The 118,466-nt window shown below is 58.6% G+C and overlaps 9 protein-coding genes and 1 long non-coding RNA gene across 15 annotated transcripts; 6 read left to right on the forward strand and 4 right to left on the reverse strand.

Annotated features, from left to right (window-relative positions):
- Nucleotides 1-4,747: 4,747 nt before the first annotated feature.
- On the forward strand, nt 4,748-6,295 carry LOC112853013 (3-galactosyl-N-acetylglucosaminide 4-alpha-L-fucosyltransferase FUT3-like). Its single transcript, XM_025916571.2, has one exon. The coding sequence runs from the start codon at nt 4,779-4,781 to the stop codon at nt 5,928-5,930; it is 1,152 nt and encodes a 383-aa protein (XP_025772356.1). The 5' UTR covers nt 4,748-4,778; the 3' UTR covers nt 5,931-6,295.
- Nucleotides 6,296-8,661: 2,366 nt separating this feature from the next.
- On the reverse strand, nt 8,662-22,864 carry NRTN (neurturin). Its single transcript, XM_086699353.1, has 3 exons — nt 22,633-22,864; nt 11,750-11,925; nt 8,662-9,228 (listed from the first exon to the last, which is right to left on the reverse strand). The coding sequence occupies exons 2-3, from the start codon at nt 11,916-11,918 to the stop codon at nt 8,804-8,806; spliced, it is 594 nt and encodes a 197-aa protein (XP_086555479.1). The 5' UTR covers nt 11,919-11,925; nt 22,633-22,864; the 3' UTR covers nt 8,662-8,803.
- An 8,200-nt stretch (nt 22,865-31,064) lies between these two features.
- Nucleotides 31,065-36,079, forward strand: DUS3L (dihydrouridine synthase 3 like). 2 transcript variants are annotated; one of them, XM_025916524.2, is made up of 13 exons: nt 31,069-31,306; nt 31,973-32,246; nt 32,501-33,013; nt 33,359-33,400; nt 33,527-33,679; nt 33,941-34,057; nt 34,258-34,323; nt 34,401-34,511; nt 34,757-34,853; nt 35,044-35,119; nt 35,437-35,625; nt 35,701-35,829; nt 35,925-36,079. In XM_025916524.2, the coding sequence occupies exons 1-13, from the start codon at nt 31,209-31,211 to the stop codon at nt 35,995-35,997; spliced, it is 1,938 nt and encodes a 645-aa protein (XP_025772309.2). In that variant the 5' UTR covers nt 31,069-31,208; the 3' UTR covers nt 35,998-36,079. The 2 variants fall into 2 exon arrangements, 1 of the variants encoding a protein (XP_025772309.2); XR_015248562.1 differs by lacking the exons at nt 35,701-35,829; nt 35,925-36,079 and having other exon boundaries at nt 31,065-31,306; nt 34,666-34,853; nt 35,437-35,577.
- A 139-nt stretch (nt 36,080-36,218) lies between these two features.
- PRR22 (proline rich 22) lies at nt 36,219-38,446 on the forward strand. Its single transcript, XM_086699362.1, has 3 exons — nt 36,219-36,742; nt 36,846-36,908; nt 37,305-38,446. The coding sequence occupies exons 1-3, from the start codon at nt 36,613-36,615 to the stop codon at nt 38,426-38,428; spliced, it is 1,317 nt and encodes a 438-aa protein (XP_086555488.1). The 5' UTR covers nt 36,219-36,612; the 3' UTR covers nt 38,429-38,446.
- A 1,564-nt stretch (nt 38,447-40,010) lies between these two features.
- Nucleotides 40,011-82,822, reverse strand: CATSPERD (catsper channel auxiliary subunit delta). Of its 3 annotated transcripts, none has more exons than XM_086699358.1 (22): nt 82,630-82,822; nt 80,413-80,467; nt 79,515-79,591; nt 75,419-75,491; nt 74,550-74,664; nt 70,784-70,851; nt 68,829-68,942; nt 65,569-65,652; nt 63,633-63,783; nt 62,662-62,757; nt 60,204-60,286; nt 58,789-58,965; nt 57,221-57,334; nt 56,400-56,489; nt 55,569-55,627; nt 52,496-52,574; nt 51,055-51,107; nt 48,610-48,684; nt 47,671-47,799; nt 45,888-46,071; nt 41,426-41,583; nt 40,011-40,305 (listed from the first exon to the last, which is right to left on the reverse strand). In XM_086699358.1, exons 1-22 carry the CDS (start codon nt 82,701-82,703, stop codon nt 40,068-40,070), a joined length of 2,346 nt encoding a protein of 781 aa, XP_086555484.1. In that variant the 5' UTR covers nt 82,704-82,822; the 3' UTR covers nt 40,011-40,067. The 3 variants fall into 3 exon arrangements, with proteins under 3 accessions (XP_086555484.1, XP_086555485.1, XP_086555486.1); XM_086699359.1 differs by lacking the exon at nt 82,630-82,822 and adding an exon at nt 82,209-82,575; XM_086699360.1 differs by lacking the exons at nt 47,671-47,799; nt 48,610-48,684.
- On the forward strand, nt 47,179-60,402 carry LOC147583844 (uncharacterized). Its single transcript, XR_015248564.1, has 3 exons — nt 47,179-47,516; nt 52,153-52,277; nt 59,832-60,402. It is a non-coding gene; the product is annotated as an uncharacterized LOC147583844 (long non-coding RNA).
- A 538-nt stretch (nt 82,823-83,360) lies between the features above and the next one.
- Nucleotides 83,361-104,228, forward strand: LONP1 (lon peptidase 1, mitochondrial). The gene is made up of 18 exons (XM_086699357.1): nt 83,361-83,823; nt 87,182-87,270; nt 87,883-88,002; nt 89,726-89,957; nt 91,495-91,556; nt 92,116-92,245; nt 92,634-92,717; nt 93,849-94,069; nt 94,785-94,923; nt 95,905-96,083; nt 98,144-98,231; nt 98,550-98,672; nt 98,752-98,868; nt 101,395-101,535; nt 101,939-102,104; nt 102,683-102,900; nt 102,995-103,159; nt 103,864-104,228. Exons 1-18 carry the CDS (start codon nt 83,392-83,394, stop codon nt 104,038-104,040), a joined length of 2,883 nt encoding a protein of 960 aa, XP_086555483.1. The 5' UTR covers nt 83,361-83,391; the 3' UTR covers nt 104,041-104,228.
- Nucleotides 104,229-104,298: 70 nt separating this feature from the next.
- Nucleotides 104,299-106,184, reverse strand: RPL36 (ribosomal protein L36). The gene is made up of 4 exons (XM_025916151.2): nt 106,056-106,184; nt 105,786-105,880; nt 105,107-105,241; nt 104,299-104,429 (listed from the first exon to the last, which is right to left on the reverse strand). Exons 2-4 carry the CDS (start codon nt 105,876-105,878, stop codon nt 104,340-104,342), a joined length of 318 nt encoding a protein of 105 aa, XP_025771936.1. The 5' UTR covers nt 105,879-105,880; nt 106,056-106,184; the 3' UTR covers nt 104,299-104,339.
- A 1,531-nt stretch (nt 106,185-107,715) lies between these two features.
- HSD11B1L (hydroxysteroid 11-beta dehydrogenase 1 like) lies at nt 107,716-112,039 on the reverse strand. Of its 2 annotated transcripts, none has more exons than XM_086699364.1 (8): nt 111,786-112,039; nt 109,875-109,970; nt 109,661-109,791; nt 109,125-109,236; nt 108,704-108,795; nt 108,434-108,527; nt 108,139-108,265; nt 107,716-108,059 (listed from the first exon to the last, which is right to left on the reverse strand). In XM_086699364.1, exons 1-8 carry the CDS (start codon nt 111,805-111,807, stop codon nt 107,864-107,866), a joined length of 870 nt encoding a protein of 289 aa, XP_086555490.1. In that variant the 5' UTR covers nt 111,808-112,039; the 3' UTR covers nt 107,716-107,863. The 2 variants fall into 2 exon arrangements, with proteins under 2 accessions (XP_086555490.1, XP_086555489.1); XM_086699363.1 differs by having other exon boundaries at nt 108,139-108,304.
- Nucleotides 112,040-112,119: 80 nt separating this feature from the next.
- Nucleotides 112,120-114,090, forward strand: MICOS13 (mitochondrial contact site and cristae organizing system subunit 13). 2 transcript variants are annotated; one of them, XM_025916346.2, is made up of 4 exons: nt 112,120-112,290; nt 113,022-113,199; nt 113,415-113,466; nt 113,853-114,090. In XM_025916346.2, the coding sequence occupies exons 1-4, from the start codon at nt 112,262-112,264 to the stop codon at nt 113,948-113,950; spliced, it is 357 nt and encodes a 118-aa protein (XP_025772131.1). In that variant the 5' UTR covers nt 112,120-112,261; the 3' UTR covers nt 113,951-114,090. The 2 variants fall into 2 exon arrangements, with proteins under 2 accessions (XP_025772131.1, XP_086555491.1); XM_086699365.1 differs by having other exon boundaries at nt 113,022-113,130.
- Nucleotides 114,091-118,466: the final 4,376 nt, after the last annotated feature.

Below are 118,466 nucleotides of genomic sequence, written 5' to 3' on the forward strand. Positions count from 1 at the left end.
AGCCCTGGACAGAACCCACTTCTAGAACCAGTGATTTAGGTCAGCCTTTTCCCTTGAAGGATGGGCCCACTGCACGCCCAAAGCCACACAAGCCTCGGGGCCACCGGTGAGGCCAGGCAGTGACTCTAGTCCCCAACTTCTAATACCATCCGTGATAGGATCTTAAGGGGAATTCAACTCTTCACGTTCCCGGACCCGATTCCGATGTGGGGGGGTGGGGTTCCCACACACATAACACCAGGCAGTTCTCAGAGAATCCAATTCAATTCCAACACCATCCGCCCAGGGACAGCATCAGATCCCACAAAGTTAGGGGCTCACGGCTCCAAGCCTGCCCCGCCCCCACCCCACCCCCCAACTTCAGGTACCGGCCACAAGCCCAGGCCATTACCTGTGTTTCTGACGCACCAGCTAGAGACGAGTGTCCAAGGACCCGCTCCTAAGGTTTCATTAATTTGCTAAAGCGGCTCACAGAACTCGAGAAAACGTTTAACATTTACCCGATCCTTAAAGGGTATGGATCAAGAGCCAGATGGACAGAGGCACAAGGCAAGGTACCAGGGAGGGCTTAGGGTTTCTTTGCCCTTCCAGGCAAGCCACACTGGGCCTACGTCCACCTTCGTACCAACCTGGAAGCTTTCCGAACCCTGTCCTTCTTTATACACAGGCACAATAGCCTTAGTCACGGGGCGCAGGCTGATTCAACCTCCTGGCACCAGGCTCCCACCCTCGGGTGGGTCCAAAAGTCACCTCATGTAAGGACAAGACACCCATTTCACTTTTATGGCCCCGAAGCGTTTTCAGGAACCACGGATGAAGACCAACTATATTGGAAAAATCAATTTGGGTCGTTTGAATGGCCAAATATACGTGCAGTCCTTATCAATCGTGCCACAGCCGAGTTCAGGGGAGTCCCACGGTTCGCTTTTCGGCGATGGCCTGGCTCCTGGGACGGGGCACCCTGGGTCACCTGATGAGAGCGCTGGGGGTTGGGCTGAGCCGTGCTGCCGTGACAAGTGTATTTCCTTCTCCTCCCTGGCGTTGTCTAATCCACACCCTGAGGAACCAGCTCTCCTCAGTCCTCAAATTCCTGGTCAGCTGCTAGCCACCCCTCCCCAGGTAAGGCCTCTTGGGGCAAATTTAACCCCCGCCATAATGCATCGGATGCCCCCCTGGGTGAGGCTTGCTGGCTGCCCTCCTGGGGCCTTCCAGAGTCCAGGGGGGCCCGCGGTGGGGTGGTGGGGTAGGGCACAGGAACTTCCGAGGTAGGTGCCAGGCCTCGCCAGACCTCAGAGACCCCTGCGCCCTGGCCTCCATTGGTAACCTTGAGCCCTTTGGAGTTCCAGACCTGGGACTCTCTCTGGCCTGTCTGGTGGGAAAAGGACTTACAATGCAGGGAAGTTTAGGGCTGGGTTTTCATTTGGTTCCTTTCTTTTCTTTCTTTCTTTCTTTCTTTCTTTGTGGTTTTTGTTTGCTCGCTTTTTGTTTTCTTTTGTTTTTTGCCAATCTGTGTGGCTTCATAGCACAAGAGCATTTTTCATTCTGTTTCCAAGAAAAAAATATCTTGGGTTCAGTTTGGGTGGGAACCCCCCCCCCGTCTCCCCCCACTAAATCTGTGTTCCTTCAAGGTCATTGCCAAGGACCTCCTGTCTCCCAGGAGGGGTGCCACACACCCAGGGCCCATACTGAAAAGCACCGGCTATATTCATTTTCGCTACATTTCTATATTCATTTTCGCTACATTTCTACGTATTAACCTTTGGTGCAGGGCCAGAAGCCCTGAGACGCACGGCAGCATATGGGCAAAGCTCTGTCCCTTTCCCAGTCCTGTCTCGGCTATCTCCTGAAAAGCCTGTGTGCTGGGTTCCCTTCCAGAAGTGTTGGCACGAATACGTGATTCTGCACTCCACTCCTTTCCATCACTCAAGGCCACCTGCCAGGTGCTACACGCTGCCCCGACAGCTTTACCGCCCCCCCCTTCCCCGGGGAGCACTGGCCCGCCAGCCACCGAGGACATTTTCTGAAACAGCTTCATTGATCTATAATTCACACCCAGTAGGATTCACCCATCTGAGGTGTACAATTCAATAGTTAACGTCATTTTATGACTTTTTTTTACTGTTTATTTATTGAGAGAGAGAGAGAGAAAGACAAAGTGCTAGTGGGGGAGGGGCAGCGCAAGCGAGGAAGACACAGAATCCAAAGCAGGCTCCAGGCTCTGAGCTCTCAGCACAGAGGCCGATGCACGAACCGACGCACGAACCGTGAGATCATGACATGAGCTAAAGTCTGATGTTTGAGCCACCCAAGAACCACCCCCCCCCCCCCCCCGATGTTACATTTTAAAATAGGGGCGCCCGGGTGGTTCTGGCTGTTAAGGGTCCCTGTCTCTCTCTCTCTCTCTCCCTCAAAAATAAATAAATAAACATTAAAATGTAACATTGCCTGTCAAAATGTTACATCATGTTAGAAATTGTGGCAAAAGGTACCTGACTTAAAATTTGCTGTTTTAACCACTTTCAAGCGTGCGGTTGACAACGGCAGTGCAGCCAACACATCGATTTACAAAACTTTTTTGTCACTCCAAATAGAAACTCTATCCCAGGTAGCAAAGACTCCGGGCTCCCTTTCCACCCTCCCAAACCCCTGGTAATCTTTAATCTGCTTTCTGTCCCTCTCCATTTGCCTATTCTCCATGTTTCGTGGAAGTAGTATGGCGGAATCTATGTCCGGCTTCTCTTACAAGAGAAGGGCAGTGCCCTCAAGGTTCCTTACACTACTGGCAGGTATCCGAATATCCTTCCTTTTGAGACTAACATTCCCTGGTGAGCATGGGCCTCATTTTGTGTACCCATTCATCCCTCAGAGAACATCTGGGTTGTTTCCAAATTATGGTGTTGGTGAATCATGCTGTTAGGAGTACAGGTGTACAAATATTTGAGTCCCCGCTTTCAGTTCTTTTTTTGCAGACCTCAGGGAGTAGGACTGCTGGCTGCAAAGGCAACTAGCTCGAGGTTTCTGAGCGGCAACGGAGCTGCTGTGCTACATGCGTAATTTTGTTTTACATTGTTTAATGTTTGTTTATTTTTGGAGGAGCGAGACAGAGCGGGAGCGGGGGAGGGGCAGAGAGAGAGGGAGACACAGAATCCGGAAGGCGCTCCAAGCTCCGAGCGCTGTCAGCACAGAGCCCAGCCACCGGGCTTGAACTCACGAACCGGGAGATCGTGACCTGAGCTGAAGTCGGTTGCTTAACCGACGGAGCCACCCGGGCGCCCCCGTAATTTTTTTAATTTTCTACCAGCTGTATTAAAAAGAGTAGAGAGACAAGGGGCGCCTGGGTGGCTCAGTGAGTTGGGCGTCTGACTTAGCCTCAGGTCATGATCTCACGGTTCACAGGTTCAAGCCCTGCTGTCGGGCTCTGTGCTGACAGCTCGGAGCCTGGAGCCTGCTTCGGATTCCGTCTCTCCCTCTCTCTCTACCCCTCCCCTGCTCACGCTCTGTGTCTCTCTGTCTCTCAATGATAAATAAACGTTAAATAATAAATAAGCATTTTTTAAAAGATTTTTTAAAATCATCTCTGCACACAACACGGGGCTCGAACGCACGACCCTGAGATCAAGAGTCGCCTGCTCTACTAACCGAGCCAGCCAGGCGCCCCTACTTTCTGTTTTGAAGCGGTTTTTGACTCACTTTTTCAATTGAAATTAGCGTTAAAGACTCTGTTCCTCAGACACGACGGCCACATTTCAAAGGCTCCATAGCATTACGGGGCTGGCGGCCACTGGATCAGAGGCTGCAAACACAGAGCGTTGCCCCGATGGCAGAGGGCCCTGCTGACAGTGCCTGATGTGTGGACAGAGTGGGGGATGCGTTGGGGGTTATGTCGAGAGGGAGAGTTTGGGCTCTGGGTCATGATGCCTGTGGCTCAGTGTACTTGGGCGAGACATGCATCAGTGTCTCCAAGCCTCAGTCTTCTCATCTAAAACGGGGGACGGGAGGGGCTGGGCTGAAGGAGGTTGCTGGGGCAGAGACAAGGGTCTAGATTTCTGCTCTAGCGGTTGGGGTCTGGGGTCTGCGGTCTGGGAGGACTTTGTGACCACAGGCGGGCACAGGAAGGATCCGGGAATGCAGGGATGCGGGCGGGACCACCCAGCACGGGACCAGAGGGGCTATCTTGGAGCACTACTGAAAGAAACACTGAGTAAATCCAACATCAGGTTCACGCTGGCACCTCTAAGCACTTCCTTTGCTCTCCCCACAAACCGGCCAGGCTCCCCGTTCACGGCAGACCTCAGGATTGGCTGTTGATTTGGCCAGGAGCCAGGAACGCCCTGTGCCCGAAGCTCTACTCTACCTGGCGAGCTCTCGCCTAACCTTCAAACCCAAGCCCTTTGTACCCCTCCTGGACAGATCCCCGGGTTCAAGCCCCAGCCCAAGAGGCTGGGACACTATGGGAAGGGCAGGGTCAAGGTGGGACCTGAGGGCCCTTGGGACCAATGCCACCTCCCTGGGGACCCCTCCCCACATAGGTTATGCGGCCAGGTGGCTGGAGACACTGGGCTCAGGGCCAGGCGCTGTCTGCCGAGACACCAGCGATGCCGCTGTCTCCCTCTGAGTCACCTGGCCTCAGTTTCCTCAACCGCAGAATACAGGTAACAACAGTGCCAGCCTCAGGACTCACGTACGTCACCTGGCTGACACGTTGGTAACCCACGATTGTCTCCTTTGTTATCAACGATGTCGTCTCCACTCCCCCCTCCTCCCAGCTGCTCTGACCCATGGAGGCACTCGGCTGGACCAAGACCCGATGGCCCTGGCAACAGTGTCTCCTCGGGCTGCTGCTGCAACTGTTTCTGGCTCTGTGCTTCTTCTCTTACCTGCGAGTGTCCCAAGACACGCCCTTGTGGTCCGCCAGGTCGGGGGCCGATGCGGCAGAAGCTCTCGACGCGGCTCCCAACGGGTCCTCAGGGATGGTGTCCTCCCAGGGGGCGCCCTGCCTGACCCCCCCTGGGTCCTCTGCCCGCCCGCCCCTGGTGCTCCTGCTGTGGACATGGCCATTCAACCGCCCCGTGCCTCTGTCCCGCTGCTCGGAGCTGTGGCCGGGCACGGCCGACTGCCGGCTGACTGCGGACCGCAGCGCGTACCCTCAGGCGGACGCGGTGCTGGTGCATCACCGCGAGGTCAGCTACAACCCGAGGAAGCAGCTCCCCACGTCCCCACGGCCGCCGGGCCAGCGCTGGGTCTGGTACAGCATGGAATCGCCCAGCCACTGCGCGCAACTGAAGGCCCTGGACGGATACTTCAACCTCACCATGTCCTACCGCAGAGACTCGGACATCTTCACACCCTATGGCTGGCTGGAGCCGTGGCCCGGCCAGCCGGCCCCCACGGTGGTCAACGTCTCGGCCAAGACGGAGCTGGTGGCCTGGGTGGTGTCCAACTGGAGGGAAGACTCAGCCAGGGTGCGTTACTACCACCTGCTGAAAGCTCACGTCCAAGTGGACGTGTATGGACGCTCCCACAAGCCGCTGCCGGAGAAGGCCATGGCCCAGCAGCTGTCCCGGTACAAGTTTTACCTGGCTTTCGAGAACTCCTTGCATCCCGACTACATCACCGAGAAGCTGTGGCGGAACGCCCTAGAAGCCTGGGCCGTGCCCGTGGTGCTGGGCCCCAGCAGGAGTGACTACGAACAGTTCCTGCCCCCCGACGCCTTCATCCACGTCCACGACTTCCGGAGCGCCGAGGAACTGGGCCGGTACCTGCAGGCGCTGGACAAGGACCACGCCCGCTACCTGAGCTACTTCCGCTGGAGGGAGACGCTGCGACCTCGGTCATTCAGTTGGGCCCTGATGTTCTGCAAGGCCTGCCGGAGGCTGCAGCAGGACTCCACCTACCAGACTGTGCCCAGCATAGCTGCCTGGTTCACGTGAGCTGGCCGGGCCGGGGCGGGGGTCGCCCCCACACCACACCCCTGGGGACACACCTGCCGGGACGCGGGTGGCCGGGGAGCTCGCTTAGCTGGGGCTTCACCCGCTGGCCACCTCTGCTGCCAGGAGACCGGGCCGGGCCACCTTTCCTGCCAGGGGCCTCCCCGCCCAGGGGGTCTCACAAACTTGCAAGGAGCCTCACCCGCTGGGGACCCCACCCACGAAGGCACTCAGGCCCTGGGGAACCGGCCTGGGGGTCCCACCCGCTGGACGCGGTTCTGCTGGGTTTGCTTGTGGTTGCCCTTGCTGTTGTTAACCGCCTGTGGGGTGGCAGGTGGGCAATATTGGCACCAGACTCCAGATGGGAATGCTCCCAGGAAAACCGAGGTCTTCTCCCTTCTTTTACAACAGCGGTTCTCACCCCAGGGTGGCTCTGCCCTCCAGGGCACACTCGGCCAGGTGCCGTGAGGCTTGTGGCTGTCACAGCTGGAGATGGGGCGATAGCCTCGAGTGGGTGGGGGGCCACGGATGCTGTGCAACAGCCTAGGGTGCCCAGGACGTCCCCCACAACCACGAATGGCCTGGTCCCGGATGTCAAAAGATGGAAAAGCCCCCGAGGTCAAGCCCATCAGGCAGTGGGGAGTGGGGACCAGGCTGCCTGGGGGGGTCACTGGGGGCCAGGGGCTGTCCGGCGAAGGAGGGGGGAGGGGCGGGTGTGGTGCCGTGCGAGTAGTCGGGCGGGCTTGTGTGACATGTGGCGACCATGCGGGGCGGGGAGCGTGACCATTGGCGTGAGTGTTCCCGCTGTGTGTGGGCGAAAGCCAGACCCCATGTGCTTTACAGATGAGCGGTGACCTTGAGGTGTCACTCGTAGCGCGCAGTTTTGACCGTGACGACTGAACGCATGTGGGAGGGCCGGGCGTCTGTGTGTGATCTGCTCTGCCGAGCCCCATGTAGGTGCCCAGTCTCAGTGCGTGCGTGTGCGTGTGTGTGTGTGCGTGTGCACTACAGGGAACCCAGCCCCAGGGATCTGTGGGGGCCGTTGGGTATATGTTCCAATTCTCTGGTGGTCTGGGCCAGCGCCCTGTGGTTGGGATCCTGGAACTGAGTGGGAGATGAGGAACCGAGGTGCCAGGAGGTCCTGACAGGATGCACACACTCGCTCCTCCATCCACACGCACACGTGTGCACACACACACACACACACACACACACACAGTCATCGGGCTTCAGGGACCACAGACCTGGGCTCCAAGGTCGATTTTCCCACTATGGATCCTGGGCTGAGCACCTTCTGTCTCTGTGGCTCAAGGCCATCTGGGATGGGGAAACTGAGGCTTGGCTTCTGCTCCAAGCAGATAGGGACCCCGGCTGCTTCTCTGCCATGGCTGAGCTGAGTCAGCCCAAACTAACAGGAATCCACCACCCCAAACCTCAGAGCCAGAAGACTGCACGGGTGGGCACCCCATCCAGCCTCAGCTCTGAGACTTCCTTCCAGGCAGACCACCCATGGGCTGGGGCCTGGCTGCCCGCCCTGCCCTCGGGGCCCCTGGCAGTCCTGCCCATTAGCTGCCTTCAGTGTGGCCAGCTGCAGCTGGCGACCTGGGCAGCAGGGAACTAGGGATGTTCCTGCTGGGCTGGATGAACCTTCCTGGGGCACCTTCTGATTTGGTCCCTCCAGCTTCGGGATACGGGACTGGGTCTGGGAGGGACACGGTGTTAGAAGGTGGTCCTGCGCTCTGCTGTGTGGGAGAGGACAGGGCCCGTCTCTGGGAAGAGTGAAGGAGGGAAGGGGCTGTGCCCTAGGGAGCCTCGGTGGAGGTGGGGGTGAGGGAAGAGGAGAGGGCAGCACATCCTCAGGAAGGCTGTCTGGGGTGGGGAGGGGGCTGCCCCTCCAGAACCTCACTGGGAGGTCCAGGAGGCCACGGTCCACGCCCTCTGGTCCAGTGTGCCAGTCTAGGGGCCCAGCACCCGCCCCCTGCCCTGCCCTCCTCCAAGCCTGGGACCCCCACACCTCCCTACGGTCTGGGAACCCAACACCCTGGGGTGTCCCAGGCTTGCCAAGCATCAAGGTAACACTGCGGGCAAACCTCAACAGCGCGCCGGGCTTTTTCTGTCCTCCCAGGGGACGCGTTGTTAAGTCCCCCCGGAACTCCGGCCAGGGCTTTTATGGGCCCAGGACCTACGTCCCCCGGGACGCGCTCTGCCCGGGCAGGCGCCGGATTCGGGCTGGACAGGGCTGGCGCCCGCCCCAGACCTATCCCCACAGGGAGATGGGCAGCGCGCATATATTTTTAGCTAGTGAAGGAGATAGTGCTCCGTTCCCTCCGGTGGGGGCCCACCGGCCTGAGGAGGCCCTTTAGGGGAGGGAGGCCGGGTCCACCTGGACCTCGGACTCGTCATCCGCCTTGGGCTCTCTCTTCCCACCCACAAGCTCGCCCGACGGGGCGGCGGACGAGGGACACGTCGGGGAAAGGGCCCGGGGACCTGCAGGCGAGTGGGAAGGACGGTCCCGGCCGACGTTGCCCCCACTCGCCCCACTCGGCTCTTTGTCCCACGGGAGGAGGACCCTCTTGTCCACCTCCTTTCCCCCAAAGCCCACGGGATCCTCCCACCATCCGGCAGGTGGAGCCCGCCCCCGCCCCCATTCCCAGCGCAGCTGGCGCCTTCTCCCCCCGCCCTCGGGTCCCTCGGAGAGGTGGGCACCCCCGGCACGCGGAATCACGACGCACGCTCCGCTTTCCACACTTTATCTGGAGCGGGTATTGGACAGTCCTGGGGCCTCGACGGCATCGTCTGCGCAGGGGCAGTCTGCGGCCGCGGGGCCTGCCCGGCGGGACGGTGGGCGCCGTCGCGCCGGCGCCGGTGAGGTAGGGTCAGACGCAGGCACACTCGCGCGCCGACAGCTCGTGAACCGTGTGGTAGCGGCTGTGCGCGTCCAGGAAGGACACCTCGTCCTCGTAGGCCGTCGGGCGGCAGCAGGGCTGCGCGCGCACCCGCTCCCGCCGAACCCGCCGCCGCTGGCGGAGCCGCCGCAGCCCCAGGTCGTAGACGCGCGCCGCCGCCTCGCAGGCGCCTGCGCAGTAGCGGAACAGCACCGTCTCGTCGGACGCGTAGCCCAAGCCCAGCTCGCTCACGCGCACCTCGAGCTCGCGCAGCCCGCACGGCCGCGTCCCCGACCGCGCACGCGCGCGCCGCCGCCGGGGCCCCGCCCGACGGCGCGGACGCGGGGGCCTTCCGACCCAGGGCGTCAGCTCGCTCAGCTCCACCGCGTCCGGGGCGCCCTGCAGCAGTGCGCGATCTGCGGGGACAAAGGGCTGCGTCAGCGGGTGGCTGGGGGAGCGCGCCGGACCCTCGCTGTTCCCCGGCAAAAACAGCCCCGCGCTGGGGCGCTGGCGCAGCTGGCGCATCCCCCCACCCCCCACCCCCTCCACCCTCTCTGTGCACCCTGTCCCTAAGCACCGTTGCACTGGGCCAAATCCCTGTCCCTGATTGGGTCCCCCGCTGGCCCCACCCCTATGCTGGGCTGTCCCGGGGAACCGGCACACCCTTTCTGACCAGTGTTGGGGAGCTCCACACCAGGCTTCAACCGCTCACCCTTGGTTGCGCTGTTAACGAGTCTCTACGTCACTCTTTGGGGCCCACCCCAAATTCCCCCCCCCCCCCCCCGCCCGCCGCCCCGTTCCTCCTGTTCCACTGCGTGGTGGGACTCAGTTTCTCCATCCACAGTACTGAGTCAGAAGTTTGGGCTTCAGCACGAGCAGAGGAGCAGCAGGCCTGCATGTGAGGCCTTGCGCGTGGCACCACCTAATGTCACAGCCACCCCCGTGGTACAGGTAAGGAAATTGGGCATCCAACCCGACAGAGACTTGCCTAAGGCCACACTGTTAGCAGGTGGCAGAGACACAGACAAGCCCAAACAGCCTTCTTCCCGCCTCCATCGTGTGCCCAAGTTTGGCCCCCATCCAGTCCTCTTCTCCCACGGTCGCCGGGAGGTGCCCCGAGTCACCGATTCCCAGGGCCCCGTAGCCTAAATTGATTTCCCAAGCGGCTGGGCCTGCCCCAGTACCCTGCAGCCTCAGGAGAGAAGTATAGACGTGGCAGTGGCAGGTGGTGCGGACTGTGGGACTGCAGGGAGGGGTTCCCAAGCCCTCCACAGGCGGCCTCATACTTGTGGTTGGGAAAGGAGATCCTGAGTTTAGCCCCCTAAGGGCCCCCAGGCCGGCACCCCCGGCTCCCAAAGAAATAGCTTACGGCGTGGCCCAAGTGGGAGAGTCTGTCTGTTCCCACGGGGGGTGGGCGGGTGTCTCAGGAGTCAAAGCCTAGTTCTGCCACTTTCAGCCCTGTACAACTCAGGTAGGTGATGGCACTGCTCCGGGCCTCGGTGTCCCCTTCTGCTCAAGGAGGCTCGTAGGGTCCCTGCTTTGGCTGAGGCTGGACAGTGCAAAGCGTGGATCCAATGAGCATCATGTATCCAGTTCCTGAAGTCCAGGGCAGGACTGGGGGGGCTCTGGGGTCAGGTTCAGGCCTACCTCACTTAATGCTGCCTAAAATTCCACCGTGTCGTGCCTAAGGTATACATTTAGAGAGTTTTCCAGATAAAGCACAGATGCCCAGTTAAATTTGAATTTCAGATAAACAGTGAATAATCTCTTGGTGTTGCTGCCCTGCCTCCCTCCAGCAGGCCTGGCCACCGGCACAGGGGCTGGGACATAGGGGTGAGGTCAGCATCAGCTTCTGCCCTTCCCCCTCCCACCGCCCCAACCGTGAAATTTCACCAACAGCGCATTGGTCTCGGGGCCTAACACTGGGGCTCTGAGGGGAGTCCGTGGTCACTCGCTTCCCTTAGGAGGGCTGTGCCCAGGGACGGGGTCCAGGGAGGAAATCACCGGCCCACGGGCCGAGCCCCTTCCCGGTGCCTGAGATTTCACCATGGGTGTTCTGCCCTCGGGTTCTGGAACACTAGCGTTTTGGGGCCTCATCCGGGGTGTCTGGGACCCGTGTCCTGGAAGTTCTTTGACGCCGCAGGAAGAAGCGGCCAAGCGGCCGACGGAAGTGGAGCCCATGCCGCCGGCTACCCTTGTCCATTGTAAACACAAGAAAGGAGGATTGTGTGGGCCCACAGGGCCGGCAAGGACTTGCACGCAGGCGTGCCCGTCGCCCCACCCACAGGCCCGTTGCACGCGCCCAGACGTACACCTCGGTCATCCGCGCGGCTCCGCGTGGACACGTGCGCGCGCGCGCGCACTAGAAGTGGGACCCATGCCCGGCCCATGCCTGGCAGCAGGGCAGAGGGCAGGTGCCTGGGAGTGGGGAGTTGGGCCGTGGGGGACACGCCCCTCCGGGGGGAGGCCGTATTTCAAGTCTGCATCCCCCGCCTTCTAGTATGTCATCTCTCCCAACTCCTGTCTCTTTGTCTCTGAGCCTTTATGCCTCTGTTTCTCTCCCCAGTTCTAGGTCTCTCATGTCTCCCCCTCCGCTTGGTCTCTGTCCACCGGGCAGGTCAGTGGGGACTCCGTCTCCACACACTCCCCGCCGTGCGGTGGGGGCCTCCGGGCCCGATGCCCAGGTCTAATCTCCATCTGGTCCCCTGGTCCCCTCAGGGCCAGAGCCTAATTCCTTATGACAGCTGAGCCAAGAGACCCCCCGCCACCCGGTTCTCAGCCACCACCCCCGCCCCCATGCCACCCCTGCCAGGCCGCTGGGAAGACTGGCACCCCCTACACCCCATCTAAATAAGCCTCCGTGGCCCCTGCCGGAAATTCCACCGTTGTGCCCGCCCCTGGATCCCGCCATCTGACCCGCGACGGGGAGGGGCTTACACTGGGCCAGACGGGCGATCCGGGCGTCCAGGGTGCGAGGTGGCCGGCGCAGTGGGGACAGCGCGGGTCCCAGGCGGTGGCTGAGGAGCAGGCCGTCCCGACACATCCAGATGGAGAGCACGGAGCTGCAGAGCACCGAGGCTAAGGCTGCCGCCTTCCAGCGCTGCATACTCGGCCTGCGGGCACGGGATGGGCAGCCACATGGCCTCCGTCCGTCTTTCAGGCGACAAACGGGCACGGGGCACTGGGTCAGACACCGGGGACATGGTGGGGCCCCTGATTTCAAACCACTTCTGCTTAATGACCAGATATAACATAGAAATGATTCATCTAGGGGCGCCTGGGTGGCTCAGTCGGTTGAGCGTCCGACTTCAGCTCAGGTCACGATCTCGCGGTCCGTGAGTTCGAGCCCCGCGTCAGGCTCTGGGCTGATGGCTCAGAGCCTGGAGCCTGCTTCCGATTCTGTGTCTCCCTCTCTCTCTGTCCCTCCCCCATTCATGCTCTGTCTCTCTCTGTCTCAAAAATAAATAAACATTAAAAAAAAAAAAAAGAAATGATTCATCTTAGGAGCCACTGAACAAGGTTGTGAAAAATGCTGCCAAGGAATGGGGTGGGCGGGGTGCCAGGGGGAACGGGGGAACCACCCCCACCTGGGGGGTCCCACAGTGCTCCCCTGAGGAGTGTGGAAAGCTGAGACTTGAACGATAGTAGGAGTTGGCCAGGCAGAAGAGAATAGCATCGCAGGCGGGGGAACAGCCTGTGCAAAAGTCCCGAGGCTGGACTGAGGTTGGCCAGTGCACCCAGGAGGCTGGGGTGGGTGGAGCCCAGTGAGCCTGGGGGAAGACTGGAAGGAGAGGAGGCCACTCCCAGCAGGGGGCACTGTGGGACCAGGGTGTGGTGGAGATTTGGTGATTTACAGCACGTTCTAGGAGGCAGGATCCCTGGGGTTGAGACTGTTCCTCACATAGTGAGGTCCTTGGGAGTGACTTCCTGTCCCTCTCTGAGCCCGGGTCCCCCCCCCCCAGACACATAAACTGATGCCCAGAAGGGGCATCCATGGACCACAGCTGCACTCGACCCACCCCCAGGCTTCGCACAAGCTGGTCCTTCCTCCCAGAATATTCTCTTCCCCTCCTCCTCCAAGCCCCCCATTCCCCTCTCAGTCTCCGCCTGGAGGGCGCCTCCCCTTGGAAACCTTCTGTGGCTGCTCATACTCCCCAGCCCCGGGCGGCGCAGGTGTGCACCCTGTGGGCCACCACAGTGCCCTGAGCTCCCCCCCACCCCACCCCCATTAGCGCACCGAGGACTCCCTGCTGGGATCGCCTAGGCGAGTCCGCCCTGAGTGCACACAGTAGGTGTTTCACGACGCATGCGCACCCCCGCCCACCCGCGCCGGGACCTCTGCCGGCCGCTGGTTTACATTCCCAGCCTGGCCGTCTGGTGCCGGCCCGCGCGGGGCCTGGCGTCCGGCCCGGTGTAAACATTTGCACGGAGCGCTGAAAGCCGGGCTGGACGCGGGTCAGCAGCGCCTGTGCGCGGCTGTCGGGTGCCGGGCACCCCCGCGCGCGCACCTCGGGCCTCTAGTGCTGCCGGCCACCGCGCGCAGCCGGGATTTGCGTGAGATTTGCACCTCGGTTTTGCATGGGCGCCGCCCTGGGTGGTTAAGCGCAGGGCGTCTGGAACCGCCTCTCCCCGTCCCCACCCCCGCCCCCGCCCCGTGGAGGCGCGGGCGCAGGACCTACAGCCGCCACCCAGCAGCAGGGGACATTAATTAAGCGCCTGCTGTGTAGCAGACCCCGTGCTGAGCCCACGAAGGAGGCGCCATGATCGCCGTTTTACAGCCGGGGAAAATGAGGCCCAAAGCAGGTAGGGCCTTACCCAAGGGCACAGCTAGGAAAGCATCTGGGATTCGAACCGGGGGTCTTTGGCGGGACCCACACGCATGGGCTGTGCTGTGCTTGGGAGCGGATGCTGGGTCATCCTGAGGGCTTGCGCTTTGGGGGTGTTTGGTAGGGCCGTTTGCGCGGCTGTCGGTGGTGTTGGTGGAGAATGAGCTTCCTCCCCCACAGGGGGCGTGCAAGCAACCTGGGGCCAGCCTGGAGATCAGAGGTCACAGGGCTGTGCCTGACACGTGGGAGGAACAGCGGTGACCCATGTGGCTGGAACAGAGTGAGTGAGGGGGGAGGGGAGTCCGGAGAGGGGCCGGGGCGGGTCCCGCAGGGCGGCGGGGGCCGCGGGGAGAATATTTCATTGTCAAATTTGTACAGCAAGCGGGAGACACCCCCCCCACCGGAAGTTGTCAGGTGCCCACACCGCGCCCCTTTGCTCTAAAAGTGCCCCTGCTTTATGCCGGTCCCCGTGGGCCTCACCTGGGCAAGGCCCTCTCTGGACGCCCAGCACCCCGCCAGCTCTCACACCCACGTTTTGAGGCGGGGAGATGGGGGGTGCCTCAGTTTCCCTGTGAGGCTGACCGAGGCCCCTGCATGATGCCCGGTTCTAGTCCTCTGTTTCTGCTCAGGGCTTCCTTCGGGGTGGGGGTGGGGGTGGGACGCTGCCAGGCCCGATGGAACTCCGGCGGTGAGAAGGCCAGGCCACGGGAGCCCCTGGTGTCCTTGGAGCCATGGGACCCCCCGGAGTCCTGATGGGGGCCAGAAAGCAGAGGGCCGAGGCTGGAGGGGGCCAGTAGGCGCAGCTGATAAGCGGCTGCTAACAATAGGCCTTTCAGCACGGGGGTCACCCAACTGGTTTGTCTCTGGCTGGGACCTGAGCCAGAGGGGTGCCGTGGGTGTGGCCGATGGCTCGGGGAGGGGCCAGTGTCCACCATCAGCCTCTCGGTGTCGTGGAGCCCCCGGACCTGGAGCCGTGCGCTCCCAGCACATGTGGGGGTCACACGCTCGGCCTTCTTGTCCTCGGAGGCACGCTTGGGTGTCCTCACTCCCATACACACCCAGACACGCCTGCCTGCGCCCACTGGGACCGGCTGTCCCTCGGCCACTCACACACGGTCCCACTGATGCTCTGTGTTTTCACACTCATCCCCTCGAATCGATGGGCCTCACGCACTCGGGCGTTTCCACACACGTTGGGACTCGCATGACCACCCCATCCCGCTCACTCGCGTGGCTGTTCTCACATCCATATACAAAGACGACCACATTGATGGGCTGGGGCATTTTCACACACATCCAGCAACATTATTACACCCCCAGGCATGTTCACAAGTCTTCCTCAAGCAAAATGACACCGACGGACAAAAACACGGTCAGTAACTCGGATGTGTTCACACCCCCACCTGAAAACGTGGTGACACTCTCGTTTTTGAACACAGTCACCAGCTCAGCCCCTTACGCGGCACGGATCACTACCGGGGTCACTCCGTCCCGCTACTCACGTGCTCGAACCCTCACCCCGGGGCATGTTGCCACCCACACCCCCACGCTCTGACAGCCACGCTCACACCGGCTCACACACTTGCACGCTTTCACACTGGTACGCCCTCACCCAGGATAGGCCGGCTTCGCTTGCGCCCGATCCGGGGAGCTGTCACCCCCCCCCCGAGCGCTCGCGCTCCCAGCCACTCGGGTGTCCTTAGCCTCTTGCACCCTTGGGGGCTCCCACACCAGCATTTTCAGACTCTCCCGAAAGACACACGTCGTCTCCGGCATGGCCGCACATGCACGCATTGCACGCACGCACGGGGACCTCTGCGCGCCCAGGGACACATACCTGCAGGCTCATGGGTGTCCAGCCGCGTGTGCATCCTGGCCTGGGGCCTAACCGGGGCCGCCCGTGCTTGCTCCTGCCACTCCCACACCCCGGCCACACACTCACACACATGGGGGCACGCGTGTGAACACCCGCTGGTGTTGCCAGGCGGTCAGCTCTGGACGTTCCGGGGGCGAGCAAGCGGCATAGACGCGGAGTGCCGTGAGTTAGGTGAGCGGGAGGGAGCTGCTGACCCAGGAGCGAACTGCCCCGTCCTGACTACTGGTACACGGCCCAGGTCCACGCAGCTCAGGTGCCTCCCACGCTGCCCAGACGGGGCCCGGCCAGCGGTCTCTTCTCAACCTTCAGAAAATATCCCTACCCTGGAGAGTCCTCACTGCCCAGGGACGGGAGCGTTCTTAGGGGCCGTGACAGTCCGAACTTCGCCATTGGGATCAAGGAGGACTTCCACATCTAGCCGGAGGCCACAACGTGCCCAGGGCTGGGAGGAGACTCAGAGAGGGGTGATGAGTAACCCAAAGTCACACAGCCAGACAGGCGCTTCCGATCACCCAAGGAACAGCCGGGGTGAGGGTGTGGGCATGTGGGTGTTTCTAGTGCTTCCGTGCTAGTGCCAAGAATGCTGCTCATTATCCTGGTGCCCAGGGAACGCCCTGAGGCTCCACCTTTCCATGGAGCTTCCCAGGAGACGCAGGCCAGGCATATGTGTTCCTAAGATCAACAGCCACCTTCTTGCAGAACTCCTGGCCTCAGGGAGGTACCTGCTTCATGCTCCTTCCCAGGGAGAGGAAGGCTGGGAGGGGACCCTTCCCTCCGTCCACTCATCTCTGCGGTCCGAGGGGGGCCTGCCTGCATCTGGCAAACTCCTACTCATCTTTCAGAGCCCTGGCTCCCACATGCCCTCCTCTGGGAAGCCATCCCTGCTTCCCCTCTTGGATCCCCAGCCGTGGGTCCCTCCCTCTTACCCAGTCCTGCTGGCATAGCGTCTGGGTCCACAGCTGTCTTCTCTGGACTGGGGGATTTGGGAAGGACAGCCTGGGCCGGGTTCTTTCAAGGCAAGGGCAGGCAGGCTTCCGTATTTCTATTCACAACGGCACGCACCTGCTTCAGCTCTGCAGTCGCCATAGTTTTGCTCACAGGGTGCCTCCCTCCGCGTCCAGCCTTGTCCTTCTCCACCTCACCCCTGGACACATCCCCGACCTTCCTATGGGGGGGGCATCTCCCCGAAGGGGGCCACTCAGCACCCAGAACACTAGCGAGGACCCAGGGGAGCCTGACCGGTGGCTGCTGGGACCGTCGTCACTGCCCACGGGCCGAGCAGCCATGAGGACAGATGTGTGGGCGGCCCGCACGTATGGGTGAGCTTGTGAGAAGAGGCTTGCAGATCCGGGGTTCTAGATTCTAGACAGGCTGATTTCCGATCCCTGCTCTGCCTCCTCCCTGCTGGATGCCATGGGGCCAGCTGCTGCCGCTCTGAGCCTCAGTTTCCCCATCCGTACAACGAGCTGCCCGGGACACCCTCCCACATTTGGAGGGCCATCTAATTCAGTGAAGTCCCGCAGGCCCGGCCGATGGCAGCAGGCTGGGCCTCAGACAACGTGCTGGCACGCTTCCTCCCTCCGCGCGGACAGCTCCAGGGCTGGTGGCCGGGCCCGTTTCTAGGGCAGCCCGGCTCCTCTCCGTCCCCCTAGATGGCTCCTGGAGGTCCCAGTGATGGGGAAACTGAGGTCCCAGCAGGGGCAGGACTTAGGTTCTCTCAAGGCAGGACTCAATGGTCCTGCAAAACAAGAAACAAATTCCGCAGCCCACAAAAATGTGCCCCCTCCCTGGGAGGCCCCAGGGCCCAGCCCCGCCCCTTGGTGGAGGTGGGGAAGCCAGGGCAGCCGCGAGCCGGTGACACACATCTGGGGGTAAACCAGGAACATCTGGCTAGCACAGCTGGTTCCGATGCTGCGTCTGCAGGGGCTGGGGGCCAGCCTGTGGGGCGGCCTCATGGGGGGGGGGTACAGTCACAAACACCCCCAGCCAACCTTCCAGGCCCAGCCAGAGGTGGGGGCCCAGGCCTCTCTGCTTCCCCCAAGCCAGAAGCTCTCTGTTGCCTGATTGCTAGAACCATCGCTGGCTCCCTGTTACTCTGAGAATCAAGTCTGAGCTTCTGAGCTTGACTTAAGGGGCTCCGGGTCTGTCTTCACCCAAGCGAAGCCAATGGATGTATAGACAGAGTGACTTCTGGGGACACCTGTGCTGGTGGAGTGACTATAAGAATAGCTAACACCAGCACTAGTGAACAAGCCTACCGCTGTTGATTTTTTTAAAATGTTTTAAAAAGGTTTATTTATTTCTGAGAAAGAGAGTGCGAGCGGGAAGGGAGACAGAATCCCAAGAAGGCTCTGAGCTGTCAGCACAGAGCCCGATGGAAGGCTCGAACTGAGGAACTGAGAGATCATGACCTGAGCCAAAGTTGGACGCTTAACCGACTGAGCCACCAGGCGCCCCTCTTTCTTTTTCTTTTCATTTATTTACTTTATTTTATTTTATTCATTCATTCGTTCATTCATGGAGTGAGTGAGCGAGCACGAGTGGGGGAGGGGCAGAGAGAGAGAGGGAGAGAGAATCCCAAGCAGGCTCCACATTCTGCTGGAGCCCCAGGTGGGACTGGATCTCAACCGTGGTGAGATCATGACCCGAGTGGAAATCAAGAGTGGGAGGCCTAACCCGCAGAGCCGCCCAGGCGCCCCCTACTGGCGCTGTTCTAAGCACTTTCCTCATAGTAACTCAGTGAGGTATGGACTATTTTCTCTCCATTTCGTAGTTGGGAAAACTGAGGTCCAAAGAAGTGAAGGTATCGGCTCAAGGTCAAGCAGAGTGTAAGTGGCCAAGCTGAGATCTGAACACAGATGGTCAGGCAAACTCCTCCTCATCCCTCAAAGTCCCAGCCCCGATGCCCCCTCCACACTCTTCCTCACTGTACCGTATGACCTCTCTAATAACAACAACATCAACGCCCTGCCACGTGGGCTGTTATGTTAATTTAGTGCCAAACAGTGTGCTAAGTGCTCTCCACGTGTTTAATTGTGCCCACAGACATTGGAAAAGATGTTGGTATTTCCCCACACGGGGAAGCTGAGGAGCAGGGACATAGAGCACCTTGCTCAAGGTGACGCAGAAAATAAGTGGCTGATCTGAGATTGAACTCAGGTCTGACTCTGAACTTGTTCTCTCGAACGCCTCCACGGTCCCTGGGACCTGGGTAGCAGGGGTAACGCTGAGGGGCAGGGGGGCAGTGGGAGGGCATGACAGGTCCTGCTGTTTGGGAGAAGGTGGGGCTGAAATCCACAGGAGTAAGAGGCTTTGGCAAAGACACGCGGCACCGCAGAAATAGCGAGTCAAGTGCCCACATGGCAGCAAACCCAGTGTGCCGGGCTGAGCTCTGCCCCCCACACGCCACATCAGCACTTATGGAGTGCCTACTGTGTGTGGCACCCGGCGGAGAACGCGGGCTGACCAAGGCTAACCTGGGCCGCACCCCTGCCACGCTATTCCCCATCCAATCAGGGAGCGGGGTCACAAGTGAGAAATAAACAAGGTAATTGAGATGCTGGCAGTTCCAAGAGCAAAACGAAACAAGGCGAAGCGATAGTGACGGGGGGGGGGGGGGGGGGGGGGGCGGCCTTTAGGTGGAGTGGGCAAGGGGGGCTTCTCAGAGGAGGCGGCATTGGAGCTGAGACCAAGTGGAGACTTGGAGCGAGTGTTCTAGGTGGAGAAGCTGCAGGAGCAAAGGATCACGGAAGCAGGGCCAGGCCCGTTGAGGGCGACCAGTGTGAGGAGCGGAGGGAGTCGGGGGACGGTGTGGGGAGATGAGGGCGGGGAGACGATGGGGCCATGTGACCCGCGGGACCGGGGCTCGGTTCCCCACCGGTGCCTGGAGTCCTCTTCCAGAGCCTGCGGCTATGCAGGTGTCTTCTCAGGGAGGCCGGGCTGGGGAGCCTGTGCGCTGGGGTCACCAGCCTTTCAGACTCGCCACTTCCGGCCCCGCCCGCTGCGTGCGGCTGGCCTGTAAAATTCCCACCTTGACCATACCAGACTGGCCAGGCTGGCCCGGGGCTGGCCTTGCAGGCGTCCGGGGCGGGCAGGAGGGGGCTCCCTGGGGTGGGATAACAGGATCAGCCTAATTAGGCCTGGCACGGCTGAGCAGCTGGTGTGGGGCCCGGAGGGTGGCGCAAGGGACGTGGGTCCTCTGCAAGTAGCCAGGACGGTGCCACTCCAAGCTGGCCATTAGACAGAAGGGGGACCAGAGGCACAGACCTCAGGCGTGACTCAAACCCTAGCGCTGATTTCCTGGGAACCGGGGCACCTGAGTCCCCAGAGTTCAAATCCTGCTTCAGGTCCCCAACACACTGAGCTTCTGAGCCTCAGACGGTGCCCTCTCTCTAGGCCTCGGTTTCCCCAACTGGGAAGTGAGACCCACCTGTGGCAGGCGGGAGCCCCTGGTCTGATTTCTTCCGGCAACAGCCCGAAGCCCGGTTTCCCTTGGATTTGGAGGGAAGATCATTCTGCTCCTGGATACCTTTGCTGAAGTGCAAGTGTGGCTGTTACCTCCCCTGAAAGTAACCTCCCAAAGGCGTCTGGGGACAGTAATGGTGCGGCCGTTGGTGGCAGGGCTCCTGGGCCTTGTCCTTCGAGGAAGACAGACTTAGACTCAGGGTGGACCCGGAGTGAGGAGCGAAGGGTGTAGCTCAGGATAGGGGGATCAAGGGTGACTTCCTGGAAGAGGGGCACTGGGGCTGGGGCTGTGAAGGATGAGTAGGAGTTTTCCAAGTGGGAAAAGAAGGGGAATTCCAAGGAGCAGGAATTGCACACGCAAAGATCCGGCTGGCTGGTTCATCGGGAGCCTCTCATCCACCCCCACCCCCCACCCCCAGGTGCATCAGGCACCAGGCTTGTCTGATCCTGTGCTGCAACCCAGCACATAGTAGCTCGACGCTTGGGAGATCCGTGGAGCATGAAGGAACGATCCCCTGGCTAGCCCGGCCTGAGTGTCCTCAGCTGTGAACTGGGGAGAACCAGCCTCCTCCTGGGCCTGCCCAATGCTTCCTCGGTGCTCACTAAGCAGAGTGAAGACCCCGTCTTCCCTCCATCTCCCCACGTGGGCCTCCCCCCAGAGGCCCAGACTCCCTGCTCCACCTTGGGGACCAGGAAGGATGCATCTGCAGAGGAATCTATAGCCTCAGCAAAGAAGGCTGGGCCCAGCGATGCCAGAGGCGTGAAAGGCCCATTCCTCTCTCCTCTGTGTTTCCAGCCCTAACCTCCAGGAATCCGTCCTTGAATGCCCCAGCCCAGTTCTCCCTGTGCCAGCCTTTCAGAACAGCCTCTCCCTCCCACACTCACCTAGACACCCTGGATCTTCCGAAACCGGCAGTGCCATTTTCTGCCTCCAGATCTTTGCATGTGCAGTTCCTCCTGCCTGGCATGCCCTTTCTTTTCCCACTTGGAAAACTCCTACTTATCCTTCACAGCCCCAGCCCCAGTGCCCCTCTTCCAGGAAGTTTCCCTTGATCCTCCTATCCTGAAGGAGACCCTTTGCTCCTCACTCTGGGCTCCACCCTGAGTGTACGTCTGTCTTCCTCGAAGGACGAGGCCCGGGAGCCCTGACACCAACAGTCAGCCACACCGTCACCCTCCAACAAACATTTGTGGGAACAATCTCTTGATTGTGTCCTCGTGCCTGGCTGGAAACTCGTTTCTTCTCCTGCCCCAGACTCTTGAAGGCTACATCCTCTGCTCCTTTCCCCAAAACTGAGGCCTGAAACCTAAGGGGACAAGCACTGATGGCAGAATTTCAGCCAGTGCGCCCTGCCACGGAGGGGGGTGTCTCCTTTTCTTCCCTGTACCCCTAGAATTAGCTCTTTGCAGCTCGTCACTGGGAGTGGTCTATAAAGCCCGGGGTCGGGGGTGGAACCCCGAACCTCAGGAATCCTAGGATGAAGGGAATGGGGAGGGGTGTCCAAAAGGCCCCAAGGAGTCGTCCCTCCACATCCGCCTAGACCAGTCACGCCCCATTGGGGCTTCCTCAGCCTGGGGCACTCGAAGACAGACAAAGAGTGTCATGGAACGCAGAGGGGAGGATGTTGGGCAGAGAAAGGGCAGGGCGGGCAGGCGGGACTGAGGAAAGTCAGGGGTCTGGCCTCCAGCAACCCCCCCCCCCCACCGCCTCCCAGGACCCTGGCCCTGCTCCCCAGATCCAGGCTGGGGTCCCAGACTTGCAGGTCACCACAGGCCAGCAAGTGACGACACCACAGTGCATGCTGTTTCTTGGGGGAGAGGGTAGTGGCGCGCCGACCCCTGGAAGTGGCCGTTGCCTTCTCCAGTCCCACCCCAAACCTGCCCACTGTCTGCAGCCGCTTCTGCCTAATGACGCCTAGCCCACAAACCGCACCTTCTGGGAGAACTGTGAGACCATCCTGAGCAAGAAATGCCTTTTCTAAAAAGCAAGGAAGGCACGGCCCCCTCTCCTTCAAATCCAGGCTTTGCCCTTAAGGGACTACCCTCCCCCCCCCCCCCCCCAAATAAGGGTTTCGCGCCCTCTTGTGGCTGAACAGGCGGCTCCAGGAGCCGAGAGCGCCGGGCCCTTACCGGAGGACACCGTGTCCCCGGAGGCGGCGGCGGCTGGAACGCACCACTGACAGATGTTTACTTCTGCGGGCAGCTGGGCCGCGACGGCAGCTCCCCGGCTGGGGTCTGCGGATCCGAATGCCCGCCCCCCACAGCCCCGTGCACACCACAAGGCAGCGCGGCTGTCTGGGTCTCGCTCGCCTAGAGGCTGGGGAGAGGATTCGGCTGCCCCCGCTTCAACCCCTGTTCAGACGCACGCTTGGGGGTCCAAGGAGGCGGAGGCGCTCTCGTCCCGTCGGACAAGGACCCTGGCCAGATCCTGGCTTGGAGAGGCACCTAAGATCGCCCTGCCCACCTCTCCCCCCGGCCGTGCGCGGACCTGTCGCCCCCTTGACCCCACATTCATACACATACCGGTTCATGGCTGGAGGAGGGAAGCCACCGGTCTATCCCGAGCCCCAGTAAAGCTCCCAAACCTCCGTCCAGGGGGCCGGTCCCCCCTCCCACCACCGGTGCCCTGCGGGTCCCCCTCTGCCCCTGCTTACCTGCTTGGGGTGCCCGACTACCCGTCAGTGGTGGCCGCGCCTGCCGCCCGCGCCGGCCCCAGCCCCTGCCCCTGCCGCCGCGACCGCCATCCGGGCCGCCTGGGCCCGCGGCGCCCGGGGGGGCCCGGGCCGGAGGGGGCGGCCGCGGAGGGGACGCGGCGCGGGCCGGCCCATGGGGCCCCCCCCGGGCTCGATCAGCCGCGGGCTGCGGCCATCCCGGCCGGGCTGGGGCTGGGGCTGGGGGTGCCCTGGACGGCCGGCGGCTCCGAGAGCGCTGGGTGCGGGGGCGCACGGACGGCACGGGCGGCCTGGGCGCGCGGCGCTGGGCTCCGGGGCTGCGGCGCGAGGGGCCGGGGCGCTCGGAGCGGCTCCACCGCGCGCTCTCCCGCCGCCTCCGCCGCTCCCGCCGCGGACGGCTTGGCCGGCGCGGGGCCGGGGGCGGGGCCGGGGGCGGGGCCAGGGGCGGTGGCTCGGGTTTCCCGGGACGGGAGCCGCCCCCGCCTAAGAGGGGGGGGGGGCGGGAGGAGCGCAGGTGGCTGGGGTGCAGAGGTGAAGGTGATCTCCCCGGGCCCCGGAGACAACGGCGGCGCCCCTCTGGGAAAGCCGGGGCCCCAAGACGTCCCCACAAGGGCCCCCTTGTGGGAAAGGAGGTACAGCGCCCCCGACGCCAGTACCCGCGGCTTTCAGCGCCCCACGCTCGGTTGAGGATCTGGTTTTACTGCCAGGCTCCCAGGTCCTGCCTGGTTCCCTTCCGGAAGGCAGGGCCCCAAGATGTACCCTCACCAAGGAAGCCCTTGAAGGAAACTCCCAGAGTAGCTGCCCCCTAATTAGCCGTTTCCCACCCCTACTCCAGAGACCCCGACGGCGCATCTTCCATGAATCTGGGTCCCCAAGAAGCACCCCGCCCCCAGATCCCCCTCCAGGGAATTAAGAGTTACAGCACTACCCAAGACGGCGGTGACAGCGGCCCACGATCTCCTCCCACCCCACTGATGATTGTGGGGTCCTCCCAGTCCTGCTCCGGGTCCTCTTTCCAGAAAGCTGAAGAAGCCCCCCCCCCTCCCCATGACAAAGCCGTTCTAAGGAACTAAGACCTGAAGTTTTTCCCCGAGACAGTAATCGGTACCCTAAGACCGATGATACCCGCAGCCACAGAGCCCCTCCTCAAGTGGCCGTTCTTCCCATTCTGACCTCAGAGCCCTGCGGGGGATCCCTTTCCCACCCCAGGCGCTCCACGGCGCCCTCCTGGGCATCAAGACCCCGCGCTGCCCCTCCCACCCGCGAGCCCAAACCCACCGCGCCCCCTCCTCGACGGCTCCGCGTTCCTAAAGCGCCCCCTGGCGGCCCCAGCCGACTCAAGGGGGTGGGTGAAGAGGGGGGGTGGGCGGGGCTGGAACCTCCGTGGCCCCGCCCCACCCCGGCCTAGTTACCGAAAAACACCCGCCCTCGGCCCCCGCATAGGGCTTTTTCCCGCGCGGTGCCGGCCGCCTCCCGCGTTCCTTGGGCCGGGTGCTCTGGTTTCTCTCTACTGCCGCCCGATTTCTTGGGGCCTCCTCACTCTGGCCCAGGCCGCCCGCGTTCCTCTGATGCCAGCAACCCTGGGGTTTATATGGGCGTTAGACCTTCCTAGGACCCGCCGCACACACACACCCTCCCCCCACCCCGCCCTCAACACACACACGCGTGCACGCACGCACACCCCCCAAAGGGCTTGTACAGGTTGCATCACTACGCGGTGATGGGGGGACGCTCGGGCAGCCTCACCCCCTGTACGGGGGCTCGTGGCGGCGTAGGATGTCTGGGTGTGGGCTCAACGAGGAGTCTGCCCGGGTGTGAGCGTGTGGGTAGAGTGGGGGCATAAGAATGAGCAGGTATGAGACAAGTGGTGGCATCAGGTCCTCCCGGTCCTGGTCCAGGATGGAAAAGACAGGTGTCTGCTCCCTGCGGCCTTGGGCCGATACCGCTTGTACGTGCCTCAGTTTCCCCATCTGTAACACGGGGTATTATCAGTAGATCCTAGTAGGGTCGTAGTAAAGATTGAGTAAGTAAACGTGAGTAACCATGCCTTGCTGGTGGTGAGTGGTGCCCAAGCGCGTGCCATTTTTTTTTAATTTTTTTTTTAACGTTTATTTATTTTTGAGACAGAGAGAGACAGAGCGTGACCAGGGGAGAAGCAGAGAGAGAGGGAGACACAGAATCCCAAGCAGGCTCCAGGCTCCGAGCTGTCAGCACAGAGCCGGACGCCGGGCTCGAACTCACAGACCGTGAGATCCTGACCGGAGCCAAAGTCGGACGCTTCACCGACCGAGCCACCCAGGAGCCCCAAGCGCCTGCCGCTCTTGTCGTCACCGTGTGCAGTGACACGCACACCCTGGCCTGGAGACAGAGGTATGGCACCCATGACCATTCGCACGGAGACCCACCCCAGATCTTTGATCCAGGCAGGGTCACGCCCAGGGCCATCCTTGTTCTCACAGTCCTGGGACACCCTCATGAGAACAGCGCTGACCCTACACACACAGGGTGGCCGCAGTCACCCAAGTCCTTGCCTGAGGACAGGTCCGGGCACACACACAGGTGTCCTCACTTCGCCTCCAGCCGGACACTTACACACATGGACCCAAAGCTCACACTGCTCCCTGACACACACACACACACACACACACACACACACACACATACACGCACACGGTTCCCAGTGGAGACACAGACCCAGGTAGCTCACTGGCCCTCGAAGTGGCTCCTTGATTGCTCGTGCATATTTACACGCCACCCGGCACCAATACATACAACTCGCACGGACACACGCGTGGGCGTGGCGTGTGACCCACTCCACACCCACTGCGGGCACGCGTGGCCACACGGACACGACTCACTCCCCCGCGCTGTGCACGCGCACACAGCCCTCGTGGGTACTTTTCACCCAATAACTCACGACACACGCACCACCCCGAGTGTGCGGTCGCCACCCCACAGCCACCCCCACATGCGCGCGCACACGCGCCCGGCCAGTCTGGGAGGCGTCGCCCCTCGGCGCACGGGCAGCGCAGCCAGGAGCCCACCCCCCGCCCCGCAGCCACCGTTAAGCTGTCACCAGCTGCCCCTTGGCCACCTCCCGCTCGCCCCGCGCTGCCTGTCGCCCCCTCCCCGCCGTGGCGGGGGCCATGGGGGTGGGGGTGTGCAGACACATGGGGCGCAGGACACACACATGTGCCCAGCATGTGGACGCTCGTAAAATGGTCGCCATGGCAACAGCAACTTGAAAGATTCGCCTCTTCCTCCGGGGTGGGCAGGGGCAGGGGCTCCCGGCGGAGGCCACGGTGGGTGGGGCGAGACGGAGGCAGGAGGGGGGACACCGGGACACCCCGTCCCACTCAGGCCCCCAGGAAGCCTGTTCTGCCCCGGCCAGCGCCACGGGGCCACAGGAGACGCAGGTGCACTCCCTCCTGGCACCCTCACACACCAGCGCGTCGCCTCACACAACCCTGCACCCCTGGCCGCTCTGTGGCACCAACCCACACACTTCGTTACCCCTTGGCCAGGCGGTGACAGACACCCCGTCACGCTGGCTGACTCACACGGCAGCTGGGAACTGGGGCGCCGTGGGCGCGCCCTCCCTCCGGCCCCCACCCTCCTCAAAGGAGCTGTCTGGGCCCGGCTGCCCCGGAGGCCAAGGGGATCCAGGGGCCGGTTCTATTTGCAGGAAACACGGGTATTTACGACGCTTTATTTTTAAACCCTCCTTCTCCCAGACCGTGGCTGCTGTGGGGCGGGGGTGGGTGGAACCGAGCCTCAGCGTCGCGCATCTAGTGCGGGGGACTGCGGTCTCCCCAGCACACGGAGAGGCGCAGGGAATCCGAGGCTCAGTGAGGAGCAGGGGGCACTCGGCCCCTGCGGTGACACGAGCCTGCTGACCCCAGGGTCAAGGCCGAGGCGGGGGTGGGACAGCACAGGTGCACCCAGAACCCAGCTCTGCCACCTGCCTGGCCTCCGTGGTGTTTGCCTGGGAATCAGTTCCACGCACTCACTGCCTCCTCGGATGTCTCCCCCAGGTAGCTCCGGGCAATGCCCCCGCCCCCCACACTGCTCTGTGCTCGCTGGGCAGTTGTGAAACCCAAGGACCAGAGAGGTCAAGAGGCTGGCCCAAGGTCACACAGTAGAGAAGAGGCTCCAACCTGGGGCCGGATGATTCCAGAACATTCAGCCCCTGCCCTGGCCACTCCTCCACCCCTGACCCCCTCCCCCGGGGCTGGCCCCCTGCCCTCCCCGGGCAGTCACTGCTCCCAAGGGGAGCGCTCTGTTCACTGGTGGAGGCCCATGCAGAGATTCTGGGAGGCCAGCGGCTGCTGGCCAAGACACGGACTTGGCCGGTGGAGAAGTTTCCATCTTAGCATCAGGAGCTGGTCCAGGCCCCGCGGGCCCAGGGCTACACCCCAGGACCCCCAGGAACCGGTCCTACAGGGGTGGGGGTGGCCCGGAGGCCTCTGTGTGTTCTGTCTGTTCGGGCACCCCCCGTGGAGCCTCAGCCATCTCCATACCCTGAACGTGGCCCCACCCCACAGTGAGCTGGTAACTGAGTTTGCTGGGCCTCAGTTTCCTCAGCTGTGAAATTGCTCCCATATTTGCCCTGGGCCCCGTGCAGACCCTGAGTGGTGGGTAGTGTCGTTCTCCCACGGGGAAATGAGAGGGCTTGTCGGGGGTCACTGGGATGGTGGCCAAGAGGCTCCCCTAATTTGACAAGAGGCTCTTGTCAATTAATTAAGAGGCTCTTCATTTGCCAGTCATCCCCACGCTGGACGACGCTGAGAGTGGAGACAGGACTCAGCCCCGACAGGGGGACACAGCCCAGGGTCAGAGTTAGGGTCCGGGGGGGCCGGTTAGAGCCGGTGGCCTCGGCCAGGATGGGGCCCTTGAGGCCTGTGGGTGGCAGGAAGGAGCCGGCCGGTTCCAGGCGGGGGAGGACGGGAACAGGAGGGCTGGCAGTCATTTCTGCAGGGCCATTTGCAGCCACAGGCCACAGGTCAGGGGCCATGTCCCCGGGGGCCCCAGGTCAGCAAGTGGGAAAGCCATCAGGCCGGCCCGAGGGAGCCCGGGCGGCGGGACAGGCAGCTGGGTGGGGGCGGGGCTGGGGCTCACAGAGGCACAGCCACACACACGCAAAAGCCACAGATGTCTACACACTGTCACAGACACACATACAATAAGCACAGACACACCCTCACAGACACACATCAACACTCACCCACACTCAGAAACACAATTATATCCACAGACACCCCGCAGTCACACACACTCAGCAGTCACACACACACACACACACACACACACACACACACACACTCACAGCAGCCCCAGCTGCCAAGGCTCGCGGGCGCCCTGTGCCACACACACACACCCCAGCACCCTGGCTCTTGCCATCCACCCGCCCAACTGCTGTCTCGTGTCCTTGGCCTGGGCTGCCCTAATCCCTGTCTCGTGTCCTGAAGCCAGAAGATAAGGGGCAGCTGCAGTCCCAGATAAAGGAGGCGCAGCCACAAATCCGGGGTGGCCCCGGCTGAGTCGGGCACGGAGCCCGGGCTGCACCCGCCTTGCTGCTCCCACCCCATCCGGCCTGGCGAAGAGGGACAGAGACATGGAGGGGGAGAGACACGGGGAGGGGGCAGGGAGACAGAGAAGAAGGACTCGGAGAGAGAGATGTAGACAGAAGCAGAGGGAGAGAGACAGAGACCCCTAGGCAGACAGAGGGAGGGAGGGAGAGTGCACGCAGCATACATAGTGACCGGCCGGAGTGCCAGCAGCGCCTGCCCTGGGCCCTGCCTCCCCGCATCCGAGTGCCTCCGTGTCCCCATCTGTACAGTATCCCCTGTGCCCCTGCCTCCTTCCTCCTTCTTCAAATGAGTCCGGATAGGGCATCCAGGGGCACCAGCGTGGCTCAGGCGGTTGAGCATCTGACTCTTGATCTCGGCTCAGTTGGTGATCTCACGGTTCGTGGGATCGAGTCCCGAATCGGGCTCTGAGCTGACAGCACAGAGCCTGCTTGGGACTCTCCTATTCTCTTAAAATAAATAAACAAACTTAAAAAAAAAAAAAAAAGGCATTCAGAGGATGACTCAGGGCTGAATCAGGTAGGGAGGACATCTTCTGAAGCGTCCCCACACTCTCCAGGGCGACACCTGGAAGTTCTCATCCCCTGCCACAGCCTCAGTGAAGGCAGGATCCCCTAGAGCATTCCCAGCCCCTCTGTGCCTCAGTCTCCCAGCCATGATAAGACGCATTAATTCAGGGGTGCGTAGGTGGCTCAGTCGGTTGAGGTTCCACTTTGGCTCAGGGCATGATTTCACCATTCGGGAAGTTCAGTCCCCGCGCTGGGGTTGCTGCTGTCAGCGCACGGCAACTGTGCTTAGGATCCTCCCCTGTCTCCCTCCCTCTCTGCACCTCCCCACTTGCGCTCTCTTTCTTAAAAATGAGCATTAGGGGCGCCTGGGTGGCGCAGTCGGTTGAGCGTCCGACTTCGGCCAGGTCACGATCTCGCGGTCCGGGAGTTCGAGCCCCACGTCAGGCTCTGGGCTGATGGCTCAGAGCCTGGAGCCTGTTTCTGATTCTGTGTCTCCCTCTCTCTCTGCCCCTCCCCCGTTCATGCTCTGTCTCTCTCTGTCCCAAAAATAAATAAACGTTGAAAAAAAAAGTTTTTAAAAATGAGCATTAAAAAAAAAAAAAGATGCGTTCACTTGGCAAGTGTTCATTGAGCACCTACTGTGTGCTGGGCCCGGTGCTGAGTGCTGGGGACACAGAGTGACTAAGGTGGACCCAACTCCTACCCTCTCTGAACTCCTAATCCAGTGGGGAAGATGGTATGTGGCCTGGCAGGCCACAGGATGATGAGGGCCATGATTCCCGGGGCGGGGGGTTGGGGGCGCATGCTCAGGTGTGCCGTAGAGCCTGAAGGGGGCAGTATCCCCAGTAGGGAGCAGTTAGAGAGGCTTCTGGAGGAGGAGGAGGAGGAGGAGGAGGAGGAGGAGGAGGAGGGAGGGAGGGAGAGGAGGGGAGAACTAGAGGGTGAGTGGAATGAACGAGGTAATTGGGAGCAGGGAAGAGACTTCTCGCAAGAGGGAATGGCATATGCAGAGGCTGAGAGGTAAGACTGGCTCGTGGGAGGTCTGGAATGAACTCGATGCTTGAGTTGAGGGGGTGGTGAGGAATGAAGCTGGGGAAGGCAGCAGGGGCTGGGTCCTGTAGGAACTTGGGGGCTGTGGTACAGGGCTGGGGCAGCGGGGAGACATGGAAGGATTGGGAGCAGGGGAAGGCCATGGTCAGATTTGTGGCTGGGAGGGGCAGGATGGAAGACTGATGCCCAGAAAGGTGGCGATGGACTAGACAGAGACTCTGGAGGTCAAGTGAGCAGGACACAGGAACCACAGGCTGTGGGGGGAGAGGCGGGCAGCTGATTCCCTGGGCTCTGCTCAGGACGGTGGAGCGGTCCCTGGGCCAGCAACCTCTGGGACCCATGGATTCAGGTGGATTTGGGAAGAATGCCTGTTCCCTCTACACAAGGTCAGAGAGTAGAATAAGTGAGTTAATGCAAGAAAAGGGCTTAGACGAAGTAAGCACTCAATAATTGTTTAGTTACTGGTAAATAATTAATACTACTCCATTATAATAAGCAATTAATATTACATCATCAATATTTATATTGTTATCAAGGGGCAGTCCACAGTACCCTCTCCTCCCCTTACAGGAAGCCTTCCTTGATTGCCTTACACAGAAAGGGCAGGCCATCGCAAGGCAGACCCAGGGAGCCCTTGGAGGCCCCGAAGAGGGGAGGCTACGTTCAGGCAGCCCTCTGTGGGCCTCAGTTTGCCCACCTATCCAACTATCTCCCTAGGGAGCTGGGGAGCCTGCCGGACGATGCGGGGAGACTCCTGATGGACCCTCATCGAACAATAGCACGGGCATCTTAGGAGGGAGGAGTGAGCTCCCGGCCCAAGCACAGCTCGGCATGGACTGCAGTGGCTTCTCCCAGTTTTGGATTCCACTAACGCCACCGCCTTATTCCCAGACTGTCCTACAGAGGGCAGCCGAGGCCAGCGACGGGGGACAAACCGCTCCGCCCACACACCTCGGCTCCTACACGAGCGCTCAAGGGCAGGGATTCGTCTGTCTCCGTCGCTGCTGTAGCCCTGGCATCTAGGACAGCACGTGGCACGCGGGCACTCAACTAATTACCTGTCGAATGAATGCCCCCGCGTAAAAGTAGGTGGAATTTAAGTTTGCTTAAAGCCCCAGCTTTAAAGTTTTTTAAACACTCCTGTGGGCCGACTGCGGCCCGTCGGGGGAGGCCCGCGTGCGGCGGGAGAGTCAAGAAGCACCTGCTCGCCCCGCAAACAGCTCAGCGGCACCACCGGGCCTGGGACCCGAGGCTCCGCCCCCACGAGGCTCCGCCCCCACGCGTCGACGCTCGTACAATGGCGTCACTTGGAGCGCCCCGGCCTGCGCGTTTCCCCAGCCCGACCGGGAAGACGCCCTCGCGACCCGGAAGGCCTTCCCGCCACACTCCGAGGCGGGCGTGAGGGGGGCCGATGGCGGAGGGAGCGGCGGAGGCCCCAGCAGAGAGTGGTGGCGGCGGCGACTCGGGAGCCAGCGCGCCGGAACGGGGGGTGGCGCCCATTAAACCTCAGTGAGTCGCCGGGGCCGGGGGAGAACCTCACGAGGCCTTCCCGGCAGCTGCAAGGCGTGCTGGGCGACGGGGGCAGCAGCCCACGCGGGAAGCTCGCAGGCTCTTCGGTCTGGGCCGTCCCACCGCCCGCGGGGACCGCGGCGCCGCCGGACACCGCGCGCGTTGGGGGCTGTCACGTGTGCTGAGGACCCCACGGTGCCTGCCGGGGCGGGCAGGGTTTGCGGCCGGGGCCGCAGTGCGTGCTGGGGACTGTAGTCTCCGCGTACGGCGGGAATGGCACTGGGGCACCTCCGGCCAACCTCGGGCTTGTGTCTGAAGCGAGGGCCGTGGGGCACGCTGGGGAATGTGGCGGCTGTGGCCCCGTTGCAAGGCATGCGGGGACATGTAGTTTTCTCTGGCCGAGCGTGGCCAGGGACGTTCAGGTCTGTTTGTAGTTTGGCTCAGCGCTGTGGGCAGTGGGACCCAGGCACAAAATAGGTCCTGCCTGTGGCCTCGAGGTGCATCCGGGCCAGTAGTCGGCGGGTTCTAAGTAGCGCGCTTCCCATCAGCAGAAGCACTTAAGCAGGGACAGGCGTTCTCAGCCCCTTTCCCCAGCGTGCATTGCGACTGAGCTCCAGAAAGGACTCCCTCCACAAGCCCTTTCTCCCACTGCCTCTCCACTGGCAGATACCTCACCACCAAGGAGCAGTTCCACGAGTTTCTGGAAGCCAGAGGGCAGGAGAAGCCCAGCCAGGAAACCGGGGCAGGAGACCCTGGTGGCAATGACCTGGTTGAACCTGAGGCCAAGCGGATCCGACTGGAAGATGGGCAGACGGGGGAGGCAGCTGAACCTGGGGAGCAGCCGCAGGTTCAGAAGAGAGCCCGGGGCCAGAACAAAGGGCGGCCCCACGTGAAACCCACCCACTATGACAATAATAGGCTCTGCCCCTCCCTGGTCCAGGTGAGTAATTGTCGCTTGAAAGTCCCAGAGACCTGCGGTCTGAGCCGCCATGCCCCCAGTTTGATCCTCAGGAAGTTATGACATAAGTGTCATCGTTATTCCCATCTTTCAGCTGGACTGACAGGCTCGATGATGTCACCCGTGCACCCAAGGACACACAACCAGGAGGGGAGGGATTTGAGGTTCTCAGCCGGGCTGCCTGGCTGTCTCAGCCCCTTCCCGTCCTCCCTCGTTGCCTCTTCGTTTCCACGCAGGAATCAGCCGCAAAGTGTTTCTTTGGTGACCGCTGCCGTTTCCTGCACGACGTGGGCCGCTACCTGGAAACCAAGCCGTCGGACCTGGGCCCCCGCTGTGTGCTGTTTGAGACCTTCGGCAGGTGTCCCTATGGTGTCACCTGCCGCTTCGCCGGGGCGCATCTGGGACCCGACGGCCAGAACCTAGTGCGGGAGGAGTGGGTCCAGGCCCCGCCCGTGCGCAACGGCCTGGACAAGGCCCTGCAGCAGCTGCTGCGAAAGCGTAAGGTCCGCTTTGAACGCGCCGAGCAGGCCCTACGCCAGCTGAGCAGGGACCGGGTGCCAGGCCCCTCCCCCGCTGCCGCAGTCCCCGAGGTCACGGGGGCCGAAAGCGCCCCCGGGCAGGACAGTGGTGACACCCAGCAGGCCCTCCCGGGGCCGGACGCCGGTGCCCTTCCCAGCGGCTCGGTGTGGACCCGTGGGCCCCTGACGGATGAGGACGTAGTCAGGCTGCGGCCTTGTGAGAAGAAAAAGGTACGTGTTTCGGGCTTCTTGTTCGGGGCACCGGTAGCGGCGGGGGCAGAGAGAGCTGGACGGAGAGTCAGGGCTGGGACGGAGGGAGGCAGAGGGGAAGGCTTCCTGCAGGAAGGGGCATCGGGGTGGGGTTTTGGCAGTCGGGTCGGAGCTCTGCAGCAGAGGAGCGCGCGGAGAACGGAGCGGTCCTCGTGGAGGGATGCGCTGACGTGTGCTGAGGCGCGGAGGGGGGCGCTGCCGGGCGGGGCGGGGCAGGGCAGGTGCTAGGCCGGGGAGAGGGGAGGCTGGAGAGCCCTCGCAAGCCCGGCCGGAGGGGCGAGCTTCCCTGTGTTTACTGCCCTGCAGCTGGACATCCACGGCAAACTGTACCTGGCCCCCCTCACCACGGTAGGTCAGCCCGACGGTGCCGAGTGACCTCCCCTGCCTGGTGGGTCCTGGGGCTGGGGCGGGCGTCCGGGGTCCCCACCTGCCGCGTCCTCACGTGTGTGCGTCTCCCCCGCCGCCCCCCCCCAGTGCGGGAACCTGCCCTTCCGGCGGATCTGTAAGCGCTTCGGGGCCGACGTGACGTGTGGGGAGATGGCCGTGTGCACCAACCTGCTGCAGGGCCAGACGTCCGAGTGGGCTCTGCTCAGACGCCACCAATGCGAGGATGTCTTTGGCGTCCAGGTGGGTGTTGCCCGACGGAGGGAGGCGGGAAGGGCCGAGGGGCTCTTGGCTGCCTGGTTTTCGAGCAGGGTTCGGGGCCGGATCTCCGACTCAGTCACTCCCGGACCCCTCTTGTCTCAGCCGTGGGCCGGAGTGCTGACCCGATGCCCCTTCAAGGGCTGAGGGCCTTGGCCCGGGGCCACTGCGGGAAGACGGGGCCGCTGTCCGGATCCCCGTGGTGGGGGGGGGCGGTCTGGACCAGCTCTTCACCACCTGCCACAGCTCGAGGGCGCCTTCCCTGACACCATGACCAAGTGCGCCGAGCTGCTCAACCGCACCATCGAGGTGGATTTCGTGGATATCAACGTCGGGTGCCCCATTGACCTCGTGTACAAGAAGGTAACGGCCGCTCGGCCCTGGACCCCCACGGTGTGGGTGGGGCAGAAGCCTGGGATCTGGCCTTGCCCCCTGCCGAGTCCCCAGAGACCCGCGGGCATCTCTGTGCCTCGGTTTGCCCGTCTGGGCGGCAGAGGCTGAGAAGGGCGTCAGGCCCGGCCTGCGTCCCGGCCTCCCTTGCTCCAGCCGCCCGTTTTTCCCAGGGCGGGGGCTGTGCCCTCATGAACCGCTCGGCCAAGTTCCAGCAGATCGTCCGCGGCATGAACCAGGTACACGCCTCGACGTCCCTGCCTCGTCCCCGGCCCAGCCCAGCCCCGGGCCCCGCTGACTGTAGCCATCGCCGCAGGTGCTGGACGTGCCCCTGACGGTGAAGATCCGCACGGGCGTCCAGGAGCGCGTGAACCTGGCGCACCGGCTGCTGCCCGAGCTGCGGGACTGGGGCGCGGCCCTGGTCACGGTGGGTCTCGGGGCACAGAGGGTGTCGGGGCCGCGGGAGCGCTCGGCCGCCCTTCCTAATGGTCCCTCTCTGCCCGTCGCTCCCTCTTGCTCTCTGGCTCTCCCTTCATCTCTGTCTCCGTCTGTCTCTTTGCCTCTCTGTCTCTCCCTCTCAGCCCGTCCCTCTTGATCTCTCTGGGTCTCTTTCTCTGTGTCTGATTCTCCGCCTCCTGGGTCCTCCCTCCCCGCGCGTGGCTTCCTTTTCAGCTCCACGGCCGATCTCGGGAGCAGCGCTACACCAAGCTGGCCGACTGGCAGTACATCGAGCAGTGTGTGACAGCGGCCAGCCCCATGCCCCTGTTCGGTGGGTCCCCGCCACCTGGCTCAGCCCTCCCGCCAGCCCTGCTCTCTCTCGGGCCGCATGCCCGGACCCCCCCACCCCCCACCGCCGGGACCCTTCCCTGCCCTTGTGGGTGTCGCTGGGCTGGCAGGAGCTCTCCCCCAGAGCTCCCGTCGACACGCGGCTCCCTGAGACCCCAGCCTCTGTCCCTCAGGAAACGGGGACATCCTGTCATATGAGGATGCCAGCCGTGCCATGCAGACCGGCGTCGCCGGGATCATGATCGCCCGGTGAGTGTGCTCCTTGCGTGGAAGTATCGCAGAGCGTGGGGAAGGCGCCGGCGCACCCGAGCTTTGTCACAGCAGCCACTGCCCCCAGCCTCGCTGCCTCGTTCCCCCCCCCCGCTCTCCGTCCCCAGCAGGTGGCTCTGCCAGGACACGGGGCGGAGAGATGGGGTCCCGGCCGCTGGCGGCAGTCGGGAGGGGACCGGCCATTCGCGCCCGTGTGGGCTGGCACTCTTGGGCTTTGGTGGTCGGGCGAGCTTAGCTGCGAGGCAGGGACCAGGGCTCCGTCCTGACGGCCCCCTGCCCTGCCCGCCCGCCCACAGCGGTGCCCTGCTGAAGCCGTGGCTGTTCACGGAGATCAAGGAGCAGCGGCACTGGGACATCTCGTCGTCCGAGCGCCTGGCCATCCTGCAGGACTTCACGCGCTACGGCCTGGAGCACTGGGGCTCAGACACGCAGGGCGTGGAGAAGACCCGGCGATTCCTCCTCGAGTGGCTTTCCTTCCTGTGCAGGTGGGCGCCCGCGCTGTGCGGCTTGGGGGGCCGCGGGTGGACGGCTTGGCCTGACTCCGCGCCCGCCACCTGCAGGTACGTGCCCGTGGGCCTGCTGGAGCGGCTCCCGCAGAGGATCAACGAGCGGCCGCCCTACTACCTGGGCCGCGACTACCTGGAGACGCTCATGGCCAGCCAGAAGGCGGCCGACTGGATCCGAATCAGGTGCCAGGAAACCGAGGCGCCGCGGTGTGGACGGCTGGGGGGGGTCAGGGGGCCCCAGGCCTGACCCTGCCCTCTGCCCTCTGCCCTCTTCACAGTGAGATGCTGCTGGGACCCGTGCCACCCAACTTCGTCTTTCTGCCAAAGCACAAGGCCAACGCGTACAAGTAGTCGTGGGGGTGGGAAGGGGCGTCTGAGGGCCCAGCGGGGTCTCCTGCTGCGTGAGCGGACAATAAATTTTATTCTTTTAAAACCCAGGCCTTTCTGTCACCCCAAGGCTTCCCCGTCCCGCTCCGGTCAGCTTTGTCTCGACACCGGGCCGTCCCCGTCCCCCTCGGTTCCCTTTTCTTTCTCATCCGCGAGAGTCCCCGGCCGTCCCCATGGGCCCAGCCCTGCGCCGCCCGCCGCTGCCGCCCAGAGAGGCTCAAACCGCAAGGAAGCCACAAGGGCTCACGAGGCGGGGGCCTCGGCCTGCGTGGGTTTGGGTCCGGGCGGGCTGCCTGGAGGAAGGCGCTCTGGAGCAGTCCAGAGCATTGCCGGAGGCAGCACATGGGAGTCCGGGGTCTGCCCTGCCGTCTGTGAGGCCTGTCTCTGGCCGTCCCCCCCCCCCCACAACCCCTGACGCCGGAATCCCGACCAGTGGGCGGGCCGCAGCCTGGAACCCGCCGCCCAGAGTAACCAGGCAAACAGAACTCTGCAGGACTCTGAACCTGTTCTCCGGGTGGGCCGCCAGTGCTCCCACCTGCTGCCCTCCTGGCCTGCCCGGGCCGGGACCCCTGCCTCCCCATGCAGCACCCCAAACCCTTCTATGTGCCCACAGCTCCCCAAGAAGGCTTCAGCCCCCAGGGCCCAGATGGCACTGAGGGGCCGGGCAGTCAGCCTCTCCCCACCTGCACGGAGCCTCTTCCTACCGTGGGTACGAGTCGGAGGGCGCTAGATGTGGGGCGGGCGTGGGGGTGCCCGATGGGGTGGGGGACCGGGGCTCGGGCCCCCACCCACCTGCCTGCTTTTGTCCCCAGGTTCCTCCAACCTGTATCAGCCCCTAAACCCGGAGAAAGAGGTGTTTCCAGCCCCTCCGGCAGGTACCAGCCTCCCCGTGACCCTTGACGAGGACTCGGGGGGGTTGGGGGGGACGTGGAGCCGTCTAGGCCTGTCTTGCCCATGCCCCTGACCTTAGGTGGCCCCCGGAAGGTAAGGCCTGCGTCTCTTGTCCCTCAGGCCTTCAAGGGCAAAGCCTGTGCCCCCCACTCCCAGACAGGTCCCCGCCAAATGATGCCCAGGGCCCCCGACTCCCAGATGGGTCCCCAAAGGCAGGAGCTGTGTCCCCATCCCTCAAATGGGCCCCAAAGCCAGGTCCGTGTTTCCCGTCCCCAGATGGGCCCTGCAGGTTTGGGCTGTGCCTCTCCCCCATCCCCCCTGTACTCCTCCCCCACGGGGGTTCCCAGAGCTCCTCTCAGAACTGCCTCCCTGGCCTGCAGGTTTCCACATGGCGCCCTGCGGGTGCTTCTTTGACCCCCGCATCTACCGAATCGAGTGGGCCACCACCGACTTCGGCCAGTCGTCCCTGTACAAGCTGACGGCAGTGGGCGGTCGGGGGCCCCCCGGGGGTCCGGCGGGGGGCCCCGCCTCGCCAGGCACCTACCTCCTAGAGCCCCAGCACTACCTCAAAGCCCCAGTGCCGGCCCCACCACCCCCGGCCTACCCGCATTGCCTGCCGGTGCCCGGGGGCCCCCAGTACCTCGTGCCCTACTTCCCCCCCGAGGGGCCGGGGCCGGGGGCTCTGGGCTTTGTGGGGGAAGGGGGGCCCCCCGCCCTCATGGAGCTGCCCCCACCCCTGCTCAAGGAAGGCCCAGGGCCGCCCCCACCTGCCCCCAAGGAGGACAAGCTGCCTCCCTTGCTCATCACTCTCCCCGCTGAGGCCGCGCTGCCCCCCGGCGCCTATGGCCGCCTCAAGGGCAGCCTCAGTCAGCTCCGTGGGCCCGGTGAGCCCCTGGCCTTCCCCTCCAATGAGCTGCAGGGCGGTGGGGCCGGGCCGGCCCTGCTGTACCTGCCGGGCCCCGGGGAGCCCAAGGTGGCCGAGGCAGAGGCGGCCCCGCTGGGGGCGGGCGCGGCCAGGGCCCCCGAGGCAGCCAGGGCCTTCGTGCTGCCTGAGAAGGTGCTTCTGGAAGACGCCATGAAACTCTTCGACTGCTTGCCGGGCAACGCCGAGCCCGAGGGGTCCCCACCACGCAAGGCCCCCGGGCCGGCCCTGCCGGATAGCGGGGGCGGCGGAGACGACTCGTCCAGTGACATCCGCTTGTTGCACCTGCCGGACGAACTGCTGTCCCTTGACTACAGCGTGCCCGAGATCCTGGACACCGTGTCCAACGTGGACTGCCTTTTCAGCTTCAAGGCGCTTGATGAGGAGCCGGCGCCCCGCCCAGGGCCCCCCGCCGCCAACACCGTGGCCCCTGCCTTGCGACCTGAGCTGCCCGGCAGGAGGAAGGCCGGCACCTCGTCGGCCAAGAAGGGGAGGCAGGGAGGCAAGGGCAAGCAGGCTGCGGGCCCGGCCAGCGCCGCCCCCTCGGGGCCCAGGCAGGACCTGGGAGCCGGCCCCCATTAAAATGGATGTGACCTCTCGGCTCACTGTCGGCTCGGTCGCATCGGGGCCCAGGGACGGTGGGCTGAGGCTGGCTGTGGGGGGCTGTCCCCTCCTCCGCCCTGTCGCGGGGGCGCCGGTTGGCACGCGAAGGCCCAGCAGCCCCTCGGCACCTCCTGGGTGCTGGGCTTCCAGAGCTGAGCTGCGGAGGCCTAGGGTCCCGGGGAATCCTAAACCCGCCCTCTCCGAGCCCTGGAAAGTTGGGAGTCAGCCTGCAGGGATGGGCGCTTCCGGAAGGTGGGGAGATGCCGTCCATTTCTGTAAGGATCTGTTGCCCGAGTGGTGAACGGGTTGCCCAGAGAGGGGTGGGAGATGAGGCCTCCCCCCACCCCCCGCCTTCTCCCCCTGCAGAGGAGGAAGGGACCCTCCTGCCCCAGGGCCTGGGCTGGGTCCCTGGGACCTTCGTTGTTGGGCTCTGCCGGGGTAGCCCTGGGGGTGGCTGGGGTGGGCCCCCCTTCCCTGAACCGTCATTCCCAAGCTCGGGGGAGAGACAGCTGCTGGAACCGTGCTGCGGGCTGTGCGGCCGTGTCTGCGCTTACCCCGCCCGGCCCTGTTCTGGGCCTGGACAGAGAGGCCGGGAGCTCACTTCGCCCGGCTTCCTTCTGAGGCCCCCTCTCCCTGCAGCCCCATCTGGGGTATCTTTGAGACGAAACTCCAGGGCATTCGGTGAAGGGAAGGCCCTTGGCACGTGACGTAAGAGGAGGGCTTCGGTTTCCTTGGAGAAACGTTCGCTGCCAAGAGACGCCCGCCCAGGGAGGGCGGGGTAGGTGTGCGCGTGGAGGTTCCCCACCACTGGGTCGCGACTGTTTGGGACAACTGAGGACGCCCACAATACAAACCTAAGAATAATCGGGAAAGTCATGGGACTTAGGACGGGATGGCTGTCGTGGGCCGCCTGGGGTTCAGAATGAGGCGGTGGGTGGGGAGGGAAACCCCGGTGAATGGGTAGGTAGACTACACGTACCCGTGTACATTGTATATACGCGTGTGCACACATCTGTGCACACGTGTACGTGCTACCTACATGCATGTGTAGAACAGGCATGCGTGTCTATACACGTGTATAGGTCTGTGCCCGTGTGTGTGTAACCTGGGTGAATACACGCTATGGGTGTATACGTGCATTGCACGCACATGCGTGGACACGTGCATACGTACGCACACGAGTCCCAGGTATACACACGTACACATGCGAAATGTGCCCGACGTGTTCGTGCACGTAGCAAAACACACGTGTACGTGTTTGTATACACGTTAGGGTTTGTACCCAGGAAATGCAATCCCGCAGGTCGCGGTCTCCTATGGACATCCCCCCACTTGTCCTTGGGCCTTGTCCTCTACAGGACACGTTGCCGCGTCTCCTGCTTTTCGGAGACTTGCCTCTTGTTCCCCCGATGCCTGTGCTGGTTTACGTCACCGGCCTGCCCACCTCCGGTCCCAGCCCGTGTAGGTGCCACGTGCAGAGGAACTCTGACGTGAGGACGTGGAAAGAGACAGTGACGGTGGGGTGTCGGGAAAACAAACCACGCCTGATACGCGCTGCCGCTGGCTTTTTTCCAGAATGCTTTGTTTTAAGACAACTCTGGGCTCCTCTGCTGTGCGCTCAGCGCCTGCCTTGGAAACACGGGCAAAGGTTTCTGAGTCTCCCGCACAGATTCATCCAGAACTCCTTGAGCCTGAGGCCCTTCTCGGTGTGCAGCAGTTTGGGGATCATGTAGGCCGACCACACGGACAGCAGCATGGCCATTATGAGCGGGATGATGGTGACCGTCGTCGGGATGATGGACGGGGGCAAGGCCCCGTAGACGTAGACGCTGAAGGTGGTCTCCAGGTGACAGTAACTGCAAAGGGGCGGTTGGGGAGAGGCCATGGGGCACTGCCCTTCACCCCGGTAAATGTGTTAAAACCCAAGACGGGACGGTTGGGCCCCGGGTGCTGGGCTGGGACACCGAGTTCCATGTGTGTCCACTTCAGCTTTTATCCGAGTGCTTTGGCGACAGTCACGTTTTCCCTCCCAGCATCCCTGTCCTCCCCTCCTCTGGGGACAGGGTGTCCCCTCAACTCTGTGCCCAGGCTCAACCTAGAGAGGCAAACAGACCAACCCGTTGCTGACCAGAAGCGGAGGGCGGGCACGATGGGGCCACAGGCACCCAGCAGGCGGGGGTAGCGGGCCAGGAGGGAAGGGCATCCCAGGAGAGGGGACCCAGCGTATAGGAGAACTCGGCAGGGTTGAGCTGGCAGCGCGGTGCGGAGAGAGGAGGTGACGGGCTCGAAGGCAGTCCCCTCTCTCCTCCGGATGTGCCACCCCAAGCCTCCCGCCCATGGCCATCCCAGAGTTGGCCCCCCTAGGTCAGGGTGTGGGCTCTCGAGGGAAGGCAGGGTCTCCATGTGCTTAGAGGGGCGGACTTTGTATTTGGAGAGGACAGATGACGCGGGGGATCGTCCCCTAGTGCCCCGTCCGGTGGGAGACGTTGATAATCCAGACCAGCACACGTAGAAACGTCCTCGCGCACGGGGGTGGTAACCATTTGTAGGGAGCGCCGATTCCCATGGTGTGAATTCTCCCCCCGTAGCTGACCTCAGGCTACCAGTGCAAAGACAGTTAGCTTCCCAAACCCCTGCATATTTAAGAGTCAGCTCCTGCACTCCACCGGCGGGATGTGGTTTGCGGGGGTGATTCTGGTCCCCGAGGGCGGGGACGTGGCCGCTGGTCATTGCTGTTGCCCCAGCGCCCAGCGTGGGCTCTGAGTAAGGACTTATTCAGCGAGTGAACAGATGTCTTTCAGAACTTAAAAGTATCATCCTTCCCAGGGACAGCCTGGGCTGCCGGGAAGATTGATGTTTATCCGGGACGCGCCAAGCGGTGGGAGAAAGGTGGGTCCCTCACGTGTGTGACCTGCCCTCGGGGAGCCATCCCCCCGCCCCCAGGCCTCTGGCGCAGGGCGACCCGCCCCTGCTCACCTGTAGTAGGGATCCACGATAGAAAGGAAGAAGACGTAGATCCCGTTCCTTTGGTCAAAAATAACCTTGTTTGCTGTTGGGCCTCCCAAGATCTGATACGGGACATCTGGCCATCTCAGAGGGGCGTCGTTGTCGGGGTCATGGCAGCTGATGTAGTTCTGGGGAGAAGGACAGAGGCGTGGCCACCAGCTCAGGGGCCGGGGAGGGCCGGGCCAGCGCCCGCAGATGCGCCCCGTGCGTGCACGGCCCCGCCTGCGACACGTCTCAGCAAACGCTCGTGGGTGGGCGTCCAGGGCCAGGTGCTGGCGGGCAGGTGGCTCGTGGCCTTCGCGGGGGACGCCGTGGATGGCTGCTCGGTCTTTATCTTGCCCCCCTGCTTCTGGGCCTTCCCAAGCTATAGGGGCGGCAGCTTCACAGAATCCCTTACAGTCCTGAGTCTGGGTCCGGGCGCTGCCGGCTACACATACAACTGGTGTTGTGGGCTGAGGTGAGCCCCCACCCCCGTCGCATGTTGGAGTCCTAACCCCCGACGGCCCAGAATGTGACCTTATCCAGAGATGGCGCCTTTTTCATGTAAATCTGGTTAAAGTGAGGTCATCAGGATGGGCCCTGATCCAGTATGACCGGCGTCCTTATAAACAGGGGACGTCTGGACACGGGCATGCACAGGGAGAACATCAGTGTGAAAACAGAGGCAGAAACTGGGGTGTGTGTCTACAGGCCAAGGAACGCCAAAGGGGGCCAGCAAACCACGAGCAGCCAAGCCTGGAACAGAGTCTCGCTCTCAGAAGGAAACAGCCTTGCCAGCACGTTGGTCCCAGACGCCTGGGAAAGTTCCTCCGGAGCTGGGGAAGCATAAATCTCCGGTTCGTGGTGTTTTTGCTACAGCAGCCCCGGCCAGCTAAGATACCTGGGAAATCTGAAGATACAGAGGAGACCCAGCCACCTTCCTGGGGCTTCTTGTTGGCATGGCCACCGAGCGTGGTCGTGGCACCAAGATGTGGTTGGGTGGGGGCAGGAGCTTTTCTCCCCTGTCTTCAGATCCCAGGATTTCATATAAAGGGGGAACCTCCCTGAAAACTCAACAGGTGCATCAGGCTGCCTGCCTGAGCTGAAGACCTCTCTCTTCTGCACTATTTGCTGGTGGACCCAGAAGGGAGGGAGCTGGGCTTGTAGACAACAGAAGAGAAAGAAAATTTTAAAGCAAGAAAGTCAAAGTAATAGCCCAGCAAGATGAAAAATAAAGGACTGGGGCGCCTGGGGGGGCTCAGTTGGTTGAGCATCTGACTCTTGATTTCTGCTCGGGTCACGACCCCAGGGTTGTGGGATCGGGCCCCGAGTCAGGATCCGCACTGATAGCATGGAGCCTGCTTGGGATATTCTCTCTCTCTCTCTCTCTCTCTCTCTCTCTCTCTCTCTCTCAAAAAAAAGAAAGACTCATTTTGCATGGCAAAAGCGAAAACCTGAAAGACATAAAAGATAAACTGAGGGAAATATTTGCAACTCATATTGCAGTAAAGGGTTAACTTCACAGATCTATAAAGAGCTCTTGAAAAGTGAGGAGAGTCTGAAATCCCAGCAGAAAAAATGGACACAGACTGAACACAATCCACAGTGCAGAGAAGTGAAAATGGCCCTCAAACAGGAAAAGACACAGCCTGGTCCACCGTGGAAGAAGTGCACGCGTAAATAGACAAGTTCCTCCCGAGATAGTACACCTAGCTGGTGCGCTGTGGAGAGACAGGTGTCCGTGCACTGTGGTGAGAGGCACCGTGACACCACCCATGGAGGGGGCCTTAGTGGCATCCGCCTATAAGCCAGTAGGCACTTCCCTGGCCTCAAAACAGTTCTGCAGGACCAAGGGACTCAGGCTGGTGGGTTGAACTGAGAGACCGGAAACATCCCGCGCCCGGCTGTTGGGCAGCAGAGAAACCCTGGAGCACCCGTCCTGTGGAGGGTGGTCATGTGACTTTAAAAGGAAGAAGCCCCCCCATGCCTCCTCCCCTTTGTACACACAGCTCTTCCCATCAAGAGGTGGGGTCTGGGTGGGCCCTGGAAACTGCTTCCGACCAGTAGAACAGGCCCGGGGCGGGGGGGGGGGGGTGCTGGGGGAAAGGGCTGGGCCTGGGACTTCAGGGGTCTGGAAGCTTCCGATCTGGAACCGTGAGGTCATGCTGTAAGGGAGCCCAGGCTACCCTGCTGGGGAGGACAGCACGTGGACAACCCAGTGGCTGGCTAACAGAAGCCCCACACGGAAGAGGGGCCTTCTTGGACACCCCGCCCCCCAGCTGAACGGCCCCTGCAGGGGCGGTCCTGGCTGACGCCACAGGTCTGAGGTGCAGGACTGGGAGGACGACCCTGCTGGGTTTGGGGTGGTTTCTTCTGCAGCACTCCATAATGGCTAGCAGTCCCTCACACTGCTCTTTTGGCTTTTCTGGAGGTTTGGAAGTTCTCAGAATTAAAAACAAAAACACAGGGGCGCCTGGGTGGCTAAGTTGGTTAAGCAACTGACTTCAGCTCAGGTCGTGATCTCATGGTTCGTGGGTTCGAGCCCCGCGTCAGGCTCTGTGCTGACAGCTCAGGGCCTGGAGCCTGCTTCGGATTCTGTGTCTCCCTCTCTCTCTGTTCCTCCCCTGCTCGTTCTCAGTCTTTTAAAAATAAATAAACGTTAAAAAAATTTTTTTTAAATCCTTCAGGAGTAAAAACAATTGAAAAAGCTGGGCCATATAAAGACCATATTAAAAAAAAAAAAGTAACGGGACAAACTGGTAAATGCATGCTACATTGAATGACAGCACTAATCAAAAGAATGCAACGCTATATGCGGGCACAGTCGGAAAATAATAAACAAATTATATGTATGTGGCTTTCTCCTTTAAAGAAAATGATCAGAGAGGTGGTGTTTGCACGGCAGTGTGAACCCACAGAATGCCTGAGCTGTGCATTTTATTTTTTTTAATTAATTTTTTTTTTTTTACGTTTATTTTTGAGAGAGAGAGAGACAGAGCATGAACGGGGGAGGGGCAGACAGAGAGGGAGACACAGAATCGGAAGCAGGCTCCAGGCTCTGAGCCATCAGCCCAGAGCCCAACGCGGGGCTCGAACTCACGGTCTATGAGATCATGACCTGAGCTGAAGTCGGTCGCTCAACCGACCAAGCCACCCAGGCGCCCCTGAGCTGTGCATTTTAAAACGGTTCCTATAGTTTAGGTGAAGTTCACCTTGGATTGAAAAAAAACAAAAACCAAAAAAAACCCAAGTAGAATCATTGTTCCCAACAAAATGAATGATCCAACTCACTCAACACAAGGAGTGTGAGAACACTTTGAAGGTGCCCAGCTAAGAAAGGAAGCGTTAAAAAAAAAGGGAGCCCAGGGGCGGCCGGGTGGCTCAGTCGGTTAAGCGGCCGAGTTCGGCTCAGGTCATGACCTCTCGGTTCATGGGTTTGAGCCCCGCTTCCGGCTCTGTGCTGGCAGCTCAGAGCCCGGAACCTGCTTTGGATTCTGTGTCTCCCTCTCTCTGACACTCCCCTACTCGTGCTCTGTCTCAAAAAAATAAATGTTAAAGAAAGCGGAGAAGTCCAGTGTCTACACGCGGGAACGGGCATCAGGTGTGGGGAGCGAGCGCCACCTGCTGGCGGCGTTGCTGCGCTGCGGTCGCGCCCTCGCATCTGGAGGTTGAGCGGTTAGAAGCGGTTCGTGTGAAATCAGAAGACTCACAAGAGGGCCCGCGGGGTCCCTTCCTTACACTGGCATCATGCCCTATTTCTCCATTGTGCGAGACCCCATGTGCACGACAGAAACGCTCCCGCGGCAGGAACGACTGTGAATTTAATCGTTCCCAGTGGTGATAGGCATTTGGATGGTTCTGGAAGCTTGCATATTATGAGCATGCCTCGGTGCCTTTGGCCAACTCCCTTGAGAGAGCTTGCTCACTTCATAGTCCCCAGATGTCCTAGCGGGCATCCCCACCCCCAGCCACCTTGCTGTGGAAGGTCTGTGTTCCCCCCCCCCCCAAATCCCTGTGTTGAAATCTGCCCCCCAAGGTGGTGGTTTGGGGAGGTGAGGCCTCGGGGTCGGATCAGGTCAGAGGGTGTGGCCCCCATGAATGGATGAGCGCCCTGATGAGAGAGACACCAGAGGGCTCCCTGCCCCTGTGCCCTGTGAGCACACGGGGAGAGGACAGTGATCAATGAACCAGGAAGAGGCCCTCACCAGACACAGAGCCCGCAGGCGCCTTGAACTTGGACTCCCGGCCTCCAGACCAGTGAAAAACAAATGTCTGTTGTTATAAGCCGTCCAGTAAATATTCCGTGATGGCAGCCCCCCTGTGGGCTGACACTTCCCCCCCCTCACCCCCCCCCCCCCGCGGAACCTCCCCCACCACGTGACCAGTCATCACCACCTGCAGGTGACCGACAATGGGTTGTTCGGACCCCTTTTGGAAGAAGAGTAAACCCTACCTCTCGGTCCCAGGCGAAGGGCCTTTTGTCGCCTGCGCTCTCCAGGATGGTGGTCCAGTTCTGCGGCTGGGATCTGCACAGCGCCATCTGGGCGGTCAGGGAGTACGTGTACGTGAACAGCCCGTTCACCTCCAGCAGGACGAACTCTGCCTTCGTCACCTCCTGGAACTTTCCTTCCCGCCACCTAGGACACACGCGCAGGGCTTGGCTGCAGGGGGGGTGCAGGAGCCCCGAGATGTCACGAGACAGTTCTGGGGACGGTGGGGGCGGCAAGCGAGGTCCCCTGGCCTCACCCGGCTGCCACTTGGCAGGGGACCAGCAGCAGGCGGGACGGGGCAGGGCCAGGAGGTGGGGGGGGGGGGCGGGGCGCGGGCACGGTGTCCTGTGGGGTGGCCACCAGAGGCCTCTCTGAGAAGCAGAGACTGGAAGATATTGATGGGATGTTCTACAGGCAAAAAATGGCACTGGTAAAGAAGTAGATGAGGGGCGACTGGGGGGCTCAGTCGCTGAAGCGTCCGGCCTTGGCTCAGGCCATGATCTTGCGGTTCGTGGGTTCGAGGCCCACATCGGGCTCTACGCTGTCAACATACAGCCCATATCGGATCCTGTCTGTCGCTCCCTCTGCCCCTTCCTTGCTCCCGCATGTGCTCTCTCTCTTCTCTCCCTCAATAATATTAAAAATTTTTTTAAAAATACATGAATGAATGAGTAAGCAAGTGAACCAACAAAGAAAACCCTTCACAGCTGTCCTCTGACATTTTTCTAACGACATCTGCCAACATTCAAAAGGTGTATATTAGGGCCGTTAATGAGGGTTGTTCTAAAGCATTATTTTTTGGCACACGTCCTGTGCTCTCGGCTTACACCCCTCCTCTGCCCGGACGCCTTCCTTGATCTTCATACCCCGTGTGGGTTTGCGTCCCCGCCGCGTGGCAGCTCTGAGTGTGGGGCTCGGCCGTCGGGCCGGGCCCCGTCCCGTGTGCGCGGCCCACAGCCTCACCCGGGCGCGGGATCAAGGCCACGAACCCGCCTGTTTGCAGGTGTGAGTCGGTGCCTGCTGCCTTCAATCAACTACTCTTTAGTCAGATGGTCTGCAGGGCACTGAGTTGAGCCCCCGGCCTCCAAGTGCTTACTTAAATCGATTGGCATTCAGTAAAATGGAAAAGCTGCTTCCTCAGGCGCACTGGCCCCACGTACCCCCCCTCCACACACACCCCCCTCCCCCTGGCTCATGAGTACCCACCAAAGTGTAGCCATCACGCAGGGTGGGGTGTGCAGGGGGCGTGATGGAGGAAGACGGCAGAATCCACAGAGGGGGCAAATGAATGCTCGGACTCAACCATGTCCCCCAGAGCGCCCCCCACCCCCGGGGACTGTATTTGGAGGTGGGGCCTCTACACCGGGAATTAAGGTGGAATGAGGTCCTCAGGAAGAGCCCTGATCCCACAGGAAGGGGAGGAGACGCAGTGTCCCGCGCGGGAAGACGCAGAGAGAAGGTGGCCGGCTGTGAGCCAAGGAGGGAGCCTCCCCAGGAGGGGGACCCCCGCCCTGTCCACGCTCTGACCTTGGCCTTCTGGCCTCCGGAACCGTGAGAGAATCACTGTCTGCTGTTTGAGCCCCCAGTCGGCGGTAAATTTCGTTATAACGGCGGGAGCTGAGAGATTGCAGGGAGGGGACAAAACAAGGGCGGGGGGAAGGTGTGGAGAGAGGGGTGGGGAGGGCGGCGGTGAGAGGGGTGCGGAGGGGGGAGCGTTATCTGAGGGGCCGGGCTGCGGGGTCTTACAGTTCCACCACCGGCCTCCAGGGGGTGTTGTAGTAGACGAGGCGGGGGCAGCCCAGCTTCTCGTACCGATAGTTCACCACCAGGTCCTCGCGGGACATCTGTCCCCGGAAGTTGGGGTCATACGCTTCCCTAGGCAGACACAGGGAGGGGGCAGTGGATGGCCCTGCGCCGCCATCCTCCCCCATCAGACTGTGGGCGTGCCAGACCTGTGCAGTCCTGGGAACCGAGTCCTTAAAATAAATCTCCGTGCCTCTCCTATCTCTGGCCCTCTCTCTGTCTCTCCTCCTGTCTCTGTCTCTCTCTTAGGCTCTTTGTATCTCCGAGTGCGTCCCGTCACTTTTCTCTCTCCCTGGAGGTCCGTGTCACGCACCTGTCCGTGCCCCCCCAGGTCTGAGTGCAGGTTCACTGGCCGGGTTGGGCCTTGGCTGTGGGTGTGGACCGGAAGGTGACTGACTCCTGGCTTATATCCGGGGGGCCGTGGTGTATAAAACACACGCGTGTCTTCATGCTGGGGGTCGGAGTTCTCTGTTCCCCGGGTTCCAAGAAGGGTCGAGTCCCACCCATCCCACCCCATGCCCACTTGGTGGCCCTGGGGACCAGCTGCACTGCACAGAGGTCACCCTGGCCCTCACCCCCTCCTGCCTTGGCGGACAGTGTTGGGCTAACTGCCAGCTCAGAGGAACAGGTGCCCGGGCCCCATGAGCTGGTGGCAGGCTGGCAAGATGGCAGAAAGGTGGCCTGGTAGGTGGGCAGACCTGAGCCACATCACAGTGGCCCTCCCACAGGCCCGGCAACCTCCCCTACCTGTCCTCTCCCCGCCCCGGATTCCCTTCTGTCGGGAAATCAGTTTAAAAACGATTTCTGAGTTGTCTTTGGGGCTGGGGGACAGTCAAAGGGAGGGACAATCAAAGGTTTCACCAACGGGAACCTTAGGCTCACTTCTCGATGATGTAGCTGTAGTTGTCCTGAAGGCCCACGGGGTCCAGGATGCCGTTGGAACAGGCTGAGATTTTGCTGCAAGCGAGAAAAAGCAGTGAGAAGCTTCCAGAACCCACAGAGCACCAAAGGATTGTGAATTCTTCCCTTGGACGCGTATACCCCCGCTGGTTTGATTTTGGAGAACTTTCTTACTTCCATCCTCCCTACCAGGCCCAGAATCTCTCCAAGGAGCCAGAACTCGTGTGGGAGACCGACATCAGAGGCCAGGACCTAGGCGCTGGGTGTCCTGGCTCTTGAGTCCATCATTTCCTGGGTTTTCTTTGTAGTGTTACATCTGTGCCTGCCTCTTTATGCAATATGGTTTATTTTGGGCCGGTTTCAGATTTTAAGGACTAGAATCATGCTGTGTGTGTCGTTTCGAATCTTCTGTTCCACATCCCTGGCACACGGCTATGATAGTCCATTGCATCGAGCCACTGCACCTGTTTATTTCCTGTCAATGGGATTCGAGCTGGCCTGCTTCCAGCTTGGAGCTATTAGGAATAATGCCGCTGAGAACATTCTGGAACCCTTGCCAATGTAAACGTGCCAGATTGGAATTGCTGGGTCAACAGATGTGTTTTCTAAAGCAGCTGAAAAACGTACATACCCGCGGCACAGTCTGTGCGTTCCGGAGGCTGCCAGGGGCTCCCGGTCCTTACCAGTACTTGCTCCTGGCCGGGCTTTGTAAATTTCACCATGCTGGTGGATGAGAGTGATGGTCTCTAATAAAAGTTTTCATTTTCTTTTCCCTATGAAGTGAGGCTGACCGCATTTTCGGCCCCTTTTCCTATGCTTACCAGCCGTTTGGATTCCTTTCTTGTTTCTTTCTGGGAAGTGCCTGTTCAAGACTTTTGCCCATTTTTAAAAAATTAGTTTGTTTGTTTTTTTAAATTATTAATTGGTAGGAATTCTTCATAAAGTCTCAGTAGCACGTGTGATGCTTGATCTTGGGGTCATGGGTTTGAGCCCCACAGTGGACGTAGAGATCACTTAAAAAATAAAATCTATTTTTTCAGTTTTTTATTTTCTGAGATATTCTTAAAGGTTTATTTCTTTAGAGAGAGAGTGCGAGTGGGAGAGGGGCAGAGAGGGAGAGGAGAGAGAGAATCTCAAGCAGGCTCTGCACGGTCAGTGCACGGCCTAACGTGGGGCTCAAACTCACCAACCGTGAGATCGTGACTTGACCCAAAATCAAGAGTCAGATGCTTAACCGACTGAGCCACCTAGGCACCCCCACCCAAATAAAGTTCGTTTACAAGTCCATTGCTGGTTATGCATGTGCAAATATCCTCCCCACACTCTTTATGGCAAAAGCTATTTGTATATTGTTTAAAAAATGTTCCCTGCACATTATGTCCTTGTGTATAAATATATCATTTGTTGATTCAACAAAATGTTTCCATTTGGGGGAAATGTGGTAAAATCATCACCTGTGTTTATTGGTGCCCTTGAGCAGGGGACATTGAAGCTGGCCCCGACTAGCTCCTGAGAGCCAAGCATTAAATCTGCTGGAATTTTGTCGGCCAGTGGATCATTCACGATGGCACTTGAAATCCACATGGAGTATTCACACCACAGGAACTGGCAAGGGCTGCAATTCGGGGCCTCCCCCTCCACCCAGAGCTGGTTGTCACCCATTTACCAGCACGCCACTGCCTGCAGGGGAAGACTATGGCAATTTGGCTGATCTTCTGGTTTCTTCCTTTTTTTGTGCCTTGGATTCTCGGGGCTGCATTCCCTGGGGTAACTATGGAAACTGGAGCAAAGTTCCCCCAAAATATCAGGAACCAATTAAAACCAAAACTGTAAGCAATTTTAATCAAAATGGGGAATTCAGGGACTCGCAAAAGACGACAAGAAAGAAAAGAAAGAAAAAGAAAGAAAGAAAGAAAGAAAGAAAGAAAGAAAGAAAAGAAAAGAAAAGAAAAGAAAGCGAACAAACACATGATTAGGAGAGAGAGCAAAGTGTAAATATCACCCAGCTGGTAAAGGAGGGGAGAACACTGTGCCAGAAACCAAACTCAGCCTATCAGTATTCATTATTTAACTATTTCTTTTTTTTCCCCCTAACATTTATTCATTTTTGAGAGATAGAAACAGAGCGTGAGCAGGGGAGGGGCAGAGAGAGAGGGAGACACGGAATCCAGGCTCCAGGCTCTGAGCTGTCAGCACAGGGCCTGACGCAGGGCTCGAACCCACGAACCGCGAGATCATGACCTGAGCTGAAGTCAGACGCTTAGACATCTGAGCCACCCAGGTGCCCCATTATTTTACTATTTCTTATGAGAATGTTAAATATACATAAAAACGCACAGGAAAATGTCACCCGATTTCAACAGTTGTGAAACAACTGTGACCAAGCTTGTCACGTCCCAGTCCCCGCCCCGATATCGACACACTTACTTCTGAATGACGATCTTTTTCTCCTGGTCACAACCCACTGAAATGAGTGCCGTCTGCGGAGGAGAGAGGCAGCGATGCTGACCGGGGTCGGTGAGGGCCGCTGACGGCCCGGCTGTGTTAAGAACCCACGTGGGGACACTCACACCCAGGAGAGACAGGAAACGGTGTGCCCAGATCCTGACACGGTGACCCAGTCTCCCGGGACTCACTGTAACTGGACCTGGCCCCGCGGAGCTCAAGCCCTAAGGGCTTGCCAGAGCTATGGGGGTGCAGTTAAGTCCCCTGTCACTAACTTATATCTTAGTTCTAACCAGAGACCAGTTTATAAGTGTGGGACAATACTTGGCATACAGAAGACAAACATGGATTTACCGTGGGACAGAATGCAATATTCCTATCAATTTTACAAAAATCGTGGTAAAGGGGTGCCTGGGTGGCTCAGCTGGTTAAGCGTCTAACTCCTTTCCGGTTCACGTCATAATCTCATGGTTCGTGAGATCGAGCCCCACATCTGTGCTGACAGCACAGAGCCTTGCTGTCTTGGGATTCTCTCTCTCTCTCTCTCTCTCTCTCTCTCTCTCTGCCCCTCCTCTGCTCTCTCTCTTTCTCTTTCTTTCCAAATAAATAAATAAACTTTAAATAAATAAATAAGTAAATCAATCAATAAATAAACTTTAAAAATGTGGTAAAATACACAGAATATGAAATGTCCCATCTTAACCATTTTAAGCGCAAAGCTCAAGGCCATCAGGCACACTCACACGGCTGTACACCCACCCCCACCAACTGTTTCCAGAACCTTCTCATCTCCCCAAACGAGACTGTCCCCATGAGTCCTGACACCCCACCCCTGGTGCCCACCATCTGTCTCTGTGGACAGGACTGCTCTGGGGACCTCAGAGAAGTGGAATCAGACAGTATTTGGACTTCTGGGATTGACTTATTTCACTGAGCGTAACGTCTTCAAGATCCATCCATGTTGTGGTGGGTGTCAGCACGGACCGCCCTGTGTTTATTGGTTCACCCATCAGTGGACATTTGGGTAGCTAACACCTTTTGACTATTACAAATAAGGCCACTGTGAATATATGTGTACAGGTTTCCGTGTGGATGTGTGCTGTTTTCCGTTCTCTTGGGAGCACCAAGGAGTGCTGTCACCAGAGTTGGCCAGAGGTGTTCTGGGGATGACCGAGGAATGAGATGAGACACCTGCTCCTAGGATGGTGAGTCTTGAGGGGCAGACCTGGGGGATGCTGTTGCGGGGCTGGGGGGGGGGCGGGGGGCAGGGAGTGACCCTTGCAACTGGGACCAGATCACCTCCATTTTCAAATCCTGAACATAGGCTCGGCCAGCCCCTCAGGGAAAATCCAGGGGAGACCCACCACCATTATTCTTAACGCTAACAACAAAGAATATGGGACAGTGAAAATTTGGGACATACCAGTGGCTTCAGGTCCACACATGAAATTTCCTTGTTGGCTACGTCCAGAGTGATGGTAGATACTGTGGGTTTCTTTATGCTGCGAGGCAATGGGAGTGTGTATTATCGCACATCAGTGTCACAAATAGTATCAGGGTTAAAAACAGTCACCAACCCACCGATTTACTTATCCATCCATCCATCCATCCATCCATTCATGATCCATCCAGGCCTCCGCTTGTCCATCCATTCATCCATTTGTTCCAGAGTACTGACTGAGAGAACCTCTGCTCACACGTGGTGGCCCCACCCTCCCTTGAGTTTCTACTTCTTCTTGAGTCAGTTTTATTCATTTACGTATAATAACTTCTTGAAAACCACATCTGACATCCATTATTATTACCTAGCTACGTATCATAACATTATTATCACCTAGCTACGTATAATGTTTTCTTGTTCCGTTTTTCATTGAAGTATAATTGCAATACAATATCATATTGGGGCTCCTGGGTGGCTCAGTCTGTTGCACGTCCGACTTCGGCTCAGGTCGTGATCTCGCGGTTCACGAGTTCGAGCCCCGCGTCCAGCTCCGTGCTGACAGGTCAGAGCCCGGAGCCTGCTTCGGATTCTGTGTCTCCCTCTCCTCTCTCTGCCCCTCCCCCACTCATCTCTCTCTCTCTCTCTCTCTCTCTCTCTCTTTCAAAAATTAAAAGCATTAAAAAATTTTTTTTAAAGAAATGCAATATCATCTTAGTTCCAGGCGTACAACATAGTTATTTAATGTCTGCATACATTGCAAAAGGATCGCCATTAATAGGCTAGTTACCGTCTGTCACCATACAAAGTTAATACATTACTGACCGTGTTACCCAGGCACTTCAATACATCCCCATGACTTCTTTATTCTATAACTGGGGGCGTATTTCATTGTATACATATGCCACGTCTTCTTTATCCATTCACCTCTAGATGGATCGCTTAGATTAGATGGCTTCCATAATTTGGCTTTTGTAAATGATGCTGCAACAAACAAAGGGGCGCGTGTATTGTTTCAAATTAGCGTTTCGGTCTTCTTCAAATAGTCAGACCTGGAATTGGGTTGTGTGGTGGGTCTCCGTTTCATTTTCTGAAGAGCCTCCGTCCTGTTCTCCAGAGCGGCTGCACCAGTTTGCATTCCCACCAACAGTGCAGGGCGCCCCTTTCTCCGCATCCTCGCCAACCCTTGTTTCTTGTGTTGTTGATTGTAGCCATCGTGATGGGTGTGAGGTGGTGTCTCGGTGTGCTTTTGATCTGCGTTTCCCTGAGGCTGAGTGACGTGGGGCATCTTTTCACGTGTCTGTTGGCCATCTGGATGTCTTCTCTGGAAAAGCGTCTCTTCAGATCTTCTGCCCATTTTTTCATCGCGTTGTTGTTGTTGTTCTTGAGTTGCGCGTGTTCCTGACGTGTTTTGGACGTCGGCGTCTTCTCCCAGTCAGTGGGCCGCCTTTTCATTTTGTGGGTGGCTTCCTTCACTGTGTGGGAGCTTTTGAGTTGGGTGAAGCCCCTCCCCTTATTCTTTGATAAGTCTCCACACTTGTCATTTTCTGTTCTACTGTTTTTTCAATTCTCTCCTTCGTCAGGATTGCGGGGTCGCCTTGTGTACTGGGCTTCTGAAGAACCAGCTTTATGTGTCACTTTGACTTTATCCTGTCTTTCTGCCCTCTGTTTAATACATTTCAGACTGTATCATCGTTAACTCCCTTCTTTTTGTGGTTCCCCTGGTTAAGTTCAATGTTTACTTCATGCGTCTTTAGTCCGTTCTTCCCCCTCATAATAAAAGTGCTCAGGGTACAGATGTTCCTTTGAGTATGTTTCAGCCGTGTTGCACGGATTCTAGGATTCAAGGGTTATTTATAAAAGCGTCTCTTACTTTCCAAGAAAGGGGGCTTTTTGTCATTGGTTTTGTTTTTCTGGCCATTCAGTTCTAGTTTTGTTGGATTATGGTCTGAGCATGTGGTCTGAAAATCTCTACTGGGAGATCTGGTTGATTTTTTTAATTGCCAAGTACATAAAAAATTGAGTTAAATATTTTTTAAAAATGTTTATTTATTTTTGAGACAGAGAGAGACAGAGCATGAACGGGGGAGGGGCAGACAGAGAGGGAGACACAGAATCGGAAGCAGGCTCCAGGCTCTGAGCCATCAGCCCAGAGCCCGACGCAGGGCTCGAACTCACAGACCGTGAGATCGTGACCTGAGCTGAAGTCGGACGCTTAACCGACTGAGCCACCCAGGCGCCCCGAGTTAAATATTTTTTTAATGTTTATTTGTTTTTGACAGAGAGAGAGACAGAGTGTGAACAGGGGAGGGGCAAAGAGAGAGAGGGAGACACAGAATCCAAAGCAGGCTCCAGGCTCCGAGCTGTCAGCACAGAGCCTGACACGGGGCTCGAACTCACGAACCGCGAGATCGTGACCGGAGCCGAAGTGGGACGCTCAACCGACTGAGCCCCCCCAGGCGCCCCTAGAATACTTTAGTTCTGATGTCTTAGCAAATTCCAATTATATGTGATACAGTGATACAAAATTCCACACGTAGAATGAAGACTTGTTGAAATACATATTCTAGGGACCCCCTGTGCGTGGGGTCATGCAGGACGTGTCCTTCTGTGTCTGGCTTCTGTCACCGCACACAGTGTCCTCAGGGTCCATCCACGTGGTGGCAGGCGGCAGGATGTCCCTCCTTCCTGAGGCTGGGTGATATCCCAGCGTGTGGATGGGCCACACTGTGTCCACCTACTGGGCCATCTGCGGATACGGGGCTGTTTCCACGTTTTGGTGACTGTGAATCAGGCTGCTGTAAACACGGGTGTGCACATATCTGTTCCAGTCCTGCTTCCCATTCTTCCGAGTGTAGACCCAGAAGCGGGATTGCCAGGTCATATGGTAATTCTATGTTCAATGTTTTGAGGAACCACCATTTAGAAAGTGTTGCCGATTATTCTGGCCTTACTGTCCTTGGAGGGAGGGAGTCTGGATCTCGGCCCCGCGTTCCCAGATCTGTCAAGGGAACCCCATACACGGGGGCCGCCCACTCCCATCTAGGCGACCACGTACCTGGAGGTGAAGTTGGGGTTGGCCCTGCCCCAGTGGTGCTGCTGCCTCAGGGAGATGTTCTGTGGAACCGAGAACAAACACAACGGTGGGGCAGCCCGGAGTGGCTGAGGATCGGGGCTCGGCGGGGGGGACACTGAGGTAGGATGGGGCTTTGGGAGGAGGAGCCTGGAAAGCATCCAGCTGCCTCTTGATTCTAATCGTACCACCGGTGAGAGGCTTCTAGAAGTTCATAGAAATGACCAACCCCAAGCTCCTTCGTTTCCTGGCTGCCTTTGTCTGAGGGACGCGGAGTGAGGGGTGACTTTGTTTCCCCTCTTCTTTAGGAGGTGACGGGGACCGGTCCAAAAATCCCCCTGTGGCTGACTGATGCCTTGTCAGGCTCCCGTTTTGTGGAAACCGCCCAACCCTACCCTAGGCTTCCGGGGTCAAGTGCAAACTCCACGGTGTGACCGTGAGGCCTGGCTCGGCCCTGTGGAGCACCCTGGCCTCCTGTTTGGCCAGGACCCTCCTGCCCCCCCCCGCTCCCCGTTTCACCTCCATCCTCGTGCCTCAGTTTACCCAGCTACCCAGATTTCCCTGGGGCTGTGTTAGGCTCTCTGTCACGCCCTCCTGCTTGTCCCCTGTGCTTCCTGCCTGCAGGGAGCAGGGGAGGGGCGGGGAGCAGCAGGGCCCGTGTCCTCTCCAGATGCTTTAGCGCCTTATCCAGCCGTGGGCGGGCGAGGAAGGAAGTTCAGGCCGAGGGAGCCTTCAGGCGGCCGGACCTGGCTGGGCCCAGTCAAGGCTGTGCCCTTCCCTGCACTGACCTGGGCCTGGGGCAGGGGCGCCGCTCACCAGTCTGTGCTTGGTGTTTCCGTCATAGGTGTAGCCGTCCTCGTAGATGGCCACCTGCAGCCCCAGGGAGTGGGGGTTGCTCACCATTGCCTGGTGGGGGGTGGGGGGTGGGGAAGGAGACGCACACCATTTTCTGGGGCCGGGGGACACAAAAGGGCGCCACTGGGATCTCACCACAGGGGACCCCTGTGCCCCTTCACACTAAAAACCGAGCTTGCTCTGCAAAGGCAGCCGCCCCTCCAATCCCCATGCTCCTGCCCCACCTCGTCTACCCCCCAGTGTGGCCTCTGAGCCCCGGCACTGCAGACAGCTTGGAGCTGTCCCTGCTGGTGGGTTTGCACCCACCCCCCCCACCCCGGAGGACCCCCAAGGAGGCCCGTCCTGCGCAGGAGGCCGAGGGGAGAGGCCGAGATAAGAGCCGGAGCCAGCCTGGCCTCCCCTGGCTGGACTTCACCCCATGGCCTTACATTAATCCGCACCCTCCCCCGCCCCGAGAGTCTGGGCTTGGCCACTTGGGTTTCAGGTCTGGGGACCCCCACTGTCTCTTGAGCACCTCCCGCCCTGTGAGGGGAGGCGGGAGTCGGGGCTGCTGGCCGGAAGCACAGAAGCGGGGTCCGGCTGGGCTAAGAGGAAGAGGAGTGGGAAGCATAGAACAGCCCAGAAGCAGGATGGAGAAGGAGGCACGGAGGCCCCGGGGAAGGAGGCCAGCCGGGCGGGTGAGGGCTCTCCCCGGCGGTGCCAGGGGACTCGCAGGGCCTGCGACGCTGGGGGGACCCCAAGTACCAGAAGCACCGGGTGGCGTCAGGAGGAGGTGGCCTTACCAGTGGGACCGGTGACCTGCCTGGCCGCGGAATCATGAGCGCCGTGAGCTGCAGTTTGCTGTTCATGTCGATGCTGTACATCCTGTTGTCAAATTCTCCTTGCAGAAGCTCTACCTGGGCAGAAACGCCGCGCAAATCAATCCGTCGCATCAGATGCGCGGGGGCGGGCAGGCAGCGGTCTCCCCTGGGGATGGAACCTTCTAGTCTTTTGTGCACGCCACTGTCTTCCCTGCCGGATCCTGCAGCCGCCCCACCCCTCCGTAGAGCCTCGCGGCCCACCCCATTGCAGACGAGCCTCCTCTTTCTAGAAGTCTCCCCACCCCCCCCAACACACCTGATTTTTGCCATAGTTGCTTCTTTGCCAAGTGCGCATCCCTAGGTGATGTAACTTGGTCCGGCCCGTTTTCAAACATTGTTCTAAGCCCCTTGCAATCCACAGGCTCCCCCTTCACCCCGCCCTCTTCGTGTCTCTTCATCTCTGAAGCCCCCCAACTGCTGGACCCGTAGATTCTCACAGTCTGGATTTTCCTGGTGCAGGTGGGCGTTGGAGGACGGGTCTGTCGGGTTTGGGTTATTACACTTTGGCTTATTATCTAATACTGTGTGATTTGTCTTTGCTGCCCAGCTTTCATCCGGGGGATTTTTGCGTTTTGCTTTTTTTTTTTTTTTTTAACATTTATTTATTTTGGGGAGACAGAGAGAGACAAAGCGTGAGCAGGGGAAGGGCAGAGAGGGAGGGAGGCACAGAATTGGAAGCAGGCTCCAGGCTCCGAGATGTTGGCACAGAGCCTGACGCGGGGCTCGAACCCACGAACTGTGAGATCGTGACCTGAGCCGAAGTCGGACGCTTAACCGACTGAGCCCCCCAGGCGCCCCTGCGTTTTTGTTTTTGTTTTTAAAGTAGGCTGTAGCCCAACGTGGGGCTCAAACTCACGACCCGGAGAACAAAAATCACCATGCTTTTCCGACTGAGCCAGCCAGGCGCCCCGTCACCCGTGGGTTTTTGTTACACTGTGTAGTTGCTGGTTTGGGTGGGGCTTTTGGTGGGGGTGGGATTTGGGAAAACTACTTGCTAATGGCACAGCCTTTTTCCCCAGAAGAGTTTAAGGGCCCACAAGAAAATCCCCATGGCTGGGGACTGATAGTTTATTGTGGCAAGTAGAGGAAAGAAGAAAAAAATCACTCCCGTCTCCTAGCACCATCATTTCATAAGAGGATATTTTCATAGATCGATACGCTCAGTAGTTGTTTCTCATATCGCTAAATGCTGTGGATCCAAAGGCCATTTGGAAATGGAGACCCTAGGGGCACCTGGGTGGCTTGGTCGGTTAAGCGGCCGACTTCGGCTCCGGTCGTGATCTCACAGTTCATGGGTTCAAGTCCTGCATCGGGCTCTCTGCTCTCAGCACGGAGCCTGCTTCAGATTCTGTGTCTCCCTCTCTCTCTGCCCCTGCCCCATGTTCTCTCTCTCTCTCTCTCTCTCTCTCTCTCTCAAAAATAAGTGTTAAAAAAAAAAAAAAAAAGAAAGGGTGCCTGGAACATTGATCTAAACAGTTACGATCACATACTTTGCAAACGTCAACTTGGAGTTGGGGATCCATGAGAATCTCCTGAACGTTCATAGGGCACCTCTGGAAATCAAAAGCTGGAAACATCGGATCGGGGAGCGGGGTCAGTATTTCCACTTGCCCCACATCAGTGAACATCACGGCTGCCTCTTGGGACCAGATGTTTTGGCCTGAAAACTAAGAGAAAAGCAACTTGGGAGATCGGGTCGTTCTAAGTCTTTTTTGAGGATGTAAATTTTATCTCACGATTCAGGTTTAAATTTAGAAGGAAGACCAGATAAAGTCATCAGTACGCTTCATTCATTCCTTGGTGATTAATGATGGAAACTCCGTATTTCCTCAGCAGAGAGGATACACAGGAAATAATTCTAGACTTATCCACAGATCCCGGACCGCTCTGGAAAGTCGGACGAAAGCTAATGACCCTCCCCCAGAAAATGCCGTGGTTGTCAAGAATGTGTCAGTGTGACAGGGGGTCCTGGGTGGCTCAGTCGGTTAAGTGTCCGACTCTTGGTTTTGACTCAGGTCATAATCTCACAGCTTGTGAGTTCGAGCCCCATATCAGGCTCTGTGCTCACAGCGTGTAGCCTGCTTGGGATTCTCTCTCTCTCTCTCTCTCTCTCTCTCTCTCTCCCCCCCCCTCCCTCCCTCTCCCTCTCTTTCCCTCTCTGTCTGCTCCTCCTACGTTCACTCTCTCTCTCAAAAGTAAATTAACTTTAACGGTCCTCACGTTTCTTTTCTGGCTTAGCTGCTAATGAGTTACGGGCCCTTAGGAAAGAGAGAAATCTGAACTTCAGTTTTTCCTCTCTTGTAAAAGTTGGATGAGATTATCTCCTTCCTGGGGTTTTGTGAGAGTGAAATAAAATTAGACAGGCATGACGTAAAAGGGGATGTGAAATAACTCTGGCATCACCGCTTCCGGTCTCTCTGTGACTCAGTTTTTCCGTCTGTCCAATGGGGACAATACAAGGTTCTTCGACTTCTTCTTCTTCTTCTTCTTTTTTTTTTTTTTTTTTACGATTATTTGTTTATTTCTTTTTTAGTTATCTCTACCCTCAACGTGGGGCTCGAACTCACAGCCCAAGATCAAGAGTCACATGGTCCGCCAACCAAGCCTCCCAGGTGCCCCCGAGGTTCTACTTCTAAGACGATGGTCGGGATTAAATGGGGTTAACAGAGGGAAACTTCTCAGACCAGCACCTACTATATCCTGAACGCCCAGTAAGTTTTAGCTGCTGTGGCCATAAATCCCATATTAATTAAAATCATTAAACGATTGCCGTTGTTATTAAAATACCAGTACTATTCTCATAACTAGAGTGATTTCCCGCCTTCAGGAAAAGGATCGGCAGCTTGAGAACGAGACCGTAATTCCTCACCGACACGGCGATAAACAGCACTTCGAATGTACCTACTTTGATTAGAGAACTTGGCAGGATTCCGAGGCTGCCATAATACAAACTGTTCTCCCGAGTTAAGACTGCCAGTTCATTCTGATCTAGGAGAAAAGAAACAAGACAGAACAAAATGGAAATGAGGGCTGTTTCCGTGGACAAAACTGTAACAAATCTAACAAGTTGTGAAAAAACAATTACCCCGATTCCATCATATAGACCAGGGGTCAGCAAACTTCTTTTGTAAAAGGCCAGATGGCAGGGGTGCCTGGGTGGCTTGGTTGGTTAAGCATCTGACTTCGGATCAGGTCACGATCTCACGGTCCGTGAGTTCGAGCCCCGCGTCGGGCTCTGGGCTGACAGCCCACAGCCTGGATCCTGCTTCGGATTCTGTGTCTTGTCTCTCTCTGCCCCTCCCCCACTCATGCTCTGTCTCTCTCTGTCTCAAAAATAAATTAAAAATTTTTTTTTTTTTTTAAAAAAGGCCAGATGGCAAATGTTTTCTGCTTTGCTGGTCAGGTGCTTTGTTACAAGTATTCACTTCCGTGACAGCAGCTACAGACCGGTTGTAAATGAACGGACGTGATTGCGTTCTAAGAAAACTGTATTTTTTTTTTTTTGAAGTTTGTTGATCTTGAGAGAGAGAGAGAGAGAGAATGAGCAGGAGGGTAGGCGAGAGGGAGGGAGACAGAGAGTCCCAAGAAGGCTCTGAGCCATCAGCGCCAAGCCCGATGGGGGGCTCGAACTCACGAACTGTTGAGATCATGACCTGAGCAGAAACCCAGAGTCGGATGCTAAACAAAAATTGTTTTCTTCCGTGTGTATGCATGTGCCCGGATGAACTAGAACTGAACTAACCGGTCCTCCACGGGTGGGCCTGGAGGTTGTTTCCGGTCTTTCGCAGACACAGAGTTCCAAGGAACACAGGAGAGCACTAAAAGGTTTTCTGAAAGGGTCAACATGACCGGATGTGTATTTTTATTCTTAAAAAAAGAAGACAAGGGAGCTTTCAGAAAAAGTGAGGCTTAAGCTGAACCTTGGGGAAAGCCTCTGATATAGAAAAGTGGAGGTGTGTTTGAGGAGCGGGGAGTGAATTAATGTACTGAGGGTTTCTTGACCTTGGCGCTAGTGAGGTTAGGGACCAGATCCTTCTTTGCGGTAGTTTGGGGGTGGGGGTGGGGTGCGTCCTGGCACTATAGGATGTTAAGCAGCGTCCCTGGCCTCTACCCAGTAGATACTAGGAGCACGCCCCCCGATGAGACAACCACGGATGTCCCCAGACACCGCCGAGTGTCCCCAGGTTGACGAAATGGGGACTTGGCTGTACAACAGGTAAAAGGTTTCAGGTATGCAGGAATTAATCGTATTTGTAATGTTAAGAAGAAAAATTCCTCTAAGGGACCGTGCACCACTGGTTTAATTTTAAGGAAATGTGTATCATGGATTTCTATAATTATGAGTTAATTTTAAATAGATATAGGGACATAGATAGTAGGATGTAATGCAACGATCAGCAAACAGAGGGAAATAGTGACTTAAAACTCAAGCGACGGCCCCCTTCGCCCGGTTTACTCCACTATTTGCCTTTCCAACCCACGAACCGTGTGAGGAGAATTACTCGGGCGAATATCATCTTTTAAGGCAGCACCAGGACAATGATTTGGTTGCAAAGAAATCCTGGGGATGCCAGCTGGTGGGGGTTGAAACGTGTCCCCTCCAAAAAAGACAGATTGGGGTCCTAACCCCCAGGACCTCAGCAGGTGACTGTATTTGGAGATCAGGTCTTTCCAGACATGATCAAGTCCCAGCGAGGTCATCAGGGTGGGTCCTAATCCAATATGACTGGCATCCTTATAAAAAGGGGAAACATGGGGCACCTGGGAGGCTCAGTCCGTTGAGTGTCCGACTTTGGTTCAGGTCATGATCTCTCAGTTCGTGGGTTCGAGACCCGCGTTGGGCTCTGTGCTGACAGCTCAGATTCTGTGTCTCTGCTTCTGATTCTGTGTCTCCCTCTTTCTCTGCCTTGCTCCACCCCCCCCTCAAAAAAACATTATTTTTTTTTTAAAGGGGAAATATGGACATGGAGACATGCCCAGTTGGGGGCACAGTGTGCAGACATAGGGGACAAGGACCGTCTACAACCCAGAGAGACAGGCCTGGGGCACATCCTGTCCTAGAGCGTCTGCGGGGAGCACGGGCCAGCCCACATGTTGATGTCGGATTTCCGGCCTCTAGAAACGTCCCCGCACCCTCCTTCCCCGGTTTGTGGGCATTTGTGGTAGCGGCCTTAGGAAGCGAGCACCCGATGAACGGTCCATCGTGGTGAAAAGGCACAATAGTTTATGGCGGGAGCTGCTCTCGAACGTGCGATGATCACACTGTGGTTTGGTTTGGGCCGGACTGGATCTAGCGGGGTCAGCGGCGAACAAGCCCAGTGTAGGGCACCTTCTAGAAAGCTACCCGTAGGCTGGCCACGCACTGGCAGCGATGTTGTGGATGGTGACGTTGGCTTCCGAAACGGAAGAATACGAGATGCCAGGTTCTTCGTCCATGGGGACAGGGTAAACGAGCTGACCTATGAGACAACAGGGCAGGATCATGAGGAAAGGGACCCCCGCCGCCCGCCCACCCCAGCCCTTGGTTAGCGACTCAAAGGGTAACCGAATGGAGGCAAACACGGCCCGGGGCCGCACCGCCGTGGAGCGTCGCACAGAATGCGCTTAGGTTTGAGCAAAGCAAGCCTGGGTGGGACAGGAACGCCGGGCACCGGCTGCAGGTTTCCGGAGAACTGCTTTTCTCACTGCGGGAGGCATGAATGCCCTGGAATGCCTTTTACTATATGGGTAACATGGAATCAGAGCTTCCTTTCTGGCATGAGCGCCCCGAATGGACCAGTCAGCCCTGAGCCCTTTCCTTGCGTGGGGTGGGGCTGGGGCGGGGGTGGGGGGAAGACAACGGTGTTCAGGCGGCCTGACTGGTGCTGTGAAGCGGGCTGCGATTGTAGGTGCCCCTGCAGCCACATTGTGCCCAGGGGGCCCTGACAGTCCGCCTTCCCGGGGTGGGGCTGCCTTCTGCTCCCTGTGTCATGCTGGCCGGCGGGCTGGGACTCATGTAGCAGGCCAGCCAGAGGTGCGGTGACTTTTCCCGGCCAGGGGAAGCCCTGAGCCACGTCCCAGAGTCGTGAACCCGTGGTTCCTGGTTGGAAGACCAGGGTTGGCCTAGGTGACTGGGGTGAGGGGTGACTTTCAGAACCAGCCCGCATGGCCCTAAAGACTAGAGGAGGCAGGAAATGGGGTGTGGTGGGGTGCTGGACACAGTGAGGGCTCACAGTGGGAATGGGTTGGTCCCAGTCTGCTCAAGCCAAGGGAGAGAAAAACCCGCTGTGCTTTCCCCACCCAAGGGGACATCATGGGGACACCGAGGGCGGCCCCAAGCCTGGGCCTCGCTCACCTGCGTTTCCAGAAACCAACAGGCTCTTCTCAAACCAGAAGATCAGAATGCCTTTCTGGCCCGGGGTGATGAGGATGTCAAGGGTCCCATTGTAGTCAAAGGGCAGCCCCAAACTGCGGTTCAGGGGGTGTTCTGAGTAGCTGAACATAGCCTGAGAGAAAGAGATCGCTGAATCCCGGGGGGTGACGGAAGGAGTCACTGGGTCGAGGGCGTCCGCGAACTTGGTCACTGGGGCTTCCTTCAAGCCTTATTATCGGGGCCAGTGGTTCTCATTGGGGCGGCCCTGCCCCCAGGGGACACTGGGCGATGTCTGGGACGTGCGGGGCAGTCGGGACCGGGGGAGCTCCTGGAGTGGAGTCGATGAGGCGGGGGTGCTGTTCCACACCCACAGCGCCTGGGATGGCCCCAAACAACTATTCCTGCCACAGGGCACGCAGGGCCGAGGCGGAGGAGCCCTGCCCTCTCCCTCTGGGCTGCCAGAGACACAGCGCTCAGGGCAGGATGGATGGCACGCGGCCCCCAGTGCCCCCACCTCGAGGACACGGGGGCCGGGCTCGTCTCCCTGACCCACTGAGCCTGTGAGCGCGCATCGGGCCCGACCCAGGCCCCCTGTGTAATACGCCGGCTGGCTCCGGTCCCCTGTCCCCGGGCTGGGCTGCCGGATGGCAGAGGAGCCAACTAAGACAACACGGCAAACACGAAGGAGGTCAGACTTGAATCGCTGACAGGGGACGCCAGAGACAGGGCGGAGCTCCCGGCCACCCCTCCCCCATGTCGAGGGCCGTGGGGTCAGGCGAGGGGCTCCCCTCACTGCACAGGGAGCCCCAAACCAAAGGCTCCTAAAGTTTCAGGCACTCAGGGGCCAGGGGGAAGGGAAGCCAGGAGCGGAAAACCACTGAGCACTGAGTACTGAGTACTGAGTACCAAGCAGAGAGATGTGCCCTGCTGGTTTCTTCCTTCTCCTTAAGGAGGCTGTGGTCAAGGCACCTCAACAGACTTCAGCTGGACTACAGACAGAGACCTAGGGTCAAGGGCCCAGTGGCGAGGAATGCAAATGTGCAGCGAGCAAACCCCCCAGTGTAGACGCCTGCCAGCCAAAGCCTCTGGGATTGTGGGTAGGCAGGCCTGAGAAATCGTGCGCCGGTGGTAACCACGTGGACACCACCGCACTCACTCCAGAGCGACGCACGGCCCAGGGAACCTTATGCTAATGAGGGCACTCACGTGGGGACGGGACCACGCACCTGATCAGGGGGTGAGGGGCTTTCAGCCACGGAGGTCAGCCCAAATTCTGGAAGCTTCCTCACAGCAGGGCTCCCCTGAACCACAGAGCTGTACATCCCACTTACAGTATCTGAAATGCCTGGGTACTGACTGTACCTAATCTTTTTCTGACTTAATATTTTTTTCTTCAAATGCACTTTCCAGTCTTATTCTACGGGGTATCTGTGATATCTGTTTCATATGCCAAGTTTCTGAATACACATGAAAATAATCTTTAGCCAATAGTTCAACATGAAACATTTAAGACGATCTTTTGCGCGGTCAGTGACACATGCCCCACACCTTGTACTGTATCCCTACTGTTCAGCACAGTGCTTAGCACCTCCTGGACACCACTTAAATGCTGCCAAGTGCATGACGGAGTGGACAAACGAATGCGGGGGGAGATGGGTGGTGGGTGTGTGAGTGGGCAGGTGGGTAGATGGATGCATAGGTAGGCAAATGGATGGATGAACGGCTGAGTAGGTAGGTGGAGTGGTGGGTGGATGAATGGATGGACAAGTAGGTGGGTGGATGGATGGATGGAGGGATGGGTGAGTAGAGGGATAGTGGGATGGATGGATGGATGGGTGGATGGATGGATGGTTTTAACGAAAACCTGGCTTAGGGCAAAGGTCAGTTAAGTCTTTCATCCCCGTCCAAAGCTACTCACCTTCCCTTGGTCAATGAGAAGCAGCCCAACCTGTGACAAGGAGTGAAAATAGAAGACCCCACCCAAAGACCCGACTAGTTCTGCCTGTGAAACAAACAGAAACATACAACATATGAAGAAATCATTAACATGTGTTTGATTTTGACTCCAGATCACCTAATAAGCTAAAATGAAGGAAAGTCTATTTTGTTCTGGTCTATTTCCCCTCTAGGGAAGTGTAGCATGTAGGACAGAACCTTGAATGAAGGCAGCCTTGTTTGGGGGGTGCTGGGGGAAGTGGTGCGACCCAGATTGCCAGATGCTTGCCTAAATCATTCCCTCCTGCCTTGGTTCCTCATGCCTGATTTCTGGTTGGTCAGCAAAGTGTCTGGAAGCCAAGCGGAGGCATGAGGTCACCCAAGGGCCCTAACCTAGGGGCAGCGGGACAACACAGCTGGCTGCCTCCAGACATCTCCAGGTAAGAGAGAGAAAGACTATTATTTTATTTAAGCCTCTTAAGTTATTAAGGGGAATTTTCTAATATAGACAGTGCCATGAACTGAATTGTGTCCCCCCACCAAATTCGTATGTTAAAGTCATAACCCCCCGTCTTAGTCCATTTTGGCTGCTAATGGACAGTTTGGCTGCTTAGTGCATTTTGGCCAAAATGCCACGCAGTAGCTTGTAAACAACAGAAGTTTAGTGCTCACAGTTGTGAAGGCTGCAAATCTGAGGTCAAGGTGCCAGCATGGGTCACGTGAAGGCCCTTCCGGGTTACAGTCTTCTTGCTGTGTCCTCACATGGCAGAAGGAGGCTAGCAAGCTCTCTGTGGTCTCCTCTTTTATAAGGGCACTAATCCCAATCATGGGGACTCCACCCTCATGATCTAAATGCTCCCAAAGGCCCACCTCCTAATACCATCACATAAAGCACTAGAATGGCAGCACATACATTTGGGGGGAGGGACACAAACATTCAAACCAGCAAACCCGATGGGATAGTCCTTGGAGGTGGGGCCTCGGGTAGGTAATTAGGTTTAGACGAGGTCATAAGAGTGGAGCCCTGATGATGGGGTTAGCTTCCTCGTAAGAGACACTAGAGTGTTCTCTCTTCTCTGTGTGAGGACACTGTAAGAAGGTGGCCATCTGTGAGCCAGCAAGAGAGCCCTCACCAAGGGCTGAATCTGCCAGTGTCTCGATCTTGGACTTTGCAGCCTCTAGGACTCGGAGAAATAAATGTCTGTTGCTTGAGTCACCCAGTCTGTGGGGTCTGTTGTGGTGGCCCAAGCTGACAAAGCAGGCAGTCAATCCATCTCAACTGGCAGGAGTTGCCCATCAGCTCCTTCCCTGCTGGCAGAACCCCAAGGGGATGAATCACGATTGCTTGGAATCTCAGCCCTTCGGCACAAAAATAACAATAACCACACATGCACGCATGCGCGCACACACAGCAGGAAGACTACTGTATTAATAATTGGTGTTTGAGTGAAGGGGACATCGCGGAGAAGAGTAAACATCACCTAGAACTTGACCTTCTCCCCTGGGGAGGGGAGGAGTGCATTTTTGGTTGTACTTAGGATAGTCGTATTGTGTTGGGCAGAATGACGACCTTGTCAGTGTCTTTATTTGGAGAGGAAGTACGGAGATGTGTATGGATGCCAAGGTGACCAGGGGTGGACTCGTGTTGGTTCGTTGTATGTGTCAGCTGGACGGAGCTAAGGAATGCCCAGGGAGCCGGTAAAACATTATCTCTGGGTGTGTCTGTGAGGGTGATTCTGGAAGAGATTAGCATTCAATTCAGTAGACCCAACAAAGAAGGCCACTCTCACCGGTCTGGGTGGGCATCACCCAATCTGTCGGGGGCCTACATGGAACAAAGAGGGGGAGGAAGGGTGAATTTTTCTCTCTTCTCGAGCTGGGATGTCCATCTTCTCCTGCCCTTGGACACCAGAGTTTTTGGTTCTTGGGCCTTCAGACGCTGGGAATTGCTGTTCCCTGGTTCTCGGGCCTTTGTCTTCAGACTGAACAGCACAACCAGACTTCCTGGTTCTCCAGCTCATGGATGGCAGACTGTGGGGGCTTCTCTGCCCGCATAACCGTGTGAGCCAATTCCTATTATCGGTCTGTCTGTCTGTCTATCTATCTATCCATCATCTACTACCTATCTACCTTTCGGTGTTTCTAGTGATGACAGTTTTCAACGAATCACACATGTTAACCCTGAGTCCTTCTAGGCTTACTTTCGGATGAAAGTATGTAGTCGGTTAGGTTCTAGGCTCCCTTGGGCCTCCTGGGCAGGGCAGAGAAAGAGCGTTTGGGACACAGAGTTTGTGAGCAGAGTAGACTCTTTCTTCCTTCCTTTGCACATACTTCCCGAGTGTTTGGGGGGTGAGGCCATTCTCTGCATCAGAACAAAATCTCCTCATCCCCTGGGCTACCCCAGCAGCCTGTCCACTCCAGCTGTTGGGATCCCAGCCCTGCTCTGCACTCCTCTGGGCCCTCACCCCTCTATCGGTTTCCTGGGGCTGCCATGTGCTCGATGGCTTAAAACCACGGAAATTTACCGTCACCTTTGTGGAAGCCAGAAGTCTGGTGTTGGCAGAGCCGGCTCCTGCCGAGGCTGAGGAAGAAGCCACGCCACACCTCTCTTCCAGCTCTTGGTGGTGGCCAGTAATCCTCGGCATCCCTTGGCTTGTAGCCGCACCCCTGCAGGGTCTCCCTGCGTCTTCACACGGCCCTCTTCTCTGTGCGGGTCTCCCCGTGTCCTCTCCTTCTCTTACAAGATACCAGTCCCTTTGGATTTAGGACCCACCCTGGTCCAGTGTGACCGCATCTTGACTGACTAAATCTGCAAAGACCCTGTTTCCAAGTAAGGTTACACTCTGAGGTCTCTGGGGTTCTGGATGAACCTAATTTGGGGAGGGTGGGCATGTATTCGACCCAGGACAGTTCTCTCGTCTGTATAATTGGGATGATGATGTTACCTGATGGTACGGATCTTTGGATGGGCCTGGGGTTAAGGGCCATAATTATTGTGCAGCCTTTACTGTGGCTTTACCACAGTGTCCTATGACTTAACATCTTTTGTATCCTTTCCTAACTCCCTAGTCTCCCTAGCCAGCTCCTTGGACCTTGAATTTCCCCTACCCTCCCAGCCAGTTGGACCCTTTAAAGAGAGAAAAGCCCTTGGCCACCCAGCGACTGCTGATTACCCCCACCATGCAGGAGGTAAATATCTATTTGTTGATTTTGCTGTTCACGTTCTTACCAAATTGAACATACCTGTCTTTCGTAGGCAAACTTCTGAAATGTGTATCCCCGGGTGTTTGAGAAATACACATGGGTCTGAGATATCTGATCTCCATGCAAATAAGCAAACACGGAATTACTTATATCCTGGAAGAACAGACACATAGAAGTCTCTTTACTTTTTTTCCTAAATTTTTTAAATGTTTGTTTATTTTGAGAAAGAGAGAGAGAGAGCAAGCAGGGGAGGGGCAGAGAGAGGGAGAGAATCCCAAGCAGGCTGAGTGCTGTCAGCACAGAGCCCTACATGGGGCTCAGACTTACAAACCCTGAGGTCATGAACTAAGCCGAAATCGAGTCAGACGCTTAACTGACTGAGCCACCCAGGTGCCCCATAAAACAGTCTCTTTAAAAGCAGAGAAAGGGTAGAGCTTGCAACTGACAGACAGATACGTTCTAGAGACTCTAATGCACAGCATAGCGATGGCAGGCAACAATATGTATTACCAATTTCAGAGTTGTTAAAAGACTAGATCTTAATTGTTCTCACCACACACCAAAAAGGGTAATCATGTGATGGAGGTGTTAGTGAATGCTATGATGGCATTTACTGCCACCTATACGTGTATCAAATCAATACACTGTGCACCTTAAATTGACACATTGTTGTATCTCAATTATATCTCCATGGGGGGGAAAAAAAAGGAGATAGATGTTGGTGATCACGCTGCTGGGTGTTTATCCTAGAGATGAAAACTTCTGTGCGCACAAGAATGAAACCTTCATGGCAGCTTTGTTCGTAATAACCCCCAAAATGGAAACAACCAAGTTCACTCCGTGGAGTATTACTCAACAACGAAGCGGAGTGGGTTCAATACAAGTTTCCGGAGCATTCTGCCGAGAAGAGCTCGTCCCCAGAGTCACATGTCGTACGATCCCATGTATAGAACACTCTTGGAATGATGAGGTTATAGCGAAGGAGAACAGCTTAGTGTTTGTCAGGGGTTGGGGACAGTGGGGCAGCGATGTATGGAGAGCTTTGGGGTGATGGAACAGCATAGTATCTTGAGGGTAGTGGCAGTTCTGGGACTTCACACGTGTGACTTCAAACATGGCATAGAACCAGACACACGTGTTATTTCCATGTCGCTTTCCCAGTTTTAGTTTTTAGTATTTTTTTTAACGTTTGTTTATTTTTGAGAGAGATGGAGACAGAAGACAGAGCACGAATGGCGGAAGAGCAGGGAGAGAGAGGGAGACACAGAATCTGAAGCATGGCTCCAGGCTCTGAGCTGTCAGCACAGAGCCTGATGTGGGGCTCGAACCCACGAACTGTGAGATCATGACCTGAGCTGAAATTGGATGCTTAACTGACTGAGCCCCCCAGATGCCCCCTCAGGGGCCCCCCACGTTTTAGTTTTATACTGTAGTTACATAAGATGGAACCACTGGAAGAACCATTGGTAAAGGGGGCACGGGACTTCTTGTAGGGTCTGTAATTATTTCAAAATAGCAAGTTTAAAAAAGGAAGAAACTTATTTAAAAAAGAGAGAGAGAGAGAGAGAGTAGGGGGCACCTGGGCGGCTCAGTCTGTTGAGCATCCGACTCTTGATGTCGGCTCAGGTCATGATCTTGTGGTTCATGAGATCAAGCCCCACATTGGGCTCTCCTCACAGTTGGGATCCAGGTTGGGATTCTTTCTCTGCTGCTCTCTCTCTCTCTCTCTCTCTCTGCCCTGCTCTCACTTGTGCACACGCTTTCCCTCTCAAAATAAATAAATAAACATTAAAAAAAAAAAAAAGGAACAAAGGTGGATATATTCCTGCCAGCCAGGGGATCCCTCTCCTGAACTGGGGAGAAGAGACATTGCCCAAGCCCATCCTGGGACTTGATGTGCCAGCTCTCATGGTTTACTCTGTCCTTATTTTCATTCTTAATTATCTATGTTCAAAGCACTGTAAAAATGGACAGGCTACACACTGTATACTCACCACACAAAAGGGATGTCCGCTGTAACAACAATTATCACCAGAAATATGTGAAACAGGGTGTTCTATACCTAAAAGGAAAAGAGCATAAAAAAAAACAGAAAAACAAAAACATGAGTTTGTGGGGCGTCTGGCTGGCTGTTGTAAGAGCATGCGACTCTTGGTCTTGGGTTGTGGGTTCGAGCCCCATGTTGGGCATGGAGACTACTTAGAAAAAAATATAAATCATAAAAAACACGAGTTCCCTAATTTCCAGGGAAAAGGGTAGAGCGGGGTTTCTCAGCCTTGACCCTACTGACACTTGGGGCCAGATCGTTCTCGGTTGTGGGCAGTATCTCCAGACGATGGCAAGTGTCACCTGAGGGACACAGCCGTCAGAGCTGAGAACCACTGGCTTTGCAGGAACTCTTAGGACCCTGCCAAAATGGCAGGAAAGGCTCCTTTCTCTTGGCGAGGCGTTCATCGATTCTATTTTAATTATTTTAAATGTTTATTTTATTTTTTTTTCAACGTTTATTTATTTTTGGGACAGAGAGAGACAGAGCATGAACGGGCGAGGGGCAGAGAGAGAGGGAGACACAGAATCGGAAACAGGCTCCAGGCTCTGAGCCATCAGCCCAGAGCCCGACGCGGGGCTCGAACTCACGGACCGCGAGATCGTGACCTGGCTGAAGTCGGACGCTTAACCGACTGCGCCACCCAGGCGCCCCTTAAATGTTTATTTTTGAGAGGGAGACAGAGAGAGACAGAGTACAAGCTGGGGAGGGGCAGAGAGAGGGAGACACGGAATCCGAAGCAGGCTCCAGGCTCTGAGCTGTCAGCACAGAGCCCGACGACGCGGGGCTCGAACTCATGAACCGTGAGATCCTGACTTGAGCAGAAGCCGGACGCTTAACCGACTGAGCCACCCAGGTGCCCCTTGTGGATTCTATTTTAAAAGCAGAAGCTTCAGCTCCTAGGAAAATATACACGTGGCCAACAAGACATGAAAAGGTGCCCTCGACATCCCTGATCATTAGGGAAATGCAAAGCAAGACCACAGTGAGATAGCACATGCGCGCATCAGGATGGTTATTATCGGAGACACAGCAAACGAGCGTTGGCGAGGGTGGGGAGTGACTGGAACCCTTGTGCACCGTTGGTGAGAATGTAAGCTGGTGCCTGTGGCATGGAAAACAGGGTGACGGTGCCTCAAAAAATTGAAAATAGAGTTCTGGAAATCCCACTTCTGGGTCTACGCCCAAAGGAACTGAAGGCAGAGACACAAAGAGATATTTGCACACGCGCCCCCATGCTTCATGGCAGGATTATTCACAATAACTGAAACATGGAGAAAGCAACCCAGGGGTCCAGTGGCAGATAAATGGGTGAACAGAAACGTCACATATACACGCAGCAGAATATTAATCGGCCTTAAAAAGGCAGGACATTCTGGGGCACCAGGGTGGTTCAGTCCATTACGCATCTGACTTCAGCTCAGGTCATGATCTCACAGTTTGTGAGTTTAAGCCCCGCACTGGGCTCTGTGCTGACTGTGCAGAGCCTGCTTGGGATTCTCTCTGCCCCTCCCACACTCATGCCTTCTTTCTCTCTCTCAAAATAAATAAATAAACTTAAAAAAAAGAGATAGAACATTCTGGCACCTATTATAATATGGATGAGCCTTGGGGACATGATGCTCAGTAGAATAAGCCAGACACGAAAGGACAAATCCTGTATGAGTTCACTTATATGATCCCAGGGGAGTCTCGTCCACAGAGACAGAAGGTAGGTGGTGGGAGCCAGGGTGGGGAGTTAGCCCTTTGGATGCTATTAAAGAAAGTTATGAAGAAAAGGGGAAGGACGGAGAGCAGACTGACTTATGTTACGAGGAACCCTTATGGTTCCTTCAATAAATTAAAACATGGAGTTTCCACATGGCCCGGCACCTGCTCTCCTCGGTTATATTACCCCAGGGAACTGAAAACCTACATCCACACACAAACTCACACACAAAGGTGCATCGTAGCACTATTCGCGAATACCCAAAAGAACGAAACCAACCGAACGTCCACCGGCTGATGAACGGATAAACAAAAGTGGTTCATCCACACGGGGGAACATTATTCAGCCTTAAAAAGGAGAGAGGCAGTGACACCCGCTAAAACGGGGAGGAACCTCGAACACACGACGCTGGGGGAAGGAACCAGATACAAAAAAGCCACAAGGGGTGTGAGTCCGTGTGTGTGAAACGTCCAGCACAGGCTCATCCACAGACAGGAAGGGGGACCGTGACTGCCAGGGGCTGGGGCTGGGACTGGGGCTGGGGGGGGAGGTGCCAGCTAATGGGGGAGTGTCTCTTCTGGGGGTGACGGAATGTTCTAGAACTAGACAGAGGTGATGATTGTGCAACATTGCGAATGTTCTAAATGCCCGAGTACTTTGTACACTTTAAGATGGTTGGAAATGGCCAGTTTTTATGTGAATTTTATGCTTCCCTCCCCCGCACCACCTCCCGCCAAAGGAGAAAGAGGCATGAAGCTACGATTGAAAAGAACCGAACCGAAGGTCAAAGGTCGGCAAACGGGGAGGGCCAGGAGGCAGTTTGGCTGCGGGCAGTGAGTGCTGTAAAGAATGGATGGGCCCATGTTCTGGAGGCAGCTCTGTATTTGGTTTGGATGTGAAAATCGATGGGCCCAAGCCTGGTCAGAGCAGTTTCTGTGGCCTGGAACTACCGTCAGGTTCGCAGCCCCACTCGGGGTTACGTACAGTCCACACCGCGCCTGCGCACGGCCCCCACGTACCCGGGATCCGTGTATTCGGCCACCTTGTTCTCGGAGGTCACCCTGGAACTCGCTCGAGAAAAGCCAGACAGAGGCCAAGCCAAGGTGTGGCTCTTCTGCTGTGCTTCTCGGTCCCTCTCAGGGCTGCAGGCCCCTCGCCGGCCAGGGCTCAGCAAACACCTGGCAGGTACCACACTGGCTGGGCCAGGTTCCGTCTCGTGGGGCCCACAGTCTTTTGCCAAAAGTAACGCAAGTGGAGCAAAAGATGAACGAGTTGCCAGATGGCGATCTACCAGCCCGGTGGCTCTGGACTCGGTGATATCTGGGGACATTTGGGGCGTCAGGATGCATCGGTGGAGGGGCGCTCCTGACATGGGCTGGGTGGGGCCAGGGATGCCCTGCACCCCACAGTGCCCAGGGTGCCAGCACCCCCCCCCCCCAGAGAATGACCTGGCCCTAAATGTCAGCAGCAGTAGGGTTGAGAAACCTTGATGGACCTCTTTCTTTCTCATCTCAATGGGTACTCAACCATCCTTCTTTTCCAAAGAATAGTACCTTCCTTGTCTTCGTTCTCGACCTCGCCACCTTGCATGCTACGGGATGGTTCTCTTCTTTCTCTCTCTTCATATGGCTTACCTTCTCTCCTGTTCTCTGTCCCTAACATGCAGTAGGTGGGACTGAATATTCCCATCACCCAGGCTTGTCACCAAGTGCGTACAAGCCATTCTCGGCCCTCCTCGATCCTTCCTGACATCCACTCCCACGCAGTTCCCGTTGATGTCCCTCATTGACTCCAATCAGTCAGAGCGGGATTTTGTGGCTCGTGACCACGATCCTGGACAGAAACACTAGGTTCCCACCGTGTAACCAATTTTCATTTGAATTTTAAAGAACAAGGTGATGTCCAGGGGCTGACATCCAAGGAGCAGCACTGTTTGTATTTCCAAAATCAACAACCTGTTCTCGGATGATCGCCAACAAAATTTTTTTGAAAACCACACATATACCTATAGATGCGTTCCAGGAATTGGCTTCGTAATCATAAACATAGACTTTTTGATCCACTACTAACAGCAACACCGAGCCAGCGATATGTGCCGATGTTACTTCCGGTATGCCGACCTAAAAATAACGACACGTAGGAGATCCGTGAGTGCATCTTTTGAGAGGATTTGGGAAGTGAGACATCTAGATGCGCATTTAAGAGACATGCATGCTATAGCAAGAGCTGTGTGGTTCCTAGGTGCTGGGAACGGTATATCCTGGGGTCGGAGCCAAAACTGGGCGGCGGTTGGAGTTGGTGTTCGGTGCCCTCGGATACCTGAATTCTCTCTAATCCCCTTCTTCCTTACCAAAACTTTCTCTGAGGGTAAAGCCTAAAGAGTAAGTAACAAACGATGAACATAAATGATAAACATGTTGCTTATAAGAGAAATATTGGCATTTTAATTGATGGCAAAACCTTCTTCGGCTAGGGCCCAGTGGTAGAATTTCTCAGGGTAGTTACTGAGAGGGTAAAGGTTTTTCTGTTTTGCTTTAGGACAATTAAGGGAGGGCCCAAGATTACTGTATGTAATCTATCCTTAACTCACACACTTCCCACAATTCTCTTCAGAATTGTCTCTTTTTTTCAGGAAAAAGAATAGAATAGAATAGAATAGAATAGAATAGAATAAATAGAATAGAATAGAATAATCAACCCTTCCTCTGGCTTAGAAATTGCTCTTAATGTCTTTCAAGAGGTACATTGTAATATAAGCCCCCAGGCTTACAAAAACAGACTAGTGTGATATTTCCAAACTGTATCTCCCCCCTCCCGCCACCCCCCAAGTTACTTATGTTGGGAATCTTTCAGATGGTTAAGTAAGATAACTACCTTTATTGATGTAGGGAGGGAAAGTGGAAGGAGACTACTTTTGAAATTATCTCTTGTGAAAAAAATTTGTCTTCTGAAATAGACAATAAAAGAGTTAAATTAGGACAATTTCATACAAGAAAAGAAAAGAGACAAAGATAGGCACTTTAAAAATGTTCTGTTGAAACAAAATACCCCCCCCTTTTTTTAACAAGGAACCATTTAAGTTCTATCTATCTATCTATCTATCTGTTTTTGCATGAGTAAACTTCTATAGACTGGATATTTGCATTCTTGAAATAATATTATTTTAAAAGTGTGACCATGTCAAATATAAAATTATATAAATGATATCTTTTATATATGTGACACTTGCCTTACCCAGGATGAACTTCAGTTTTGCCATTTATATGATTCTAATCCCACTGAAGTAAAAGGTTTCAGACTAGGAATGTGTGTGTATGAAAGAAACAATGTGTTCCCTCAGGCAGGAAAACTTTTAAGAAGTGAAAATTCATCAGGGTGCCTCGGTGGCTCAGTCGGTTAAGCATCAGACTCTTGATTTGGGTTTAGGTCATGATCTCACGGTTTGTGGGTTTGAGCCCCGCATTGAGGTCTGTGCTGACAGTGCAAAGCCTGTTTGGAATTCTCTCTCTCTCCCTCTATCTGTGCTCCTCCTCTGCACTCTCTCTCTCTCTCAAGATAAATAAACTAAAAAAGAAAGAAAGAAAGGAAGGAAGGAAGGAAGGAAGGAAGGAAGGAAGGAAGGAAGGAAGGAAGGAAGGAGTGAAAGGCCATCCATGAACATGGTATATTGCTTCCTTATCCAGAGCTCTTTCTCCTGCTCCCTCCAGGAGAGTTTTATGGTTTTAGACAGAAAGGAATTGCTGAGTTGATTCTTATGTGTTTTAAAGTTTCTGTTGTCACTGGGAATGATGTTTTTCATAACTGCTTTTTTTGAGTGTTCATGGCTAGTTTACGAGAGAGGTGTTGATTTTTTTTTTAATGTTTATTTTTTGAGATAAAGAGAATGTGAGTGAGGGCACAGGCTCACATGTGAACAGGGGAGGGGCAGAGAGAGAGGGAGAGAGAAATCCCAAGCAGGCTTGGTGCTGACAGAACAGAGCCTGACATGGGGCTTGAAACCCACAAACTGTGAAATCATGACCTGAGCTGAAACCAAGAGTCAGATGCTCAACCGATGGAGCCACGCAGGTGCACTGAGAGGTGTTGATGTTTTTAATATCTGTGTTGTATTTGGCCATCTTGCTGTACTCAGTGCTGCTGGTTAGTTCTTTGGATTTGGCAAAATGTTGTCTCTTTCTAATGTGTTTTGTATTTCACGTTTTTCTCTTGTCATAGTGCATTGGCTGGGACCTCCAATACATAGTTGAATGAGAGTGATAGGATTCTCTGTTATTTTTACCTTTATATTGTTTCTTTTACAGGGTTAGATACTTTCAGCAAGTATCCAGCTGACATCAAAACCAATAAAACACTGGGGGAGAAAAGAACATCATGGATTGTTGGGTGGAGCCACCCCCAAGACTCTTCCTCCTCTGAGCCACTAGATTCCATGTCCTGTTCTCCTAACCCTGTCTCCCTCCAGTGCTGCCTCCCAGGTCTGTCTCTGGACCACAGCCTCAGCCCCTCACTTGTGTCCTTCTGCTGTCTCCCCTCTCTGCTTCCTGTTCTCCACCCAAAGGTCTCAGGAAGCATATGCTCTAGGAACATCAACAAGTTATAATTTTAGGTTAACTGGCAAGGAACGGGATCGTCGTGTCTGAGAACATGTGCTGACCATTTTGACAGATTCTGCCAAATTGTCCCCCACAGGAGGGGGACCCACTTTGGCCTCATCCACGTTTGCCCTCATCCTCACCAGCACGATAGGCAAAACGTGACATTCCATAATTTTATTAAACATTAGAACGTCTCATGGGGCGCCTGGGTGGCTCAGTCGGTTGAGCGTCCGACGTCGGCTCGGGTCACGATCTAACAGTTCGTGGGTTTGAGCCCCATGTTGGGCTCTGTGCTGACAGCTCAGATTCTGTGTCTCCCTCTCTCTCTGCCTATCCCCGGCTCACGCTCTGTCTCTCTGTCTCTCGAAAGTAAGTAAACATTAAAAAAATTTTTTTTGAATTTCACATCAGTTCACGTCACAAAATACAATTCTACTTTTGATTTTTTTTTTACAATCATATAAAAATACAAAGACGATTCTTATCTTGCCAGCCCGGCAAAATCAGATGGCAGGCTGAATGTGCCTGGGAGGCCACAGTTTGTGACTCCTGCTCTAAAGCAGACATGATGATGGAAAGCTGTCCGACATGGTTGCCACCAGCTACACTGAGTGCTTGAAATGTGGTTAGTTTGTGGCTTTTTCACTGTATTTAGTTTTAATTAAATTTTTTGTTTAAATTTTTTAATGGCAGCACAATACACACAATATAAAATCTGTATTTCAAACTTATTTTAATGGTGATAAAATATACATAAAATAGACCATTATAATCATTTCTTTAGGGTGCAGTTTGGTGGCACTGAGCACAGTCACACTGTCATGCAGCTGCCCCCGCCATCCGTCTCCAGAACTTTCCATCTCCCCAGACTGAGACTCTGTCCCCATGAAGCACTGATTCCCCACCCCTACCCCACCCCTGGCTCCCACCATCCACTCTCTGTCTCTGCGGACGGGACTCCTCTAGGGACCCCTCACGAGTGGGGTCGCGCAGGATGTGTCTTTCTGTGTCTGGCTTCTGTCACTTTGCACAGTGACCCCAGGGTCCATCCACATGGTGGCAGGATGTCCTTCCCTTTTTTATTTTTATTTTTTATTTGAGAGCGAGTGAGAGAGTGCGCATGAGCCGGAGAAAGGGCCGGAGGGAGAGAGAGAGAATCCTAAACAGGCTCCACGCTCAGGGTGGAGCCCGATGCAGGGGACTGAATCCACAACCCAGGGATCATGACCTGAGCTGAAGTCGAGAGTCGGGGGCTCAACCCACTGAGCCACCTGGGTGCCCCAGAATGTCCTTCCTTTTTAAAGCTGAATAACGTTCCAGTGTGTGGGTGCCTCACCCTGTGTTTATCCATTCAGCTGCTGATGGAAACTTTAGATAGCCACGAGTGGCAAATCAAAGGACAGAATTCACATCTTATCAGGAGTAGCTGAGTCCTCACTTGGCCCAGGGCCTGGCCCCATCCCTCCCCCCTTCCGTGGCCATCCCCTCGGCCAGGCCTTCCCACCAGCGGTCATGTCCAGACTCTGCCTCCCTCACTACGCAGCCTCTCTCTCTCTCTGGTGACCTTTCTTCTCTCTTCGGTCTGTCTTGGCTTCCGGAGAGAGTGCCATCAACCTTGGACCTCTGTGTCCTTGCTTCCTCTCCCTTCTGCCCTGTTGCTGTGTTGGCTGTTTTCCCCACCCACGTGCCCTGCCTTCTCCGTGACATCCCTCCCTTCCTTGGCTCCTGCCTTCCTCAGCCTCTAGGTCTCCTGCTTTCCGACCGCCCTTTCTCTTCTCCCAGCGGATTCACCAGAACCTCTGGCTGCTGGACATGTGATCCCCGAGTGACTACGCCGTCACGGTGTTGCCATTGCTTTGCGTGCTCGGGCCCCCGTGATGACTAATCATATCAAGGATCCCTGACAGGAGGCACCGCAGTGTTGTCATTATTTTAGTTTATTTGCCGGTGTCTTCCTCTCTCTTCCTTTGGCCCCCACACCAACTCCGAGCTCCCTATAGACCAGTAACCAGCAACACAGGACGGAGAGCCATCTTCCGTAACGTTTGTTGAATGAATGGATGAATGAATGAGGGAAGATCTCACGTTTTTGTTTTTTTTTTTAATTTTTTTTTAACGTTTATTTATTTTTGAGACAGAGAGAGGCAGAGCATGAACGGGGGAGGGTCAGAGAGAGAGGGAGACACAGAATCGGAAGCAGGCTCCAGGCTCCGGGCCATCATCAGCCCAGAGCCCGACGCGGGGCTCGAACTCACGGACCGTGAGATCGTGACCTGAGGTGAAGTCGGACGCTTAACCGACTGAGCCACCCAGGCGCCCCCAGATCTCACGTTTTAATAGAAAGGACGGTAACGGGACATAAAATGGTCACTTACCCTAGATACAGGGCTATGTTTTTCTTGCAAGGATGTTTAATCAAGCGTGGTGTCCCCGATGAAAAATACAGATGGTCCTAGAGAGACAGTCACACAAATCTGAAGATCAGTAATAAGCACCCGATGAAAAGCAACTTCCAAATATAAAACATTGAAAGTGTAAAGGCGGAATTGAGGTAGGTGGATAATCGCGATGTAATTTTCCTGTTTTTATATCACACTCTGGTTACGTCAGATGTCATGCGGTGGGGGAGGGGAAGCCTGAGACATCTCTGTGCTGTATTTGCAACTTGCCGTGAATCTATAATTAGGTCAAGATAAAGTTAAAAGAGATTCACAGGCTAATGATTCATATCTCATTCCTTATGTATGTTACTGCTTACTTACATACATATGATCAGTTATTCGACAGAGAGGTCAGAGGACGAGGAATTATAAAGCTAACAAGGTAGAAAGCAGGAACTTGGAGAGGATTTAGAAATGCAGACATCGCTTCTGAAATAATGCCATGTCAGGAGGAAACGCACTTTAGCTGATGAACTAATTCTTTGTGCATCGTAGGGCACAGAGGGTGAAAAAAAAGTGCCCTCTTGCACTGCGTTATTTAAGCAAAGTAACAGTCTGCTTCCTGTTACTCCAGAGTTCAAATTAAATGAAACTGGAGAAAAACTCAGGTGATCTGAGTTCTAAACCCACTTCCACCTCCTGGCTGTCTTCATGTTACTTGATCTCTTTCAACTAGTTTTTTAGTGCAACGGGAAAGATGAATCTCTACTTCAAAGCGCAGTGGTGGGGATCAGATCGTGTTCTATGCCTGACCCAACACTGACACCCAAGAAACACTAGGAAGTGTTAGTTCTGGAAGTGAAAAATGAGACTGAAGTATGGAGCCACATACCCCTTGAATTTGCTGACTAACATGAAACACCTTTCCTGTCCTCACCGTGTGAATACTAGAGGTAAGTGACAAGAGAGACCATCTGTCATTTTTATTCAGCATGACTCCTACCAAGGTACCTCTTGGCTAACTCTAAAGCACCTGTTCCTGATGCTTTAGGGTCACGGGAGCCCCTGGAAAATCTGGTGCAACCGTGGGCCTTTCTCTCCCACAGACAGACATAGGTATACACAAAAATGGGGACGTAATTCCCAAGAGCTCATAAAGGCGCATTTGCAGACCCCATATTAGGAACTCCTACTCCCATGTTTTTGGGGTTTTTTTGGCTGTGGCCAGGGGCAGGGAGACGGTGCTGGTGGCTGGAAAATGCTGGTACAGCATCTTGACGTGTGCCAAAAGCACCTGGAGGCTTGATAAACCACAGATTGCTGGGCCCCACCTCCGATTCAGTAGATCCAGGGAATTCTAACAAATTCCCAGGTGATGCTGATGCTGCTGGTCGAGGACCACACTTGGAGAACCAGGGTGACGAAATGGGAGAATTGGACAGAACCCGTCTTTTCAAGTGTGGAGACAAATCCCACCGGTAAAACTTGCTGGAGACCTCTACTTTTCACTTGGTGGTTTTGTGTCTTTAGGTAAGTGTGTCTTTAATTTTGCTGGGTCTGTTTTCACATCTATAAAACAAGGTTGGAGCTCCGGGGTGGCTCAGTCGGTTAAGTCTCCAACTTTGGCTCAGGTCATGACCTTGCGGTTCATGCATTCGAGTCCCGCATCGGGCTCTGAGCTGACTGCTCAGAGCCTGGAGCCTGCTTTGACTTCTGGGTCTCCCTCCTCTCTGCCCCTCCCTGCTTGCACTGTCTCTCCCTCTCTCCAAAATAAATATTTAAAAACAATCTGAAAAAAAATTATTATTTGAACGTTAAGGAATTACTGCCCCATGGACTTTGTTGTAAAGGTCAAGTTAGGCCACGCACCAGAAGCTCACATCTACTATTCCATGGGCAGACAGGGCCCTGCCGAACAGCTTACTCCAGGCAGGGTTTGCCAGAGGGCAGGAACTCGGCTTTAACATCTGACTAGCTCCGTGGCACCCTGCAAACAGTATTTTTTGCATAAACCAAAATCTAAACATGTTCTGAGTAAGGAGTGAGATAAATACCCTCATGGAGCTGATATTCTACTGACAGCAGTAGACAAAAAATTGGTCAAAACAGTAACAGAAGTTAGTGATTGATAGCAAAAACCGGTGGGGGGGGGGCGCTTTAAATAAGATGTGCTGGGTGCCCCTGGGTAGCTCAGGCAGCTAAGCGTCCAACTTCCGCTCCGCTCATGATCTCACAGTTCAGGAGTTCCAGCCCCATGTTGGGCTCTGTGTTGATAGCTCACAGCCTGGGGCCTGCTTCAGATTCGGTGTCTCCCTCTCTCTCTGCCCCTCCCCTGCTCGTGCTCTGTGTGTGTCTCAAAAATAAATAAACATTAAAAAAAAAAAAAAAAAAAGAGGTGCTATTTAAGTCAGGATCAGAATGAGGAACCAGCCATGGAAGCAAAAGTGTGCCAGGCATAATGAGTAGCAAACACCAACTCCCCTGTCCCCAAGGCTGGACGGAGTTTGACTTGAGATGACTGGAGCACTGATTCACGGGTGGGCAGGGGCCACATCAGTGGTTCTCAAATTTGCAGGGGACGCTTGGCAGTAGCTGGAGACATTTTTGGTTGTTTGTCAAGCCTGGGGAAGGAAGCGCTCGCTGCCGGCGGCGGTGGGTGGGGGCCAGGGATGCTGCTCAACATCTTACAATGTACAGGACGGCCCCCCAAATGTCAGCAGCGCTGCTGTGGAGGAAAGCCTGGGCCAGATCATGCGGGAAACGCTGGCCGCGCAAGGAACTTAGGCTTTATCCTGGGTGCCACAGAATCGGGGCAGGGGAAAGACGAGATCAGACTCGTTTACAAATCCCTCCTGCGGCCAGAGCGGGCGAGGGAAAGCAGCGCACGGCCTGGGGCGGTGGCGGCGGACGTGGCCCAAAGGGGTGGGAATCGGGCCCAAGCTTCGATGCGGCAGTGGAGGGACTTGGTGAAGGGCTGGAGTTGGGGAGAAAGAAGGGGCAACACCAAGTTCGAGTCCTAGAACTAGAAACTGGGAAGCCTCCGCTCCAGGACAAGCCGGCCCCCTCCCCGACACTGGGCAACACCCCTCCCCGGGGAGGGCAGCCCCACCGGCACAGCTGCTGAGCTCCGGCCACCAAGCAGAGCCGCAAGGTCGCCGCCGCCACCAACATCAACACCAGCATCTCGTGTCAAGAACCGCCGGCGCGAAGGCACCTCAACCGCCGCTGCGTGTTGCCTCAAGGTTTGGGCAGGCGCCGACTGGAGCCTGCGCCTGCGCACTCGGCCGCCAGCGCAGGCGCACCTCGTCTCCCAGGGAACGCGGAGCCGCCCACCTCAACCGCCCCCCGTGGACGTGAGCGCCCTGGCGCTCTCGTTCTCTCCAGTTGGAGCGTGCGTTCGTCGTCCCCTGAACTCAGCACTGGGGCCCCTGCACACAGCCGCGCATGAGCAAGGTGGTGTAAGCATGCTCACAGCGTTCCCCGGGAAGCCCGAATCTGCACACCGGGACGCGCTCCGCAGCCTGAGCGCCTGTCGCCCGCGCGCCAAAACCCAAGTGTATACACGGGGCTCCCTACAAGTTCTTACAGGTGCGCTTGCAGCACTAGTGGCTCCAGGGGCCCTGGAGCGTGCCAACGCCCCCCCCCCCACGTGACCCAAAAAGGCTTTGAGCGCGTCAGCTGGCAGGTCGGGGGAGGGGAGGGAATGTAGCGGGAAGACTGGGCCCCGCCCCACGCTCCTGCAAGCCCCACCCCCGTCGCTTCTGGTTCCACGCCCCCCGCCGGCGCCCAGGCACGCGCCGGGCTTCACGTGCGCACTAGCGGGGCGAGAGGAAGTGACGCAAGTGCCGTGCGTCGCCAGGATGGCCGGGCCATGGCGGCGGGCACAGGCTGCGTGCGGCTGTGGGGCGCGGCGCGGTGTTGGGCGCTGCGGCGGCCGTTGCTGGCCGCCGCCTGGGGGCGGGTTCCAACTGCTGCCGGAGCGTGGTTGCCCAGAGGCCGGCGGGCCTGCGACGCCTCGCCTCCCTGGGCGCTGTGGGGCCGAGGCCCTGCGGCCGCGAGCCAGTGGCGGGGACTTTGGGAGGCGAACAGCCGCGGCGGCGGTGGCGCATTCTCCGGCGGCGAGGATGCCCCCGAGGGCGGTGCCGAGGATGGGGCCGCGGGCGCGGGGAGCAGCTCGGGAGGCGGGGAAGGCCCCATCATAACGGCGCTGACGCCCATGACGATTCCGGACGTGTTCCCGCACTTGCCGCTCATCGCCGTCACCCGCAACCCGGTGTTCCCGCGCTTCATCAAGATTATCGAGGTAATGAGCGCCCCCGTCTTGACCTCCATTTCCCCACCTCTGCAAGCAGCGGGTTGGACCGAGGGATCCTTTAGCAGCACCTTCATGCCTCACAACTTTTCCCACGCATGAAGCTTCTTAAAAGTTGGAATTCGTGTCCTTGACTTCTCATTAGTTTGGTGAGTTGGAGCCAGATTCCTCTCCCTTTCAGATTGAGTTTAGGATTGCCCAGTTAGAGTCCCACCCAGTCGTAGAAATCCGATCCTGGGAAAGACCGGAACTGTTGTGCGCGTTTGGGTAAATGTTTTGTAACACTCTCAGCTGGGGGGGGGGGGGGCGGGGGTGCCACCTAGCTAGGAGCCTCTTTGGGATCAGGATTCATTCCTTTCCTAAACATTTTTTGACCGCTTACCACATTCCAGGTGAGGTTTTTAGGGATACAGCAGTGAATAAGACTGATAAAAATTCCTGCCTTTGGAGGTTATCCCACTAGAATGTGGGATACAAAAGGCAATACATCAGGTTAGTAAATAAATTGTATGTCGGAAGGTAATACATATTATAGGGGTAACAGAGTCAGGAATAGAGTACAGGAGATTTAGGGGGAAGGATGCTCTCAGAGGAGCGCAGCCTTGGTTTATTCGTTTAGTAGAGAGTTCTTCAGCTCCTGCTATGTAGCTGGCACTGAGGATACAGTAACAAACAAGTCAAATGCAGTTCCTGTACCTAAGGAACTTGTGTTCTGATGGAAGAGACAGCAAGCAAGATCATTTCAGACTAAGAGCCATGGGGGGTGGGGAGGGTGGACCTGGGTGATGTAATCGAAAGCAACACGAGTGCAAGGAACTTGAGGTTTTAGAATACAAAGGACCCGAATGCCTTCTTTCTTCTCTTTTTTTTCTTTTAATGACGTGGAGGTTAGAGTTTGTGGTGGAAAATGGTTATCTGTTAACTGTCCGAGCAAGGTCATGTAATGAGTCAGCCTCTGCGTTCATCTCCAACCTTTTCCTACACTCTAGTCTCTGCTAAACAAATCTCAGGACCGAAGGAGCCCCTGCCACCTCCTCTGAGGTGTCTGAGCAGCTATTCCGAGGGCCTTCTTTGGTTTCGAGTAGCGGTTACTTGCAGACCCCAGAGCCTGTGGATTCATATCCTGGCTCCACCATCCAAGCTCCTTCACCTTCAGAAAGCTGTTCCTCTGGGCCTCCATTTTCTCATCTGCAAAATGGGCATCATAATTGTACCTCAGTTCTCAGAGCTCATGGGGGAGGGGAGTTCACCTTTGTCAGGGCTATAGCCTTCTATCTCAGTCAGAAGCTGGTGCTACTGTTTCCTGTATTCTTCTGAGAATTCTTCTCAGAAGAGGTATTCTTCTGAGCTCTCAGAAGTTTGCCCTGGGGGCCTTTCTCCTGTCCTCAACCCCAGCCGACCTCTGGGGCCAGGAGTGTTCACCAGGTAGGGTCCCCTTGGCCCTGCAAAGTGGCAAATGCCTCTTGTCCCCAGAGGTAGGATTCTTCCAAGAGATTCTGTTTGCCCCGCCCCGGAGTTAGCCAGGAGGGTTAAATGAATTGCTGTGGAAAGCCTGAGACTGGCACAGGGTATGCCCTGTATTTCTGTCGTTGTTACCTGGTCAGTGATGGGACAGGGGCTGAAATGCAGCAGGTATTAGCAGAGGACAAACTGGAGAAACTTCCATGGGACCGAGTTGGCAAAGCTCCATCTACTCGTGTTTTTGTGGTTGACATTGTATGTGGCCAATGTGCCCCAGTCGTGTGTCCCCTCAGTATAGATCGGTGGCTCTTAAGTGTTGGTGGGCCATGTACCCCTCCTGGCTGTCCTGGACCTTTTCCCTGGGAAAGGTGCATCTGTGAGGTGATGAAGTCCTGAACCGTAAGAGTCCCTGTTAAGGGATGAGTTAAAGCCCTGTTCTCAAAGTGTGGTGCCTAGACCGGCCACATGAGCATCACCTGAGAGCTTGTTTGAAGTGCAGATTGTCAGGCCTCCTCCAGGCCTCCTCAAGAAACTTCAGGGCTGGGGCTCAGCTGTCTGTCTTAACAAGTCCTCCAGGGAATTCCAGTGCAGGCTGAAGTTTGAGGGCCCTTAACTGTCATTGTAATCTGGTGTGGGATTTAATGTCTGCTGGATGGAAATCAGTTGAGCCTTACAGATGTCTGTGCTCCTGCCCATCAGATGTTTCCTAGAAGACGTTAGCCCTCTCCCTGCCATTGAAATGACATCAAGAGGGGCGCCTGGGTGGCGCAGTCGGTTAAGCGTCCGACTTCAGCCAGGTCACGATCTCACGGTCCGTGAGTTCGAGCCCCGCATCAGGCTCTGGGCTGATGGCTCGGAGCCTGGAGCCTGTTTCCGATTCTGTGTCTCCCTCTCTCTCTGCCCCTCCCCCGTTCATGCTCTGTCTCTGTCTGTCCCATAAATAAATAAAAACGTTGAAAAAAAAATTTAAAAAAATGACATCAAGATAATGTCTTGTCATTCTGGAGCTTTCAGTCGTTGATGAAAAGGGTACAGATGGGATTGGGAAATCCTTTCAGTGAAAATTGGAGGAAGTTACCAGCCTGTGGGATGGGCCACGTTTGAATTATGCGCGTTCAGTGTTGATTTTCTGTCATTGATAAAATCATAATAGTCTAGACATTTTACCCCTGAAACAACTCTTGAAATGGGATTTTTGTTTTGTTTTTTTTTTAATTTTTTTTTTCAACGTTTATTTATTTTTGGGACAGAGAGAGACAGAGCATGAACGGGGGAGGGGCAGAGAGAGAGGAAGACACAGAATCGGAAACAGGCTCCAGGCTCTGAGCCATCAGCCCAGAGCCCGACGCGGGGCTCGAACTCACGGACCGCGAGATCGTGACCTGGCTGAAGTCGGACGCTTAACCGACTGCGCCACCCAGGCGCCCCGAAATGGGATGTTAAATCACTTTCTTGGTTCTCGCCATTGGGCTACTTTGACTTTTCTTTAAATTTTTTTTTTTTTTTTAACATTTATTTATTTTTGAGACAGAGAGAGACAGAGCATGAACGGGGGAGGGTCAGAGAGAGGGAGACACAGAATCTGAAACAGGCTCCAGGCTCTGAGCTGTCAGCACAGAGCCTGACGCGGGGCTCGAACTCACGGACTGCGAGATCATGACCTGAGCCGAAGTCGGCCGCTTAACCGACTGAGCCACCCAGGCGCCCCTTGACTTTTCTTTAGAAAGCAGCGGAAACCACTGAGGAATGCAGCCCTGCCAATCTGTCCCACGCCTTTGTGTGTTTGGCTTTTAGCATATCCCCGAGAATGATAGAGAAAACGCTAGAGCTGCTGTCAAAATGTCAGTTAGGAAACCTGCATTTCACTTTGGGGTCATTGTCATGCTAGGTTAAAAATAAGAAGTTGGTTGAGCTGCTAAGAAGGAAGGTCCGTCTTGCCCAGCCGTATGCCGGCGTCTTTCTAAAGAGAGATGACAAGTAAGTGTAACTTTTCCTTCACTCCTTCGTTGAAGTTGCCGTGGAGTGTAGCTCACCACAAATCCTGCTCCCTAGAGTAGCCGGACCTCTGACCTTTGACCTGCTGAGCATAAGGCTGAGAGCCAAGCATACTTTTTAGTCTAGGCTGAAGACTTGGCCTCGTGCATTGTCAAGATGCGAGGCGGGGAGGGGGAGTGGATTTTAACCTCCAGGACCCTAAGCGTTAAAGACACCCGTGAGGCCGCTTCAGCGCAGGGCTAGGTGGGCAAATACCTGGACTCTCGGTGGCAGTCCGCTCCACTTCTGAGTTATAGGTACATTCGAAGGCTCGGTAGTGGGAGGTGTGCAATGGAATCCGTTCTGTCCGGGCCTGCCCTTCCAGCCGACCTGGCCAGGAGCTGCTCACCTGTGTTCGTCGGCAGCCGCCAGGGGCGGCCCTCGGTGAGCAGGCGCCCTGCTGGGCCCTGAGCACCTGTGGGAGCGAGGCGGTTGCTCTCCATTTTCAGTTGCGGCTGGTAGGGGTGCTTCTCTTCCTCCTCCCTCTCAGTCCGAGGCAGCCTGCCGAGAATCAGAGGGCCCGTGCCGACGCTCCTTTGTGTCCCTGTCCCTTAGCAACGAGTCGGACGTGGTCGAGAGCCTGGATGAAGTCTACCACACGGGGACGTTTGTCCAGATCCACGAGATGCAGGACCTCGGGGACAAGCTGCGCATGATCGTCATGGGACACAGAAGGTGCGGGGCCCCGAGTGCGTGCGATGGGGCAGGAAGAGAGGCCCCGAGTGCCCCCAGGTGCCAGCACGGACCACCCTTCTTCCTCAGCCCTGTCGCCTTGCCACGGCAGGGACTGGGCCAATGCTTGCCACGGCAGGTGGCCGAGATGGATCACTTCTGGATCCCTCCCTCCTCGGAGTCCCCTTGTTGGAGTGGCAGCGTGGGTGATCAGTGACAACCTGTATCTTTCATGCACATTATTCACAAAAGCATCCCGGGTACAGACAGCAAGTTGTCTGGGTGCGTCTGGGTGTTAGATGTTCCCAGTTGGGGATACTTCTCCTCCGGTGCCCTGTCTGCGTCAGCCAGCAGGTCCTGCTGGATATCCAGCCTAGCACTGTCGTATTTCACTCGAGCAGACACCTTTCCTTCTCGGGCGGTGTGGTTTCCACCTCCACTCTGCTGAAGGGCCGCTCACAGCGGGGAGCCCAGCTTAAATCCTTGTTCGGCCAGAGCTGATTGTGAAAAATGTGCCAGCTCGGCTGGGTGGACGCTGTCCAGTTTTCACGTGTGCGCCAAGGAGCATCGGTCCTCAAGGTGCTCGTCAGGAGCGTCACGGTCACATCCACGTGGGAAACACTTCTGAGTCCTGTGCCATTACGTAGTAAATGTTGCAAATAGCCCCTCATCGAAGGTGCTCGGCCTTTGTCTAAGCGAGAGTTCCCGGTTCTTTTCTCTCCCAGAGCCTTGTCTGGGGTCTGCAAGGCAGCACCCCAGAACACACTCGGGGAAGCGGGGTGCTCCATGCACTGATTCTGTGAAAGGTCCCACTGGCATTCCCACCGCACGGAGCCCCACACCCGTTTTCATCTGCTCATGTTAGAGGCTGTTTTCGGGAAAGTGGCTGCCACTGTCTCCTGGGGGGATTCGTGGGGGGAGGGGTGGGGAATGCAACCAAAATGAATAAAAACTGGGGTGGCTGCTGAGTGCCGTCCTCGCCTACGAGGCGCCTTATGGAGTGGGTCCCACGGGCTCCAGAGGCAGCTCTGTGCAACTTGCTGATGTCAGCCGGGGGTGGGGTCCGCGCCCACCAGCTCCCAGGCCCGCCCTCTGGGGAAGGTGGCGTGGGTGACAGGAGAGGGCCCAGAGGTGGAACGGCACGTTTGCATTCAATGTGTCACTCGACCCCTGGGGTCTGGTGTCTGCTGGGCACCCGGGTGTGGGCAGAAAGAGGCCAGCACCCCCTTCTCCCCAGCGGGGAGGGCATGAGCATTCAAACAGGTCACGGGCTGAGTTCTGATGGTGGTGGGTGCTTTTGGAGGGAAGCAAAGACGGACGGGGTGACGGTAGGCAGGCACAGATGGGGGACAGACCACACGTGGAGTGGTCAGGGAGGGCTTCGGCGGAGGTGCCCTCGAATCGAGGCCCGAACCGCACGAAGGAGCACTGTACGGTGAGCTTGGGGCCGAGGGAGGGCAGACGGAGTCCCAGAGGTCCTGCTTGGTTGAGCTGATGGCTTGAGGTGGGCCCCAGAGCCGGTCACCGCTGGCTCACCCGTCACATGTTCGTGGAGGACAGCAGGGTGTTGGCGTGCGCACGGATTGGGCGGGTCAGCTGGAGGCCCGCGGTGTCGGGGGTGGGGGGGCGCCGTGCCGGTCTTGGGGTTCTGAGATACCAGCTTGGTCCCCAGCTTGGCCCTGTAGCCACCCCGGCAGCTTCACCCCGCCCTCGTTTCTGTCTGCAGGATTCACATCAGCAGACAGCTGGAGGTGGAGCCGGAGGAGGCCGAGGCGGAAAACAAGCAGAAGCCCCGCAGGAAGCCGAAACGTAGCAAGAAGGAGGCGGAGGAGGGCCTGAGCTCCGGGCACCCGATGGAGGTGATGGTGGAGCCCGCCTCGGCTCCCCCCGGCGAGGTGCTCATGGTGGAGGTGGAGAATGTCGTCCACGAGGACTTCCAGGTCACGGAAGAAGTGAAGGTACGGCGGGCAGCTGCCCAGGGAGCTCCCCTGAGCGGGGTGGGTGTTCGTCGACGCTCCATCCTGTCGCGGTCGTCGGGTTCTTGCGGGATGCAAAATGTACTCCCCCCGCAGAAGTCCTAGGAAGGACTGGCATCCAGAAGGCAAAGGAGATGCTCTGGGCCCTTAGCTGCTCATGAAGGCGGCAGGACTTGAACCTGGGGCCGGCCCCAGCCGTGTCTCCTGTGCGGGAGCCCTCAGCCTTGCTTTCCGTACTGGCTCCTTCCCCTGAAGCCCGGGGTGCTCGGGAGGGAAGCAGGGCCCACCCGCCATTCCCCGTGGCTTCAAGACGGGAGAGCAGCAGCCTTCTGGCCACCTTGACCCCCGGCACAGGCCTGCCAGCAGCGAGCCAGCTGTCCGGGTGGCAGAACGTGTCCTTCCACCTGTTCTGGCGTGTTAGAGGCAGGGTGACCCCCGCCAGTGGGTGGGGACGAACAAGAAAAGCTTACATGCGCGTGGTCTCCCCGAGAACACGCCGCGCGCAGCCGACGGCCTCGGTCTGAGCCTGCAGCGCGGTGTTGAACAGAGTTCTGGGGGGACCTCTGGCCTTGGTGGGAAGGGGTCCTGCGGTCTGTTGGTGACGCCTGCCCCCGGTACCGGGAGGGGCTGCATTTGCTGTTGTCACACCCGCGAGCCACACGGGGGCGCTCGGAGCAGTGTTGTCCCGTCCTGGAGAGCTCCCTGTGGTGGTGCAAATGTTCTCTGGCTCCACGCCATTAGCCCCATGGTTAGAGGGAAACGTCCAGTCCCGTCTGGCGCTAATTTATTTGAGTGCGAGTAGCTCCCACCGCTTGCTAGACTGACAGCACAGCTCCGAGTTTCCTACAAGGGTCGTGTGGTGGGAGAGAGACAGGGCCAAACTCAAAGATGCTGCGGGGGACAGATCAGGGAGACTTGACGGGGCTGCAGGCACCGTGGGCCTCTAGCTGCCTTCTGCAGGTCCTTTCTGGAAGGTCAGCTTGCTAGGGGCCACGTGCTTGTGGTGAAGAGACGCGGCCGCTCTCGGTGCCCACCGGTGCCTTCGCTGGGGTGTGGCGTGCTGGGAACCATGCCTTCTGGAAATCATGAGGTTCTGGGCGTTATACCTTAGACTGTTCCATCGTGTCCACCGCAGGGGGGATCCTCTGCCTCGGGGAGCCTGGGGCAAGGTGCTGGGAGGGGGCAGGCTGGGAGCCCTGGTGAATCACAGGCACGTCCCCAGACAGAAGTCAGACCAGGATGTGCTGAGGTTGAGAAGGGGGATCGTGCTTGAAATAAGGGAATAAAGAAGCCCCCACCCCTCTTTTTCCCTCAAAACGGCTCGTCCTGAGGTCAGGATTCGGCATGCTGTGAGGAGATAGGTGTTGGTTTTCGTTTCTCCTGCCCGGGTCCTGAGTCCCTGGGACTTGGATTCAGGCCGTGCGCCTGGGCACCTGAGGCCATCCTTGGCCTGGGCCACAGCCCCTGCTGGCCCCAGGACCGACGGCAGCCCCCCCCCCGCCCACCCCCCCTTTGCCAGGCCCTGACCGCCGAGATTGTGAAGACCATCCGGGACATCATTGCCTTGAACCCGCTCTACAGGTTGGTCTCCGGCCCCCCTCTGCCGTCTGAGTGTACGGCCGACCGTCCCCCATCCCTGGGGCCGGGCTGGGGTCGCCTGCCTCTTTGTGCCACTGGGTTGGCGGGAAGCTTTCTCAGAGCGTCGTCCTGACAGAGAATCTTGCTGGCGCGGGGGTTCGTGGCACGGCCCGGCCCTGCGTGAGGAGATCCTGCTTCCCCTGCGGCAAGGGGACCCTGGCGGGGGGAGGGGGGTGGCCTACCCAGTCCGGGGCCTTTGCCTCCTTTGTGCTGACGAGGGCTTGGATTTGGTCGGAAGCCTTTTTGTCATCAGCTGCGGCTGGAGAGAATCTCATGGCGGGCCGGGGTGGGGGGGGGGCGGCGGGGTGCACCACACGGCTGCTGGAGGGGCTCGTGTCTGGGTCTGGGCACAGGGACGTTAGTCTCTCGGCTCTGGGACGGGTGGCCTCGCTCACCCTGCCGCCCGGCTCTCAGCATCCCAGGGCCTTGCCCTGTGCTGCCGGGGAGAGGGGATGCGGGCCACCGGCTGCAGCGGTCCCCGCGGGGCCTCTGTCCCCTCCAGAGAGTCTGTGCTGCAGATGATGCAGGCGGGCCAGAGGGTGGTGGACAACCCCATCTACCTGAGCGACATGGGGGCCGCGCTGACCGGAGCCGAGTCGCACGAGCTGCAGGACGTCCTGGAGGAGACCAATGTGAGTGCACCCTGGTCCCCCGGGCCCTCTGCTTGTCCGCGGCTCCGCTTTCCGATTTCACGTCCCCTCTGCACGGGTCCCTGTTCTCTCGTGGCTGCTTGGCGGCCCTGCGGGCGGTGCCTTGTGTTCACCGGGTGGCGTGCTCGGCTCGCCGCCAGTCTTTGGCCGCTACGAACATTCTGGACCACAGCTTGCGGGCCTGCAGTTTACCTGTAGGAGGTGTTCGCGGAACTGGGCATGTTAGGTCCGAGGGCGCGCGCCTCCGGTGGGTTTGGTGTGGCCAGGTGGGTCCGCCCTGTGAGCGCCCCGTCTGCGAGGTGCCTGCCCCCCCACCCTCAGGCACAGAGGCGGCTTCTGACCGTCGCCCGCGTCTTCCCTTTCTCGGCAGATCCCCAAGCGGCTGTATAAGGCCCTCTCCCTCCTCAAGAAGGAGTTTGAGCTGAGCAAGCTGCAGCAGCGCCTGGGGCGCGAGGTGAGCCTGGGCTGCCGACTCGCCTCTGCGGCGAGGGTGGCGGCGTGCGGGGTGGCCGCCGGTTTGGGAGGCTCTGCGCGCCAAACCCTGAGGCCGGTCCTGGCAGCTGAGCCCGGAGCCTGTGGTCTTGGGACCTTCCCCGTCGGGACAGAGTCCCGCGGAGATGCTGGGAATGGGGAACCGGCCCGGGAGAGGTTGAAAATCGGTTTCCCCACGACTCTGCGTTTCACAGCCCACCTTCCCGATTGCGGGTGAATCTGTGGGCTGCCTGGATTTTCAGTTGCTCACCATTCACAGTTGAGTGACTTTTTCCACTCAGCTTTATTTGAGAAAAACCTTCCACGTCACATCTGTAACTGGGAAATTTTTTAACCCTTAGTTATCAACACGAGGTAATTCTTTTTTACGTATACGCTTATTTATTTAAGCAGTCTCTACCCCCCAGGGTGGGTCTTGAACTCATGACACTGAGATAGATCAAGAGTTGCATGTTCTTCTGACCTAGTGCACCAGGCACCCCATGAGGCAGTTGGGTTTTGTTTTTTTTTTTTTAATGTTTTTTACTTATTTTCGAGAGAGAGAATGAGCACGGTAGGGAAGGGTCAGAGAGAGAGACACGGAATCGGAAGCAGGCTCCAGGCTCTGAGCTGTCAGCACAGAGCCCGACCTGGGGCTTGAATCCATGAACTGCAAGATCATGACCTGAGCCGACGTCGGCCGCTTCACTGACGGCACCCCTTGGACGCTGCCCCTGCCCCCCACGAGGCAGTTCTTAACGCACCCCCAACGGGACGCAGGGGTGGGGGCTGTAGGTGGCACTGGGGCCCGGCCGGCCTCCGAGCCCTCGCCTGCTGCCCTGTCCGTCCAGAGGAGCTCCGTGCCCGTGGGAGGTGCGCTGGGGTCATGGTCGGGATCAAAGAGCAAATCGCTTGCTCATCCGGCACCGAGAGTTTATTTTGGGGCCCCACTCAGGGAGACTAGGTTCAAGGTGGGGGGAGCTGGAGGCGGCCTCGTGGACTCTCCTCGTCCCGTGTCCTGAGGAAGCAGCGGCCCCGCCCCGGCCCGCGTGGGTCTGCAGACCCGCCCATGTTCCCTCCCGTGCGCTGTGACCGTAGCCTCTGGGCCCTGCAGGTGGAAGAGAAGATCAAGCAGACGCACCGCAAATATCTCCTGCAAGAGCAGCTGAAGATCATCAAGAAGGAGCTGGGCCTGGAGAAGGAGGACAAGGACGCCATCGAGGAGAAGTTCCGCGAGCGGCTGAAGGAGCTTGTGGTCCCCAAGCACGTCATGGACGTGGTGGACGAGGAGCTTAGCAAGCTGGGCCTGCTGGACAACCACTCCTCCGAGTTCAAGTGAGCACCCTGGGGGCTGTGCTCAACGTGACCTCCACCCTCGGGCGGCCCCTTCTCGCTCCTCCGCCCAGACCCAGAAGCTGGGAGGTCGGGTCCCTTGGGCGCACTCTGGCTACGGTGGGTGCCTGAGAAGCGCTTGACGTATGACGGCCCTGTCTTGGTGCCCCTGGGCGGAACAGACTTCTTTGTCACTCCGTCTCCCAGCTGGAGAATTTGAGGTTCAGAGAAGTCAAGTCAGCGAGCGCGGGGCCTCTGAGCTGGTACACAGGGACGGGAATTTGAACCCTGGGGTGTCGGCCCAAAGCGGTGCTTACTTGTGGCCCTCTTTGGCATTTCTCCAAGGGCCTGGAGGTCCGCGCGTCTTCCTGGGGGCTCGGCCTTGTCCGGTGGGCACACGGCTCCCAGCCTGGGGGTCTCTCATGGCCGTGCTGACCTGCCACCGGCCGGTCCCATTTCCCACTTGCTCTGGGTAAGGTTGTCTCGCGTTTACCGCTGCCACCTCCGCGGTACAGGCTTCTGACCAGTCCCTGTGCGCGCCACATCTGGCTTGGGAAATGGGCCAAGCGCTTGTCCTGGGAACTATGCCGGGACGGCCTCCCCAGGCGGTCGGCGGCCCTTCCGGCTGAGGTGCTCAGTGTGGTCCGCGCAGTGGGTTCTGCAGGCGCTGGCAGTGTGGATTTGCCACGCTCACCAGCCCCGGTCTGTCCCGTGGCAGCGTCACTCGGAACTACCTGGACTGGCTGACGTCCATCCCCTGGGGCAAGCATAGCGACGAGAATCTGGACTTGGCCCGGGCCCAGGCAGTGCTGGAGGAGGACCACTACGGGATGGAAGACGTCAAGAAGCGCATCCTGGTGAGACCCCCCGCGCCCCCCCCTGCTTCCCAGGCCAGCCCCCATCCCGGTGACCCCCCCCCCCCCATGCTTCCCGGGCCACCCCCCACCCCCATCCCGGTGACACCCCCCCGCACCTCCCCCCTGCTTCCCAGGCCGCCCCCCCAACCCCATCCCGGTGACGCCCCCTGCACCCCCCCACTTCCCAGGCTGCCACCCCCATCCCGGTGACGCCCCCTGCACCCCCCCACTTCCCAGGCTGCCGCCCCCCGCCCCCATCCCAGTGACGCCCCTACGCACCCACCCCCTGCTTCCCAGGCCCCCCCCGTCCCCCCACCCCCCCCGCCCCCATCCTGGTGATGCCCCCCTGTACCCCCTGCTTCCCAGGCCACCCCCCCTGCCTCCATCCCGGTGATGCCCACCCCCCCTCCCCCCCCCACTTCCCAGGCCACCCCCACCCGCCCCCATCCCAGTGACGCCCCCCTGCACCCCCCTGCTTCCCAGGCCACCCCCCTGACCCCATCCCAGTGACGCCCCCCTGTACCCCCCTGCCTCCCAGACCACCCCCCTCACCCCCATCCCGGTGAGGAAGGAGATGTGGAGGGCTCCGGCTGGAGGCGGCAAGGGCAGTCTGGGCCAGGCTCCCTGCTCCAGGGGACTCCGGTTTCTGAGGGGGACAAGAGTGCCCGAGATGACAGACGGACCTGGCCCCAGGGCCAGTAGGCTGTGGCTGGAGCAGAGAGAGGATCGGAACGGTCCAGGATGTGGGAGGAAGGGGACACACTAGCCGGGCCTGGTGCCGTGTCCCCCACGGTCGGTCCCTGCCCTCCCCGGGGCATGTGACCCTTCAGTCAGCTCGGCCCCTCTGGGATACGCCTTGTCCCTCCCGCGGCCCCCGGAACCCTGCAAGGCGGCGTGACGGTGCTGAGGCCCACGTCAGGCTGGGCCCCTTGCTCTGCAGAGAGGGCGGCGAGCCTCACGGGAGCCCACCTCTGCCCGCAGGAGTTCATCGCCGTCAGCCAGCTCCGAGGCTCCACCCAGGGCAAGATCCTCTGCTTCTACGGTCCGCCTGGCGTGGGCAAGACCAGCATCGCCCGCTCCATCGCCCGTGCCCTGAACCGCGAGTACTTCCGCTTCAGCGTCGGCGGCATGACCGACGTGGCCGAGATCAAAGGGCACAGGTAGGCCCGGCCTCCTGTCGGGCTTCGTTCCCCCGCCCCGGCTCTCTTCCTGTGTGTTAGAGGGGGCGTCAGCGGTGCGCGGGGCCCTGTGCTTGCGCTGCGGTAACGTGACCGAGTGCAGCCGCTCGAACGTGGGCTCAAAGCCTTCGCCTTCAGCACCGGGAGGGCGGACCACCTCCAGCGCTTGTTCGCCAGGTCGTGGACAGATATCCCGGTGGGTCCAGCTCCCGTCCGCCCACTCCGTGCCCCCAGTGCTGCGGCCAGAGTTCCGGGGCCGCGTGCTCAGCCCCAGGACCGGGGACTGTGGGCCAGGGCGAGGGGCGAGGTGGTCGTCCCAGCGAGGACGGGGCGGCACACCGGTGAGGTCTCGGCACGGCTCTTGGTTCTTTGCTCCCTCGCCAGGCCCAGGCAGCGGCTGCCATCCTGGGTCCGGGGTGTCAGAACTGCCTGGCCGTGTGCATGGCACCTTCCGTCAGGGCGGTCAGGATGTCGTGTTCTCCCGGGGCCTCCCGCCACGCCAGCCCCTGCTGAGGGTGGTTCTCGGAGCAGTTTCTTTAGGGAGACGCAGGCGTAACAGGTGTACGAGTATCTCGGGAGCTCCAGGAGTTCAGAGCAGGCATCCGGAGTCCGGCAGGGCCTTGGGGGACGGGAGTGGATGAGGCCTTCGCGGTGCCGGGCGAGGAGTCAGTGAGGGCCTGTGGTGCAAGGGCGCCCGGGAGGCGTGGGGCCTTTGGGCCTGCCCCAAAGGCAGAGGGGCGGCTGTGCCGGCTCTTGGCTCGGGGCTGGAGTCTGAGCTGGGTGGGGGAGGCAGAGGCAGGCCCTGGTGGCCCCTTGGCCCCTGGTTCAGAAGGCCCAAGAGTGTGGACAAGGACCACTCACCCAGGCCGCGAAGGGGCCTTGGCTGAGGTTTCAAACAAGTATAGGTCTGTGACAAGCGGGGGTGAGTCACTGGGGGAAAGGGGCCCAGGAGGGCAGGCAGGTGTTCTCTATTGATGTCCGTCTGGGATTCCCAAACAAGGATGAGGAAGGGAACTTCTGCTGCTGTCCTTTAGTAACAGCAGCAAAATTTTCTCTGTCCACAGCTCTCCAGGGCTCCCTCCTCCCTCGGGGTAAAAGCCCAGATCCACACTGAGGCCTGGAAGGCCTAGCACACCCTGCCCTGTTTGTTCCCTTCCCTCTCTCCCCCTCACTCACTCTACTCTGAAAGCCATATGGGCTTCCAGCACTCTGGGCCTGGTCCTGCCCCTGCCCCAGGACCTTTGCACAGGCTGTTTTCTTACCCAGAAAACTTCCTTCGAATACTCACACAGTTTGCCTCTTCACTTATTTTGCTCTGGGCGTCTCCCCGAAGCGTCCTTTATCCCCGTCTTAGAGTAGTGTGCCTCTGAGATGGCATTGCAGGACCCCCATCCTTTTGTTGTCTTTGTAGTGTGGATAAAGTTTCTCTGCCTCGTGATTTCCTCCTCTACCTGGCCGACCATCTGTCTGCCCTGCCGGGCCTTAACCTCACAGACACAGGGCTCGTGTCTGCTTTATGCTCTGTGAGTGCCAGACACCCGCAGCTGAGCTGGGACAGGAGAGCAAGTAGATGGCCAAGAAACACCCGGCAAGCGCCAGCTGGGGCCAGGCCCTGGGCGCCGTGGCCCCGAGGCCTGGGAGGCCATGCTGCGCCTGCCATTGGGGAGGACCTGGGAGGGGGGACGTTTGCTGCCGGCACCTGGCTGCTCTTGACCTTCCCTGCTCTGTGAGGTGGGCACTGTGGGCTGGGTTTCACCATCTGGATAGGAGGTGCTGGCTGGGGGGATGGCCCTGAGAGGGACCTGGTTTCAAGTCTGTGTCTGTGCCTCGAGTTGGGGGGGGGGGTGGGGGGGTAGGCGGGGCGGCCTTCCCATTGCTGGGGCGAACAGGTGGTTGGGGTGACCGTGCTCTGCCTCCACTGCGGCCCCTGGAGGGCACCTGGCTCGCCGAGGTCCTGTCTCTGAGCTGGGCCTGCGGGTGCCGGCGTGACCAGCCCCAGGCCGGTGAGGTGCCATCCGTTCCTGCTGTGCCCTGCCCCCCAGGCGGACGTATGTGGGCGCCATGCCGGGAAAGATCATCCAGTGCCTGAAGAAGACCAAGACGGAGAACCCCTTGATCCTGATAGACGAGGTGCGCACGGACGAAGGGCGGGGCACGGGGCCGGGCTCAGAGCTGACAGGGCAGCGTGGCCTCCGTTCCCGGTGCCCTTCCCCAGACGCTGTCCCTCGGGCCTTCCTGGGCCAGAGCTCCGGGCAATGCTGACCAGGTGGAGAGTGTCCCAGATCAAGCCTCGGGGGAACCCTTCTGCTTCCACTCTGGGCCGGCCCCGTCCCTCCCCCTGGGCGCAGTCCGGTCCCACCTGGCGCCCTCCCACCAGTGGCGTCTGGTCAGGAGACACGGGGAGCTGGACAAGGGGCCGAAGCCGTCTGCCGTCTGCTGTCCCTTCAGGTGGACAAGATCGGCCGGGGCTACCAGGGGGACCCCTCGTCAGCACTGCTGGAGCTGCTGGACCCTGAGCAGAATGCCAACTTCCTGGATCACTACCTGGACGTGCCCGTGGACTTGTCCAAGGTGTGTGTCCTGCAGGGGGCCTGGGCCCGGTGGGGGCGGCAGGTGCCAATCCTCCAGTACCTCCCTGCCGCCTCCCCAGGTGCTGTTCATCTGCACGGCCAATGTCACGGAGACCATTCCAGAGCCGCTGAGGGACCGGATGGAGATGATCAACGTGTCTGGCTACGTGGCCCAGGAGAAGCTGGCCATCGCAGAGGTGAGGCTGGGACCCCCGCCCAGCCCTGGACCAAAGCGGCAGCCCCGCTAAGTGCCCGCCACCTAACCAGAGGGGGGCGGACAGCCCACAGTGGCCCTGCTCGGAGAGGGGGTGGCCGGGATCTGCCTGCCTGTGCAGTGAGGTATCGCCGAGAGCAAGGCGGGGCCTGCTGTGAACCGTGTAACCGCACAGCTCTGACGCCAACGTGGCATTTCCCTGTGCCACCCCATCTTCCGGTGGGGTGTCCGGTAACCCCCGTCAGATCCTGGTCCTGCCTGGGCTCAGGTCAGACCCCGCAGGGGAAGGGCTGGGTGCCTCGGACTGCCCCACTTACATGCCAGTTGCACGTTCCAGGTCTTTCTTCTGGCCAGCTGGCTGTAAATCTGGAGTTCCCACGGCCTGCTCTTTGGGTTTGAGGATTTGCTAGGACAGCTCACAGAACCCTGGAGAGGTTTACTTAGGTACCGGGTTATTGGAAAGGATACAGCCAGGAAACCGCCAAAAAGGATACATCGAGCCAAGTAGGGGGCAGGGGCTTCTGTGCCCTCCCTGGATCGAGCCAAGTAGGGGGCAGGGGCTTCTGTGCCCTCCCTGGGTGCGCCACCCTCCCACACCACCCAGTGAGTCCGAATTCACCCGGCTCCCTTGCCTAGAGTGTTTACGGAGGCTGTTTTAGGTGCATCAAGTGAATCATTAGTCACTGGTGATGGACTCTACTCGCAGCCCGTCCCCTCTCCCTGGGGGTCAGGGGTGAGGCTGAAAGTCCCATCCCTCTACCCCCTTGGTTGGGTCCTCTGGCCCTCAACAGGGGCCACCTCACTGGCACGAGCTCGGGTGTGGCAGAAAGGGGCTGATAGATCCCAACAGCTGTCCTTCTCACCCTGTCACTCAGAAAACGACAGGGTCTGGGAAGCTCTTATATCAGCACCTGGGGTCCAAGACCAAGGACAGACTTCTTCTTTTAAAAATTTTTTAAGGTCTGTTTATTTTGAGAGACACACAAGTATGAGCAGGGGGAGGAGGGGCAGAGAGGGAGAGAGAATCCCAAGCAGGCTCCACACTGGCAGCGCAGAGCCCGACGTGGGGCTTGAACTCATAAACCGCCAGATTGTGACCTGAGCCGAAACCAGGAGTCGGACGCTTCACCGGCTGAGCCACCCGGGCGCCCCCAGATTTTTCCTCATACCCCACTGTCTCGGGCCCCAGAACAGGAATAAGAGAAAGCCCGTGAGCACAGCCTTGGGGAGAACACGGTCTCTGGGGCTTTCAGGGCGCGGGGGACCCATGCACCGTCTGGGGCTGTGTGCTCAGCTCTGTTAGCAAACTCCCCCGTGAGCGTGCTGCTGCCTCGTCCCGCAGCGCATCTGTCCCCAGTGCGGGCTCTGGGCCCCTCGGAAGCCAGCTTCCGTGCCTGCACGCTTGCAGCCGTGGGTGTGGGTGCGTAGCTGCCGTCTTCCTGCCGGCTGGGTCAAGTTCTGTGCGTGCGTAACGCGTTTCCTAGGCCCAGGCGAGCCCAGGATCCGGGGCTCTGTGCGCTTCTTAGACGTTAGCAGTCTTCCGAGGCTGGAGACTGGATTCACACCCTTGGAGGATGTTGAGCAGAGCAGAGAGCCAGGTTTTCTTCTGGACGGGAGTCTCGGTTTCTGACTGCGTCTTCTTTGTGGAAAGGGGTTGAGCACGTTTCTCCCTGAGTCCATCACAGCCGTCAGGGGCTGACCGTGGTCTCCTCTCCCCTGGGGTAGGAGGTGGGCAAGAGGAGCTCTTGGCTGAGGTGGTTACAGGGGCACTGGGGTCTCCGCCCGGCCAAGGAGGGGCAGCCTGGGGGCCTGGGCCGGAGCTGCTTTTGAACCTTTAAAATGACAAGAGGAACACGGACTCCCAGAGGCTTCTGGTCAACCCACGTCAGCAGATGTACTGACGTGTGTGGTTGTGTCCCCGTGTCTCCCCTCCTGTTCCTCCAGTTGGCGCTCAGGACTGTCCCATGACCGCTGTGTGGCGGGAGTTGGGCTGGGCTGTGGGTGACATGGGAGCCCCTCGACCTCCCCACTTCTGTCTGTGCTCGGGGTGGCGGCCGCTTGCCCTGACTCACAGGTCCTCAGTGTGTAAGTGGGCTGAGCCCAGGGATCAGGGAAACCTTCCTGGGGAAGTGGCATCTCAGATGACATCTGGAGGAAGGGCAGGGCTGGGATCTGGGCAGAGACCCGGGAGCTTCCGGAGGCGGCGGGCTGGGCAGCTGCGGGCTCACGTGTGGGGTCCTGGCGCCTGCCGTGCTCTCCATCCAGACTTCCCGCCTCCCTCCGTCCTAGCCTCGCTGGCTCCTTACCCTCAGGTCTCAGCTTTGAGGTCGCCTCCCAGGGCAGCTGTCCCCCAGCCACCCACTGGGGGCCGAGAGCTCCGTGCGGGCAGGCGCTGGGCCCACCTCTGTGATCTTTAGGCAGCCTGGGGTCTTGGGAAGGCTCAGGGGTAAGCGGGGGCCCGCAGGAGAGGCCCTGGGGGTCTTAACGACAGCGTCCCCCTCCCTGCCAGCGCTACCTGGTGCCTCAGGCCCGCGCCCTGTGTGGCCTGGATGAGAGCAAGGCCAAGCTGTCCCCAGAGGTGCTGACCCTCCTCATCAAGCAGTATTGCCGGGAGAGCGGCGTGCGCAACTTGCAGAAGCAGGTGGAGAAGGTGAGCCGGGCGGGCCGGCAGGGGTTGCGGAGGGGCGGGCTCTGCGGCCTGGCCAGGCAGGTGGAGAATCGTGAGGACCGGATGCCAACCCTGAGACACGTCCTGCGTGACCCCACTCACCGGGGTGCCTAGAGGAGTCCCGTCCACAGAGACAGTAGATAGTGGGCTCCAAGGGTGGGGTGAGGCAGGGGGAGGGGAGTCACCGTTTCATGGGGACAGTCTCCGTTTGGGGAAATGGAAAGTTTGGGGACGGTTGCACGACCGCGTGAATGCCCTTATGCCAGAGCTGTAAACTTAAAAATGGCTGAAATGTTCATTTTCTGTACTTTACCATGATGTTAAAGATTAAAGACCAGCGGGGTGGGGGCCGCACCAACCCTGCTGCCTTCCCCCCCCCCACCAGGTGTTACGGAAGTCTGCCTACAAGATTGTGAGTGGCGAGGCCGAGCTCGTGGAGGTGACGCCCGAGAACCTGCAGGACTTTGTGGGGAAGCCCGTGTTCACCGTGGAGCGCATGTATGACGTGACGCCCCCCGGCGTGGTCATGGGGCTGGCCTGGACTGCCATGGGTGAGCAGCCCGGGACGGTGGGGTGGGGTGGGGGGGTCCTGGAGAACGTCTCACACCGGTTCCTGCGCGGTCAGCTGGCGTCCCCCCAAGATACACTGGCATTGAAGGGAGTCCCAAGGGATCAGGGGCTGATCGAGGAGGAAAAAGATGCGGCCGCCAGGTGGCAATATCCTCGCACAAGCTTTATTCACATTGACGGGAGGCCCTCTCCCCTTGCTTGGGGAGCCCCGGAGATGGGGTCCCGGTGACCTTGCCTGGCCCAACAGGGAGGCTGGGGTGTGCGAGAGGCAGGCTCTGAACCGTGAATCAGTCTGCTTGTTTGGACCTCAGTTAAGCGGCCGCACCAGCCAAGCGGGCAAGAGGGCGGGCGTCTGTCGGCCCTTAGGCCGTGGGGCCGGTGCAGGTGCTGCATGGGATGAGCAGGCCTTGAGCAGGCCCTAGGCCCGGGCGAGCTAGGGAAGGGGCGGTGTTAACGAAGGGGCATCCGCTAGGTGGCCCCAGCGGTAGGGTCGGGGGAGCCACGGTCCCTAGAACCCGAGGGTCCCAGAGTTCACAGGCTCTGCGTGCTGGTCTCTCAGGAGGCTCTACGCTGTTTGTGGAGACCTCCCCTCGGCGGCCACGAGACAAGGACGGCAAGGGGGACAAGGACGGGAGCCTGGAGGTGACAGGCCAGCTGGGGGACGTGATGAAGGAGAGTGCTCGCATCGCCTACACCTTCGCCAGGGCCTTCCTGATGCAGCACGACCCGGCCAACGACTACCTGGTGACCTCCCACATCCACCTGCACGTGCCCGAGGTGAGGCTCCACCTCCCGCCTCCGGGGGCGGCCCCGCCGCCTGTGCCCCCGCCTTGTCCCGCCTGCCGACCCCCTGCCCGCATCTCCCCACCAGGGCGCCACCCCCAAGGACGGCCCGAGTGCCGGCTGCACCATCGTCACGGCGCTGCTCTCCCTCGCGACGGACCGGCCAGTTAGACCAAACCTGGCCATGACGGGCGAGGTCTCCCTCAGGGGCAAGATCCTGCCGGTGGGCGGCATCAAGGAGAAGACCATCGCGGTGAGCGTCCCCCCCTCCCCCGTTGCACTGCAGGTAGGATCTGCTACCCTCCAGCCTAAGCGCCCAGATGCACAGAAGGCAGGGGACACGGGCCTCTGGGGGGTGGAGGGGTCTGCTCCGACCAGACCCTCGGTCCGGGGCTTCTTGTGTTGGGACTCCCACTTCTCTGCAGGGACCGCTCCCTTCCCCACCTTGACCCTACCCCCCACCTGCCTAGAAGGCAGGGTGTCCACAGATGGGGACGGACGGCCATCTCAGGCAGGGGGCTTTGCGGAGGCTCTCCAGGCCTTTCCTCACTTGTGAGTGGAAGGTACGCCGTATTCCTGGATGGAGCCTGGGGACAGATGGGAACCATTGTCCTCCAAGGGCCTCATCAGGCTGAGGGGCCCTCCCAGTGAGCCAGGGCCCAGGAAAGGACAAGGGAGCAGGCCGGGATGTACACCATTTAAGCCTAGAAGCGCTTAAATGCATGTTTCTGTAAGGCTCCTGTGCCAAACCGCTAAAGGTAAAGCAATGGTGACTGGATTAATCCAGAAGAGTGGGGCTCTGGGAGAGCAGGTTCCTGGTACGGAGACCAGTGATGGGGTTTGGGCTTTAGTTTCCTGATCTGTGAGCTAGCTCATGCAGTGCAGCCTGGCCGTCTGGGCCGAGCCCCGTCCCACTGCCTGCCCTGACCTCCTGGCCGGCGGTCCCCTCCTTCCCAGGCAAAGCGAGCTGGAGTGACCTGCATCGTCCTGCCAGCTGAGAACAAGAAGGACTTCTATGACCTGGCGGCCTTCATCACCGAGGGCCTGGAGGTCCACTTCGTGGAACACTACCGGGAGATCTTCAACATCGCCTTCCCCGAGGAGCAGGCGGAGGCCATGGCGGTGGAGCGGTGACCGCAGCCCGGGCGCTGCTGGCACTCACGGGCCCCGTCCAGGCCGAAAATGTGCCAGGGCTGGGGACTCTGGGCAGCTGAGCCCCCAGGAGGCTCGGGAGCGGCTGGAACCAAGGACCTCAATTATGGCTTAATCACGGAGTCTGGCATATATGGACTATTTAATTATGATTAAAACCCTTTCCGGTACCGGCCGGCTGCTTGTGTCTGTGTGCCACGTCACCACCGCACCCCTTCCCCCAGACCAACACAAGACCCCCAAGTTCCAAAAAGGCTTTATTACGTACAGAGGGGAGGGGCTCAGTCCTTCTTGGCTGCTGCTTTCCGCATGGCCGCCAGGACGTTGCTCAGCTCCTCTCTCTTCCTCTTGGCGCGGATGTGTGTCCCCACCTGCCGAGAAAAGAGACGGAGCGGTCGGTCTGGGCCCCAAGCCCCGGCCCTGCCGACAGTCCACCTATCCCCACCCCCCCCACCTTTTTTTCAAAGCTATCATTAGGGGAAAACTGGGTTCTCAGATTTGAAACATTTTAAATATTTAGACACAGCGTAAGCAGGTAAGGGGCAGACACGATCCCAACCAGGCTGCTGCGAGCTGTCAGCACGTGGGGAGGTCATGACCTGAGCCAAAGCTGGAGGTTTTAACAGACTGAGTCACCGAGGCGACCGTGACATTTACTTATTTTGAGACAGGACAGTGCGAGTGGGAGAGGGAAGAGAATCCCAGGCAGGTTCCCTGCTCCCGGTGCAGAGCTCCATGTGGGGCTCGAACCTGTGGAGCCTGGACATCACGGCCTGAGTCAAAACCAAGAGTCAACCCTTAACTGAATGAGCCACCCAGGCACCCCAACCACCTTTTTCCACGTTTATTCTTGGAAGCACGCAAGCAGGGGAGGGGCAGAGAGGGGCTCGAGAGGAAGAGAGCGAGCGAGATCCCTCCAATCTGACACAGACTCCCAGCTGTCAGCGCAGAGCCAGAGGTGTCGCGGAGCTTGCACCCCTAACCGCGAGATCACGACCCGAAGCCCCCGCTTAACCGACTGAGCCCCCCAGGCGCCCCATCCACCTACCCTTTTCTTGATGAACTTGAGCGCGCGCTTGTCCTTGGAGACTTTGAGCAACTCCATGGCTCGCCGCTCGTAGGGGGCAAAGCCACACACCTCTCGGATCATGTCCCGCACGAACTTGGTGTGCTTGGTGAGGCGCTGGGGGTTGGGGGGGGGGGGGGGGGACGGCCGTCAGCGCGAGGCGCTCGGAGCCCACGCCACCCGGGGCGCTGAGCGCCACGACCGTAGCGTGACTCCTCCTCACCCGCACCCCCGAGTCCCAGCCTTCTCGACAGGGCCCTCCCGCCCGGCCTTGACCTAGGCTGTTGCCTGCGCCCGGAACCCTCTCCCAGGGGGCGCAGCTGGGCACCATGGAGTCGCAGCTTAACGACGGAGCCCTTAAACCCGGCGCAGCGGAGATCACAAGCCTAACAGGGCCTCCGCTTTCCTTCCACATTCCAGCCTCGACCCCTCGACCCAGGCCCCGTGCGCCCGGCAAACACCCGCGCGGGGCGCATCCAGGTGTGCGGCCCAGGTGGGCGCTCCTCACGCAGGCGATTCGCACGGGTCTCCACTCGCTGCTCGGGCGAGTCTCACACCCCCCACGACGCCCACGAGTCTCCGCCTGCGCCCCACCACTGTCGCCGGGGCCCTACCCGCCTCCCCCCAAGAGGCTCCCCCCGACGCGCGCACCCGCACTCACCCCGCGGCGGCGGCTGTGCCTCGGCTTGCTCACGTTCTTGGTTACCTTGTGGCCCTTGTTGAGGCCCACGGCCATAGGGTAGCGCAGAGCCATGGCTGCAGACGCGGATGGGGAGGGGAAGAGATGAGTGCGGGCTCGGTCCCCGCCGCCCGGAACCCCGCGTCCCGGCTCCCCGGGGCTCGCTCGCCGCACCCAGGCGCAGCCCTGAGCCGCCCCGGGGCCCCGGAGGCCGGATGGCAACAGATCCCACACACCGAGCCCCGGACTAACCTGCTGCTCCTCAATGGCTCCCGCGGCGGAAGGGCTGTAGGCCCGCGGAACTCTGGGATATCTAGCTTCCGCGGGTCGAGCGAGCCAGAGAGGCAGGAACGCCGCGCACTCCCCCTGGCGGCTGGAGGCCCTGCGGTCTCCATGAGCATGCGCGAACCATCTCCCTGCGCATGCGCGCTTCCACTAGCCGACCAGCACTAGCTTCGGCCGTGGGTGCGGTGACTCCCTTCGCCGGTGGGTTGAGAGTCCGAATCCTACTTTTGCAGGCTCCTGGCTGAAATCCCACCTTGGCCACTGGCTTGCTGACCCTGCGCCAGGAACTTTACCACCCGGCACCTGAATTTCTTCATTTGTAAAAGGACAGTAATAGTACCTATTCCAAACTGTTTAAGATACAATGGTACTTGGCACAAAATAAAACTTCCATAAACAGATTTTGGTTTCAATCTATATGATCCTAAATTCTTAGAACTGAAGATGTGGTATAGTGCCCCCTGATGGCACTTGATATAATTTGATGTAATTTTAGCTGGTTCCGGGACAGCAGGCAGGGTTGAAACAAAACAAAACAAAACAAAATTTCTGGTTTTTTATCTTTCACTTCTACTTATCCCCAAATGATGGTCCCAGTTTGGGGCTGATCTGTTTGGGGTTAACCCTTGTAACCCTTGCTCATTCTAGAGCCCTGCATAGCCAACAGCTATTGTAACATTGTATTTGTTCTGTAGTTTTTATTTGTATAGTTGCTTTTTCCTTATGCAAGTGCACTAATTTATCATTTTAGGGAGAGGAGGCGTCACGTTTTCACTAACTGATACAAATATCAGTGATGTGCAGGTAGAGAATCCCAGCTCCTGCCACCCACGTCCAGCCTCTCTCTAAGCACCTTCCCTTCCCTATGAAATGGGAACAGTGGCAACACCAGCTTCAGATTGTGATGATGCCATGAGATCAGCGATGCCAAGGGCTTAGTGCCTGATACACATTATCATTATTGCTGCGCAACCCCTGGACTTGATGCTGCAAATAAAACCTCTGTGCCAGTCAGTACTCTTCTTTTCACCCGTGACTTGCTAGGCAAGGGCTGCCTCTCGCTCGGCCTCCATTTCTCCCCTCTAAAATAGGGTTGACAAGTCTGGTCCCCATACACAAACTCCTCTTGACCCACCTGCCACCTGCAAACTGGAAGGACCAAGCAATTTGAACACACATGTGCAAGGGTAGAAGGATTTTTATAATGAAACAGGAGGCTGGGTCCAGCCCAGAACACCGTCTTTCCCTCCTCCCCCCACCTCAGAACCCATCAGCAGGTGGACAGTTTCAAGGTTGTCCCTTGCTTGGGGCAACGGTAGGGGAATGCTCCAAAACTGAGTGGAAAGAAGAGATCGGGGCTGCAGAGGATCCAGGTGGGAGATGGACAGGGTTCCCAGGGTGGCTCAGGGGTGGTGTGCCCTGTTTCACACGGCCAGGGCCGTGGCGAAAGTCACATCACCTCTCTGAGCCTCAGTTTTCTCGTCTGCAAAACGGAAGCAGCAACCATGTCATCAGTGGTGGCCCGGAAGGCTGAGGTCATGACTTCCAGGTCACTGACAGGGTGCCTGGCACACGATCAGCACTTGCACACCGGGAGTGGTGACCGTGTTTCCAGGTGCTGGTAGTATTTCTCGGTTTTCCTTTTCTGTCTTGGTGACTCTGTCTTGAGCCACGGCCACCGTCTCCGAGGTGTCTCGGTTCGTGTCCCGGCTCCGGGACGGCTGGATAGAGGGTTCCCCTCTCTGGGAAGCTGAAGGGGTGCCACCCGCAGCAGCTCAGGCAGCAGCGGCAGCGGTGACGTTGAGCTCCTGGCGGATGAACCAGGCCCTCGGGTGCGGCAGCCATCCCCGGAGCAGACAGAGCAGGCGGAAGCGCCATGGGTAGAAGACGCCAGGGGCGCGTGTGGCGCCGCCGCGGATCACGGCCAGGGCCGCCTTGGGCCCTGGGGCCGCCTTGGCCCTCGTGACGCCCCTGGGGACAGGAGGGTGCGGTGGAAACTGCGGCTGGGCGGCCCCTCACTGCCCCTGCCCCTGATGGCCCCGGGCCTCACCTGACTCCCTCGGCGGGGGAGGCGCGATCCCGGAGGCCCAGGACACACATCGTGATGGCCACGTTCACGTCCTGCACGTCTAGCTCCCGCCGCAGAGAGCCGAAGAAGCCGTCCAGAGCGAACTTGGCTGCCGAGTACGGGCGGGAGAAGGATGTGGGCACCTGGCCTAGGAGGGCGGGAGGGCAGCAGCTGAGTGACCACCGCCGCTCCCCCTCCTCCAGGGGGCCTTCCTGCCCTGGGGCTCGGCCGCATCGAGCCCTGTGGCCTCCCGACTCTCCGCCCCGCGTGCACGCACCGAGCAGCGAGGACACGACCACCAGAGAGCCTTTGCTGTCCGTCAGGCTGGGCAGCGCCAACGAAGTCAGCTGCACGTAACTCACAAAGTTCACCTGGAGGTGGCGACGGCGAGTCACCGAGCCGCGGAGAAACTCGAGCCCGGAAGGGGCGGGGCTTTGAGGCGTGGGCGGGGCCTCGGGCGGGGGGCAGGGCCTGCGGTGGGGATTTAGGAGGGGGTGGAGTCTGGGGATTGGAGGGACGGGGCGCTGGCCGCGGAGGGGCGGAGCACCTGCATGAGCCAGCGTGTCGCCTGGACGCTCCTGGACCGCGAGCCTGCCGGGGTGGCGCCGAGGTGGTTCAGCACGAGGTAGTCCAGTCCTCCTGGCCCGGAGAGGCCCATCAGCAAGGAGCTAGTCCTTGAGGCTCCGCCCCTGGGCCCTAAGAGACCCCGCCCCTAGCGCCGTCGCCTTAAACTAGCGACGCCTCGGCCAGAGCGCCGACCCAGTGAATTCGGCCCCGGGTGGCGCCCCGCCTAATAGCAAAGAGACCGGGCCCTCCTCCCTGCATCCTGCCAGGCTTCGTCCCTGATCCAATAAGGCCCGGTCCAGAGTTCCAGCCCCTGGCCACGCCCCGGACCCCGTAAACCTCCACCCACCGACTACCACGGCCCCACCCCATTCGGGTCTTGCCCCGAAGGCCCCGCCCCTCACCCAGCTTGTCCAGCGCGAACTGCACCACGCTCTCGGGCACCTCAGGGGAGGCCATGTCCGCAGCGATGTAGAAGACCTTGGGAGCGCCCAGCTTCCGGCAGTTCCCTACCACCTGGGGGGGCCAGAGCTGCCCGTGGGCCCGTCCACCCCAGCCGGCCCCCACCCCCACCCCCCGCCACCTGCTAGGCCACTGGGGCCCCAGCCTAAAGCCCCCTCCCCTACTCCGAGCTTCAACATCCGCCATCATTCATTCTCAATTCTCAGCGCGGGCTGTGGACACTACCCATCCGCCCACTGACTGAGGAACCCTCCCGGATTTACCCCCGCTGTTTCACTGTACCAACCCAACACCATAACCCACGAGAAGGTACTTTTATTGTCTCCGGTTTGCAAATGAGGAAACTGAGGCACAGCGGTTAACCAACTGGCCTCAGGTCACACAGGAAGCCTGGACCGTTGCAAGGATTTCAGGAAGCCCGGGCCCCGCTTTCCACCCACGCGCACCCGGCCATCAAACGGGAAATGGGATGTCTCACCTTCTGCAGGAGGGCCTCCGTGTGGGCAGTGAGCACCAGGTGGGAGCCCAGGCGGGCGTAGTGATATGCCAGTTCCTCCCCGACGCCCGCACTGGCCCCTGTCAGCAGCACGCGGGCTCCCTGGAGGCTGGCTGGCAGTGTGGGGGGGGGTGGTCAACCCTGGGGGTGCACCGGACAGCTGGCCAGATCCCTCCCTCCCCCACCAGGCACTCACCAGGGTCAAAGTTGTCATCCCAGTAATACGAGAAGAACAGGGCTCCCAGCCCGGTGAAGAGCAGTACCTTCATGGCCCTCCCCGGGGCTGCAGGGGCTGCGGCGGGAGAGAGGGTGGCGGGCACAGGCCTGGCTGACAGCCGCACCTGTCCAGGTCACCAGGCTACACAGCTGCCCTGCTCCAGTCCCCTCGCCTCTTCTGGGCTTTCACCCTCCCCCCAGCGGCCAAGTCACGTCTTGCCTCGCCCTGCTCAATATCCTTGAGGGTCAGAGGACCAGCCCCTCTTGCTCACGCTGCCGGTTGCCACACCTGCCTCCTCACTGTTCCTCAGAACCAGCCAGTCTCCATCCTGCCCGAGGGCCTTTGCACTGGCTGTGCCCTCTGCCCCGAATGCTCTCCCCAAATATAACCCAACGAGTTGCTCTCCCGCTTCTTTCAAGTCAGAGCAAAACTGATCTCCCCCTAGACTGTGGACTCCATGAGGCAGGAAAGAAACGGAAACCTGTTTCTGCTTTGTTCACTCTTGGGTCCTCAATGCCCCACACTGTGCCAGACACTCAGCGGGTACTCAAGAGGCACCAGATGGACACTGAGTGACAGGAGGAACATTGCGGGTAGGAGCTGGGGGAGCTGGAAGGAGTCTTAGGCCTGGGCTGGAGACGCAAGAACCTATGCCATCAGGGTTAAGATGTGACGTCAGCTGTGGGAGTGAATTTACTCGTTCCAGGGAGAAGGTGAAAGAGAAACAGGTCAAGTGTTTAATGTTTGGCGGGGGGGCGGGGGGGGGGGTCATGCATTTCCCCCCAGGGAAAGGCACAGGTCCATCCCATCTTGGGGTTTCAATCCTTCAAACTCAGGAGGACAAGAGAGGGGATTTCCAGAACTGAGAAATGGTGGGGTTGGGGTGTCCTCAGACCTTCACTAGATCCAGCCATCAGTCCTTTGCCCCCACCCCAAAGTTGCAGCTGCCCCCCGCCCCGGGCTCCCCCATCTTCATACGCCCTCCCTTCCCCCCTCCCCCCCTTTCAGGCAGCCAAAGGGATCTTTGTCCAAAGAAGTCTGATGTTCCGCTTCTTGCTCCAAACCCTCCGAGGGCTCACCACTGACCCCACAGAGACCAAGATCTTAACCTCAGCCCACAATGCCCAGCGGGTCGGGCCCTGGCCCGCCTGTCCATTCTCCTCTTCCACCATTCCCGTCTATGAACCTCCCTCAGTTCTCAGAAAAGTGAACTCCTCGCTCGCCCTTCCCCAGTCGCGGCAGCCACCCCACCTCTCCTCACTTCCAGGGAAAGGCTATGAAGCGCCTCAACCTGGCCCTTAACCTGACCCTCTTCCGACACTGGCCCTGACCACAGCAGCCACGCAGGGGGAGGTGGGGTCGGCTGGGTGGATGGGTGGATGGATGGATGGATGGATGGATGGATGGATGAAGCAGTCGGCCTGCGATGGGGGACGAATAGGGGGAACCAGACGATCGCAGAACGTACTGGTCCCCTGACCTCCCTGGGCCTCAGTTTCCCCTCTGGACAAAAAGGACGTGGGCCGTGTTGCGCGCTCCCAACCTCGCACTTACCCACTCGGGCCTCAGTTTCTCCCCGCGGTGCAGAGGGCCTGGGGTCCCGGCCAGGGAACGAGGCGCGCGCCCCTCGGACCTCCCTAAGTGGTCGCGTCCGGCCGGGCCCCCGACCACTCCCCCTCCCGTAGGGCCCGAGTCACGTGACACCGAGCCCACCTCCTCAGGGGGAGGGGCCTGGACCCGGAGACTTAGCGCCCGGGCGTTGCCGGGCAACGGCCAAGGGCCAGGCTAGCCCCCTCCCAGTCGTGGTCCTGGTCCCGCCCCCTGGACGAAAGCCCCACCCCCGACCCAGATCACGTGGCCGAGGGCCAGCTTCCCTCACACAATTCCGACCTCTCGTTGCCGTGACGACCATCTCACTGGCACACTCTTCCTGGGCCTGGGCCCTTATGCCCCCGCGCGGGCGCGGGTGGATCTCCCGGGCTCCGACATCTTCTTGGGTCACGCTCCGGCCTCATTCTAGACGCCGGACACCTGTTTCCCCCTCACGCCCCCGGGACCGTGCCAGGCGGGACTACATTTCCCAGGAGTCTTTGCGGCCAGGCGAGCCATCCGGCGCCTCACGGGGCCCTGCTGACTCCATTTCCCAGGCAGCTTTGCGGCCCCCGGGCTCTGAAGATCACACTTCTCAGAATCGTTTCGCTGTAGGGCCGCCGTCCCCCTCCGGAGTCTCCGAGCCTTCGAGCGACTTCGACTCCCGGAGGCCTTTGCGGCCGACTAGGGTGACTACGTTTCCCAGAGGCCTCTGCGGCGCCGCCACCGGAAGCGGCGAACGAGTCGAGTGTCCTTGCGCGCGGAGCCGAGGGACCATGGTGCCCCGAGTGTGGTCGCTGATGAGGTGCGTGGGGCCGCCGGGCGGGCTCGGAGCCCCCGAAAAAGTCCCCGCCTGTGGGCACCCCCTCCGGTTTGCTCCCGATTGGATCTTCGAATTCCGTGGTGTCAGGTCCCCCATCGCCCAGATGGGGAAACTGAGGTTCAGGCGGGGAGGGGCTTCCCGAGATCTCCTGTCGCCTCCTTCCCGCGTCCCAGCGAACCCTTGCCTCCTGATTGTCTGTGTCCGAGACCCCTCGGAGCCTCAGTTGCCTCCTCTGTAAGGTGGGAATGCCGCACGCGCTGTTTCAGGAAGTTAACTCGTGCCCAGAGCGACGTATGACATACAAGAAATGACCGGGGTCCCTTGGAAGCCCCTCGAGGGTCGCGCTCGGGTCGTGCCTCCCGGGGCTGGAAGACAGGAAGTCAGGGGTCTTAAGTCTTCACCATTCCCTGCTCTGTGCGGGATCACGCGTGATCCACGGTCCCCCTCCGGGACTTAGTTTCCCAGGTAAACGGGGCCGAGTAGCTCCGCTTTGCAGGGTAAATTGAGTACAACACTCAATGGGCGTAGTAGGCGTCAGGCAAGCCTCTGCGCTTCCAAAGTGCCTTCCGCTGCCCGGCTTCAGGTGTGGCGCTCTGAGGACTGTGGCAGCCCCGGGAGTCCAACTCCTCCCCACAGTGGGCCTGGAGCCCCGAGGGTGGCCACTGGCGTCCCATGAGCTACTGAGCTGCTGTCCTTCCCTTCTCTGCCTGCAGGTTCCTCATCAAGGGCAGTGTGGCCGGGGGTGCCGTCTACCTGGTGTATGACCAGGAGCTGCTGGGGCCAAGTGACAAGAGCCAGGCTGTCCTCCAGAAGGCAGAGGAGGTAGTCCCCCCAGCCCTGTACCAGTTCAGCCAGTACGTGTGTGAGCAGACAGGTCTGAAGATACCCCAGGTACCCTGGGACTGGGAGTGAGGCTGAGGCTTGGGGGTGGGGGCCGTGGGGGGGAGTGCGGTGTCAGTTCTGGGGTGGCTTTTGGTCCCTGGTCCCTCCAGCACTGCGTGGTGTTCTCTGCAGTGGGCTTTGTGCTGCTTTCCGCTGCCTCCGGAGGGGGCTGAGGCTCCTGGGCCCTCCCCTTTTCACCCGCCCCTTCTCCCCTCTCTTCCCAGCTCCCAGCCCCTCCAAAGTTTAACTTTCACATCCGCGACTCCTGGAATTCAGGTAGGCCCCGGTCCCTGGGCTTGGGGGTGGCGGCCCCTGATACCCCAGTCAGCACCCCCTGCCCCCATTTCCTGGCCCTTCCTCTCCATCGTTCTCCTTCCTGCTCTGTGCACCCCCTGCAGATCTAAGCGAGGACAAGGGGTGGAGATTTCAGGGGGGTGGGAGCAAGATAGAGCCTCCGTTGAAGACAGGTCACTTTGGAGCTCACCGTGTGACTTCAGACAAGGCGAGGCCCTGCCCCATCTCTGCCTCAGTTTCCCCGTGTGGAACTGACCAGGCTGGAACTGGGGCCTCTCAAAGCCTTGCGGAGCTAGGGTTTCCGGGGGGAGCGGGGAAGCGGTGGCTGAGCCCTGTGGCTGAAGGCACTGGGCCCTCCCTCCCCACAGGCATCATTAAGGTGATGTCGGCTCTGTCGGCGGCCCCCTCCAAGGCTTGCGAGTACTCCAGGGAGGGCTGGGACTACCTGAAGGAGCGAATCAAGTAGCCTGTCAGAGGAGGCCACCTGCCCCAGCCAGGAACAGGGGCAGGGATGCCATAGAGCTGGAGACTCCAGACTGGGACTGAGACCCCACGCCAAGGGCAGCTCCCGGCCTTGCTGGCCCAATAAAGGACTTTGGAAGTGTTCCCGACCCGTGTGCTTGCCCTAGGGGCTTGGGGTGGCCCGGCTGGTGCCAGAGTGCAGGGACCTGGGCTTCTGGTGCCTAGCGGCTCGTCAGAGCTTAACTTTGACCACAGGCATTGGTTCACCCCTTTGCTGTCTGGGCCCTGCCCTCTGAGTCCCCAGCCTGGTGTGGGGGTTGAGAGCCGACGCTTGGCCCTGGTGCTCTGTAGGCAGTGCTCCGGGCCCAGGAATGAGCAAGTGCTGATGGCCCGCCCAGGTTGGGGGTCTCAGTTTGCGGAGGGCTGAGCCCCTGGTGGGGCGGTCTGGAGGTGGGGACTCGGCAGAGTGAGCAGAATTCATCTGTCTCCGTGGCCGGGAGCTCGTGTGGCCGCCCAATCTCTGACTGGCTCAGCTCACTGATCACCCGTGTCTAGTCTAGTCCTGGCCCTCCCTTGCCTGCTTTCCACCCTCAATCCCCCATGGTCTGGGGATTCCTGGGGACCGCAGGCTTCACGGTCATTGCAGTGGAGGGGGGCTCCCCGGCCCACAGAGGTCCTGCCTTCCCAGCGTCCCCTGCTCCCCTGGGAAGCCTTTCTGCCCTGGATCAGCTGCCTGGTGACCTGAGTGTTCTTCCCCACCCGGCGGGACAAGAGGGCGGACCCTTGAAAATACTCCCAGCCCCGAGGGCATCCCACCATGATGGCAGCGGGAGGAAACCTGTGCCCCAGACGGGCAATAGGCCGTGGGCTTGGGTGGGAGGCAGAGACTGGCCCGGGCTGCTGCTCCAGGAGCGGAGACCAGGCCTGGGTAATGGTGCCCTGAGCTGGGATGGGATTCCCCCGTGCCTGAGAGTTGTGGGAGTTCTGTTGCTTGGTCTAGTGGTCGGGCTCCCCTAGGCCCATGAGCAAGGAGAGGACGGCGGTTACACGTGAGGAAAGCAGAGACCAGAAGCCACGACGTTCTGCAGGCCCTTCGGGGATGAGAAGCTGGCGCAGGTCCACGGGAGGTGTGGGGAGGGGTGAGGTAGGGGATGGGTGGCCTGGCCTGCTGCGTTTGGGGAGGGAGAGCCCAAAGTGACCTGCCACTCTGCTTTCCAGGGACAGTGTAGGTGGGCCCCCCGTGGCCAGTGGGCCCCTCCCATCCTGCCTGGGCCGTGGCAGGGGTAGGAGCAAGTCTAGGGCAAGGGCAGGACGAGTGGGGCCGGGGAACATCCCTGATCCTTGGGACCTCCCAGGAGGGAGCAGGCCCAGGTTCAGAGGTGAGCCCGGTAACGCACCCTAGCCTGACCCCCCCCCCCATCCACGGAGCCCTTCTACAGGGAAGGAAGCAGATGGGGGGGCCCATCGTACAGATGGAGAGACCCGCGTGCGTGGCTGGGTCCAAGCCCTGCTCCTTCTGCCTGGAGCCCAGGTAGTAGGTAGTTAGCTTACGCCCTCCCCTGGGCACAGGATTTCCAGTTGCCTCACTCCCATGACCCAATCCTGGGCCTTTGAAAACTGGAGGGTTTGTGGGGCGCCTGGGTGACGCCGTCGGTTAAGCGTCCAACTCTTGATTTCAGCTCAGGTCACGATTTCGTGGTTCGTGAGTTCAAGCCCCACGTCGGGCTCTGCGCTGACAGGGTGGAGCCTGCTTGGGATGCTCACTCTCTCTCTTTGTCTCTCCGTCTCTCTGTCTCTGCCCCTCCCCTACTCTCTCAAAATAAACTTAAAAAAAAAAAAATGGCCTTTGAAAACTGGAGGGTTTGTGCTCAGGGCACGCGAAGCTAGGGCTGTAGCACGTGTCACGTGAGGCTCCTTGCGTCCTCACGACCCTCCCGTTACCGTCACCACCATTTCCCAAGGAGGGGCAGACCTGGAGGGAGAGAGGCCTGCCAGGGCCACCCTGCCGTGCTCTTGAATAACTCCTAGCGGAGCACATAGGAAGGGAAACCAGCCTTTGGAGGCAGGTCGTTAATGAGCCACCCTGGGAACGTGCTCGGCCCTTCCGGGGCCCCTCACCTCCGTCCAGGCAGCTGAGTCCCGCAGGTCCATCGAGTTCTGGGCTTTGGGCAGCGTCTCTGCCGGCTGGCATCAGTAGGGCTGGTCACGGGAGCGACTGCCGTCCCTGCGGGACGCACCCGTGTCAGGTGGGGAGGGGGCCGTGAAGCGGGGGCTCCGAAAAGGCGGAGGTGGCCTGGGGCGGCCTGGGTGGGCAGGAAGGGCTTGAGGAAGCACCCGGTCACCCCCACGGCTGCGCACAGCCGGGCCCAGGGCAGCTGAGGAAACGGGCTGAGGCGGATGCACCTGTTAAGAGAGCGCAGAGCAAGCGGGGCTGGGTCATCTGACGGAGGAGATCCGATACCCCCAGGGCGCCGCCGCTCCGGCTGCTTGAGGCCCCCCAGGCTCCCAGCAGCCCTGGGGGGATGGCCCACAAGGTTCCCCAAGCCTGAGGTTTCCGTCTACCCTGTTGGCCCCCCGCCAGCTTTCCCTGCTTGCCTGGATGGCTCTTGTGTTCCGGGGCACGATGGGGGGCGTCCGCCGAAACAAGCTCTGGTGTGCACCCACAGCCTGGGCCAGGGGTCAGCCGGCTGCTGGCCCCCTGCTCACACGGACCCAGCCACCAGCCTGCAGACTGGGGCGCCATTCGTGACTCCGCCATCCCCTCGTGCAGCCAGACCCAAACTCCTGTCCCCTTGTATCTGTCACCAGTGCCAAGACCACCTCCCTGGTCTTCCCACCTGCCCCTTCAATCTGTTTCCCAATGTCCCAAGATCGGGTCACTGCCCTACTCAGAAACCTTCTATGGCTCCCTGCTGCCCTCCCCTTGAGCCCAGACTCCTCAAAGGGCTGTTTGCTACAACACAGCTGGTTTTCACCACAGCCCTCCTGCCACCCTTCCTCCGGACTCCTACTCATCCTGCCCACATACAGCTCGGCCTCTGCCTCCTCCGGGAAGTCTGCCCTGATCCCTCCTTCCCACCCCTGGGCTGAGTCTGGGCCTCGTGACCGCCCTGTGGGTGTCCCATCATGGCACTTACCGCTTCGGGGCCGCGTCTCCCCAGCTCAGCATCTCATGTGCTTGGGACCAGCCTGGGCACCGTAGGTGTCGAGCAGCACCCCCCCCCCCCCCAAATACCCGCAGACCCTGTCTCCTCAGTCCCGACAGCCACAGGCGTCTCCAGGTGCTGCCGGGTGTCTGCCCACTGGGGACGGTCATCCCAGCTAACCACCACGGCCTCGGGAGTTTGTAGCAGTCACATGTCCACTGTGACCAGCGACCAGACTGAGGGGCTTGATGCAACCCATGTTGACCGCACCACAGATCAACACGAGTCTCGCTGGGCTACGATGCAGGTGTGGACGGGGCTGGCTCCTTCTGGGCGCTCCAGGGGGAGTAATCCATTTCCTGCCTTTTCGGCTTCTAGAGGCCACTGCACTCCTTGGGATGAGGGCCGCTTCGTCTCCAAAGCCGGCCGTGTAGTCTGCCGGTCTCTGGCTCCCCCGCCTCCCCGCTCCCCCGTGAGGACCCTGGTGGTGGCACTGGGCCCACCCGGGTAACCCCAGGGAATCTTCCGTCTCCGGGTCCTGAACTGAATCTCATCTGCAAAGCCCCTTGGCCATGTTAGGTGCTGTATGTCCAGGTTCCAGCGATTGGCGTGGGGTCGTCTGCAGCCCCTCCGGAGAGGGGGTTCGTCTGGCCCCCCACATCTGAGGGCTTGATCTCCTGTCTGTCTCCCCCTAGCTGTGGGTTGTGGGGGGACAGGAGCCCAGGCTGCCCCAATGGTTGGGCATCCCCAGGCCCGAAACAGGCCCAGACCCTACTTGGACATGTCAAAGACGGGAGCCCAGAGGGGCAACCAGCCTTGGTTGGTTCCCACAGACCAAGCAGCAGCAGGCCTCCCTTGCGCTACCGGCTACCGGTGTCCTACGCAGGTGAGCTGGGCCTCCCTCCACACCTCCCCCGCCCTCCCCTCCCCTCCCCCCTGCAAGACCTGGGAGCCACAGCAAGGGAGCCTGTGGACCACATGAGGAGGCAGCACGGTCCCAGGTGCACACCTCGGCACCACACTGTGTTCTCGGTCCCCCCCCGCCCCCCCCCCCCCCCAGGATGCAGTTCCACTCAGGAGATCCTAGGGGGTCAAAGCCACAGGGACAGGAAGTAGAAGGTGGGTGCTGGGGAGCAGCGTATAAGGGTTTGTGTTTGGGAAGACAGAAGGTTCTGTGGATGGAGGTCAGTGGTGGTGGCACAACGGTGTGCCTACGCTATTGCCACGGGCCTGTCTACCTAAAACTGGTTAAAATGGTAAATTTCACATGATGTGTCTTTCACCCGATTAAAAGAAAAGCACAGCGGCCTGTTGAGCCAGGGGTGGGAAGCAGGGTGCGGGGGACAGAAAGCTCTGGCGTAAATCAGAGGCCCC

This window comes from Puma concolor, chromosome A2 (assembly GCF_028749965.1).
Source record: "Puma concolor isolate L17-30 chromosome A2, mPumCon1.1.hap2, whole genome shotgun sequence".
Lineage (NCBI taxonomy): Eukaryota > Metazoa > Chordata > Mammalia > Carnivora > Felidae > Puma > Puma concolor.

Excerpts from the sequence above, each read along its gene's own strand:
- CATSPERD (XM_086699358.1), bottom strand. The coding sequence starts at position 82,703 with ATGCTGGTGTTGATGTTGGTGGCGGCGGCGACCTTGCGGCTCTGCTTG. Across the intron at positions 74,665-75,418 it reads CCCTCCCTACATCAATAAAG|GTCGGCATACCGGAAGTAAC; the intron begins GTAGTTATCTTA and ends CGTTATTTTTAG. Across the intron at positions 41,584-45,887 it reads CCTTCGCCTGGGACCGAGAG|AACTACATCAGCTGCCATGA; the intron begins GTAGGGTTTACT and ends CCTTCTCCCCAG.
- NRTN (XM_086699353.1), bottom strand. The coding sequence starts at position 11,918 with ATGCAGCGCTGGAAGGCGGCAGCCTTAGCCTCGGTGCTCTGCAGCTCC. Across the intron at positions 9,229-11,749 it reads GATCGCCCGTCTGGCCCAGT|ATCGCGCACTGCTGCAGGGC; the intron begins GTAAGCCCCTCC and ends TTGTCCCCGCAG.
- PRR22 (XM_086699362.1), top strand. The coding sequence starts at position 36,613 with ATGCAGCACCCCAAACCCTTCTATGTGCCCACAGCTCCCCAAGAAGGC. Across the intron at positions 36,743-36,845 it reads GGAGCCTCTTCCTACCGTGG|GTTCCTCCAACCTGTATCAG; the intron begins GTACGAGTCGGA and ends TTTTGTCCCCAG. Across the intron at positions 36,909-37,304 it reads GTTTCCAGCCCCTCCGGCAG|GTTTCCACATGGCGCCCTGC; the intron begins GTACCAGCCTCC and ends CCTGGCCTGCAG.
- RPL36 (XM_025916151.2), bottom strand. The coding sequence starts at position 105,878 with ATGGCTCTGCGCTACCCTATGGCCGTGGGCCTCAACAAGGGCCACAAG. Across the intron at positions 105,242-105,785 it reads GGCACAGCCGCCGCCGCGGG|CGCCTCACCAAGCACACCAA; the intron begins GTGAGTGCGGGT and ends CCCAACCCCCAG. Across the intron at positions 104,430-105,106 it reads TCAAGTTCATCAAGAAAAGG|GTGGGGACACACATCCGCGC; the intron begins GTAGGTGGATGG and ends TTTTCTCGGCAG.
- LONP1 (XM_086699357.1), top strand. The coding sequence starts at position 83,392 with ATGGCGGCGGGCACAGGCTGCGTGCGGCTGTGGGGCGCGGCGCGGTGT. Across the intron at positions 98,869-101,394 it reads AGAAGCTGGCCATCGCAGAG|CGCTACCTGGTGCCTCAGGC; the intron begins GTGAGGCTGGGA and ends CCTCCCTGCCAG. Across the intron at positions 102,901-102,994 it reads TCCACCTGCACGTGCCCGAG|GGCGCCACCCCCAAGGACGG; the intron begins GTGAGGCTCCAC and ends TCTCCCCACCAG.
- DUS3L (XM_025916524.2), top strand. The coding sequence starts at position 31,209 with ATGGCGGAGGGAGCGGCGGAGGCCCCAGCAGAGAGTGGTGGCGGCGGC. Across the intron at positions 32,247-32,500 it reads TCTGCCCCTCCCTGGTCCAG|GAATCAGCCGCAAAGTGTTT; the intron begins GTGAGTAATTGT and ends GTTTCCACGCAG. Across the intron at positions 35,830-35,924 it reads GCCGACTGGATCCGAATCAG|TGAGATGCTGCTGGGACCCG; the intron begins GTGCCAGGAAAC and ends CCCTCTTCACAG.
- HSD11B1L (XM_086699363.1), bottom strand. The coding sequence starts at position 111,807 with ATGGTCGTCACGGCAACGAGAG. Across the intron at positions 109,792-109,874 it reads GGATGACAACTTTGACCCTG|CCAGCCTCCAGGGAGCCCGC; the intron begins GTGAGTGCCTGG and ends CCACACTGCCAG. Across the intron at positions 108,796-109,124 it reads GTTCGCGCTGGACAAGCTGG|GAGGACTGGACTACCTCGTG; the intron begins GTGAGGGGCGGG and ends TCTCCGGGCCAG.
- MICOS13 (XM_025916346.2), top strand. The coding sequence starts at position 112,262 with ATGGTGCCCCGAGTGTGGTCGCTGATGAG. Across the intron at positions 112,291-113,021 it reads CGAGTGTGGTCGCTGATGAG|GTTCCTCATCAAGGGCAGTG; the intron begins GTGCGTGGGGCC and ends CTCTGCCTGCAG. Across the intron at positions 113,200-113,414 it reads CAGGTCTGAAGATACCCCAG|CTCCCAGCCCCTCCAAAGTT; the intron begins GTACCCTGGGAC and ends CTCTCTTCCCAG.
- LOC112853013 (XM_025916571.2), top strand. The coding sequence starts at position 4,779 with ATGGAGGCACTCGGCTGGACCAAGACCCGATGGCCCTGGCAACAGTGT.